General features: G+C 37.6%; 10 protein-coding genes, 1 long non-coding RNA gene, 1 other non-coding gene and 1 pseudogene across 21 annotated transcripts; 5 read left to right on the plus strand and 8 right to left on the minus strand.

The window, feature by feature from the left end:
• The first annotated feature begins 17977 nt into the window (after positions 1–17977).
• LOC131017791 (uncharacterized) lies at positions 17978–21669 on the plus strand. Its single transcript, XM_057946517.1, has 3 exons — positions 17978–18349; positions 18428–18580; positions 20987–21669. Exons 1-3 carry the CDS (start codon positions 18212–18214, stop codon positions 21479–21481), a joined length of 786 nt encoding a protein of 261 aa, XP_057802500.1. The 5' UTR covers positions 17978–18211; the 3' UTR covers positions 21482–21669.
• A 575-nt stretch (positions 21670–22244) lies between these two features.
• LOC131017792 (UDP-glucose 4-epimerase GEPI48-like) lies at positions 22245–26480 on the minus strand. Its single transcript, XM_057946518.1, has 10 exons — positions 26173–26480; positions 25786–26092; positions 25164–25213; positions 24519–24654; positions 24333–24434; positions 23889–24116; positions 23374–23452; positions 22849–22931; positions 22568–22659; positions 22245–22483 (listed from the first exon to the last, which is right to left on the minus strand). The coding sequence occupies exons 2-10, from the start codon at positions 25966–25968 to the stop codon at positions 22399–22401; spliced, it is 1038 nt and encodes a 345-aa protein (XP_057802501.1). The 5' UTR covers positions 25969–26092; positions 26173–26480; the 3' UTR covers positions 22245–22398.
• Positions 26481–45936: 19456 nt separating this feature from the next.
• Positions 45937–51843, minus strand: LOC131017793 (uncharacterized). Of its 3 annotated transcripts, XR_009099860.1 has the most exons (13): positions 51277–51837; positions 50468–50637; positions 49663–49740; positions 49107–49186; positions 48788–48872; positions 48148–48567; positions 47612–47719; positions 47139–47206; positions 46922–47009; positions 46739–46810; positions 46563–46616; positions 46338–46486; positions 45937–46197 (listed from the first exon to the last, which is right to left on the minus strand). XR_009099860.1 is itself a non-coding variant. In XM_057946520.1 (12 exons), exons 1-12 carry the CDS (start codon positions 51692–51694, stop codon positions 46397–46399), a joined length of 1725 nt encoding a protein of 574 aa, XP_057802503.1. In that variant the 5' UTR covers positions 51695–51843; the 3' UTR covers positions 45937–46396. The 3 variants fall into 3 exon arrangements, 2 of the variants coding, with proteins under 2 accessions (XP_057802503.1, XP_057802502.1); XM_057946520.1 differs by having other exon boundaries at positions 45937–46486; positions 50468–50631; positions 51277–51843; XM_057946519.1 differs by having other exon boundaries at positions 45937–46486; positions 51277–51843.
• Positions 51844–64006: 12163 nt separating this feature from the next.
• LOC131017795 (uncharacterized) lies at positions 64007–66711 on the minus strand (annotated as a pseudogene).
• A 6093-nt stretch (positions 66712–72804) lies between these two features.
• On the plus strand, positions 72805–76537 carry LOC131017797 (persulfide dioxygenase ETHE1 homolog, mitochondrial-like). The gene is made up of 9 exons (XM_057946522.1): positions 72805–73372; positions 74062–74190; positions 74411–74518; positions 75097–75231; positions 75566–75607; positions 75689–75748; positions 75839–75892; positions 76147–76171; positions 76255–76537. Exons 1-9 carry the CDS (start codon positions 73139–73141, stop codon positions 76347–76349), a joined length of 882 nt encoding a protein of 293 aa, XP_057802505.1. The 5' UTR covers positions 72805–73138; the 3' UTR covers positions 76350–76537.
• A 131-nt stretch (positions 76538–76668) lies between these two features.
• On the plus strand, positions 76669–78754 carry LOC131017796 (probable phosphoribosylformylglycinamidine synthase, chloroplastic/mitochondrial). The gene is made up of 3 exons (XM_057946521.1): positions 76669–78297; positions 78392–78472; positions 78561–78754. Exon 1 carries the CDS (start codon positions 77147–77149, stop codon positions 78107–78109), a length of 963 nt encoding a protein of 320 aa, XP_057802504.1. The 5' UTR covers positions 76669–77146; the 3' UTR covers positions 78110–78297; positions 78392–78472; positions 78561–78754.
• A 1533-nt stretch (positions 78755–80287) lies between these two features.
• LOC131017798 (LOB domain-containing protein 33-like) lies at positions 80288–81256 on the minus strand. The gene is made up of 2 exons (XM_057946524.1): positions 80875–81256; positions 80288–80663 (listed from the first exon to the last, which is right to left on the minus strand). The coding sequence occupies exons 1-2, from the start codon at positions 81151–81153 to the stop codon at positions 80403–80405; spliced, it is 540 nt and encodes a 179-aa protein (XP_057802507.1). The 5' UTR covers positions 81154–81256; the 3' UTR covers positions 80288–80402.
• Positions 81257–82680: 1424 nt separating this feature from the next.
• On the plus strand, positions 82681–87773 carry LOC131017799 (bifunctional riboflavin kinase/FMN phosphatase-like). Of its 6 annotated transcripts, XM_057946530.1 has the most exons (12): positions 82681–83100; positions 84023–84256; positions 84611–84755; positions 85055–85241; positions 85850–85980; positions 86098–86167; positions 86272–86337; positions 86691–86845; positions 86924–87019; positions 87143–87294; positions 87389–87472; positions 87543–87773. In XM_057946530.1, the coding sequence occupies exons 3-12, from the start codon at positions 84629–84631 to the stop codon at positions 87666–87668; spliced, it is 1194 nt and encodes a 397-aa protein (XP_057802513.1). In that variant the 5' UTR covers positions 82681–83100; positions 84023–84256; positions 84611–84628; the 3' UTR covers positions 87669–87773. The 6 variants fall into 6 exon arrangements, with proteins under 6 accessions (XP_057802513.1, XP_057802511.1, XP_057802509.1 ...); XM_057946528.1 differs by lacking the exon at positions 82681–83100 and having other exon boundaries at positions 84222–84256; positions 84649–84755; XM_057946526.1 differs by lacking the exon at positions 82681–83100 and having other exon boundaries at positions 84245–84322.
• On the minus strand, positions 84077–84149 carry TRNAA-CGC (transfer RNA alanine (anticodon CGC)). The gene has a single exon. It is a non-coding gene; the product is annotated as a tRNA-Ala (tRNA).
• A 1640-nt stretch (positions 87774–89413) lies between the features above and the next one.
• Positions 89414–105742, minus strand: LOC131017800 (sm-like protein LSM5). The gene is made up of 4 exons (XM_057946531.1): positions 105581–105742; positions 105331–105454; positions 89694–89766; positions 89414–89590 (listed from the first exon to the last, which is right to left on the minus strand). The coding sequence occupies exons 1-4, from the start codon at positions 105615–105617 to the stop codon at positions 89558–89560; spliced, it is 267 nt and encodes an 88-aa protein (XP_057802514.1). The 5' UTR covers positions 105618–105742; the 3' UTR covers positions 89414–89557.
• A 4239-nt stretch (positions 105743–109981) lies between these two features.
• LOC131017803 (nucleoside diphosphate kinase 3-like) lies at positions 109982–112910 on the minus strand. The gene is made up of 7 exons (XM_057946535.1): positions 112529–112910; positions 111875–112009; positions 111191–111228; positions 111032–111082; positions 110613–110780; positions 110410–110522; positions 109982–110319 (listed from the first exon to the last, which is right to left on the minus strand). The coding sequence occupies exons 1-7, from the start codon at positions 112602–112604 to the stop codon at positions 110196–110198; spliced, it is 705 nt and encodes a 234-aa protein (XP_057802518.1). The 5' UTR covers positions 112605–112910; the 3' UTR covers positions 109982–110195.
• Positions 112911–113889: 979 nt separating this feature from the next.
• LOC131017804 (uncharacterized) lies at positions 113890–116720 on the plus strand. Its single transcript, XR_009099861.1, has 3 exons — positions 113890–114368; positions 114894–115078; positions 116439–116720. It is a non-coding gene; the product is annotated as an uncharacterized LOC131017804 (long non-coding RNA).
• A 1631-nt stretch (positions 116721–118351) lies between these two features.
• Positions 118352–122324, minus strand: LOC131017801 (uncharacterized). Of its 3 annotated transcripts, none has more exons than XM_057946532.1 (8): positions 122165–122324; positions 121265–121417; positions 121064–121178; positions 120898–120980; positions 120122–120185; positions 119917–120034; positions 118984–119138; positions 118352–118670 (listed from the first exon to the last, which is right to left on the minus strand). In XM_057946532.1, exons 2-8 carry the CDS (start codon positions 121378–121380, stop codon positions 118590–118592), a joined length of 732 nt encoding a protein of 243 aa, XP_057802515.1. In that variant the 5' UTR covers positions 121381–121417; positions 122165–122324; the 3' UTR covers positions 118352–118589. The 3 variants fall into 3 exon arrangements, with proteins under 3 accessions (XP_057802515.1, XP_057802516.1, XP_057802517.1); XM_057946533.1 differs by having other exon boundaries at positions 122025–122174; XM_057946534.1 differs by lacking the exon at positions 122165–122324 and having other exon boundaries at positions 121064–121183; positions 121265–121325.
• Between the last annotated feature and the right edge of the window lie 21855 nt (positions 122325–144179).

Raw genomic sequence — 144179 nt, forward strand, 5'->3', positions numbered from 1 at the left:
CCAATCGAGATCACAAGTAATCAGGTGGAAATCCAGCTGGTTCCAGCCGAAGAAATAAGGCAGGATCTCAAGAAAATGAAGCCAGAAGTCGCAAACACGATGAAATGGATTCATATTGGAGCAATTCAGTTGGTAATCAAATCTTCCCTTTTCCCAGGGACGGACCAACCAATTGATGTCGCACTTTGCGACAAAAGGATCAGAGATGCCAGAGGATCAATTCTGGGAGCTTTTTCGGGCAATCTCTATGCGAAGAAGATTATAACCGAGTTCTATCCACAAATCGCTTATAATCTGCAAGATTCATCCTTCAGCCGAGCCCTGACTCTCTATCAGGACTACAAGAAGAAGGAATACATGACGGATGGAAATAGGCCATACTCACTGACTTACCAAGTCTCGTATGCCTTATCAAATGCCCATCACACGGAATTATTTCTGGGAAGAGAATATATCGAAATTTCGGAAATATTCAAGGAAGTTGCCAAGGCAGTCAATCCAAACCGAGTGGAGATTCCTCAGATCAGAGAAATCGACATCGATATTGGAGACAAGCCGGTGCTTAGCCATACTCAGAGTCTCAGACTAGGAGCACCAAGGCTATCATTCCAAGGAAATAGGCTAACTTCAGGGCCTATAACAAGGAGTTTCTCTCAATCATATGAGAGAAGGACGATCCAGAAAACACCAGCTCCGGACATGAGAATCAAGCTCAAATGTCCCGAAGGATGGAGACAGGTTTCCACAAGATTTGATACAACAAGCAGGGAAAACAAGTTTCCTTGTAGCTCGTTGTATTATTTGGCGAATCCAGGAGACAACCGATACATCGGAACTCTGGAGGTTGGAGGTTTTGAAATCCAAACCGAAGGCCAAGCCGGACAAGAAGCAGATGTCCTGATCCTAGGACGAGATTTCCTTGACAAATATAAACCATGGTCATGGAAATCAGGAGGAATGGAGATCACCATTGGACGCCAAAGAGTGATGATCCAATGACCAGCCCATTCTCGATATACATCTCTGTAGGGATGTTATATGAGAAATACAAAGCAGAATATTTTGCTGCTTATGTGGATTCAAGAGCAGGAATCTGTACAGCAAAATGAGGAGTCTTTCCAGTAGAAGTGGAAGAAGATCTACCTCGAATTGCAGGAAGGGATTTCTCCAAAAAGATTTTACTTCTATCAAAAGGAGTAAAACAAACGGAAATATTGATCGGCGGAGCAGGACAGACACCTTGGTACAAGGTCAAGACTCCACCAATTTATTTCCATGATACAGGAGCAGATATATTATTCGGGAATAATTTTCTGCAAAGCTTCAAAAGGTACATACAGGACAATGAAGCTAGGAGGCTTGTGTTCACAACCAATTGTGATCACAAAATCATTGTGCAAAGGCTCAATGGAGCTTTTCATCGCTCAATGCCAATCAAATTCCGCAGCAAGCGTGGTGATGATGGCAGACTCCGGAGACCCCAAATGAAGGATCAACGGAGATTCGGAGAAGTTTTGCTCAAATGCAGAACAGAGGGATTCCCAGATCTCTCCGAGGAAGAAATTCAAATCCTCAAAGTATCCCTGATATCACACAAAGATATCAAGGAAGAAGAACAAGTGTCCATTGCCGACGTCAAAAGGAGAATCCAGAAGTGTTACCACGAGGATCCTTTGGCATGGTGGGACAAGAACCAGCTCAGAGCAACCTTGAAAGTTAAAACTGGAAAGGAGCATGAGTTCGTAAGGTTCAGACCTATCCTGATGAACCCTCAAGATCAACAGGATATGATGAGTATAATCAAGGAACACCTTGATTTAAAGCTGATCGAAGAAGGAAGATCACCCTACAGCAGTCCTGGATTTCTGGTGAGAAATCATGGGGAGATCAAGCGAGGAAAACCAAGACTGGTCATTAATTACAAAGGGATTAATGACATTCTTGAGTTTGACGGATATTTCATCCCAAGCAGAGAACACCTCATTAACTGCATCCGAAGTGCAAGGGTATTCTCAAAGTTCGATTGCAAGTCAGGTTTTTACCAGATTCGCATGGAGGATCTCAAGGAGAAAAAGCAGCTCCAAAGCTTTCTCGGAGTTGTCAATTTTGCAGGGATGTTCATCAAAAACCTTGCAGAACACAGAAAAGTTTTCAGTCCCCTACTGAAGAAAGATGTTCCATTCATATGGAAGGAGGAACATCGGGAGGGTATGAAGAAGTTAAAAGAGATTTGAAATCTCCCGAAGCTTTCAATACCACAAGACGAGGATGACTTAGTCCTCTACACCGACGCGAGTGATTTCTGGTGGGCAGCTGTGCTCACAAAGATCACCCCTTATGGAGAAGAACCTTGCAGATACTGTAGCGGTCTTTTCTCCGATGACGAAGCTGTGCGATGGCACATCAATGAGAAGGAATTCTTTGCAGTGCGAAAGGCGTTTAAAAAATTGCTGCTTTTCTTACTTGCTAAGAAATTCGTTTTGAAAGTAGATAACACTAACGTTAAAGCTTTCTTAACAAAAAAGATTGAATCTAAACCTGAAAAGGCTAGATTGCTTAGATGGCAAGCAGAATGCCAATATTATGATTATGATATTGTCATCTTGAAATCTGATCAGAATGTTCTTGCAGATTTCCTTACAAGGGATGGAGCTCCCTGAAGTGAAGGCCATCGAGGCAATACAGGGGCATCTCTTTGCAAGTCTAGAGCTGCTACAACAAGAATGGCAAAAGTGTGTTCTACACACTAAACAAGCGGGAAAGATACAAGCGGCTGACGAAGCCCAAGTATCCAACCAAATCGATGCTTGCTTCATGAAGATGTTCAATCTTCAGGAAGCTCTCAACAAGCCGCTCTTGCGCGTTATCCGAGATAATCGGATTAAAGCAATGCTTTCCGTACAGGGCGGATTACCTGTAGCAGGGGATTCAAGTACCCCTAGCACAAGTCCTGAGACAATGGTTTCACAGCCAGACTCTCGAGGAAAAGATGTTGTTAAGGGGTCACACCCTGAATCAACATGTCAACCCTCCACCTCTGGGGTAAAAGAGGGAGAGATCAATCTTAGGCCCATGACAGGCCAAGTTAAGGTTGATACTGACTTTATTGAAATTTCTCCTTCTTGGCAGATGTATCAAGACAGGTGGGAGAAACTTCTCACAAGGAAGGGCATTAATCCGGGAAATTGCCGGGTTGATGTTGCCGGAAAATATCCAAGGGTTTGGACGACTCCAGGAGCCAATCCAAACGATGTCAAGGAATGGTATGAGTTTGGGGCTTTGGCCTCAGTTTATACCACCGCCCCAGCCTTCACCGAAATCAAGGGTCTACCCAAATGGATCCAGAAAACGGTGTTTGACACATGGGAAAACAACGAGTCCCTCAAAAGGGGAGATGTTCTGGAATTGTACTGTTTTAGTGCAGCGCCAGAGCCAGTTGGAAAAGGAATCCGAGAAGCTTTTCACTTCATCAAGCTTCGGAGACCTGATACGGGAGCCCTTAACCGGATCAAAGTTCCCGACTTCCAGGCCGCAATCGTCTCAACATTCACGGAGGAACAAATCTCCACTAGACGAGCATGGGGTCTATGGGTCTGTCTCACAGAGATGGACAAAATGAAGTCCAGATTCAAGTTCTACCAAAGCTCGGATCTGGGAACGTTCCTAGTTAATACCATGACAGGAACAACCACTCCTTTTGCCGAACAATCCTTCGAGAAGAAACGGCAAATGTTGTGGGAAAACAAGATTGCGGGGAGCCAGGAGACTCGTCGCAAGTTTTGCAATATGGCTCATCTGGGCCATTGGATCGAGAAAGTCTGCGATCAATGCTCATCGCAGAAGGAGCCAGAATTCGGCAAAGGATTCTTTCCAAAGCCGGACAAAAGGAGGTTCCGGTCTGATGAACATGATAAGCATCAGACTCCGAAGGGAAGGACACCTCGGGCACCAAAAAAGTAAGGTGGCCGACAAAGCTAAGTGAATCATGTGATTCACAGCAAGGATCGCACCCACAACAGAAACGACAAAAGTGGGTGGAATGACGTGAGGACCACTCACCAAACGCTCCAAGACAAATGTGAGTGGAAGGAAAAGTAGCCGGCCCCTACCAGCATTATCACAAAGCGATAAAGCGAGGGTCCAGCACCATGTGATGACACTAACTAGTGTCGGCAACTATGGCCGACAAAAGAAGGTGGAGGTCACATTCAAGACAGATGGCCACGAAGAAAGAATCCGAGGCCAACAACCAAGCAATTATAGAGGGGATCAAACCTCTATATAAACCCAAGTGCTGGAGAGAAGAAGGCATCAGAAAAACACAACACATTTTCATACACCACTTCCTCTCTCTAGAAAAATTATCTTTGTAATTTTTAAATTTTAGTTTTCAAAGTTTTTCGTTTTAGTTTTAGTTTCCTTTTTATTTTTATGTACACAAGTATTAGCTACTATGAGTAGCTAAACAAGTTAGTCTCCTCCCTTGGGGAGTATTTTATAAAATAAATTAATTATTATATAATTCATCTATAAACGCTTAGTTTTTGTCCAACTATTCCGGTTGAGTAGAAAATTATCTTTTATTTTTCCAACAAAGTATTGAGTCGACACTTAGTGAAGGAGAAGGGTTGCAACCATCTCTTGCGAGTGTGTGGTTGGTGCGTGCCGGGTGGGCAGACGAGCCGTAAAACGCAACAAGACCGACTCCTGAAGAAGACCAGTCGACAAAGGTATAATGTTGGTTTTAATTTAAAGATTTATTTCGAAGTGTTACGGAAGCATGTTGGGCCTGATTATGTGTTAAACTGTTTAAAAACAATATAAAGGTATTTTGTCTTGGTTTTGTAATTTGTTGGGGTTATCCTGCAATTTTTATTATGTTGGGGATAGTTTAGAATTTTCAGAAATCTTCATGGGAAAAATCAGAAAAATAGTAAAGTTGATGTATTATGAAGCAAAAACTAAAGATGGTGTTAAATTCTAGAAAATTGGGAAAGTTGATGTATTTATTGGCAAATACCTCTTAATTAGACGTTAGGGCAGAGGGATTAATAGGAGGAAATTAAGTACTTGGGGGTTTAGTTGACCCGACTTCGACCATAGGGTGCTAGATGTGAAATTCAGGGGTCTCAATGCAGCCCGAAACCCGTGGGCCGACCCGAATAACCCGACAAAATTAGAGGGTTAGGGTTGAAAAATCGCAACCCGTAAAAACCTCCAGCCCGATTAGCCCGCACCCGACTAACCCGGAACCCGATAGGGCTAGCCCGAAAACCCGATGGGCTGGCCCGGTGGGCTGACGAAATTGTGACTGATGCATCCAGTTTCAACTTCTGCTATGGTTAAATCTATGATATTTGCTTAAATATATATATGTAGCCTCATTAAAAAAGTGAAATTAATTAGTTATAATATATATGTGTGTGTGTGTGTGCAATCTCATTAAAAAAAGCGAAATTAATTACGAATTTTTTGTAGAAATTATTATTAGTATCCCATTAGTTAGAAATTAATTATTAGTATCTCATTTTAAAGTGATACCAATTTTTTTTTTCTGTCAATGAGATGTGCATGGTAAATCCACTAATTATTCAGTAATAATCCAGATTGATTCTAGTGCATTGATACATGTTAAATTTTACTATCTCATTTTAATATAATTTTGTTTATGTAATCTTGAATATCTTATATTTTTGCATTTCATGCTTTGCTATATAATTTATATCTTTAATATCTATGTATATTTTATACATTATACATTAGATCATTAGGAATAATAAAATACAAATGATAATTTTATTTTTATGCCTTTAACCTGATTAGCCCGATGGGCTAGCCCGAAACCCGAAAGTTTAGGGTTAGGGTTGAAGATTTACAACCCGAAAAAATCTCAAACCCGATTAGCCCGCACCCGATTAGCCCGAAACCCGATAGGGCTAGCCCGAAAACCCGATGGACTAGCCCGATTGACATTCTATATGTTAGGGTGAATTTGATACTTAACCCATTCATCAAAATAATTATTCCAAAATCAATTTTGCACGAAACGAATTTATGTGCATTCATTTTATCCTAAACTATGCGCAAAATAGAAAATAATTAACTTCTTGCGCTACATTCATAGTGAAAGGGATAAATTGAGATTTTCGTTGAAGAGAACGATGAGTATTCGCCCAAGAAAAAGAGATATTCGCCGAAGAGACTCTCCCACACTTGGAATTTTACTTGATTTTACGCAAGGAAGGAAGTAGATTTCATTTGAGAGACTCTTACTCTTTAAAGAAATGTGCAAGGAAGAAATAGAGAATAAAGTGAGTCAAAAAAGGAATATGTCACTTTGTACTTTGGCTTCAAAAGCACATGCGTGCTTGCTACAAAAGAACATGCATGCTACACAATATTAGTAAATTATTGGGTACACCCGGTTGTATACTATGTGATCGATTTAAAAGTTTACATTTCTTCACAATAATATTTATTTTTATTCATAAAAACTTTTACTTTTAGTTAATTTTCACTCATTAATACTTATATTCTTAACTATTTGATCAAGTAATCATTGTCGTTACAAAAAATAATTATTGTTACCATGAAATGTAATATTTATAAAGTATTACATTTATTCACGATAAGTGTTACTTTTATTCATGAGAACTTGTACTTTTTTTTTGATCAGTAAAATTAAATTTTTATTGAGATGAAAAGCAAGGCACAAGAGATGCCAATCAAAACAAGAATGAAAGATTGAAACCCTTTGAGCACCACATGGTGAAAGGGATTCTCAACTCCAAAACTTTATAAACCTCATTCCAACTCCAAAGTCTACCCTTGATCTGTAAAACAAGTCTCTCAATATCCCAAATCTTTCCTTGAAAATGACTCTCGTTTCTTTTTTCCCAAAGCGTCCAAACCGTTCCCACCCATAACGCATTTAGCAATCTTCTTCCTTTCTTCTTTTTGGCAGCAGAGATGAAGGAAGAGTAGTGATGAAGAGTACCTCTAGGATTTGCCGTTTTGATGTGTAACCATTGGAAGATTTGGTCCCACACGGCCGCAGTTTTCGGGCAATGAAGAAACAGATGTTCCGTCGACTCCTCTCCAGCGACGCAGGCGTTGCATCCTCTCTCTTCCCAGCAAATTTGAATTTGTCGTCTTCTCAAGTTGTCACAGGTAGCCAAACGATTTCTAAGACATCTCCACGCCGTCACCTTGGCTTTGTGTGATGTTGGAGCCTCCCAAACCATAGCCATCTCAGCCGGTTGAGTTTGTTGCGCCTCTCTGGAAGCCGCCACCAAATCATAAGCCGACTTTGTTGAGAATTTACCGTCCGTAGTTGCCCTCCAAATCCATCCATCAGTTAAACCTGTAGAAGGGACAAAAGCAGCAACAAGTCTCAAAAGTTCCTCCACCTGTCCAGTCTCCCTTTCCCTCAAATCCCTCCTCCAATTCACCGACCACACCCACTCTTCTCCTTCCCAAAACCCACTCTCTCCGACGAGGCCTTTCTTATTCGAACACAAGTTATACAATCTCGGGAAAGAGAACTTAAGAGGTTTGTTAATAGCCCACACGTCCTCCCAGAACATTGTATTCATACCATCCCCGAGACGGTGTTGAAGGTGATCAATGAACCATCTATCATCTCTTCCTCCCCCTTTCTCCACAATTTTCGCCCACCACCCCAACTGCCCACTTCTTCCCACCACCGAGCAATCCCCCTCTTCGCCCCAGACAAGTTCCCCATAAATAGATTTGATCACTCTCGCCCACAAAGCTCCCCCATCCACCAAAAATCTCCAAAGCCATTTAATTAACAGAACATGATTAAACCATTCCACATCCCGAAATCCAAGACCTCCTGTTTTCTTATTGGAACACAAGGAGCTCCATTTAAACCAGGTGATTCTTCCCGACTGAGAGCCTCCACCCCACAGAAATCTGGAGAACAAGGAATTGAGATTCTTGAGCACAGTCTTGGGAATGAAAGCGTAGGCCAGTTGATATACCGGAATCGATTGAAGCACCGCTTTAACAAGAGTGATCCTCCCCGCCAAAGAGATAGGTCTTTTTCTCCAGCTTGCAATTTTGTTTGAGACTTTATCCACCAAGAACTTCCACTCGCTAACACCATTGCTTCGGCCTCCAATTTTGGTTCCCAAGTAAAGACACGGGAAGGAACCAATCTTGCAATGGAGAAACGAAGCCCATGTCCTCTCGACTGACACATTCACTCCCACCGTCATCAGGCTGCTCTTGGCGAAGTTGACAGCAAGACCAGAGATAAAATGAAAGAGAAGCAACAGACTTTTCATGATTCCACATTTCGGTCATCAGCCTCTAAAATAAAGATGGTGTCATCCGCGTACTGGAGGTGTGTAATCGGCACTTCATCCTTACCAATCTTAACATGAAACAATAACTGTCGTTCCACTGCCCTCTCAACGAGCACATTCAACCCTTCCGCGACAATGAGGAACAAGAAGGGAGACATCGGGTCGCCCTGTCTCAAGCCTCTCTCCATTTTGAAATCTCCCGTTGATGACCCGTTAACTAGGACACTTGCCGTGGCTGACTGTAGACACCCTTGAATCCATTTCCTCCAAATCCCATCGAAGTTCATTCTGTCAAGCAAAGTATCCAAAAAGTCCCATTGAACTGAATCGAAAGCTTTGGCAAAGTCAATCTTAAAGAAAATCCGGCTTCGTCGCTTCTTTTTTGACTCAACAACAGTTTCATTCAAAATGACCGCCCCATCGAGAATGAACCGCCCTTTAATGAAAGCACTTTGATTATCAGAGATGATCGACCCCATCACCTTCGTCAGTCTCCCCGCCAAGATCTTGGCAATGATTTTATACAAGCTGGTAATGAGCGAGATTGGGCGAAATTCATTCAACGAATCAGCCCCTTCTTTCTTCGGTATTAAAACGATAAAAGAAGCATTACCTCCTTTAGGAATTTTACCGTTCGCGTGGAAGTTCTTCAAGACCTGGAGGATATCCTCCTTAACTACATGCCAAGCCGATCTCCAGAATGAAAAGTTAAAGCCATCAGGTCCTGGACTCTTATCGCCAGAGCAGTTCCAGACCGCTTCTTTAACTTCTTCAGGTTCAAAACCTCTAATCAGCCAATTTCTCTCCTCATCAGAGATTTTCCTTCTCACAAAGTCAATGGGAATAACAGGCATCTGTCTATCTTTCCGCTTGAAAAAGGTTTCAAAATGATTTTTCACCCTAGCTTTTACCTCTTTCAGTTTGGAAATCCATGAGTTATCAAAGATCAGTCCGCCTATGTCATTCTTCAACCGCCTCCCTTTAATCGCTTTATGGAAGAAGCCAGAATTCACATCTCCCTCCTTAAGCCATTTCAGTTTAGCCTTCTGTTGTAAAGTCTTCTGCTTATGCTTCAGCTGAAGGGAAAGGAGAGCTTGGAGCTCATTTCTTCTGATAACATCCACTTCGCCTAAACAACTCTGCTCGTCAAGCTCATCTTTCTGTTGTAACTCCTTCTTTAATTCGTGAATTTTAGAATCAATATCACCAAAGGATGTGCGATTCCAAACTTTTAAAGCCTCGCGAAGTTTCTTCAATTTCTCCTTAACCACGAAAAAGCTCCATCCCTGACAGTCAGTCCCCGTCCACACTTTCTTTACAACATCTTCAAACTCCGGGTGATTTGTCCAAGCATTTAGGAACCTAAAAGGTTTTGGTCCCCAATCCTCCGTTCTAGTAGTGAGAACAATCGGACAGTGATCCGAGATCGAACGCTTAAGACCGCGTGCAGAACTTCCTTCCCAAGTAAGCATCCAAGTTTCGTTAACAAGGAAACGATCGATCTTGCTCTTGCATTTGCCATTGGGCTTGTACCAAGTGTACTTTCGACCTTGTGTATGAATTTCCTTCAGATCGTTCCCCCCAATAAATTCCTCGAAAAACCTCGCCTCCGACGCTCGAAACGTCTCCCCGCTACCCACCCTCTCTTCTCTTCTCCTGACTGCGTTAAAATCTCCCAAAATACACACACTTCGATCCACATTCTGTTCAACAATAGAACCAATTGCATCCCAGAGAATCCTCTTATCCTTTGATTCAGTTGGCGCATAAACATTGATAATGCAACACAAGAGACCGCCCTCCTTGTACCTACCGTTAACAACCACGGCCCCCGGTAAATCCCAAGAACTAGATGCTTCGAATACCTCCCTATTCCATAAACACGCAATTCCCCCAGCTCTCCCCTCAGAGTTCCTGATTGCCTTATCTGTGTTATTAAACCCCCACCAAGAATTACAAAAAACATCACTAAAAGTCTCCATTTTTGTCTCTTGTAAACAACAAATGTCAATCTTATGCCCTCTTACAAGTTCAAAAACATCTCGCTGTTTCGCAATGCTCCCCAAGCCCCTAATGTTGTATGACAGTAAATTCATGGATAATTCATCTGACACCCAGCATTATCGAAGGAAAGGAAGTTACCTTGCATCTCGATTTGGCGGAGAATGACCTCTTCTTCAGTCTGACTTGAAAGCCCTAACTTCTTCCCAAAGTCCCAGATTTTCTGACCTGAAATTCCCCCCTCCTCTGTCGAAAGCAACCCTTTTTGAATCTCCCCAGCGTCTTCCTCCCCTGCGGCCTCCTCCCCTCTCCCATTTAGTGGTTCTATTTCAGAGATGAAACGCCCCCAATTCTCCTTCTCCCTCGCTCTATTCTTCTTTTTCCTTTTACCTTTTTTTCCATTTGTGCATCGGGGATCAACCCTTTTGTTGTTGGAAGGCAACCTCGCTTCCCCTGCTTGGAAGCCCAAAGAATCATCGTTTTCGGTCCTAGCCACTTCCTCAGCATGGTTGTTTTCTTCTACAATAACATTCACGTCGAGACTCTCACTGTTATCTTTCAGATCATCAATTCCCCCTTGTACAAGAATGGGTTCCTTTTCTCTCACAGTAGGAACCGTGAGCAAGGAAAGAGGTACCTCAGAAAAGTTTTCGACAGGACGACAAGGGGACTCCAATAAGTTTCCACTTGGGCTTTTGTCTTGGTCCTTTGAGTTTTCGGCCCAAAGGAGGCTATCCTCCTGCTCGGCCCTGCAAGAAGACTGGCCTAAACCTTCGGCAACAACCACATTCAAAAGCATTTTCGAGCCTCCCAACGTTGTATCCTCATGATTGGTAACCTCGACTGAGGTGTCTGCAGCGATTTGTTGCGAAAGAATCGAAGAGTTCAATTCTTGGAAAACCGAAACGTCTTGCGAAGGAATCGAAGAGTTCAATTCTTGGAGAACCGAAACGTCTCCATTTCCCACACCGATGTCGTCCATCATTCCGATGGTAGCAATAGCCGGATCCATGGACTCCGCTCCGTCCGACCATCCTGAATCCGAAATCTTTTCAGATACCGACTCATCTAAATCCGGTTCTCCGATCAAGGACGAGAGTGGGTTATCCTGAATTTCTTCAATGCGAACTGTGAAACTAGATCCATCAATGCAGCACTCAAATACTTGCACAATGGATTTGAGTCCTGTAGAGATTTGGATCAAAGCTTCGTCCAATTTCTCTCTTTCCTTCGTCAGTTCGTGAATTTTCAATACCCGGCCAAAGTTTGCCGTCACCGAATCAAAGAAACGAGAGTTCCATGCATGAAGCGGGATTCCAATCCATCTCGTCCAAATAGCTCGCTGCTGGTGCACATCAACAAAGTTCCATTTCCTCTTCCAAAGAAACCAGAAGTCACTCCATTCATCCAACTCCTTGAGAACTTCTTGTGTTGACAGTTCGCAAATACTTCTGATGAGCACCAAACTTCCCCCCATCGTCGAAACTTTCAATTTCCCGGCACATTCGCTGTTGATTTCTTCTTTTATTTCATCCCAGGAGAAATCATCTTTGATGAAACCTGTGAATGTTCCTTCAAGCCACTTTGAATCATCCTCTGAAGTTTTGAATTGTAGCTTTTCTCTTGTGCAGGGTTCTCCTTCAGAGACTCCAGTGAGAACTTCTTTAAAAGAAACTCCCGGCTTCTTCTTTGCAGAATCCAAAAAATGGAAGCAATCTGGTTTCTTTCCAATATCTCTTTTGGTGTCGAACCTCTTTTTTTCTTCATCCTTCACCACCCTCTCAAACCTTGGTTTAAAAACCCTAATTTTGTAGCTTCCAATCCAAAGTTGATTCAATTGTTCAAGCAGACCTTCCGTGTCCTCGACACCTTCGAATCGGACAAAGCCGAAAGGCTTTCCTTTTTTATCTCTCTTATTGGGACAGAAAATGTCAGTCGGAACGCGAATGGCACCAAACTTCCTTCTCAAGAAATCAAAGCTGCAATCTTCTGGGATGTTGTTAAAGAAGAAGGTGACTATCTGGGATCTCGAAAGAGGTTTAACCCCAGTTCCACTCCTCCAAGTGTTCGGCTGCCTATGAAAGTTATTGCTCTGTTGATACACCACATTGCCTTCTGCTCCGGTCCTCTCGTGCCCCCTTCTCCTCACCACCCTCCAAACCTCCTCACGACTCATGCTCTCCGGTCAATGAACAAGGAAAAAAACTCTTAACCAAGCAACTTCAAGTTACTCCACAATTATTTCAACTCCAACAGCCACTGGTCAGATCGAAAACATTCAAGGTATTCAACTATCTCAAATATCCATTCCAGTAAGCATTCATATCCAATCATGATCAGTTTCATAACAGAAAACCATTGCAACCACCAATTACAGTATGTATGAGAACTCTATTCGTTTGTTGCTAAGACAAATCAGTGCAAACCCAAACTCCAAACTCCAAACCATACGCCATTTTCAAAGTAGAGAAGAGACTACAACTTAGCTTAAAGAGAAGTGATGACTGCCCTGCTCTGAATCGGACCTGCTCTGAATCTGAATACGGCACGGCGAGAGACCGGGAGGATTTGACCGTTGAGATCTGTGGCTAGCTGGGAGACGTTGAGCGACAGGCTCAGAGCTGGGTCTCACTTGAACGGTCTGCTGGAGGTTGGATCGCTGCGTCGGCTGGACAACTGGCAACGGCTAGATTTGGTGGCAGTGGTTGCGACGGGACGACAAGTTTGAGTGAGACCGAGGCGTAAGTCAGATCTGGGCGTTGGTGCTGGCTGCTGGCTGCCGGCCTGCTGGCTGCTGCCTGCTGGTGCTGGCTTGAGGGCGTGTGCGCGGCGGTCCGGTTGGCAGCCGATTGTAAACCAGCGTCGGAGGAGAAGGTTGTGGGCGAACAAGATGGGTGGGCAGAGGGCGACTGTTGTGGCTCCACCACATCCACCCTAGCGCCGTAGAGTTTCTTCTTGCTGGTGGCGTCGATTTGTGTTTGTTTGAGAGAGAGGCGTCGATCTGAGTTTCGCCGTCAGCCCAAGATCTGAGTTTAGGCGTCGATCTGAGTTTCTACAATTTCTTTGGTAGCGCCGATCTTGAGATTCAAAAATTTTACATCTGCCACCTCCCTCATTCTAGAAACCTTCTCTAACAAGATCGCTGTTTCCCCGGGCAGGAAATGGAGATTCCGGCGACTCTCACTGGAACGTTACACCACAATAAATTACTGCAACCTTTCATGAGAACTTGTACTATTACATAAGTATACATTTGTGCGAACAAATGTATATCTTATGCTTAATAAAAGTAACCAGTCGCATACTATGCGATCGAGTGCATGCAAGACCAACCCCACAATATTAATTAAATACTCGCTCTGTCCCTAAAAAATGTGACTCAATGGGGTGGACACAAATTTTAAGAAAAAATGTGGTAATTGTGTTTCAGTGGAGATTAGGTCCCACAATCTATTGTAAATAATAAGAGAGAAAATTTGTGGGGTCATTTCCAAATAAAGAAATGTCACAATTTTCAAGGATATCCCGATATGGTAATAAGATCACAATTTTCAGGGACGGAGGGGATAATATAAATAGGTGTAGGGTGTACATAATTCAAAGAGTGGGTATTTTTTTGTACATTATATTTTGAAAATTAGGGCAGTTTTATATGATGATACGTAAATTAATGTGGTGTTTGTATGTATTCATTTCCATTTTTATAATACCAGTCTACCTCCCGCGCTATGCGCGGTGAATGTGATTTTTGACTCGCGTAAGGTAGAGTTAAGTTTTAGGCTCAACGGAAAATTTATGAAAAAAATGAAGAAAATCGAGCTAGTAACTAAAAAATTGAGTGTGTAAAAAACCTGAAAAAGAAAATAATATTTTATTTATTTGATTTCCTCTTATGGAAAAACTTGTTTACATTTAATCTTAGGAGGTCTATTTATAGTCTATTGTTGAAATACAATACCAAGGTCCATTTAGCTTGGTTTTCAAGTCCAAATAATAATATTTGAGAAGTGCAAATCGTTGGTTGCCACGTATTTCAAATCTATATCTTTGTAGTCAAAATAGAAATCTTTGAAATAAAAATATTTGATTTTCACTTCTATTTTGATTCCTCTTTAGCCTCAAATATGTGGTTTTATCTTCATGTTTCGCATTTTCATTGAAGTCATACCTGAATATATCTAAGCGCTCAAATTCATCTTCATCACGTAAATTGTGCATATATATGTTTTATAATATTAATATAAACTAATAAAATTAAAATTTGATACCAAATTTATTACTTGCAAAGTGATCCAATATTTTAATGAGTGGATTTTTAAAATGGCCACTTTCATATTGTAAAGATAAAAAATGTCCACTAAAATAAAAAACTTAAAAAATGTCCACTGTTACCAAAATACCCTTCAGATTAAAAATTAAAAAAATGTCCACTTTACATCACCCCTTTAAAAAATCCCGCAATTCACAACCAGTGTGAATTCACAACCAAAAATTTTTGGTTGTGAATTCACAATTCACAACCAATTGAATTCATAACCAGAATTTTTTGTTTGTGAATTCACAACCAGTCGAATTCACAATCAAAATTTAATTCACAACCAGATTTTTTTGGTTGTGAATTCACAACCTAAATTTAATTCACAATAAGAATTTTTTGGTTGTGAATTCAAAACCAGTCGAATTCACAACCAGATTTTTTTGGTTGTGAATTCACAACCTAAATTTAATTCACAATAAGAATTTTTTGATTGTGAATTCACAACTAGTCAAATTCACAACCAAAATTTAATTCACAATCAGAATTTTTTGGTTGTCAATTCACAATCAGTCAAATTCACAACCAGAATTTAATTCACAACAAGAATTTATTTTGGTTGTGAATTCAAATAGTTGTGAATTTGAATGTTTAAAGTTTGAATTCACGACTAAAACTAGAATTTATTTTGGTTGTGAATTCGAGTTTTAGTTGTGAATTCATAGATTTGATTGTGAATTCAACAATATTAAGTTGTGAATTTATCGAGGTGGTTGTGAATTCAAGAACATTAAGTTGTGAATTCATCGAGCTGGTTGTGAATTCATAAATCTAGTTCTGAATTTAAAAACATAAAGTTGTGAATTCATAGATGTTGTTGTGAATTCAATAATATTAAGTTGTGAATTCATAGATGTGGTCGTGAATTCAAGAATCGGGTTGTGAATTCAAGAATATTAAGTTGTGAATTTATAGATCTGGTTGTGAATTCAAGAACATTAAACTGTGAATTTATAGATCTGACTGTAAATTCAAGATCATTAATGATCAATTATCAAAAATATATTTTTCTCTTATAATCAATCAAATCTCTCAAACAAAATTATAAATCATCACTAAAAAAAATCAAAAGAAATCTCTCAAGAGGAATTCCTCGAATTCCCACTCTTCGTCAACCGCGCCATGAGTCTCTGGAAAGGGACCGAGATCCTAAAATTCCACGCCGCCTACGACTACACCTGCTGGGACTACGCCTCGAGCGACCTCGACGTGTGGCTGCGCGTCGCCATGGACAAGCAGGTGCAAGTCCTCAGCCTCAACCTCACAAAATCCGAGGAAAACATCAATCGGTATCATCGCGACGATGACAGCGACATCGACGATGGCGATTTTGGTGGCGATGATTTGTACTCGGTGCCGCCGCGTCTGTTTTCGTGCTCGTCGATTAGAGAATTGTCGCTCGCAGCGTGCAACGTGAGATTTGGGGGAAATGTGCGGTGGGATAAGCTGGAGTTCTTGAAGATCGAAGGGGTGCGGCTGAGCGACGGCCTGGTGGGGCGGGTGGTCTCCGGCAGCCCCCGGCTGAGTGAGAGAAAAAGAGGGAGAAAGAGAGTGGAGAGAGAGAGAAGAGAATGAGAGAGAAAGAGAGAGTACATATATTTAAAGGAGGGTATTTCTGTCTTTTCAATCAAAAAGTGGACAATTTTTATTATTTTTATCTTAGTGGACAATTTTTATCTTTACAATATGAAAGTGGATAGTTTTATATATTAACTCTATTTTAATACTCCCTCTGTCCGCCAAGATTATGTAAAAATTACTATATCGGGCGTCCGCCAAAATTATGTCACTTTCCTTTTAAGGCAATGGTCCCACCATCCTCTTTAATATTTTATCCTTACTAACATTCTTTATTTACAAAAAAAACCCACCTCAAATTTAATCTCAACCACACATCTCATAAAGTGGTGGGACCCTTTCTCCACTACATCAAAATCATCACCAATTTTATTAAATCTTGTGCCCAAGCAATTTTACATAATCTTGGCGGACGGAGGGAGTACTCCATAACCTAGGCAATTCATACAAAAATATAACATGTGTCTACATATAGACATGCTTATTTTAAATATAATTTTTACATATTATACATCAAATTGAAGGTCATTGTATGAGCTTTCATTGAAGATATACATTGCATATTTAACACATAATTATTTAAAAATGAAAAAATGCATTCTATCTATAAAGATAATTACCACACAAATTTATTTGGCGGTTTGCATGTATAACATATGTAATAGGCGGTTTTGTTAAGTGGGGTAAATATATTTAGTTTGATTTTTATTTTTCATTACTTATTTTTTTTCAATTCCAAAATTACCCTTTAAATACTTCTTCTTTTATATATATATAGATAGATTTGGATTTGGGATATCTTTTTTTTTTGGGGGGAGGGGGGCAAGTATCAAATTCGCCCACTAACATAGAGACCCTTATCACTTCTGGCACTCTTTGAGTAGGGGTGTGTCAACTAAGCATCTGAAGTACCTAATTTATGTCAATTAACTCATCTGACTTAACGGACGGTTAACACCGTTAAATATTTTAATTTTTTTATTTTGTCGGTGGTGGGACCCACACCATCTTCTTCGCTGGAAGCCTAATCCACCACTTCCCGGAAATTCCGACGTCGTAGCGGCTACAAGCCGCCGCCACCTCTCTCTAACTCCTGAGAAGGAGATCCACAGGGAATGTTGTTAAAGGTCTCTCCGACTTCGGCCGCCACGACTCTTCTCTGATGAAAAGCCATCGACTGCCCTCGGCCTCTCTCATCTCAGACCGGCGGTACCAGTGCACGTCTCCACTTTCCAAACCGCGAGCAGCAACGAAAGCTGCCGCTGATGACAACACCGAACCAGACGGCGTCGCCGTGGCCCCCGTCGCCTCCCTCACTTCTCTCTCTCTTGGCGACGACAAGGGTGCCGCCGCTTCTCTCATAAATCCCTAGATCCCGACCCATGTCCTACTCCGGCGAAAAAGTCACCATCGCCGCCTCTGCAAAAACCTAACCCCCACCCTCGGATCTAGGCACTAACGCCGCTCCACACGGCGTAGCCTCCCTCCTCGATGACGGCGAAGGCTCCCCTCCCCTGCCTCTTTCTGTTTTCGGCTAGCTTGGTGAAGAAGATGGTGTGGGTCCCGCCACCAACAAAATAAAAAAATTAAAAAAATTAAAATAGTTAACGGCGTTAACCGTCCGTTAAGTCAAAGGGGTTAATTGGCGGAAATTATGTACTTCATGAGCTTAGTTGACACACTCCTACTCATAGGGTGACAGAAATGATAAAGGTTTCTCTATGTTAGGGGCGGATTTAATACTTTAACCTTTTTTTTTTTGAGAGAGAGATTTGGGATATCTTTTGGTAAGCAGTGAATCGTGATGCAGAGCAAAGTCTGTGACCGACTTACCATAAACAGTAAGCAGATGTGAAGGAAAAGTGGAGAAACGCTCCGCTCCATCAAATGAAAGGGCTCTGCGCGGAACTCAAACCTTGTCTCTCTCTCTCAACATTCTTACTCCCTTAGAGAGAGAGATAGAGAATTTAAGTAGGCTTGCGAAATGGAAGGTGTAGAGAAACGCTACGAGTGGCGCGTCATCTGCTCCAACGCCAAGTGCAGCGCCGGAATTTGCCAACTGAAACGCTCCACCACTCCGCAAAGCCGCGGCTGCTACTTCTTCACTTGCCCCGCCCGCACAGTTACTCCTCTCCTTTTCCAATTTCTTCTTCTAAAGTGTTGATTACTAACCCTTGCTTCTCTTTTCGTATGACTTTAGCACAAATCTTTCAAGTGGGCAAACAAGGTTGAACCCCATGAATGGATGCCAGTGCCTTATTGCGGGGGTTGTAACGCCGGAGTTTGCCGGGTCAAGAGGGAAACCTCCGGACCCAATGCGGGTCGGCTCATGTTCTTGTGCACCATAAAGGAGGTACCTTTTTCCCCCCATTTACTATTCATCAATAATGTATAATTGAAATTGAATGATGATTTTCCCTCCTTGTTTGATAAATCTTGAATTTTCATCATATGTCGAAAAATGATTCTACTGTATCATTGATTGCTTACTGAAGATTTTATTTTAAAAAGTTGGGATTTTTCCCCCCCTTAAATTACAGGCTAAATATGCTTCATTTGTTGTGTCTAACCAATTTGCTTAATACTTGAGTAGTCTTTGATGTATAATAGAGAGTAGTGTTGAGCAGATTCAAACTAGTAACATTTACAAGTGATATCATCACCTTTAGTTTCTCTGATAGTTATTTTACGTCTCCTTCGACACATAAACAAATGTTTTGTTGCTAAGGATGTATTCTCTTTGGTTATAAATTTATCAATGAGTAAATGAGAGATAAAAAAAATAAAAATCACCCTTTAAATTTCTCCTTTCTATTCCCTCATTTCCTAAAAAATAAAAATCATTTCTTACTCATTCCTCATTTTCACTACAAAGGAGGGACAATATTATCTGTCCATTTTTGGTGTGATAATATTATCACTAATTGAAGTGAAAATGAGGAATGCGTAAGTGTCAAATTTTATTTTGTAAGAAATGAGGGAGATGAAAATGAGGAATTTAAAAAAAAATTCTCCCTCATATTCTTATGATAAATTTACAATAAAAAAAAAAAGCATCTTATTATCTTAAATCGTTGTGTTTATATTTAAAGGGTTAATCATATTTCGTCTTTCCAATTTTTAACATTTTTCCGAAAACGTCTCCATCTAACGTTTTTTATTAAAACATCTATAGATTAGTTTGATTTATATGTCGCTTTACTGGTCATAGAATGATAAGTTACCTCGTCGAAGTTTTAGGTGAAATTTTTATTTCCTCCCCACCTACTAAACAATGTTTAAAGAAAAAAAAACACCTAATCACATGGCTGAGTTCTCCTCTTTCTCTTTTGAGTTTTGCTTTCTCTCTATCAAGTTATTCTCAAAGGGGCGTTTACTTTGGAGGATTAGACTTGATGGATAAAAATAGTAAGACTAATTTCTTGTTTATTTTGATGGTTTACAATTTTGGAATATTCCAAGGCCCTTGATTATTTTCATCATTTAAGCTAGTTTTTCTTGATTCTTATCATATTGAAAGGGTGTGATTGTAGAAATCCTACTTTTAAGAATAAAAATACTCAATCATGCATCTTATCAATCATACAAAGTAAACACCCCAAAAATGTAGGGCATGACTGATATGTAAGAATTAAATGAGAATAAAGCGGTGATTCTTGCATTCGTTTTTCAATCTTATTATGGCCGATACGGCTTTTGTAATGAGAATCATTATTCCCAATGGAACACCTATTCCCACGAACATTGTAGTAGCCAAGTAGTCATTCCTCCCCTCTCCCGTGATATTGTGTATTTCCACGAATATGTGATTAGTTAAAATAAAATTTTATTTATTTTTTAATAAAACTATGCTTGTTTAGTTTCTATTTTGACAAATTTAAACTCCTAATAAAATAAATAACAATATAATACTCTCTTCGTCCCGAAAGAGAGTATCACTTGGGGGATGACTCGAGTTTTAAAAAATGTTTGATAGATAATATGTTGAGTAGAGAAAGAGACCCACTACTTTTTAGAAAAAATGATAATGTGGTGGGGTCATATCCCAAAATAGAAGTGATATTTTCTTATAGGATGAACGAAAATAGAAAATGTGATACTCTACTATGAGAGGAGTATTAATAAAATAATAATAATAATAATAGCAAAAAAAATTATAATAAATAATAATAGTCATTATTATTATTATGATTGTGTTCATTCCATTTCATTCCTTGTAGATACCCGTCATAGAATCATATACTCCCTCCGTCCCATGAAGCATGACACACTTCTTTTCGGCACGGGAATTAAGAAATTGGTATTTTGTGTGTTAAATGTGGTAGGTGAAAAAGTGAAAATGTGAATAAAGGGTAAATTTTTTGCCATTTTTAGAAACGTGTCATGCTTCGTGGGACAGACCGAAAAGGAAACTGTGTCATGCTTCGTGGGACGGAGGGAGTATTTCATTTCATTCCATTTTTATCAAATTTCATTTCTACATACCAGCCATTACCTTAGAGTGTGGTCAGGTAGATTTTTTTTTTTTTAAATCTTTTTTTAATCTTTTTGGTGAAACGAAGTTGTTCAGTGGGTGATGGAAAAAAAGTCCACCTTAGAATCCAATGAGATGACTCATCATCCTATTGCCGGATTCTGTAAATCGGGACATAAATGAAGCTTTTCCAAATTTTTGGAGTTTTTGAGATATTTTATGAAAACGTTGAAAGTTGGGGACAAAACATAAAACATGGTTGACCCGTATATAACTCATATGCAGGGACAAGGTTCCTGTGGCTATAGAGTTTGGCAAGACGAGCTAGAAAAGATGGAAGCTCGTAATCGGGAAGAGGAGGAAAAGATGAATCCGTTACAATCAGCAATGGTGAATTGCAATAAGGCCAGCAGTGAAGCTACTAATACAGATCACACGTCGTCACCTTTGATTGAGAGTCTCAATCGTGTGCGTGCTGAGGCGACCAACAATGGGAAGCCTCTAAAAGTTTTGCAGGAAGAGATCTCTTCTACCATGGACCGACTTTTCCAGATTGGAAGCCAGGTTTCTTGTTGCGACGTTGAGATGAAAGAGTTGGAGCTTCAGCTCGAGAGTGTGTCTAAAAACAAGGAGGCGTTGGAGGCCGAATATTTGGTTGTATCTAAAGAACTCGAAGAGTCTCGGAGACTCCTCGAGCTCAAAGAGGTCGAGCAAAATGCTGCATTCGACAGGGCAAGTATGTCTAGTTTGCTTTCTTGTAGCATATCCAACATTTCGTAATCTTTAGGGCATCTAGGATAACATTAATGTATATTCTCATCTCTTGTAATATGATCTCTTGTTAAAACTTCATTAGGTTTGCTCATCTTCTGCATTTTGCATTAATTGTTGTTTGGTGTCTGAGAATGTAATTTTATTGAAGCTAAACAATTAGCTGTAGCAATGATTTATTGCCTTATGATTCCTCATTTCTTGTATTGCATATTTGCATATAGGGTTCTTAAGAAATTGTAAACTTTGACCTCATGGTGAATTTTTAGTTCGGATTTACAATTATTATAAAAAATATAACATGTATTTATTTTCCTTGTTCAATTTATAATCCTGAGTCAAAAAAAATTGGATTAGAAGAATAGATTTAGATCTCCAAATGGCTAGAACTTAATCAGATGTGTAGATGTACAGAACTCAGTCAATATTTTTAACTTTGTTATAAACTGAACAATAGAGATGACTACAAGTTATATTTGTAATAATTGCAAATTTGGACTAAAATATCATTATGAAATCAAAAATTGAGACTATTGACTACTATTAACTCTATTTTTTGGAGATGATACTATTAACCTAATTTACAAATCTCATTTGGAAGTTGGAAATGTGTTGTATCTCATTTTATTGTAACTCAAAATTCGAAACAATATACACAAGAATTTACTATTTTTTATGCTGCTAAAGAAAATATCACAAGAGTAGCATATAATTGCAGGGTTAGCAATATGCAAAGACAAGAACGTCAAGATTAAAATGCAGATTACACCGATGAGAAAAAAGCGAAAATGTCCAGCATTTTATTAAGTTTAGATTGTATTTGAGTTTGAAAACATACACCATTCCCACTCTCATAAATTGATAATAACACTCACTGTGCCGGAGATTAATGGTACAACAAAAGCCACCTATTACAATACACAACTTCACTGGGCAGGTTCATAGCCATATGGGTTCTTGCTAGCCCAATTCCACTGGTCCCTGCACATCTCGTCGATCTTGTATTTCGCCCTACATTTCGAAGAAAGAACTCAGTTAATAAATTACAACTCTAATTTCTTCTTTGTGCAAACAAATAGTGAGCTGTAGACTTACTTCCACTTCAACTCCCTCTCAGCTTTGTCTGTCTCGGCATACACAACCTCAGCATCACCAGGTCGTCGTTCAGCCTTCTCGCAATCAAGTTTCTACAACATCGCAACAATCATATAATTCCATTTTCAAGTGAGTTTCAACGATAATGAAAAGGAATAGGCAACCTTCCGATCCAACTACGATATGATGTATATTTGCAGCAGCAGCACCATTGACTTATATTTTCCACATATGGCATCTAATTATAGAATTAAAGTTGAATATGTGTTCCAAGAGCTTACCTTCCCAGATGCTTTCTCAAACGATGCTACCATTTCCAATACGGATGTACCCTTCCCTGTCCCAAGATTGTACACCTCACACCCTGCAGTTCACATGCATCATCAAAAATAAGCCACAAAACATAAAATCTAGTAATTCAAGGCCAAAGCTTAAATCTAGTGTAAAAGTCTTGAGTTGATAAGTTGGATATATAGCACTATCAATATCAAAGCTAGAGGTGATAGGTTGTAGCTCCTCCAGTGTTCAAGAAACTTGTTCTGTTTGTCTTAAGAAGAATACAAGAGTCTAACGTTTGCTACTGTGTAAAATCATTTTTACCATAAGGAACTTCTCGATAAGCTTGCGAAGCCTTTCTACCACAGCTGACAAACTATTAGAGTCCCTATAGCTTGGTATCATAAGTGTCAGAATCATCAACAGAGTTCTAAGGTAAATTTTAACAGCAGGGGTTTCTAGATCATCCAACAAAGTCTCATGCAAAATGCCTAAAAAAATAATGGTTTTACACTACTCAGAGCACATACCTACAGAAGGATCAGAGAGCTTGTTCAAAGCTGCAATATGGCCATCTGCTAGATCCACGACATGGATATAATCGCGCACCTGAATATTACATATAAAGCTACAATTAATAAACATCTACCAGTTAATTTATATAAATCTACAATGGTTATGCGAATAAACAAGCTTATGCTCCAAATTCCAATGCATCTGAATATAATGTATATCAACCCACACTGTAATAATCCAATTGGAGCATATTTATCACCCTAAAGTTGGGTGGATTATTTAATCATCCTCCAACCCTATCAATCTTATCTATCTCATCCACTAAACGAAACGCCCCCTATGTTGCTTGTGGAAATGGAAGTATATTCAAACATGTCAACATCAGTAACTATGAACAAGAAGTTGTAGCATGTCGTGTATGATAATGAGTCGATAAACAAGAAATATTTGGTTTAGGGGATTTTCAAAATGGTTCACTAAATTTTTATCTGTGTACAAAAACAATATGAGATAAGACGAAGGTACTTACTCCTGTTCCATCCTTTGTCGCGTAGTCAGTTCCATAAATTGTAAGCTTCTTTCGCCTTCCAACAGCTACTTGTTGCACAAAGGGCATAAGGTTGTTTGGGGTTCCTCTAGGATCTTCGCCAATATAGCCACTAGGATGTGCACCAACCGGGTTAAAGTACCTTAGTAAAATGATCTTCCACGTGGGGTCTGACTGGTAAAGATCACGGCATATCTCTTCGATGAAAAGCTGAAAAAATGTAAATTTCAGGTGACATAGCTAATTGCACAAGATAGCGTGTCACAAATACTCAGTAATTGTAGCATATAAATACAGCACATATGTACACGATCAAGGCAAGTGTCAACTTATTTTTTCATCTTCCCAACGGAAACAGCAAGCATCATCAATATCTTAGATGAGCTTCATTTCTCAAACATTTCCACGAAATTGAATTTAAATTACCTTTGTCCTTCCATAAGGATTCAGAGCACTAATGGGAAACTCCTCTGTGCATGGGACAGTTTTTGGTGAACCGTACACAGTAGCAGAGGACGAAAAGACTAGCTGAAACGTGGGAATGAGTAATATCAGCACAAAGAGAATGAAATAAGCATGAGAATGGAGTGGTAGCAAAATTGGGGTAGTTACCCTTTTACATCCATGGGCAGCCATGACCTCCAGCAGAACAATTGTACCAATAAGGTTGTTGTCATAATACAGCAAGGGTTTTTGCACACTTTCTCCAACTGCTTTTAATCCAGCAAAGTGAATAACAGCATCAAACCTTCATTGAGTACAATATCAGGTGTGAATTAGGTGTGAAGCTGTTACATAGAAAACTCATGGATGCAGACATATACACATAGAGTAACTCCACTATATGCTTAATCAAGTATCATATAAAATCCACCGTTTGTATACTCAAAAAGCAGATAATTAGTGTGTGTGTGTGTTGGCCAAGCGGTAAGGGGTTAATGCCTAAGGCCAAAGGTCTTGGGTTCGAGTCCCCTGTGGCGCGGCCTTTAAATTTCTTTATTTAATACTGTTAAATTATCAAAAAAAAAAGAAAAAAAGCAGATAATTAAAATCTATGCCAATATAAATAGTATATTACCAAGTATCATGTGGATCCTCATATATACAAAGAGATTATACAAGAATGAAGTATCTTGGAAAAGTTGACGAAGTTTGAAAGTATCATTAAAAATCAATAAGATCATTGTAGTTTGTGGACAATAATCTCAAAGAAGAGGGTCAAGAACAACTAAACCCACATAACTTAAAAAGACTTACTTTTGAGAAGCAAAAAGCTTCTCAAGCGCAGGCTTGTCCCGAAGATCTATCTGCAACCAACCAAAAATGAAGATGAAAGTAAACAAACTATTCTCAGCTGCATTATAAACTAACAACCATATCAAGCAAAATATTTCTAACAGATCATCTATTATATCATCAGCCCTATCTAGTATCTAGTCCACCAAAGTCATTATCAGTCCAAAAAATGCTAAAGAAAAAGCTTCGTGCCTAACATGATACCACTGAACTCCCTAATTCAGATTGATCGCCCCAGTGAAAACCAACTAATATGGTGACGAAATCAAAATTTTACTTCAGGCAGAGATTTGCAGATCAACCATTAAATTCATCAACAAACATTAATATTAACCAATTATTCACTCTAAACCCTATCTGAATCACAGATCACAGAAAATATCAACCTCAACACAGATCAAGCACAAAACAAAAGCCCTACTAGAATCCTAGTCCACCACATTTCACCGCCGCATCACCACCAACTAAAGCACAAGATCAAACCCCCCGCAATCACACCACAACTCAAAACCCCAAAAAATCACAAAAACCCCCAAATTAAAGATGAAGACAAGAAGCAAGCTTCCCAACTAAAAAAAAGAACCTTATGAAAAGTGAGATTGGAGCCCTGCTCCCCGGCGAGTTCCTCAACCCTCTTGAGCGCAATTTCCGACGAATTGTCCAAGTTATCCACCACAACCACCTTGTAGCCGCCGAGCAGCAGCTGCAGCACTGTGTGGCTGCCAATGTAGCCGGCGCCGCCGGTGACTAAAATACTGGAAGACATGTTCCCGAGGAACCTCGCGGCAAACCTAGCCCCCAAAAATATGAATTTCTCGAGGAGAATTAGGAGCAAGTTGAGAAGAGAGCGAGCTGAGATCACAGTGTGCGCAAACAGTATATATATACCACTGAGAACGAATAAGGGCAGCACAATTAGGCTCATAATAATTAGATTTTTAATACCATAAAATATCAATCAAAACTGTACCTTTCTCTGATTTGGATGATCTGTGAAAATTATATTTATGGAGAAAAACTGAGATGGGTCACGTGAAATGTAGAGATTCTTGTCTTGTTGTCGACAAAGTTCTTGGATCTCTCCTTCAATTCACCTCTGCAATTTTATAGTATCCCTCAAAATTAATTTTGAAAATTTGAGGGATTTCTTTTTGGTGAGAAAAATGTTTGAGTTTGATTGAGACGTTTTGTAAAGTTGGGGAAAGTGGTGAAGAGAATACACCGCTTTCATGGCCGGTTTATCTCATTTCATATCCTCTAAGATTCTATTCATTTTTTCACCTATTTAATTTGCATCAAAAATTATTTTTCATTTTAAATATAATGTGAATATAGATAGAAAATATAAAAATTTTCCCAAGTAAAAAAGAAGAATATTTATATAAATTTGAGTAAAGTCTTTTGAAAAGCAAGTCCATTTTCAGTCATAAGAATCAAATAAAAATTATTATTATTATTTTCAACCTCCATGTATCCCAACAACAACAAAAAAACTTTACTCCCTCCATCTCATTTCATGTCTCATTAATTTTGAGCACGGAGATTAAAAAATATATAGTTAATAGATAAAGTGAGCTGGTGAAAATTATTTAAATATTAAGTATATAGAGATAATATATTGAGACATTTGTAATGAGATGTCTCATTATGAAAAGTGAAAATATATAATGGGACGAATGAAGTATTATGTAATTAATTAAAAATTATACATAAACTTTGAATTTTTTGGAGTTCATTTCAAATTAAAATTTTGGACACATTTAACCATACATAGAGTTGAAATTTTATTGTGTGACATAATTTATACCTAACTATGATAAATAACAAAAGAAGGAAATAAGCGTTGGATTCCTTTCCGGAGCTGTGCTTTCCGATTGGACGTCCGTGCATGATGAGGAAAGGGTATTCGGGACTAATTGCGGTAATATGAGACTTTTGTGCATCTTAAGGAGAGAATTGTTTTAGAGGTTTGTCGTGTTGGTAGTCGGTAGATAGGTTAATTAAGTTGTTCATTGTTTAGCGAATTTCGCTGCTTGACCGGATAATGTAATGATCTGAAAGTCGGATTTTTCAATTTAACTTACAGATATTGTCCATCGATTTAATATAATTTCTCTGTTTTCCCTTTCAAAAAATCAGGAGTATTATTATTATTATTATTATTATTATTATTATTATTATTATTATTATTATTATTATTATTATTTTTTTTTTTTTTTTTATTTTTTTTTTGTTAATTCTTACAACCAAAGAAAAGAAAAACACACTCACACTCTAGGCTCCTAGGTGACTCGAACTCCCGACCTATTAATTTTCGACTTATTAATTGGAAGAGAAGCTTGCGCTTCATCATCAACAAAAAAATTGTGATGAATACTAAAAGAAGGAAATATTTCGGCGTCCACGCAATAAAATTCTAGGGTCGATGTAGGATAATATGTTACCGGAATTTTATTTTTTGCTGAATTTCAAAAAAGTTAAAGTTTATGTATTAATTGATTAAAAAGTATTATTGATTAAAAATCAAATTTTAAATATACTTTGTGTATTTAAAAGTAATTAATCTTATTAATGTATTAATAGTAGAAGATTAAAAGTTAATATTATCGTAATCTATACTCACTCCGTCCACGAAAGAATTTCATATTTTTCCTTTTTGGGACATTTACAGATGAACTTCATACATATTTTTGGACTACACCCACCACTCTCAATACTAATTAAAATAACTTTTCACTTGTCTCAAAAAAAAAAAAACTTTCATCATTGCTAATATACTCAACAACTTTTTCTTCATTTTCAATACACTCGATAAACTTTTTTCTTATACTCGTGTGAGTCCCTCTGCTAGGAAGTTCTTTTCTTGAATGGAGGGAATATAATAGAAGAAGCGTGATCCAAATATAAATCTGACCGAACTGTATGCTTTTTAAGAATGAAGACAAAATCGGAGAAGAAAAATTAAGATGAAAAACATATAAACCGACAAGAAAAATTTGCCGAATCTACCTACCATTTTTTATCCCATTTCTGCAATTCTATGTTTTCACTTTTTTTTGTTTTCATTTTGTTCGGTATTTTTTCTTGTCATTGGAAATGGAAATTAATTTGTTAATTAAAGTATTCTTCTCATTTTGGTGGTCAAGTTCTTAATTTAGTGTAGCATTTTTTATTTTATTTTTAAATGAGTACAATTGATTTGTCAAGTTTCTTGAGAGACTATGTGAAGATCTAGATTGCGAGGGGGCGGGTGCGGGAGCGATACGATTCGGGTGCAGGGATACGGATTTTTAAAAATTATAGGGTGCGATTCGTGACAGATACGTCTATTATATTATATATTTTTATTATATATAACCAATCAAATATATATATATATATATATATATATATATATATATAAAAATTTGTAATAAGAAGCTGCTTAAATCCTCATTTTCATTTAATCTCATTTATACGATTCTATTTTAAATTTTTAAAAAAAAGAAACAAAAATTTAAATAAAAATACTTTAAAAATCAAAACCAAAAAAAAAATTAAACCCTACCTACCCCACCCCCACTCAGCCGACAAACTCTCTCTCTCCCTCCCTCCTTCTTTCTTCCTTACCCAGCCCCACCGACTCCCCCACCCCCCTCTTTTCTTTCTTTTTCTTCCTTCTTTCTCTTCCAGGCGCTCCACCGACTCCCTCCCCCCCCCCTTTTCTTTCCCCAATCACGGTGGATGAGCTGGGGCAGGCGCTCCACCGCTCCCTCGACGACTTCCAGGCGCTCCAACTCCGGGCTGAGCTTCGACGACTTCCAGACGCTCCCTCGACGAAGTCCATCTTCAGACGCCGCCGCGCTCAACCTCCATCTTCAGACGCAGTCGCGCTCCCTCGCCACCGCCGGATTCGTGAGATTGGCGCACCGGATTCGCGCACCCATTTTTTTTTTTTTTTTTTTTGAGGGATTCGCCATGTGGCGAATCCCGTGCGTATCCCACGCGAATCGCACGCGAATCGCACCCTTGAGCGAATCGGATACTGCAATGTGGTGATTTCCGGCGAATCCGTGCATTATAGGTGAAGATTAAAAGTGAAGGCAGCTAATTTCAATCAGATATTTGCAATCATTTCATTTAGATATTGGACTTTGTAATCTCAATATCAAATTTGTTTTTGCTTCTCATTCATCAACCTCCTTTCCATAACAATCAAATACTCTGTTTCTGCCTAGAAAAGAAAAAGGGAAAATATTTCGACGTTCAAACAATGTTTGTGTGTGTGTTTTTCGTTTAACCATCTAACATTTTTGACCATTGAGTTATTGAGTTTGAAAGTATTGGACATTTTGTGCTCAAACAAAAAAAATTAAAATCGAAAGTATTGGACATCCGATTATGCTAGTGATTAGATTTTATTTATTTATTTATAGTTAGCTTCTTCTCTTTTTATTAAATAAACAAACATTTAAAAGTCGCATCATGCTGGACTCGAATCTAAGATATTTGACATTAAGATTTAACCACTTGGTCCACTCTATTGTTATGTCAACACATGCAAACAATTTTGTAATTATTTTATACTCCCTCTATCTCGTGAAGTTTGAGCAGTATTCCTTTTCGAGTTGTCCCGCGAAGTTTGAGCACTTTCTTTATTTGGCAATTTTTTTTTTCTCTTTATTCACTTTTTCACTTTTTTTACTTATCATACTTAACATACAAAATACTACTAACTTCTGAAAACTCGTGCCAAAAAAAATTCCATGCTTCGTGGGACGGAAGGTATAATTTATTTCGTAACATTTGTGAACATTGAACACTCTTAAACTAGAGCATAGATTTTTCCCTAATACAATATTCAAACTTAAATGTGTCATAAAAACTAGTGAAAGTTTTTGTGTTGTGTTTGCGTTCAATTAAATCATGCTACTAATTTATTAAAGAAGGGATATTAAAAACCGAGAGTTTAGATAGTCAAAAAGTCATCAAAACAAAAATTTTTATTATTATCAGGGATGTTAATCTAGCCCGAAACCCGTGGGCTGGCCCGATTAACCCGCCACCCGAGAGGGTTAGGGTTGAATATTTTCAACCCGATAAAAGTTACAATCCGATTAGCCCGTAACCGAATAGCCTGATATCCGATAGGGCCGGCTCGACTAACCCGATGGGCTAGCCCGAAATTCAAATACTTAATATTAAATATTTAGATATAAAAATAAAAAAATGACAAAATATTATAAAGTCTCATCATTTCACTTTTCTGTATTTTTTAGATACTTTGCTTCTATGAATTCAAACTATTGTTGGATATTTTATTGTTTTTTCGTTAATAAAGTTGGACATTTTATTGTTACCAACTTATTTTATATGTTATGCAATCTTGATGTTTTTTTCAATATCTTATATATTTGAATTTCATGCTTGCTATATATCTTTGATTTCTATGTATATTTTATACATTATACATTAGATCATTAAAAATAATAAAATACAAATGACTATTTTATTTTACGCATTTAAGCCGATTAGCCCGATGGGCTAGCCCGAAACCCGAACGTTTAGGGTTAGGGTTGAAAATTTATAACCCGACAAAATCTCCAGCCCGATTAGCCCGCACCCGATTAACCCGAAACCCAATGGGCTGGCCAGATTGACATCTCTAATTATTATACAGTGAAAAGCACCCTTAAAAAAGATAGAGACAAAGACAATTCTGTAAGAAGTAATTCATGTAATTACCACAAAGTCTATGATGATAAACTGATATTAATTAAACCAGAATCACTAACCTGAAGCCATGATGAATTCTGTATGAAGATTTGATCTTCCAGGAATACAGTATCTTCTTTTGCGTATTTCTTTTGACGGGAAAAAGAATACAGAACGATACGATTTCCCGGGGACCAGACCCCATATTTATAACTTCTCAAGTTATCCATATTTATTATTTGGTCCCTCAACAAATAATAAATATAACATTTAATATATACATAATATGATAGTATTTATTTACATTAATTATATATATATATATATATATATATATTTGTCCACTAATTGGATTAATTAAGAATTTAATCCAACAAATTCTTGCAAAGAGCAATCCTAAAATCTGCACAACCATATAAACTATTAGTGAAAATTAAATTTAAAAATTTAATCTTCAAAAATACTCATTTCACCGGTAGAACATCCCAATATGACCTATTCATTTTTGTTTACACTCGACGGCAATTCAATATTTCGATCTCAATCTACTTTGCAATAAAATGGAATAAAAAATTTAGTTGCCCCTTCTTTTCGTTTTTCTTTATTCTAAAGGTCAGAATCCATCCATCAATAATCGAATCCTTTATTTCACTAAGCTACATATTATTTGCGTGGGTAGGCTGTGATTTCAAATAGAATCAGTGGCTGAGCGAGGCATCTTCGTTAAGGGAGCTCAACGAGTTAAAAAAATTGGTCAGTTCATACGATTATTTATGTTTTTTTAAAACAAGCATGACAGTAATAAAAAAGATCAATATTTTCATATACATTAAATAGATTCAATACGCTACAAATAATTTAAGAATAGATACTTGCCGAATTAACTGATATTGAAAACATCAATTATTCTCATTAATTTATGTATACTCATCAATTGAAAACGTTGCAAGATCAGCTCTAAAAAAAAATGTTGTAAGATCTTCTCGTTATCAATTATTGAGAAAATATTTTTCTCAATGTATACGGCTATAAACTATTATTCATTCATTTAACACAAAATCTTCTGTACACTCGGATTGACCCGTTACCCAGCTCCTGACCCGCGTGCTAATCCAAATCCGCATCTTGACCCAAATCGTGTAAATGGCACTATTCAGTTATACAAATTACACTGCTTCTAATTGATACTATTCAATTATATAAATGACACTGTAACATTTTAAAATGTTATATATGTCATTTTTAATCTTATAGTGTTATTTAAAATATTATAGTGTCATTTACAATTTTATAGTACTGTCGATTATAGAAAGTGTCATTTATATTTCCGAATAGTGTCAATTATACACGGTATCATTTATAATGTTATTGAGTCATTTATACGTAGTGTCATTTGTATAACAGAATAGTGTCAATTACATGCAGTGTCATTTGTATAACCGAATAATGTCATTTATACGATTTGAGTCAGGATGCGAATTTGAATCAAGATGCGAGTCAAGATCTAAATATAAATCAATCTGAATGTACAGTACATCCCAAATATACCCAAGACCACATCTTCATTTAATCGTTGAGATAATATAATCAGCGGATTTTGTCACGTTCCACCGCTCTCTTAATTCCGAATCACTTTTTACAGTCACCATTATTAATCCAAATGAATGATTAATTACTTGTCTTGTAGTATTTCCTTTTAGAATTCCAGCATATGCTTCAAGAGATTACTTTAGAGAAAATTCTCGGAAATTCAGAATATGCCTTCAATCACTTTATTCTTTAATGGATTGGACCAAGCATAAAGCAAGGCCTCTTCCAACTTTATCATATTCTAATTCAACCATCATTTCTAAATTGCATAAAACATCTCAACTTTTACATCGTTAAATATACTGTATATACTTATACCACAATCTAGGTATTTACGTAAAACTAAGCATTGAACATTAATAGTATATATAGGGCTGGTAAACCGGTCGGTTCGGTTAAAACCGAACCGATTTACCGGTTAACCGGAACCGGTTAAGGGCCATTTCCCTAACCGATAACCGAACCGATTATTGGACCGGTTAACCGACTAACCGGTCCGGTTTAACCGGCCGGTTAATCGGTTAAACCGGTCAAACCGATTAATCAACACAATTTCTCAATTTGATCAAATTAACCGGTTTTTTTTGAAAAAAATTCAAATTTGTAGAATGTGTGCAATAGGATTTGAACTCTTGACATTTGAAACAAGGAATGAGGCCTTATCCATTGCACCAAATCATAACTTGTGATAAATTAGAACCAAAAAAAATATTATGGATACTTGAAATTTTATATTAAAAAAAAAGAACAATGATAATAAATTAATTCTCAATCTAGGAAAACAAGAAGTTAGTAAGTGAGAGACTCTAGCACATAACTAAAAAATGAAACAGGTTAAAATATGAGTGACTATATCATTAAACAAATATTATGCAGTATACTAAAAACAGATTTACCGAATTCTTCTCATTTCATTTCACATACCAACATTAATCTCATTTCACATATCAAATTCTTTACCACAACACAAATTCTTCTCATTTCACATCCGATCCATACCAACATTAATCTCAAATCCTAAACCAATTCTTTTATTTGAAACTAAATATATTTGCTATAGCAGTAACATTATGAAAATACAAGCAAAGACTATTTAATTCATTAAAATATTCATCAAAGAAACATATGCTAAGTCCTAAGTGAAACATATGCTAAGTGGCAAATAGTCATTAAAATAGTCATCTTTTCTACTAAGCTGACCATGTCTCAGAGTCCATCAAAGCTTTGATTAGCTTGATAATTAGTCATAGAAACATATGCTAAGTGAAACTTAATTGTGGTCACTCCGAACTTGAAACTTAGAACAAATAAACTCTTAACTATTGAATCAATAAACTGAAGCAAACACAAACACGTACACGGCCGAATCCATTTCAGAATCCATTTTTTTTTTAATCCATCAAATGTGAGAGTGAGAAGGAAATACTAGCCTACTGTCTTAGGGGGCAGCGGCGGCACCGGTTAGTTCCAGACGGCGGCGCTGGCTCGTAGCAGACGGCGGCGATAGCCGGTGGGAAGAGGATTTCAGAGTTGGAAACTCTGAAAACTTGAAATCTCTTGTGCAGCGGCGGCGCTGGAGAGAATACACCGGTGCCGGTGGCCGGTGGAAAGAGACGCCGGTGACCGGAGGGAGGCAAGGCAGACGGGAAGGAGACTGCACCTGGAGTGGTCGAGTGGAGGCAGACGAGAAGGAGGCAGCGAGAGGAGTACTTTGTAATACAAAATATAAATAAATTAATTAATTTAATAAATAAACCGGTTAATCGGTTTAACCGGTTAACCGACCGGTTAAACCGATTAACCGATTAACTGGAAATATACTAACCGATAACCGAACCGAACCGGTAAAAACCGGTTATCGGTTAACCGATAACCGGTTTTTTCGGTTCGGTTACGGTTTTAACCGAAAAACCGACACCGATTTACCAGCCCTAAGTATATACATTTGATTGATATGGAATCTGAGACTGGGTTCTTTTTCCTAATTAATTCTTTTTATCATATTTTAGTGGTTCCTACTTTTTTTATCTCATGCTCTCCATGATGGAAAAATAAGATAATATATTATCATGCTAATACCTCATGATAATATTATTATTATGAATTAGAGCGAAAATAAAGACTTGCCCGAAAAAATTTCTATCATGCCCGGAAAATTATTTACTCTAATGATCATGGGAAAGGAGTATAAAAATGTGAAATACATGTCTTCCAATCATCAAGGGGAATGCACTAATTTTCATTATCAAAGTACTTTTTTTTAATCTCATGTTCTCTAAAGTGGAAAACATGAGAAGATTTTAGCACGAATTGAAGTGAAAATGAGGAGGGGGAAAAATAATCAAAATTTTATTTCCAGCTCAGAGGAAAATTTCCACTCTACAGAACATATGAAAAGAGTGAAAAACATGAAAAAATAGATATATACTTTTTCTATATATATGTATATATATATATTACCATTTTCCATCAATGATAACGCATAATAAAAGGGAAAATAAAAGGAACAATGTTGATTACTCAAGCAATATAACAAGGAAATGTGAATCAATCTTTTCAAACATGACAATCATCACCAATCAAGATTGCTTGAATCGACGGCAATTCTGGTAAGATTTTGAGCACAAGACCTAATTGTGATGGGTTATGAGACCAAAATTATAAATAAACATGAACTCTTTCACAATGATTATTAATTAGCCGAGCCTTCTCTCACATATATATATGGCTCCACATAAATTTGGTACTACCAGCTATAATAAAAGATGGGTCAAAATCAAAAATACTTAATCGAAGTTATATGTGGAAAACACCCACTCTCATGAAAATATATACTCACTTCATCCCCTACTACTATAAATGAAAGTGATAATTTTTATGGACGAAATGAAAAAAAGAATTATGGCAAATTTTTCCTCAATAGGAGTACAAAATACTCAATTTTAGGTGAACAAAAAATTCAACCATTAAATCAAAATTTAAAGGTGACGCTATGCTGGATTCGATTCATTCGAATTTGAGATATTTGACATCAAGATTTAACCATTTTATTGTTATGTCAACCCATGCAAATATTTTTGTAATTATTTTATACTTTATTTCGTAACATTTGTGAACATTAAATATTCTTAACTAAAGTATTCCGTAATACAATATTCAAACTTAAATGTCATAAAAACTAGTAAAAATTTGTGTTGTGTTTGCGTTCAGTTAAATCATGCTACTAATAATTTATTAAAAAAGGGATATTGAAGTCCCCAAGGGGACACCAAGCGGTGCGACCTCCTGTGTGTGAACAGTGAGGTCCCGGGTTCAAACCCCACTGCTCCCCCTCCCCAACTCCCCCAAGTCAAAAAAAAAAAAGGATATTGAAAACCGAGAGTTTAGATAGTAAAAGTCACCAGAACAAAAGATTTTATTATTATACAGTGAAAAACACCCTAAAAAGATAGAGATAAAGACAATCTATCTACATATGAAAGACCAATTTTTCAGCTTTAAAATTGGCGCCATATTTAATGCAACGGTCATATTAACATATTCCATACGTATATACATTATTATATGTTTAAAACTATTTAAACTGACTATTTAAAAAAAAAAAAAAATTGCACCCCACTAACCCAAAAAACCGTCAGCTTATATGTTTGTCTAACCTCACTAACCCAATAACCGTCTGATTGACCCACTTTAAATATAAATTAAATTTATGATAATTAAAATAATTAAAACAAATGTCATATTAACATAAACCAATAATTCAGATAAATTATGTGGCATTCATAAAATCTACATGGCAGCTGGAACGTGACCCATGAGAGCCATGATATAATCTCAACCACTACTCCACTTCTGCATGCAGTTACTTCCTCTTTACAGCATAACAATCACTTTGCCAATTTCACTATATATACATACGTATTTCATTTCATGCAGATACAACTTTACATTTCAACATCATTCGAATTCTATTCATTCTATTCATCATCACTCTCACTTCAAACATGCCTCCTTTATTTGGTGCGGTGAAGGATTTGTAGCTGGGAAAGAGTAGAATTGCTCTACAACTTCGCTTGATTCGGAATTACGACGTACCACAACATCAAAACAACAACGAAGTACTAACGCATGAATGTGTTTTTCACGACAAAGAGGTGAATTCAATGTTTTTGTTATTATTCCAGTTTTGATATGAATTTTTACTGACATATATATTTTCGTATGTAGGGAATCCGAGTCCATGCAAGCATTCAAAACACTGCAATATCCACAATGAAGCCATTGCTTGAACAAGGAAATGTCTATGCAATGATGAATTTCATTGTCGTAGAAAACAACCTCAAATTCAAGACGACAGATGGAAACATCAAGATTTTAATCTTCAGGAATACACGTTTCACAAATTTGGAGGATGATTCATTTCCATGTCAACTATCCAATTTGAAAAGTTTCAAAGATGTGGCTTCAATCCAAGGTTTTCAGAATGTTAATTTGTTTGGTAAGAAATCCAAAAATCTTTTTGTGCTCAACTTCTATACATAGATTTCGTTTCTGATATATATTTATATATATATATATACATTTGAGCTTCTCATTTGAGCTTCTCAATTGAATCTATGTATATATATATATACATAGATCTCATTTGTGCACAAAAATCTTTTTGTGCTCAACTTCTGTACATAGATTTCGTTTCTGATATATATGTATATAGTGGTAATATATAAAAGTACCCATATTTCTCAACTTATATTTACACTATACCCACTTTTTGTAGAAGATTCACTCCATATCCATCTTAATATTTTATTATTTTTTTGTACACAAAGTTGATTCACCAATTTCTATGCATGTCATAGTTTTATGTGCATGCACTGACACAAAGTGATTTTCCTTAACCGAATTTATGGAGTGAAGAGGTGGGTAGTTCATTTTGGCATTATTATGTCTTAATTTGAATATTTATGAATATCTTGAGTCCATAATTCAAAATTGGAAAATTTTCTGGGTTTGTTTCTACACACAAATTCTTAGAGTGTTAATTAATTTATTTCCCCCCCACAATTTGTGTTGAAATTGCGCAATTTGTCGCAAAGGAATTTTAAGGAGTTTTTGCGCAATTAATTTCAAACACTTGTAATGGGATTTAAGAACAAATTGCGCAAATATTATTATCAATTAAATGGTGTTCAGTTTTTAAATTGCGCATAGTCTATGAATTTGCGCATAGTGCAGAAATTCGTTTATAATTTGAAAATTGTGTAATTTGAGAATTGTGTAATTTGTTTATTCGTTTATATATATATTTTTATCTTTCTGAAAATTGTGTAATTTGAGTAATGATAAAATATTCAATATGCGTAGCAAATTAAATATCACGAAATTAGCTTTAATAATAGGTATAAAATAGATATTGAAATTTAAAGTTGCAAACTAAATTATTTGTTTCTCTCTCATCTCTCCATTTTACTTATTTTTCTTAAATTTCATTTGATAATAATAATAATAATAATAATAATAATAATAATAATAATAATAATAATAATAATATGTAACGCTGAATTTATCAAATAATTTTTAATTATTTAATAATTATAATTATCATTACACTTTATATAAAATTGTAAATTTATTTTTTTTAATTTAAATTTTTATTGTGTAATTGATGTTAATTATTATATTTTAAATTATTTAATCATTTGATGTTGATTATTATATTTTATTTTTAAAATATACTATTTAGCATTTGCTTATAATTTGCGCATCTCGTACTGTATGAATTTGCGCATACTATAGTGTATGAATTTGCGCATAGTGTATCAATTGTGCATAGTTTATGAAGTGCACATAGGTGTTTCTAATTTGCGCATAGGTGTTTCTAATTTGCACATAGTAATTGCATAAAGCATAAATTAAGCATAGTAATTGCATTGTTTCGCATAGTAATTGTATTGTTTAAATTTGCGCATTGTTTGAATTATTTCTTGCGCATAGTATTTCAATTTGCGCATAATGTATCTATATTCGTATTTTATTTATTTTTTATTTAAAATTGTTATTGAATTACTTTTGTCTTGTAACAGGGGGCTCATACTCTTTTGAGACCGAGCACTAAATAATGTTTCTTATTTATTTATACATTTCTAATCAATTTTTACATTTAAAAATTATTAAATAATCATATAAATTTATAGATAAATTATATACGATTAAATAATGTATAAAACTATTAGATGAATCCAACATATCTATTTAATTATAAATCCTACATATCCATTTGATTATCAGAGCCATTATATAACTACATTAGTACGTGGCATCGTATAATCACTCAATTCTAATTTTCCTCAATTTTCATTCATTCTTATTTATTTATACATTTAAAAACTATGAAATAATCATATAAATTTATAGATAAATTCTATACTATTAAATAATCGTATAAAACTATTAGATAAAGTCTGTACTATTAAATAATCGTATAAAACTATTAGATAAATCCAACATATTCATCTAATTATAAATCCTACATATCAATTTGATTATCGGAACCATTATATAACTCATGACCTTCTATTTTTCCAGCCAAATTAAAACACATTAGCACTTCGAGGGTCCATTCGTCTGTTTTCAAACGCATGAAATCCCTCTTAACCTCATACCAACTTTTCTTATATATATAAACTCAATGACCAACAAGAACTCATCATGTCTCACAATTCATCTTTTTTTCACCCAAAAAATTTAACTTAATAAAATGATGGCATTCAGAATAGGAATCCTTATACCCACTTAATTGAGATTTTTCCAAGTGTGACTAAAACTTAAATAAAGTATACCAATAAATTAATCCACAAAAAGCAATCAATTCAAATGTCAATTCATTTTTTAGAAAATATATTCTTCAACTAAATGTTATAAATAAATAAAATACATGGCTATGCCCAATCTATATATATATATATATAATAGCAAAATAAACCATATTCTACGTGGTGCCGTATAATCACTCTATTTTAATTTTCCTCAATTTTCATTCATTCTTATTTTTTTTAATAAATTTTTAATCAATTTCCATATCTAAAAAAATATTTATATTTGTATTTTATTTTATTATATAATATTAGTTTAAGTTTATCACATCATACTCACAAATTAATATGTATATAATACGTTTATATATAGATGTATTCACTTAAATAATTAATTATATATATATATATATATATATATATATATATATATATATATATGATTGAATATGATTTCAAATTTGACGATGTTGTATAAAGTTTGAGACGAGATGATACTCGTAACTCAAATTTTTGTCTTTCAAGTTTTAGAGATGATGCTCATAAGTAAGAGGTGAGATTACCAAGACTCAATTATTTCTATTATCATAATCTACATTTAATTGGCGAAAGTGATTAAGATTAATATTATTTCAAATATTGTATTACTAATTTAATTTGATCATATCAAATTAATTAAAGAAATAATTTATATATAAACTATTTCATATGCTATAGTAATAAAAATAACATAAAATAATTATAAATGATGACATAAAATAATTCCCGTCAAATTTCGACGGGTTAAACGCTATTACATGTTAGATACATTTTGCGCATAGAAATAAAATGCACGCATAGATTGTTTTAGTTCACTAATTGAGACTGAATTGCGCATTGTCTAATTTTTATGCCTTTAATATCTTTAATTAAAATTCGTTTCTTTATTTAGTTTAATTTAAATTACAATTACCTCTTCACCAAATCGCTTCACTTCGTGGAAGGAAGAAACTTCAATTTTTTTGGTTTTCGTAAGAACCGGACAAAAGTTTCGATCATTTACTATGTTTCAATAGAATTACATTGTCTCGTATAGCAAACACCAAACCAATTTATGATAGTATCAAATAGCTAACATGTGAAATAAGTATATACTTTTTTTATGTGGACAATTCATTCACAAGATATTTAATGTAGGTGTTACAGCTACACTACATTTTCACGGAAAAGTTTTCAAGAAATAATTAAGAAAATTCTTTTTTTTTATTCACAACTCATAACAGTGCACAACTTAGGAAATTAAGAAATTTCTTTAAAAAAAAATGGCGGATCAAAAAATAGGGAAACAAAATTAGGTAATTGTATTTACACTATGCGCAACTAAAAGGTTTAAAAAAAAAATAATGCACCACTTAGGAATTGGGGGAAACAATTAAGAGAAATTTTTTAACAATGTAATGCTTATATTAGGATATTGTTTTTCAATTATGCGGAAATTGCTCATAGGACAACAATGAGCAAAAGATTACAACAATGCGCACCTATTATGCGCATAACATTACAACAATGCGCAAATTAAATTTGCAACAACTATACGCCATTTCGAACAGTGCGGAACTTTGTAAAATTATTTCAAAGATTCTGCGCAATTTGTGCAGGAAAAAAAAAACAATAACAAGTATAGCGCATACTAACTTAATATTTAGGATTAAATGCGCAAGTCAATTGCGCATAACATAGATACATTGCGCAAATGAAGTTTCTGAAAGAAAGTACAATCCTATCTAACACGGAAAACAAAATACTTTCAAACACACCCAATCATTAGCGTACGAAAATGATTGATCGACAGCTTTTAGTAACCGAAGAAGTATTAAAATAATAACATGGTTATGGGGTAAATGTATTAGAAAAAGTGGGTATTTTCAAAATTGAGTTTGAGACATATGGGTAGAATAGAATTCCTCCCTATGTATATATATATATATATATATATATATATATATATATATACATTTGAGCTTCTCAATATATATTTCGTTTCATAAGAATTTACAGTAAAGCTCATCAAAATGTACTAACTTGTAAATTCCTTCTCACTTCTCAACACATTTGAGCTTCTCAATTGAATTTTCCCCTATATATATATATATATATATATATATATATATATATATATATATATATATATAGGGAGAGGTTCAAATAAGAACCACTAATAAAATAAGAACGGAGAACCATTTTAAGCCATTCGATCATCAAGATCTACGGTGGATGCATCATCTTGGTGGATGGATGCAGGTGTTGGGTTCGAATCCTGAAGGGAGCAAAAAAATTATTTTTTTCGGATGCATTAAATTTAATAGCGGATGCATTAATTTGTATAGCAGATGCAGTAATTTTATTGGTTCTTATGTTCTCACGATAATTGTGGTTCTCACTGTAACCGCACCCTATATATATATATATATATATATATATATATATATATATATATATATATTTGTTACAGATATCATGGGAATCATTGTATCAAGTTACAAGCCACAAATTAAAGAGATTAATAGAAGGCAAACAAAGCTAATGGAAATTGTCATAGAAGATCTTGAGTACGTAAATTGAAGAACAATATTTTATTTATTTGTAATTTCAGATCTTAATATGTATTTTTTTATACATGCAGGCAAAAGACTTTATCGTGCACTTTATGCGGAAAATATGCTGATGAATTAAATGATTTCCTTAGTCTTGAGCCAAAAGAACCAGTTTGCATTATGATTAAATTCTATCGTGCAAATCAGTACAACGGTGAAAATAAATATCATTTGTGTTTTGTTATGGTTTATTAACAATAATAAGTTTTATTTTGCAGGAGATTTGAAAATTTCAAGTACATATAATGCTACAGAAATTGTTCTAGATGAGAGCATAGAAGAAATCAAGCAAATGATTGAAAGGTAAAACAAATAAATATCATTAGTTTAAATCAATAAATATTAAAATAATTATAAGTTAATAAGAGACATTGTAAGGTTTTGTTTGGGATAGCCCCCTCCGTCGCCCTAGCTTGCCCTAGCCGAGCCGTCATTCTCCGGCCATGACTTCCGGCCACTCCTCACGTGGTGGCCATGACCGATCGGCCCTGAATCTCCCCACTGTCTCCAACAATTTCATCTCGCCTCAGCGTCGCTCTCCCGCTGAGGGTTTGACGCCCTCCATGCCAAACAGCCCCAAGCTTCTTGGCCCCCAACACCCAGTCTCGCTATGGTTAGTGCAGTGGCAAACCACGGTGCAGCAGGCCACCACTCTTCAGTGGCGATCGCGTCGGCCTCAAGCCAAAACCCTGGCAATCCTGCAAACCCTAACCATGCTAGGGCTACTAGTCCTAATAACAAGGCCGCGTCAGAAGCCACCTCTCCAGCGGCGAATTCGACTGCCTCTACTCATCCTGAAAACCCTAATCATACTAGGGTTACCTCCCCAGACACCAAAGCTCCGGCTGAAGCAACATGGTGAAGCGCCCTGATATTCCAGCGCAAAAATTTCAAGCCTTACGTCCTAAGAAAGATAGGGATGTGGATTCTCTCATGATCCCGCAAGATGATTTCAAGTTTGCCCTCATCGGGAGGCTGATCCTGCATAAAGGCGACAATAGAGGTGGCCACGGTTCGGTTCCCGATTCGAACCGAAACCGGAACCGCCGATTCCCGGTTCCAAAAACTGGAACCAGAACCGAACTGAAAAATAACCCTCACGGTTTTGGTTCCGAACCGTGAACCGGAGGTTCCGGTTCCGGTTCCGAACCGCCGGTTCCGGTTCGAACCGTTAGAACCGTCCGTTTTTTTTGTTTTTTTTATAAATGTAATTTGTATTATTTTATGTATTGTTGTGTAAAATTTCATGAAATTTGCTTTAATAAAATAAATGACACAAGAAAATATAAAATCTATATACATTATTTTCTAAATTGAACTTATAATTCAAAGTTACACCTTACAACTCTTATAAATAAAATTTACAAATTACAACATTTGAATGCAAAAATAAAATTAAGGTAATTTAGTTTACTTTTTACAACTAAAATTACAAGTTTTAATGAGTAAAAATAACAATTATCGTGAAAAAAATACTAATAATTTTGAAATATTACATTTCTTCATATGAATAATTAATTTTTATTAAGTCAATAATTACTCTTTTTCTATTTTTTTTCATTTTTAAAAAATATTACATTTATTCATATTAATGATTATTTTTTCTTATGACTATAATTACTTGACCAAATCATTAAAATTACAAGTTTTCGTGACTAAAAATAACAATTTTCGTGAAAAAAGTAATAATTTTGAAATATTACATTTCTTCGTATGAATAATTACTTAATATAAGACAATAATTACTTTTAATAAGCATAAAGACCACGGTTCCACGGTTCCACGGTTCTAACCGTGGAACCTTCGGTTCACGGTTCCAAGGCGGTTCTGGCACGGTTCCATCCCGGTTCTCGGTTCCACGGTTCGGTTCCGGTTCGGAACCGAGAACCGGCGGTTTGAGAAATCCGAACCGTAACTAAACCGGCCGAGCACGGTTTTGGTTCCGGTTCGGAACCGTGTATCTCGGTTCCGGTTCCAGAACCGTCCCAGACAGTCTGGTTTTCCGGTTCGGTTCCCGGTTCCGGTTTTTTTGGCCACCTCTAGGCGACAAGCCTCGTCCGGTGCACGACCTCAGATCACGAGGACGTGACAACTTGTTTCGATGGGCAAGAGTTATTTTACGTTTAAGTTCGCTTTTTTTGGCAAATAAGAAAACGATGAAGAGGAAGCATGTTTTGGACCTCAGCACCGGACACCTACAGCTTAGGGAATGAACTCCACAGTTTGATCCTTATAAAGAAGCCTCTTCTCTTGCCCAAATTTGGGTCCATATTTACTATATTCCCCTGGAATTTTGGCACCTCGAGATCATCACCGGCATTGGAAGTCACTTGGGGCAACCTATATGTATTGATGGCGCTAGCGCTCATGGTGAAGTTGGCCACTTTGCCCACATCCTGATCGAAATCAATTTATCTATGCTGCTCTCGGATATACTCTTGATTGATGAAGGTAACACTTCCTTTTATGTTGAATTCGGCTTTGAATCAATGCCGTTATTTTGCTCGCGTTGTAGAATAACACGTCACTCCACGGAGAAGTGTCGAAAGTAGGCTAGTAACAGTAACACCCCTGAGGAGAAATCTGAAGTGGTCTCCAACGACCTTAAGGAGAATTCTGATGTGGTTTCCAAAGAGAAGTCTGTGTTTGCTGTTCCGAATAAGAGCTCGGTGAATGTTGATCAGAGGCTTGCTATCAAGGAGAGCACGACTGTGGAGAGGATTATTTCGGCTCGGCCAACATGGCAACCGAAGGGGAAAAATGGCGTTGCTACAACGAATAAGTTCACGGCGATTGCTGAACTGGATCCAACGCCGTCTTTGACAAGACCTGACTTGCTTGAAGCAATTTTGGTTCCGAATAATGCTGTAATTGAGTCCTCCACTGAACAGATCATGGAGAAGCAGCGGGCTGTTTCTCAACACGTGGTGGAACTGGGTGAGATCGTGGTTGATAGTGGGGTGAGAGATGCTTCGGAGATGCCAATTCTGGAAGACGATTCTGGCCAGCGCGATAGTGATTTGCCTCTGGAGGAGCAACCATGTCACGAAGCGACGCAACGAAGTGACACAGGAGGAAGAGACACAGGTTGTTGATAGTGCCAAAGATTTAAAGGCCCTCGTGGTGGAGAACGCCATGAAAATCTAACACCTGGATAACTATATTCATGGATTAGCCCCGACTGTTGACTAAAGGCGAGTTGCCTTGTTCCAGAGAAGCGGCGACTCGGCGGCGTCGAACTAGAGAGAAGGAGGTGGTCGGAAACGGTCGTCTGCTAGTCAGGTTTTGGAAGAGGATCGTCTGAGCTATTTGCGGCTGAAACCGCAGAACAAGGAAAGAGGGTTCTCTAATTTGCAATCGGAGTTTCTGATTTGGTGAGAGAAGAGTAGAGAGAGCAGAGCCGACGGGTCAGACATGCCTCTGTCTGACCCCGACGAAGATTCAAAGGCTAGGGCTAAGGCTCGATTTGGTTGTTTCGCTAAAATTGAGAAAGGTGAATCGAGAGAGTGGCATAGATTGAGAGAGGATGAACCAGAGAAAATGAGGTGGTCGGAAACATTCGTCTACCCGCCGGAGAAGGAGCCACCGCGGTGGCGGCGTCAGAATCAGACGGAAGAGAGAGTTGTTGTGTCATGTTCGATTTTGGGAGAGAGATGACCGAGTTTTTCTTCCACTGGGGCCCACCTTAATTAAAAAAACAAAATAGGATTTCAAATGGTGTTAACCCCCGTTAAAACGCGAGGGGTATTTGGTCCGATTTTGCCACGTTGAGGTAGTAAACAGCTCTGACCTTGACTATAGGGTCCTATAAGCGATAGGGACGCCGACGACGGAGGGAAATTTGGTATTTAACCCTTTGTTGGTTGACAAATCCATTTTCATTAGCCAGTTGACTTATATTGGCCCACAAAATACATTTTCAAACAGTGTCATTGATTTTCACAAAAAAAAATTCACATCGTAAGGCATTTTTGTCTCTTCACTTCATGCTTTTATAAAAGTGGGTACAAGTAATATCTAGATATACATTATCAAAGATCATACTCCAAAATGGTTTCTACAATACAGTGAGCACAGAATGGTATGATTTGAAGGATAAATACATTTTCATTTACATTTATCCAGTTTTACAATGTAGAGATAGAGATTAATTCCCAAGAAAAATAAGTCGAAAATATTCTATCCCTCAATCAGAAGAGTTGAACACATTATGTGTGTCGCTCTCCATTTCCTTCAACCTACACATGCTGTAACAGCACGTATCCTCTGTAGATTAATGGAGCATATTTTCTCACATTAATATGAGGCGAAAATCATAATTGACACACTTTAGCAATTAGAACAAGCCAACCTCCTCTCTTGCACAAGATGCAATAACTTGGATTGCTTAGAGTGAGTGATCTAACCTCGTTGGCGAATCTGTACGAAATGGATGTGATGCTCACACCCCCATGTTCTTCAGCGACTACCTGTCTGAAATCTGGTCGGCAGGAACTGGCTCAGAACTAAGAAGTCTCTCAGCTTCATCATTTGCCTCAGCTTGCAGTCTCCATTTCTGCAATGACAAAAACACGACTGTCACATACAATGTTCAGTTTTTCTTGTTTCGCCTATTGAATATAACAACATGCCTCTTCAAGATTCTCAATTTCCATGATTTGCTCTATCTGCTGAGCAATATTTTCCTGCCAAAAGGATAACCCAAAATTTATAAAGATGGTTTTTGTATGATGGAATTGATATGAAGACCTGGGAGCTGTCTAGTAGGCGGTTTCTATGTCTTAACCACAGAAAGAAGACGACATACCACATTGCTGATTGCTTCTGCAGCAACAACGTCCACGTCCAGTTCTACCTCAATTTCAATCATTGAAGAGATCTGAAAATATTAAGGCTAATCATGTGCTATTCATGACTTAATATCTCCAAATAATTTTATACAAGCATCTTTTTTTTTTCAGAATTCGTTTTTTTCGCAAAGATCACATACTCTGGCATAGCTTTCAATCAGTTCAATCCGAGTCTCGAGGGAACTCTCCAAGCCTTCACGCACCCTTTTGACTCTATTTCTTCTAGCACTAAAATAAAATGTAAAATCTAGTTAACAAATGAACCCAAAAGAAATTTCCCCATCAGAACAGATCCATAGATCGATGGCAGATATTGAAAGTTAAGAAAGTGGGCATGGGGGAGGTAGAAAACAATACCGATAAGAAGGTTCTCCAACAGCATAAATTTTGTTCTCCAACTGGCACATGCGAGCAAGCATCCAGACCTGAAGGCCAATATATTGATTAAACATCATCAAGAGATTGTCCTGGCCCAGCCCTATATTAAAGCATTACTATATATCATGATTCGTGATCCATGGGCATAGGGGGACAAATTTTGAGAAAGCTTAATCTCACTAGAAATTCAACTATATACTTAATTTAAGATAAACAAGATACTAGTAATTCGTTGGAAGCAGAAAGGAAATTTTGGCATATATAAATCAACCAAGAGTAGTTTCATAATATCACTTAATAGCATCAAATAGTTCCAGGAATTACTGCAAATTCCACCAGGCAGTGGCACAAAGATGAATTGCTAGTGTTTCTTTCATCAATATATCATTAAAAAATAAATAAACGAGATCTGCAAATAATAACCAGTAATCATTAGTATTCCAGGATAGAACCTCATTTTCAGCAGCCTTCTTCAATTCCTTGATGCGAGACTGGAGTACGTCATACTGAGATAATAGCTGCTGCCTTATGGATGTTACATCCACTAGTCTTTGTGGAAGCTGGCAACAGAAAAGAGATAAACAAGTAAGCATGACTGTCGTCTCAAAAATTATTCGAGATTTGAGAAAAGAACGTAAATTAAGTAGCTAAACTGTTGAGGAAGCCGCATATCTAAAACATACTTTCCTTCAGTTGTCACTTGAGATGCACACATCATGATATTAGAAGATAGACACAATAAGCTATGGGATTATTGAGAAATCCAGAAATAATAAACATAATCTTGTGCAGCATGGCTTCTAATCCTAGCTACGCAGCCCAAAAATTACATGTGTACAGAAGCTAGTAAAATTTCACAGAAAATGGGAAACTGTTGAAGACCATCATGGCATCACAGAAGCTCCAGAATATAACAAATTCTATGCTTGATAAGTTCTCAAGCAGAAAATCAAGGCTGCAGAGGCAGTAGTTTAGCAAAGAGACCTGCCTTGTTAAGCTGAGGAAGAACCAGACTGCTAAAAGTTACACCCACAGCCAGCGAAGAAAATGCAGCAGCTGCAATGAACTGAGGCAAGCTAGGATCGAGCATGCCAGAGGCTGCATCACCAGTGGCAAAGACCGCAAGAATGGGGAATAAAATAGATGGACTCAGTATGGAATTGGCAGCATCTTTTTGGGGGGCTCTTAATAATCGCGATTCTCTACCATCTTTATGATTTGTCAGGCACATGGGCTCCCCAGGGTAGAAATTTGGAGCTCGTGGACTCAGCTTTATAGGACCAACCTCTCTGTAAACACTTAATGGAGCTGCTATGGCAACAGTAACTCTTTCTCCTTCCTGAGCAGGAAGATCAACCGTTTCAGTGGCAAACCTGTGAGTTCTTGCTAAGCCAGAAGGGGTCTCCACCTACAGGAGCAAATTTGTATAAATCAGAACTGCAGACTTTCAGATAGGAACTTCAAAGTAAATGAGCGTCCAGTTCTCCAAAAGGGTAATCTTTCAGTGTTGAAATGAATTTAAAATTCGCAAAGATTGCACTCAATAATGCACCAAAATCTAGGAACATAAACATGCAAACTTGATTTATCCTAAATCCAAACATGAAAAAGATTTATGCAAATGTTACCACAATGGAGTGAACTGCAGCTGGAATATTTTGTTTCATAATTTGCAAGAACTGTAGCCCGCGTTTCCATGCAGGGACATCCATGCTGCGTTCGGCAGTAGGAGATCCTTAGAACAAGTGAATATCCCAGGATCAACACCATGTGCATTTATACTTTCTTATTATCGGCTCAAGTAAACAACAAATAACATGAGCATCTTGTCACTAGATGCCTGTGGTGTGTTGGACTTGTCTGTCACTGACTAAATACAATGACTCTACATGTTAACAGAGAAAGGAACTTAAAATATACACATGACAGAAAATGAGAATAGTTTACCCAATTTCTTCAGATTCCATGGTGAGGATGTTCCCTGAAACTAGTTCATACTGATAACGGCACTTTGAGCAGGATACAACCTGAAAATGAAGTGTCCATATTAACAACAAAATTGAGAATCAGCAACCAGAATCTCCTAAAGATTCGATAAACTTGGTAAAATCGTGTCTGATCAGTGCTTCCAAAGAAAATGAAACAACCTTCACATAGATCAACTTCTTTTAATGAACCTTGGGTATATAGGTATAGCCATAAGAACTTATTTCATTTCATCGAGATAATCTACGACCTTTATTGGTCTATCCCTATTTTGGGCAACAGATCATGGCCATTCACTCATACATATGTAGTAAGGAAATGAGGCAGGATCAAGAATTTCCTTTTACTAATAAGCCAAAAAATACATTGCTACACACTCAAATAAAGAAAAATTTACAATGATAAAATATTGACCCACTAAGCAGGGGTAGAAGAAAATGATAGTGCTGGATCCAAAGCCATAATATGGACTAGTAATTGAAGGGTTAACTATATGATCGAGATTGTATGCACATGCCTGAATGCCTTGCTGTGGTTGAGCGACAGCAACGGCTATCATACAAGTGGGGCATCTCACCACCTTACCGAAAGGAACCTGCAAAAGAATTCTTACAATTACGTGGTTAGGAAATACGTATTCTGCCCATGTTAGTTTCACTCCGGAAAGCATGGATAAACTTTCAGAAGTAGTCTTCCAATAAATAGGAAAACCTAGAAGATGGCCATTGATAAAGCAATCTCATACGAGTTGCAATCCTTGAACAGTTGTACCCACCGGACACCATGACACAGTTTTCCAAGTTTAAAAGATCTAAAATGTGATATATCTGTCTTACTATAAAAAAGTACATTAAAGTTTTAAGATAGCAATAAGAAAGTAAAAAAAGAGAATCCAGTTCGAATGAAAAATCAATCTGCACATTAATGTAATCGAGTGATAACAGAAGGGGCAACAACTGTTTATCATTTCAGAAGCCGGATCTAGCTATAATCTTCAGGCTAGTACAAACAACCAGATTATAAGGTCTACTATATGCTTAGATATGGAACTTAACCCTTGAGATATTTACATTGGACAAAATAGTTACATTTTCTCCCAATATCAGCTATCATGACATACAAATAGCATAAGTGATCTACCACCATATACAAAAAGGAAAAAGAACCCAGGAAAGGTATTGAGCAGGTTTGTTGCAACGAAGATCGACAATGTTCCAAGTTTCATTAAAAACCAGTGATCAAACAACTACAAGAAAGTACAAATGTCACAATTAAGTGATAATCACACACATTGTCAGTGACCAAGTCAGATAGATACATACCTCTTCGCCAGGAGACACTCCCACTCGGCAAACACAGTCAACCATTCTAAGGGCATCTGAAACCCTTAGTGATGCTGCAAGGCCCTTCACTAACAACATATAAGTATTCACATCTGGCCTTGACCACTTCCATCTCTCTACTGAAGTAGCATTCTCCACCCAACCTGTGCCTTCAATGAAAGTGTTGAAACCAAATGGAAAAAGTTGAATCACAATAACATTATTTAAAACAGGTAAAAGGAAGCCAAAAGAAAGACAAAACAGTTGGTTGCAATAAGAAAATATCAATTTACTTATCAAGTAAAACCTAAAGGCAAAAGTTCGCCACTGAAGTAGCCATTCAAAAGCACAATTCATATTCTCTATGGTGCAATGCAAGTTTTGGGTATGATCAAGGAAGGCATACACACTCTCATCTATACGTTATAAACTAAACCCATCCTTGTTGCAGAAAACAAATCAAAGAATTAAATAAAGCACTACATAGATTAATCTAGGCAACTCAATCCGTATGCATATTATGGCTGAAAATCCTACGTCAATATTATGATCACTCAGAATTCTTAAAATCCTTACATTATTACAGCACGGAGATGAAGAAAACATAATTAACCGATACAACCCCCAAGAACGCTCCATTGACAAACCAATTCACCAAAATATGTGCTCAATATTATTATTACCCGATTTTTTTTAATTACCTCATACATCGCTCAGATCAGATCAAGCAAATCAATCAGTACATACGCAATCATTCTAAGTAAATACAAGGCTGACACGAAGGCATAAACATCTGAGCGTTTCCGTACCCGAACCGAAGCTAGAGCGCATGGCGGAGAACACGGAGAGAGTCAAGTCAGCATTGCCACGATCAAGCGCGGCAGAAATAATCAACCGGCAGTCCGAAGCAGAGACAACGCCGCCGCTGCGTCGGTCCTCCGAAATTAAACGCAGGACCTCGGCGGCGTCCGCGGCGGCAGAAACACGGGCCAGCAGCTCATCGTGGAGAAGCTCCGACGCCAGCTTGCTCCCTTCCTCCGGCGAGGAGGACACCCGACTGTTGGCGTTGGAGGCGGCAGCGGTCTGTCTGGAAATGGGGGAAGCAAAATTGAAGTGGTGCTTGGTCTTGGCGGGAAAGAGGAAGCAAAAGTGGGGGGCGGCGGCGTGTTGCCTGGGTGGGTGGAGGGGGAGCAAAGGGGAGGAGCAGCAGCAGGACTGAAGATTCATGTGTTTGTGTGCTATTTCAGAAAATAAATTTCAAGCGGGATTTTAGAGAGAGAAATGCAGAATTCGGATTTAGGAGTAAGAGTAGAGACAGAGGTTAGGGATGAAGTATGAGAATGAGAGGCCCTCGTAAAACCACACTTGATAAAAATGACCAAAAAAATATATATATATTCAACAAAAAAATAAACATAACAATTCAAGTATTATCACTCGCTTCATTCATCAAAAAATACTCATCTGTATAAAACTCCCCCGGTCCCAGTTTAATAGGCTCAGTTCCTTTCGGCACGGAAACTAAGAAATACATTATTTGAAAGAAAAAAAGTGGGTTCCACACCAATTAAATATTTAATCACACCTTTACTTTACAATTAAATTAAGCAATTTAAGGTAATGGAGATCAACCACTTTTAAAAAAAAAAATAGTAATGCAGATCAAACAAAGGCCAGCCTTCGACAAACCTCAACACAAATCACATTAAGAAAAATTGATGTTCAAAATCCAAAGTCACAAAGAACTTTGTTTAATGCTTCCAGAAAATCGGAAAATTGATGTTCAAAATTGATGCCGGAAATTGAGGAGAGAAGGAAGGGAGGTGGCTGGAGTTCTGGACAGTCGTCGGAAATTGAAGAGAGAATGGTGACTTGGGAGGAGGAATGAAGTTGCCAGGATCTGGAGGGGGAGAAGAGAGATCTTTGACTTGAAAATCTGGACTAAGCTTTGAACTTCGTTTTGGGGTTATTGAGTCGAGTCGGGTGGGAGTTGATACTGTTGAGCCGAGAGATAGAGGGAGACGGTGGTTGGCGGTGAGCTAACCGCTGCTGTCGGTCGGAGCTAGGGAGAAGCAAGATCTGAGGGAGGAGAGAACTCGAGGGAGGTCAGCGCTACTTCGTCAGAAGTGGAGCCGCGGCGGCAAATCTAATTGAGAGAGGGCGTTCGCGCAGCGACGTTAGGCTCCGTCTGCTGCTGCTGTTTGCCGGATTCTAAAGGGAGATGCGGTGGCAGCCGGCATTGGCTACTGTCGTCGGAGTTTCAGAGGGGGATGGCGGCGGCGGGGTTGTGAGTATGAACGTGGTGGCGGTCGGCGGCGGCTGGCAAGGAACGACGACACCCCCCTCACGCGCAACGTAGACTATCACAAACGTCATCTGTTGACAACGATATTGGGGAGGCCCATCATTGGATTGGGTTGGCTCTGATATCATGTTAGAAATGGATAATAGGCCCGTTCCTCCCTTAAAAGGCCTTATAAGGGAGAGGGTTTCTTCATCATATAAAGTGGCTCATGCCACCATCTCCAATCCAATGTGGGACACTTCAATAGAGGTGCAGTATGGGGTCTGTGTCGCCGGAGCTCTGGCCGTTGAAGAGCGGAGGGAAAGTCGAAGAGAGAGAGTGTGTGTGGCGAGGAATGAAATTAAAGTGAGAAATTAATACTATTAGAGTTTTCAAATTAAAGGGTATATCTTCCCTTAATTAAGAATTAAGAAGTCCCTAATTATTTCTAATTTAAGACTGAGCCTATTGGACTGGGACGTCTCAAAAAGGAAAATGACTGGGACGAGATGGAGTATATAAAAGAGGAGTTTTCTCCCTCCATTTTTTTCTCTCTTCTTCCATCAATTTTTTCATTATTTTTTTCTCTTTTTTTATAATTATAATTCTTTTCTAAATATCGTCAAATTTGATTTATAAAAAAATATTTAATATGCATCTTAAGTTTAAGTTCGTAACAAAATCTGGTATAAAAATCATCAAAAATGAATTTAAAACGAATAGGTTATTAAAATTTTAAAATATTTTATTTTCTTTCTCTTTGTTAAAATTTTACAACTTTTTTATTTATATCTGTGTATAAAATATTTATTTATTTATTATATGTGGAATACTCTATAATAATAATGTGTATATTAATTTTCATTAATTTAATTTTTTTTAATAACTACAATTATCATTACACTTTATACATAGTTGAAAATTACATTTTTAAATTGGGTAAATATCATATTAAACCTTGAATTATGTCCGCTTTATCAAAAATACCTTGGAACTTTCGAAATGCTCTCTAAACCCTCAAAGTATCATGGCTTTATCAAATATATCTCGCATATCTTTTTCGGCCACCAGAAACGTGATGTGGCTCGCCGAATGCCACAGTGTAATTTAAATTCTATTTTTTTTAATCCATGCCAATTTATATTCTCTCTTTTTTAATCCATGTCATTCTATAAATCAAAATCCTTCCTAAAAATTAAAATCCAAATTGAACTTCTTTCAGGTCTCCATGGCGGCCGAGACAAATGTAGTTCTCTCTAATATGTTCCAATATGGATAGCAAAATGCATATTAGCAAAATTCAGATTGCGAGTAGTGAGACAAATAGCAGACTCATTTGTATGTTCTAATCTGTTCCAAATTGCGTCTCATTTATAGAATTGCGAGTAGTGAGACAAATAGCAAATTCATTTGTATGTTCTAATCTGTTCTCTCTAATATGTTTCAAATTGTATTTTATTTATAGATCGAAGGTATGTAATCGTAGAATTTTGTTTAATTTCCAGGATGGATTTTGATTTATAGAATGACATGGATTAAAAAAGAGAATATGAAATTACATGGATTATAAAAAAAATAGAATGTAAATTACACTGTGGCATCTGGCGAGCCACGTCACGTTTCTAGTGGCTGGAAAAGAGATGCGGGATATGTACGATAAAACTCTGATACTTTGAGGGTTTAGAGAGCATTTCAAAAGTTTCAGGGTATTTTTGATAAAACGGGCATAGTTCAAGGTTTAATACGATATTTACCCTTTTAAATTCTAGATTTTATTGAATAATTGATATTTTATTTTTAAACTATATTTTGCATTTGTTTAAATTTTCATTTTGTTTAATATTTTTGTTTATTTATTTAAAATATCATTTAATTTTGATTTTTACCGTGCATCGCACGAATGAGGTACTAGTTTTTATTGATCTGTGAAAAAAATATCAATTTGACAATTTTATATTACTTCTGCCATCCAATTAGAGCATGCCGGACCGAGTCGCACATTGTGGCAGCATGCGCGTTGGCATGCCCCCATGGCTCATGTTCAGGTGCTTCCATGGTGTTGGGCACAGAGACGTTAAATGGCGAGCGCGTGCTATTCACGCGAGTAATTTTTTTTTTTAAATAGTTAAGTGTCAAATGCACCCCTAACATAGATATTTTTATCACGTCCAGTCCCTATACTAGACACTAGATCAATCAAGTCTCCGATGTCCGAATTTCGGTGCAATTAAGCCTTCCCCTAACGGCCGTTTAACTCTGTTAAGTATTTTAATTTTATTTTATTTTATTTTTTGATAAATTTACAATATTAAATAAAGAAATTAAAAGGCCGCGCCACATGGACTTGAACCCAAGACCTTTGGCATTAAGCATTAACCCAAGATAGTGGTGGACCTCCTTCGTCATCTCCATTGCTCTCGACCGGCTTGGTCTCTTCGGCGACCTCAAATTCAACACACTCATCTCGCCGAAGTCTCTACAGAACCTAACCCTCACCGGCCGCCTCGTGCCTGCTCTCAGTGTAATGTCGTCTCTCCAAGTGGTTGATCAGTTGGAGAATCAGTTCTACGGCCTGATTCCGGCTAGATTGACTGATCTATGGGCACTGCATTTCGTCAAATTCTCGAACAATAACTTCTCCGAGTGGTTCGCTGTTGGAATTTGCAACTTGCAACAATTGAAGGTGTTGGATTTACATTCGAATTAGTTGGAGAGAGATGTGGGGGAGCTGAGTTGAGGAATGTGGAACACTTGGATTTAAGCAGGAATCAGTATTTGATCAATTAGTTTCCTTTTGGGTAAAATTGATTGTAGCTGTGTTTTTTACATCGGGGCTTGAAGACGCTGCCCTCGGGACACGACGTAGATGTAGAAATTGGTCCCGACGAAGAAGAGGGTGAAGGACAAGTAATACCAGTTGAAGAAGTTGTTGATTCCTCCCTTTCTTCCTCTGTGGAGGCGTCAAACTGGTCGACTGCGCAATGTTAATCTTCCGGCGAGCTTGGCAAAGAAGAAAGGGTGGAAGGACTTAATTGCGTCCAAATTGGTGGTAGGTTCCACCACATACGAAATAAATAAAAAATTAAAATACTTAATGGATTTAAGCGACCATTAGTGGGGAGGGCTTAATTGCACCGAAATTCGAACATCGAGGGCGTGATTGTTCTAATATATAGTATAGGGGATTGAACGTGATACATGTATCTACGTTAGGGGTGCTTAACCCTTTCAGCTGGTCTTAGGTGCGACCGTCGCACAGTGTGCGACGGGTCCGCCCCGTCCCGGCCCGCATTCCAGACCCGAAATCCTAAATCCTAAATTATTACATTTGTTTATAATAATTATTACTTAATAAGCATGAAATATACATTTGTTCGCACAAATGTATACTTATATAAATATAGGTATTTTCCTTCATTTAATATACAATATTATATTTTCTAAACCCTAAATTCTATAAACTAAACCCTAAACCCTGTAAACTAAACCATAAGCCTGAACACTAAACCCTAATAGGTGTAAACTAAACCCTAAGCCTGAACACTAAACCCTAATAGGAGTATTTACTTTTAATAAGCATAAGATATACATTTGGTTGCACAAATGTATACTTATATTAATATAAATAGTTACCTTCATTCAATATAAAACATTATACATATCAATATACATTTATATGAACAAATGTATATATTATGTTTATTAAAAGTAACAATTATTATAAACAAATGTAATAATTAGGAGTATGGGTCAAACCCACGCGGGTCAGGGTTCGGGAGTCAGAAGGGCGGGTAGGGTTTGGAGCCGGGTCGACCCGTCGCACACCTGTGCAACGGTCGCACCCAATAATTTGCGTAACCCTTTAGTTAATTACGACTCAATTCTTTTTCTAGTATTATTAGTAGATTAATTATGAGTCCACTCTTCATTTTTAGTATAGGCCCATGAATTAGCACGAACCCTTCTCTTTCTTTTTCTTCACTCACCCACAGCACAAATTGAAACGGCTCAATGCTCTCTCTCTCTCTCTCTCTCTCGCACAAATCGCTCAGTGGCACTGCTCTCCCTATCTGTCTCTCTCGACTCTTGTTCATTGATTTCGCCACCTCGCATGAAGTGAAAATATGATGGAGTTTCCCTTATTTAATTTCTTGAATTTCTTTTTAGTTAATTTTAATTGATATTTTATTATTTATACGATTGATTCGTCATCTCATTTCAAACACATACACATTCTCATTTCTCCACAAAATTTTCCATTTATTTTTAAATTGGGTAAATATCATTTTCCATTTATACATAGTTGAAAATTACATTTTTAAATTGGGTAAATATCGTATTAAACCTTGAATTATGTCCGCTTTATCAAAAATACCTTGGAACTTTCGAAATGCTCTCTAAACCCTCAAAGTATCATGGCTTTATCAAATATATCTCGCATATCTTTTTCGGCCACCAGAAACGTGATGTGGCTCGCCGTATGCCACAGTGTAATTTAAATTCTATTTTTTTTAATCCATGCCAATTTATATTCTCTCTTTTTTAATCCATGTCATTCTATAAATCAAAATCCTTCCTAAAAATTAAAATCCAAATTGAACTTCTTTCAGGTCTCCATGGCGGCCGAGACAAATGTAGTTCTCTCTAATCTGTTCCAATATGGATAGCAAAATGCATATTAGCAAAATTCAGATTGCGACTAGTGAGACAAATAGCAGACTCATTTGTATGTTCTAATCTGTTCCAAATTGCGTCTCATTTATAGAATTGCGAGTAGTGAGACAAATAGCAAATTCATTTGTATGTTCTAATCTGTTCTCTCTAATATGTTTCAAATTGTATTTTATTTATAGATCGAAGGTATGTAATCGCAGAATTTTGTTTAATTTCCAGGATGGATTTTGATTTATAGAATGACATGGATTAAAAAAGAGAATATGAAATTACATGGATTATAAAAAAAAATAGAATGTAAATTACACTGTGGCATCTGGCGAGCCACATCACGTTTCTAGTGGCTGGAAAAGAGATGCGGGATATGTACGATAAAACTCTGATACTTTGAGGGTTTAGAGAGCATTTCAAAAGTTTCAGGGTATTTTTGATAAAACGGGCATAGTTCAAGGTTTAATACGATATTTACCCTTTTAAATTCTAGATTTTATTGAATAATTGATATTTTATTTTTAAACTATATTTTGCATTTGTTTAATTTTTTTTTTTGTTTAATATTTTTGTTTATTTATTTAAAATATCATTTAATTTTGATTTTTACCGTGCATCGCACGAATGAGGTACTAGTTTTTATTGATCTATGAAAAAAATATCAATTTGACAATTTTATATTACTTCTGCCATCCAATTAGAGCATGCCGGACCGAGTCGCACATTGTGGCAGCATGCGCGTTGGCATGCCCCCATGGCTCGTGTTCAGGTGCTTCCATGGTGTTGGGCACAAAGACGTTAAATGGCGAGCACGTGCTATTCACGCGAGTAATTTTTTTTTTTTAATAGTTAAGTATCAAATGCACCCCTAACATAGATATTTTTATCACGTCCAGTCCCTATACTAGACACTAGATCAATCAAGTCTCCGATGTCCGAATTTCGGTGCAATTAAGCCTTCCCCTAACGGCCGTTTAACTCTGTTAAGTATTTTAATTTTATTTTATTTTATTTTTTGATAAATTTACAATATTAAATAAAGAAATTAAAAGGCCGCGCCACATGGACTCAAACCCAAGACCTTTGGCATTAAGCATTAACCCAAGACAGTGGTGGACCTCCTTCGTCGTCTCCATTGCTCTCGACCGGCTCGGTCTCTTCGGCGACCTCAAATTCAACACACTCATCTCGCTGAAGTCTCTGCAGAACCTAACCCTCACCGGAAATGCCTTCACTGGCCGCCTCGTGCCTGCTCTCAGTGTAATGTCGTCTCTCCAAGTGGTTGATCAGTTGGAGAATCAGTTCTACGGCCTGATTCCGGCTAGATTGACTGATCTATGGGCACTGCATTTCGTCAAATTCTCGAACAATAACTTCTCCGAGTGGTTCGCTGTTGGAATTTGCAACTTGCAACAATTGAAGGTGTTGGATTTACATTCGAATTAGTTGGAGAGAGATGTGGGGGAGCTGAGTTGAGGAATGTGGAACACTTGGATTTAAGCAGGAATCAGTATTTGATCAATTAGTTTCCTTTTGGGTAAAATTGATTGTAGCTGTGTTTTTTACATCGGGGCTTGAAGACGCTGCCCTCGGGACACGACGTAGATGTAGAAATTGGTCCCGACGAAGAAGAGGGTGAAGGACAAGTAATACCAGTTGAAGAAGTTGTTGATTCCTCCCTTTCTTCCTCTGTGGAGGCGTCAAACTGGTCGACTGCGCAATGTTAATCTTCCGGCGAGCTTGGCAAAGAAGAAAGGGTGGAAGGACTTAATTGCGTCCAAATTGGTGGTAGGTTCCACCACATACGAAATAAATAAAAAATTAAAATACTTAATGGATTTAAGCGACCATTAGTGGGGAGGGCTTAATTGCACCGAAATTCGAACATCGAGGGCGTGATTGTTCTAATATATAGTATAGGGGATTGAACGTGATACATGTATCTAGGGCTGTCGATCGGTTCGGGTTCGGTTACCCGTACCCGAATTTTCGGTTACCCGAACCCGAAATTGCCAAATTTCAATAACCGTTCCCGAACCGTTTTAGAAGTTCGGTTACCCAATACCCGCTTCGGTTAACCAATTGGGTTATTTGGGTATCCGAAATACCCATTTAAAAAATAAAATTCAAATAATTTTTGCTCTATCTACTCTAAAAGAAATTACAAATATATAATATATATTTACAAATATATAATATATATATTAAATAATTTAAAAATATATAATATATATGTAAATTTACAAATATATAATATATATTTACAAATATATAATATATTTGTAAATATATTATAATATATATGTAAATTATTTGTAAATTTACAAATATAATATATTTGTAAATTTGCCAATATATATTATAAATTTACAAATTTATAATATATTTGTAAATATATAATATATTTGTAAATTTGTAAATTTACCAATATATATTATAAATTTACAAATTTATAATATATTTGTAAATATATAATATATTTGTAAATTTACAAATATAATTTACAAATATATTATATACTATAATATATATATAATAAATATATATATTATATTGATAATATATATATATTAAATAATTAATAAAATAATTTTCGGTTATTCGGTTAACCCGATCGGTTTTTCGGGTTAACCGATAACCGAAATTTTCAAAAAAACAATAACCGAAACCGATCCATTACCCGAAATTTTCGGTTATTGGATACCCAAACCCGGAAATTTCGGTTCGGTTAATTGGATACCCAAAACCCGATAACCATTTAGACAGCCCTACATGTATCTACGTTAGGGGTGCTTAACCCTTTCAGCTGGTCTTAGGTGCGACCGTCGCACAGTGTGCGACGGGTCCGCCCCGTCCCGGCCCGCATTCCAGACCCGAAATCCTAAATCCTAAATTATTACATTTGTTTATAATAATTATTACTTAATAAGCATGAAATATACATTTGTTCGCACAAATGTATACTTATATAAATATAGGTATTTTCCTTCATTTAATATACAATATTATATTTTCTAAACCCTAAATTCTATAAACTAAACCCTAAACCCTGTAAACTAAACCATAAGCCTGAACACTAAACCCTAATAGGTGTAAACTAAACCCTAATAGGAGTATTTACTTTTAATAAGCACAAGATATACATTTGGTTTCACAAATGTATACTTATATTAATATAAATATTTACCTTCATTCAATATAAAACATTATACATATCAATATACATTTATATGAACAAATGTATATATTATGTTTATTAAAAGTAACAATTATTATAAACAAATGTAATAATTAGGAGTATGGGTCAAACCCACGCGGGTCAGGGTTCGGGAGTCAGAAGGGCGGGTGGGGTTTGGAGCCGGGTCGACCCGTCGCACACCTGTGCGACGGTCGCACCCAATAATTTGCGTAACCCTTTAGTTAATTACGACTCAATTCTTTTTCTAGTATTATTAGTAGATTAATTATGAGTCCACTCTTCATTTTTAGTATAGGCCCATGAATTAACACGAACCCTTCTCTTTATTTTTCTTCACTCACCCACAGCACAAATTGAAACGGCTCAATGCTCTCTCTCTCTCTCGCACAAATCGCTCAGTGGCACTGCTCTCTCTATCTGTCTCTCTCGACTCTTGTTCATTGATTTCGCCACCTCGCATGAAGTGAAAATATGATGGAGTTTCCCTTATTTAATTTCTTGAATTTCTTTTTAGTTAATTTTAATTGATATTTTATTATTTATACGATTGATTCGTCATCTCATTTTCTTGAAGAAAACTAGCAAACACATACACATTCTCATTTCTCCCCAAAATTTTCCATTTTATATTTTTTAAAGAAATTTAAATTACTACACTCCACTTATAACAACAAAGTGAACAATCAGGTATAAAACTTTTTACCTTTCACAGTTGATATAACAATTTATGCTTCGCAACAAAAAGAAATACGAGTAGACAAAATATCTTCACAAACACACAAGTAACACTCCAAAATATCCCACAAAGGTATATCAGCTCATTTTCACAAACCAAACATGCAGATATTTTGGCTTTTCACACATTTGATCGCATCCTTCAAGCAAGAATGAGCAAAATTACGACTAAACGTGAAAGCTAAAGGTTTTCAAGCATTTCTTCGAGGTGACATGGTTTTTTCACAAGAATCCAAAATATGAATCTTGGAGGGAGAAAAAAGCACACTCAAATATAATATTCAATGCCTTTGGTTGCTTTTTATTAGTTGAAGGTATGTTAACTGACATCCCCAACATTTTCTGAACTCGAGCGTCCATCACTGAAAAAAGCAACATTAGGGCATCCACTATGGTGCTACTCATAGTGGATGCCACATGTGTGCCACCTCATTTATTACCTCATTTTTCAACTACCCCATATTTTCTCCACTATAGCACTACCTCACTTTTAACTATTCATGGACCCCACTATCATTATTATTTTACCACTATATATATATATATATTTGTGTATTTAATTTTGTATTATATTTTATTTTAATAAAATTATATAATTATATGAATAAATTAATTTATTTAAATAGTATAATTTAATTTTAAAATAGGAAAAAGAAAATAAAGGAAACAAATAGGAAAAGAAAAAGAAAATGAAAAAAAAAAAGAACAAACGGATGAAATAGAAAATGGAAACAAATGTATTTTAAAGAAAATGGAAAATGGAAAATGGAAAATAGAAGGAAGAAAAAGAAGAAAACAAAAATAAAGAAAAAAGTAAAAATAAACACCAAAAACCGAGAAGAAAAAAAAAGGGGCAAAAGATGATGCAGTTGGGGCCCACAAATTAGAATGCTACCGGTAGCAAAATTGCTACCCATCAAAATATTGCTACCCCAAACTAACTCCTCCACTATGGCACTACCCATGCCACCTAGGATACTACCCCAATTTTTTTTCCCATAGTGGATGGTAGATCAAAATTATTGTAACAACTTCAACTGTAAAATAAGAACAAACAAAAATAAATGCAACATACAAACTAAGAATAAATGTAACAACGTTATAAACAGACAAAAATAAATGTAACATTATAAACTGACAAATTCCAAGAGCTAGGTTGGATGTAAGTATATAGCCTGCACAGAGATGCACAATCTAGCTATTCATTTCAATATCATAGAATTAAACCATTACGACATAGATTATGATAACAGGATTAATATATACTTGCCCATATGAGAATGATTTGGATGCACGGAGACATGATTTGAAATAAATTTAAAATTAATCCATGCTTCTAAATTTTCCAATATGAAGTAATTTATCATGTTTAAAAACCAAAATAGCATGTGATGCACAACAAACCGTGGGAAATCCTCAAGTGGAATGCTACTGCCGTGCCATACTTGTTCAATTGTTTGTATATTGTATATCGGATTGTTAACTGAGCTCAAGGGTGATCTCAAAGGAACAAAGAAGATGATTCAAAGCATGATATGAAGTTGTAATCTTCATAAACGCGCTTTTGCTTATGTGTTTAAGTGAAAGGCCATTTTATACTCTGCAAATTAATGCAGATTGTTTCACTTAAGCCGAGTCATACATGAAGGAGTAGTTGCTTTTTTTCTTATTCATTCATTGTATGAGAGAAAATGAGAGAGAGAGAGAGAGAGAGAAAAAAGGAGTTGACACCTTTTCTTGTTTGAGAGAGTGTTCTTGCCTAAATCTGTATTGCTTGATTCTTCACTTTCATTCAATAAAGATTTCTAGTTGACCCCGTGGACGTAAGTTCATTCGTGAATTGAACCACATAAAGATCTCGCGTCTTTTACTTGTTGTTATTGTTCGATCTTGCTTACTTTGAATTGTTCAATCTTGAGCTGGAATTTACATTTAGCGCCGTCTGTGGGAATCGGGGAAAGGCGAATCTTGGCAGATTGGATCGATGGCGAAGTACGAAATTGAGAAGTTGAATGGGAAAAATGATTTTGGTTTGTAGCAAATCAAAATGAAGGCGATTCTGACATCGCAGGGTTTAGCGGCCGCATTGCAGATGGAGAAACCTGAGACCAGTGACGATGATGCGAAGAAGGCTAATTTAATTGATATATTCGAGAAGGCACATTCAGCCATCATCTTGTGTCTTGGGGATAAGGTGTTGCGAGAAGTTGCAAGAGAAGGAAGTACTGCAGGTGTATGGAAGAAACTCGAAGATTTGTATCTTTTAAAGAGTCTTGCGAGTAGATTGTATCTGAAACAAAGGTTGTTCTCATTCAAAATTTTTGATGAGAAAGAGATGTCCAATCAATTAGATGAGTTCAACAAGATCTTGGATGATCTAGAAAGTGTTGATGTAAAGATTGATGGTGAGGATAGAGCCATAATCCTCCTAAACGCACTGCCTAAGTCTCTTGAACACTTCAAGGATACAATGCTATATGAGAGAACTGATAGTATTGATGCAGATGAAGTCATCAAGGCCCTAAAATCGAAGTAACAACATAAATCTTCAGATCTTAAGCAAGATTCTGTTGCCCAAGGCTTGAACATCAAGTCCAAACCAAAGAAAAAAATCAAAGAAGCCATATACTGAAATAAGAATGATGGCCAAACCAAAGAAAAAATCAAAGAAGCCGAATTTCAGACAAGTGATGCTGATGAGAGACCAGCATGACAAGTAGAATACAACAGGGATCTCCATACAAGATTCTAGAAATTATGGACAAAAATTTCGGATTTTGCAGGAGTGACTCAATTTTGGATCTAATTTCAGTCAAATGCAATTTATGCATACAACCCTTGCGATTAGAGTTCCATCTGGAAATAGATACTGGGTTAGATAATGGAAAGCTGTAAAAAAAGATTCAAAGGCAGTGGCTCTTCCAAAACAGTGATCTTATTCGCGCTCGACTAAGTGTCCTCAAATTTTATCACCCAATCAAAACATTTGTTTCTTCCTTATCTTCCAGCAATATGGATGTGCAAGATAGTAGCGATGACAGCTCGTCTTCTGTTGCAAATCCAGTACCCGACCACCGTATTCTACCAGATTTGTCAAGTAAGAACATGTATCTGCAGATTATCAGAGTTGAAGTGTAAGTAAAAGGCGACGAATATTTGATCTGGGCTAATCATGACGGGAGGGATAATAGATATACCCTGTACAAATATTTACTATTTTGAGCTCCTTTCTGAAGTAGTAATAATCACCAAAAGAATAGACAATCTTCCTCTGCGGACCATCTTGCTTCTCTGCAGGCTCGGGTTTCCTCATGTAGAAGTAGTTTCCTTATAAGCTTACGAGACAATAGCCAGTGATCAATTAGGGACACCTACACAAGAGACGTGATCATTAGAGAATGTTAGTATAATTGAATATGTAATAATGCTTCCCGATAAGTTTATGGATATTCCATATTCAAGATTGATTATTATATTTACATTCAAAATGCTTAATAGGTAAGTCACAGTTTCAAGTTTGCTCCTCAACTATTTAAAAGGTGACCGCCTTCTACGGACTAAGCTAAGTGGATAATCACATTCACTGCTGCATATCAACTATCGAGTTTCAGACAGTGCGCAATAAGAAAGGGAAATGTAGCGCGTCCCTTGTGGAGTTACAGAGAACGAAAATACATAATTAAGTATATCATAAATCACAAATTCAGGGTTATCTATTGAAAACAAAGATTGGGCGGCGCGGCAGTTCTTAGGAAAAACAGTTGTATATTATGTTGATCTTTGGAGATTTGAGATTCTATTACCAAGCCTATTTAAGGTAGAGAAAGAAAAAATATGTAATAATCAGTTCAACAAACTGAAAGGCTGAAAGCAGTCAAGAAAATTGGAAGAATATACTTTTAGCAAACAAAGAGTTTAAGAGATAATGTAAGGGCAAGACAAGGGCAAAAGACAAGTTTGAACTGTAACCCTCCTAACATATGATTTTCGGTGTAGGTAAAGATGCAATACCTCGTACAAACGAACATCACTGGAATGTGCAAATGCTTTCAGGAAGGGTGAGGTCCACGAGTCAACCATTGACTGTCAGGATCGCAAAATAAGCTAAAGGTAAGTAGCATATAGTCAAGACATTTCTTAACTAAGTAGCAAGATAACTGAAAGTGCGTCAAAAGCACAACTTCTCGCATCAATCAAGAACGTAGCCATGCAGGTAACTGAGACATCTGCTTGCCCCATCTCTGCTCCCAAATGCTGGTAACCTAATATAAGAAGATGGTTGGATAATTGAGAACTCATAAAAATCTCACCATCGAGTATACCCGAAATGATAGACATATTAAAGACGCCTTAGCAGTATCTGATGCCAACACATTTTCTTTGTCTTCTTTGGAGGTCACGGGTAGTTCAAGCTTAGAACCCTCGGGAAAGTACACTTCAAGCATAGGAAACTTGAGTGCTGACTTTGCAGGAACTATACTCTTATTAGCTTTTGATATCTGCACCCAAATCTCAAAATCTACGATCAAAACTCAACCTTATAAACTCAAAATCATAAAATCAAATCAATAACTTGCTTTAAAATTTCATAACTTACCTTCCCACCATGTTTCTTCAACCCTTTCATGTCTCTGGCTAAATAATGACCACTTCTGATCTCATCTACACTGTCCTAATTCACACAAACTTTTGCATTAGCGTCAGACGATTCAGACTAGCCAAGTTCCTATACCTCAAAATAGATATTCAAAGTAACTGCAATGAAAGAATTACTCACATTCGAGCTCGTGATTGCTCAACAACACTCTTAGCCGCCATCTACGATCAAATTAACCAAGACTGTCAACATCAAACAACACATATCTGTATTCTATAAGATAATCTCACTCAGAAACAAATTAAAATCAGCTATGTGACCGTACAGTGATAAAATTCAACATACGATGATAAGAAAATTCCGGGTCGATTTGATTTCTACGATCAATCCAAATTAGTGCCAGCTAAATTAAGCAGCGAAATTTGCAATAAATCTTCAACCGACCTCATGGACGTCTTTGAATCGAGCAGAAGTCCGTTGATAGGGGTTGCGCAGAGGGATAACGGGGAAAAACTTCTCTTCTCTATTTAGCGAGCCTCCGCCATTCACATTTCTTAATGCTGCTGAAAGAATTCTCTTCGATCTCAACATCTTTCTTCTTCGTTTTCACCAATTTTTTTTTTTTTTTTCGCTGCAGTTTTCACCAAATTCGCTACGCTGAAAATGTTGAGTGTGGAAAAGAAAAACAAAAAAAACCCTACTGCAAACTCTGCAACTACGGCTGCAGAAATCTCACTATGAAATTAATGAAGCGATTTAATACCAACTAGTGTGTAAGGTGTCGAAATTGGACGGATGCTTATTCTAGTTATATTTATAATCTATACTATTATACTATAGGAAAGTTTTCTGCATGAAAACTTCCCGCCAAAAACACATCTTTCATGCAAAAATTATTATTTTATTATAAATAATATTTTACTATTATATTAATTAACTCCATTTTCCCACCCACTTTTTCTGACATGCAGACACTAAAAAGGGCGCAGCACATGCATGCTGCTTTAAACTGACTTTTCACCTTCATACTCAACTCGATGCTCTTCCAATCTATACTATTATACTATAGGAAAGTTTTCTGCATGAAAACTTCCCGCCAAAAACACATCTTCCATGCAAAAATTATTATTTTATTATAAATAATATTTTACTATTATATTAATTAACTCCATTTTCCCACCCACTTTTTCTGACATGCAGACACTAAAAAGGGCGCAGCGCATGCATGCTGCTTTAAACTGACTTTTCACCTTCCTACTCAACTCGATGCTCTTCCAATCAGATATAATAACATAATGTAATATATAACCTTCATAATCTAAAAAAGATAAATGTGTCAGATTTTGGCATGCTGCCGATTGAAATGCCCCAAAATACCTGCCTGAATTTTTTAAATTCCAATACTAACAAATCATATATATAGAACATAAGGCATATACAATTTTTTTTCAGCAGCCTCTTGCATTCTACATTCAAATCTAGAGTTGAAATCCTCCAGTTGGTAAGCAAATCTAATAGTTAAAAGTTGTTGCAGATCCATAATGTCATTGTTAGTGTAGTATTTTAAGAGATATAATGTTTATATATTACATTATAGCTGCTACAGTTTCAATATCTAATAACTAAAAATGGTTGTAGATTCATTGTGTTCAAAAACACCGATGGTCGGAATGTGGTCACTCGCTTTGCCCTTTGGATATGTCACCTGCAGTTAAAGCGAGATTGATAAGATGTTATGGCATGCCTTCAACCAAAAATGATGAGCTAAATAGTTTTGAATGCATATTCCATGATATAGAGGTATGATTTATATATCAAAGTTTTATAAGATGTTATAGCATACCTTCAACCAAAAATGATGAGCTAAATAGTTTTTAATGCTTATTTTAAATGAGGATCCTGAACCAAAATCTGTTGCACAATGCAAACAGAGACTTGATTGGCCAAAGTGGAAAGAAGCTATAGAAAGGGAATTAAATTCCTGTGATAACCGGAAAGTATTTGGGCCTATAGCCTTAACTCCGGTATCTAAAATCCCTGTTGGATATAGATGGATTTTTGTTAGAAAGAGAAACAAGAAAAATGAAGTTACGAGATATAGAGCAAGACTCGTAGCACAAGGTTTCTCACAAAAATCAGGAATTGATTATGAGGAAACATACTCTCCAGTAATGGACGCTATTACTTTTAGGTTTTTGATTAGTCTGGCTGTGTCACAAAGGCTTGATATGCGCCTTATGGATGTAGTAACTGCTTATCTATATGGGTCATTAGATAATGACATATATATGAAAATTCCCGAAGGATTTAAAATGCCTGAAGGATTGCAGTCAAAACCCAAAAGCATGTATTCAATTAAACTGCAAAAATCATTGTATGGGTTGAAACAGTCTGGTCGTATGTGGTACAATAGACTGAGCGAGTATCTTTTGAAAGAAGGATACAAGAATAATGATATCTGCCCTTGTGTTTTCATTAAGAAAACCGAAAGTGGATTTGCAATCATAGCAGTTTATGTTGATGATTTAAATTTAATTGGGACTCCTGAAGAGCTCAATAAAACTACTGAATATTTGAAGAAAGAATTTGAGATGAAAGATTTGGGAAAAGACAAAGTTTTGTCTTGGTTTGCAAATGGTCGTTAGATCTCTTGATACTAAGAAAGATCCATTTCGACCAATTGAAGAGGGTGAAAAGATATTTGGTCCTGAAGTACCATATCTAAGTGCAATTGGAGCGTTGACTTATCTGGCTAATAATACTAGACCGGATATAGCTTTTTCTGTTAATCTTCTAGCAAGATTTAGCTCTGCACCCACTTTGAGACATTGGAATGGTGTTAAATACATTCTACGTTATCTAAAGGGTACCATTGACCTTGGATTATATTATCAAGAAAATTCTGATAATACTCTAGTGGGGTATTCAGATGCAGGATTTTTATCCGATCCACATGAAGCTAAGTCACAAACTGGATATGTTTTTACATGTGGTGGAACTGCAATATCATGGAAGTCTGTGAAGCAAACCTTGACTGCAACATCCTCAAATCATTCTGAAATCATTGCAATCCACGAAACAAGTCGAGAATGTGTATGGTTGAGAAATGTGACAAGTCATATCCAAGAGTCGTGCGGGTTAGCTTCATCAAAGGCCAAACCAACTGTTTTATATGAAGACAATGCTGCTTGCATCGCGCAACTCAAGGAAGGATACATCAAAGGCGATAGGACAGAGCATATTTCTCCCAAGCTCTTCTACACACACGACCTTCAAAAGGATGGCGATATCGACGTGCAACAAATTCGCTCAAGTGATAATCTGGCGGACTTATTCACCAAGGCATTACCAACACCGACATTCAGAAAGTTGGTACATGAGGTCGGCATGCGTCGACTCAAAGATATTCAATGATCTCTAGTACAGGGGAAGCAGTTGTACTCTTTTTCCTTCGACTAGGTTTTGTCCCATTGGGTTTTCCTAGCAAGGTTTTAATGAGGCAACATTTTTTTGTTTTAGGGATTGGTCAATCAAGAGGAAGTGTTGTAAATATATCTATAAGATATATCTTATGTGTGTTGACCAAGAAATCTCCTTAAAACCTAGCTTCCTACTTGTATAAATAGAGGCCTTTGGCCATCATATTGGATACACTACATTCGTATTCTCTTCTCTATTCTCTCGCTTCTCTCTAGTTTATAACATTTACAAATATAATTTATCACAATAATTGATTATCTGTCTCATTAGAGACTCGAATATTGAAGAATAAACATCCATATACAAAATTAAGAGATAATTTGAAAAAAAAATCATGTAAACATGTTGATTATGTTTTATCAATAACCTACTTCAACCTAAAATATATTTTATTATAGTATTATTTATTGTTATATATATATATATATATATATATATTTATTTTAATTAACATGTCATGATAATAAGCGAGAGAATTGATTGTTTAAGGTTGGTATGTGCACTATGAACATGTCAGGTTATTCATTATTTTTTTATTTTGTCTTTTAATTTTTATAATTTTTTTTTGTTTTTTAGTTACAACTTTTGACAACCGATTGTGAATAATTGTAGTCTAACAATTTTTCATCACTTTCAATACACTCTACAATTTTTCCTTAAAACACGTGCATCTCCCTCTTAGGAAGTTATTTGTGGGACAAATGAAGTATTAATAATCTCAACATTTACTACCACAATATTGTAAATGTAGTACAATATTATACGAAGTATTAAAACAATATCAACTAAACAATATAATTATATATTAAGACATCACATATAATATGTATTAATAACATGAAATTATCTAAAATATTTTTATATGCATGTTCAATCTCAAGAGTAATGTACTATGCTGGAGGTATAATAGATTATGCTTAAATCCATACTTATAAGTTATACGAATTATCAGAAATCATACAATACAATGCTCATATTCATTAATCAATACTCATTCATGCAATACAATACTCATTCGTCTTGCACTAATTAAGGACAAGTCAAATGTGTATGTGATCTCGCTCCGCACCAGTATAATACATTATACCGTCGACATAATCAATTATACCTCTAAAAAAACCATTTATACTAACGACATAATAATTATATTTAAATGAAGATTTAAAATTGGTAATACAACATAAATGAAAACTCCTTAGGCTCATAAATCAGTGGCAGAAATTTAGAGCTTTATATACATACACATAATTACAATAGAATAAATTTAGGGTTAATATTAAAACATACCCAATTTCATATACCAAAAATAAATACCCACTATTATAAAAATATATAAAAACTACTCACTTTTTGTATGAAAATACATCTTTATCCTTAATGAATAAAAGAAACAAAAATAAAACTACCCATCATCTTCCCTACTCTTTCATCTTCCCACTCACGCAGAAAAAAAAAATGCCATCTTCCATACAAACTCAGAAAATGATTGAATTACGAATCTTCCCCTTAACTGTTTTCTCCTTAATCAGATCCAAACTCAGCTTTCACCCCTTCCCCGAAATCTGCCTGCTTAGAACTCCGGTCTTCCTTAGAAAATCTCTGCAAAGCAATCGAATCTCGCGTCCTCCGCTGCATTTTCTCTTTCATTCGAACTGTCGCGACACTTTCTCTTTTCCGACGCGTAGTCGCTACGCCCTCCGATCACGGAAAAAATTCGCCCGAACAAAAAGGAAAATCATTTTTATCTTTAGACAATTTCACGCTTACATGCTTGGTTGGCGAGAATTGTAGCGCGCCTTAGCTTACACAAAACGATCAATACACGTTACATGCTAGATCGTGAGAGTGTGTAGACGTACATTAATTAAAATTGATCTAATGCACGCTTACACGTTAGGTCCGGCATCGTGCGAATGTGTAAGTTCGAACTATTTAAAATTGACATAATGTACGTCTACACGCTAGAGGGTAAAATAATAAGAGTGGATAATTTTTATATATTTTATTAGTATGAGTATTATTTGTTTTTGTTATATCAGAATGCGTATTTTTCAATTGGATTAATTGCCCATAAAATACTGAACTTTCGTCCAATTCTGGTTTTGCACACAAACTTTAAACTGTAGCGTGATAATTACTAAACTTTAGATTTTTTCTGATTTTGCTACTAATCCAAATTTCGGTCAAATATCAGGCTAATATGACATGCCAATATTTGACGTGACGTATCTATTATTAATTTCTTATTAATAAAAAAATGAACACAAAGCAAATAACCCAAATTGTCAATAACTTAATATATCAAATCAAATAATAGTATTTTTTAATTCTCAAGTTTAAATCAATTTTTTTCTAGTTCACTATTACACAACTGATTTCTCCAATATACAAAATCGAAGCCATTCAAATAGTATAAATATATATAGTTTATAAAAAAATCTTTAGATAATGAAATTTAATAAACTTTATTACTTAGCTAAATAATTTTTTTTATATATTAAGTTATTGATAATTAAAATGTTCTTTGGCTGACACACCTAAATTCGAAGAATTCTCTTACTATTATTGAATTTATTCAATTAATTAATTCAACTAAAAAAATACTATTATTTGATTTGTTATATTGAATTATTGACAATTTGAGTTATTTGCTTTGTGTTCTTTTTTTTATTGATAAGAAATTAAATAAAAAAAATATTATTTTACCAACTAATTGTCACGCAAGAATAAATACGCTACGTCAAAATTGGCACGCCATATTATATATTAGCTTGGCTGAAATTTGGATTAGTAGCAAAACCAGATAAAATCAAAAGTTTAGTAATCATGGCGCCACAGTTTAAAGTTTGTGTGCAAAATCAGAATTTGATGAAAGTTCAGTATTTTATAGGCAATTAACCATTTTCAATTTGGCTCATGGAATTTAAGTACAATCCTAGTACAATCTATTATGTAATAATTTGATTCTTGATAGCACGTCAAATTCGTTCGTGAATTGTGTAAGGAAGAACCATTAAAAAAGAAATGGATATAGAATGTAGATGATATGAAATTTGGGTATTTTTAATAGACACTTTTGAGAAGTTGGGTATTTTTGCAAAATTTCTTTTATTTTTAGAGGTGATTTTGTGTACAACTGGATGTACCGAATAACCTATTTGCATTCTCATTTAGATCCTGACTCGTACTCTGACTCAAACTCAAACTCGTAGCTTGATCCAAACATTATAAATAATATTATACTATTATTTTAAATATGGGTCAATCTGATTGTCCGATACAATCGATTGTATCCAAGTTTTTGTATTATTTTCCTCTTCTCACATGAGGAAAGGAAAAAGGAATTTGTTACGACTTACGAGTTTTGTGATTATTTGAGAAAGTGCAATGGGGATTTATTGGAGAAGCGATATGCTAATATCTCTGTATTCGTCGCTCACTCTTGTAAATGCCGAAACTACCAATGGCGTAATCCCAAGCAACCACTCCAATTCCCTAATTCCCCCGATCATTGCAATCCCTAAATATAATTTATTCATTCTTTGTCAGACTTTCAATTTAGTATTGATTTATCCAATGACGCATCCTCACCACGCACTTCGAGTGCAGATAGGATTACTGCATAGTATATTGGAACGTGACAAACATTGATCGATGTAATCGCCCCCCAATTCGGTATTAAATTGAAACCTCATCTACCCCCAGCAAGAAATGCTGTCCAAATTCCAATTATTGAAAATTTCAGCCACATTTTCTGCTCCCACACTTCCAAAGAAGTCTTCTTTCCAGCAGATTGTTACGTTCACGGCCAAGTTTGGATCGCGAATGGGGTCGGCTTCCTATACGACGTCGTCCAAGTTGCTTTTTCGGCAGCTCTTTGAGAAGGAGTCCTCCACCTACACTTACCTTCTCGCTGATGCTTCTCACCCGGATAAACCAGCTCTGGTTCACTTCTATGACTTGATTGATTTTCTCATGATTAAGTTTTTATCTCTCATTTTGCTTTTGAGTTTTGTGGGTTAATTGGATTGTTGCAATGTGAGTCGAGTCAATGCGTTTTGGGTTTCTGAAGTTTAATGAGGTATATTTGTATTAGTTGGTGTTTCTATTTATTTTGGTCAAGTTTGAAGCATTTCTGAAATTTCAATAATTGTCTTATAATCTGCTGGACCACTTGAGGAAATAGATGGCACAAAAAGGGACTAGGGCGTAGTTTTTCTTTTCTGCTTTACTTCCGCAGCTTCTCATTTTACTAGAAAATTGATTGTAGTTTTGGTGTGATAATATTATCCCTCCTTGAAGTAAAAAGAATGAATGAAATATGTTGCACTTCTCTTTTGTAGAAAATGAGGGAAAAGAAAGGATACATTTAAAGGCATTTTTTGTTATCCCTCATTATCCCATGATAAATTTATCCATCAAAGAGAACACACCTATGTTGGGGATTCTGGATAAGAAGAGTAAGGTCCATTCGTTTATCGATCTATGTTACACAAGACTTATCTAGCCCCTTAAGTCTTTGACATTGGGTCTGATCGAAGGCTTTTTTTTGGTTATAAATAAAACTTTTGACTTCTTACATTTTCTAGTTGGACTCTTGATTCATGTACTGGTATTGCATAATATTCGTGCAGTTGGTAGACCCAGTAGACAAGACCGTGGATAGGGATGTTTCTCTTGTGAAAGAGTTGGGTTTGAAGCTTATATATGCAATCAACACTCATGTACATGCAGATCATGTCACTGGCACTGGCTTGCTTAAGGTTAGTCCTTGTATCCTCTAAATGCAGAAAATTCACACCTCTTTTGTGTTTCTCTTACCTTTTCTTCTTTAAAATCTTGAATTGGATTTGGATGGAGTTTTAAGTATTTTGTTGTTTCATCATTTTTGTACTTACTAACCTAGGGCAAACTGTCCAAGGACAACACATGCTGTTTGATAAATGGAGACCAATTCTTTTTTGACATGGTTATGTCCTGCAGAGTAAGGTTCCTGGAGTAAAATCTATCATTTCAAAGGCAAGCAATGCAAAAGCTGACCTTTTTGTTGAACCTGGCGACAAAATCTATTTTGGTGATCTCTTTCTAGAGGTATATGATACTTCCATATATTTGCCTTGACAACAAGCTAAGTTTGTGATGTAAACCAGGATATGTGTACAATTGAGGAAATAGCATGAAATGAAATTTGTTCAATTGGGAGGGAGTTGGATGTCGAATAGTACTACTGCAACAAATTATGAGAATTTAAGTGTTAGCTTACCCATTTGGTATCTTGTGCCAGTTACTATTGTAATCACATGATATACTGTGTTTGTTTCACTAGAATTATGCTCTAGATATTCATATATAATTGTCAAGAAGCATATATTGGTTGAGAAAGTTGCTTCTATCTTGGCCTTATTATTTTAATTCTGTGATCTTTTTCACCTCAATTACCTAATCCTATTCTTTTAGTAAATTGTAATTGAAGTGTTGGATTCAGTGTGAGAGAGAGCTGGCCCTCGAGGTTCTTATGATTTTTGTCTCTTTTGTAGTTGTATGATGTCTTGTTTTATCTTTTTTATCACCCGACTCCTAGATTTTATCGTTTGCTTTGTCCGACTTGTTTATCTTATCTTTTGCATCACCCTCTTATATGCCAAGCTTTGAAATATTGTCATTTGCAGGTTCGTGCAACCCCAGGTCATACGCAAGGATGCGTTACTTATGTCACAGGTGATGGACCTGATCAGCCTCAGCCAAGAATGGCTTTTACTGGTGATGCTTTATTAATTCGTGGATGTGGTAGGACAGATTTTCAGGTATATTTGCTCCACCATAAAACCTGTACACCATGTTTATCCTCATGGTGGAGCTTTTTCAACCTTATGTCAAAGTTGTGTGCCCTTGTCACCCCAACCTCAGACCAATTTCTTTGATTAAAAGTTTTAAGCACAGGCGATGATCCACAGAGAGGACGTCATCTATGCCTTTATGTACTTTTACTCGAGCAACTTATGCACAAAATTAGCAGTTATTATTCGTGTTGGTCCATTTATCATGACAGTCATGTGCAAGCCAAATTTGGCTCTGTTATAAGTGTTACTGTTTAGTTGCTTTTGCATGCTGAAACCAATATCCGCATTCTGTCCCTAGGGTGGAAGTTCTGATCAGCTTTATGATTCAGTTCATTCTCAGGTATGAATACTGAACAAATATCATTACTCGGAACATAATTGATGTGGTTTCTAATACTCTTCGACTATTTGGTCATTATAGATCTTTACATTGCCAAAAGATACATTTGTGTATCCTGCTCATGACTACAAGGGATTCTCTGTAAGTATATATTTAACATTTGTTGCCTCTTCTGGTCTTGATGCATAAAAGATCGAAGTTGCTTATGCACATGCTTTGGTGTTCTACTAGGCGACTACTGTGGCAGAGGAGATGCAGTATAATCCCCGCCTCACAAAAGATAAGGTGATTCCATTGCTTGAAACAATTGGTTTACTGAATTTATTTTTTAAAATTATCCACCGCAAGAGTTAAATTTTAAAAGAAGAGCTTATACTATTTTATCAAAGTAACCAATCTTAAGTTGCTCCATTTATTTTTTTTCACATCTCTAGACTGCAAGTATTCATTACATTGGAAAGAGCTATAATTGGAGCTCACTTCTATAAGATAAATGTTTGCTGCATTGACTAATGTATTTGATTTCTGGTCTTGTTCAGGAAACATTTAAAAACATAATGGCAAGTAAGTATTGTTATTGATACTGAGTTTTTCATGGCATTGTGTTTGAGTTTCAACAGTTGCTGATAACTCATTTTGCATTACAGATTTGAATTTGTCATATCCCAAAATGATAGACATAGCAGTCCCTGCCAACATGGTTTGTGGGTTGCAAGATGTTGAAGCCGAAGTCGCCTCGTGATCTTGGAAAGATGTTGAAAAGCCAAAGTCGCCTATGCGCAAGTTGTGAGACTTGAACATAAAAATGCTGCTTATTGTGGTGGAATAGATATGTATTCTTAACAATGGAATGTCTATTGCACAAGATTTTTACCTTTTCAAAACACTATTGAAGAAAATAATAACAACTTATACATGGATATTTATGAAGACTATGAACTCACTATTACATTAAAATAACTCACTATAACATTCATCATGACCAAATGACCAAATATTTATCAAGACTATGAACTCGAAGACAGAGATCAAGAAGCTCCCAAAGGTTATCAAGTAGAAGAAGAATATCGTTCATGTGTTTAGATTCAAGTGTGATATACTATGAGAGCAAACTATTGTTAAACACTATTTTGATTTTTCATGTAAACTAGAATATTGCATACATGGATTGCCAAGAGTTAAAAAGATTTTAACTGAATTAATAAATTTTCATTGTAATCTTTGAATAGATTTGAGTTAAAAATTCTCGCTGTTATTCATGCTATTGACATTGCTCAACATCGGGGTTGGCGGCTCGAAGCTGATTCGACTTATATCGTCCGCCTTCTTCAGACTCGATCGATTGATGTGCCTTGGCGCCTTCTTGGTGGATCTGCTCTTGCACAAGTATTTGGTGAAGTTGGGGATGAGTGCCCTGATCTCGATGATGTCTCTTACCTTAAAAGTGCTTTCAATGCGGTGCAAAGCCTGATCGAAGAAGGCTTGATTTCAGCTGGCCATGATATCAGTGATGGAGGATTGCTAGTAAGTGCTCTTGAGATGGCATTTGCTGGAAACTGCGGCATTAGCTTGAATCTGACTATTCCAGAGGCTTTTAGTGTTTCTCAAGCACTCTTTGCCGAGGAGCTTGGCCTTATCATTGAAGTCAATAAAATGAATGCAGCTGTTGTAAGAGATAAACTTTTGAGTGCTGGAGTGTCTGCTGAAGTTATTGGTGAAGTTACTGTTTCGCCCATAGTTGAAGTGGATATTGGTGGTACAAATCACTTGACTGAAAAAACGTGCCAGCTCAGGGACTTGTGGGAAGAAACCAGCTTTGAGTTGGAAAAATTCCAAAGGCTAGCATCTTGTGTGGAACTCGAGAAAGAAGGCTTCAAAAGTCGCCGTGAGCCTTCATGGTTTCTGTCCTTCACTCCATCATATACTGATGAGAAATACATGAATGCTACTTCAAAACCAAAGGTTGCCATCATTCGTGAACAAGGCAGCAACGGTGATAGAGAAATGGCCGCTGGTTTCGAACCTTGGGATATTGCTATGTCTGACCTTCTTAATGGAGGTATCTCATTGCATGACTTCCGAGGTATTGCATTTGTTGGAGGATTCAGCTACGCCGATGTCCTAGATTCGGCGAAAGGTTGGGCAGCTTCTATAAGATTCAATAAGCCTCTACTAGCTCAATTTCAAGAATTCTACGATCAGCCGGACACTTTTAGTTTGGGAGTTTGCAATGGGTGTCAACTCATGGCTCTATTGGGGTGGGTTCCAGGCCCCAAAGTTGGAGGCGTTCTTGGGAATAATGGAGATCCATCACAGCCGAGTTTTATACACAATGAATCTGGACGGTTTGAATGTGTGAAAATTGAAGATTCACCAGCTTTGATGTTCAAAGGAATGGAGGGTAGTACATTGGGTGTATGGGCTGCTCATGGGGAGGGAAGAGCTTATTTCCCAGATGATGATGTTTTTAGACATGTATTGAATTCATCCTTTCAATGCTAACGGCTCTCGTTTAGGCGTTGCAGCGATTTGCTCCCCGGATGGTAGGCATCTTGCTATGATGCCTCATCTAGAGCGTTGTTTCTTGATGTGGCAGTATCCTTGGTATCCCAAGAACTGGAACGCTGACAAGAAAGGCCCCAGTCCGTGGCTGCGCATGTTCCAGAATGCCCGGGAGTGGTGTTCATGAGGTTACCTTCTTATTCCTTGAACATCTCCTTTTCTTTTGACCTTCTATATGTTCTATCTGACAAGTGACACCTAATCAAGAATGTTCTGGTACAGCTTTTCATTGATTTGGTGATGTGGTAATGCTGGCGACCTGTAAAAAAGATATTTTGAAGCCAAATTCCGACTTAACAGAAGGTATGCAATTGTCTAAATGGCTCACATTTGGTTGCATTTAATTTCTTGAGGTTTCTGACCCCTGTTTTGTTATTCTCTAAAATTTCAGCGTTAGATACCTTAGCCGATAGCAGAACCAGACAGAAGTTTTGTTGCTAAAGCCATTAGTTGAGTAATATTCGACCATTTCTGGAGACTGTATTTTGTGTTCTCTTCCAACTTGTTCTTCATTCTCTGCACATTTGTAATATGTTGGATCTATTGCTGCAGTATTTTTGGTGATAGTTTTATAATTTTCAACAACTTTGAGGCTCAAGTCTGTTTAGATGTTTATCCCTAATGTTGAAGGTGGTTGGTCGAATCAAAATTTATTGTGTATTTCTCAAATGTGTTGGTTCTTGCTATAATCAGTAGTTTCGTGCTATAGATGCCAATATAATCTTTTATCTTGACTTACATGTAGATGCAATTTAGATAATCATCATGTTCACTACAAGAACAATGGTTCTTAAATATTATAGTATATAGATTAATTTACCACAAATCTTTTAGTTTGATGCTGTTCACCTTCTTGATATCCTGAATAACTGGTGTTGGATACTCAATTCTCTCGTTCCAAATCCAAAAAAGAATACTATATATAATTGGTTTTTTTGCCATACTGCCTCACAACTTCATCCGATGTCAACTTTATGTTTTTTCTTCATTTCAATTATTTATATTGTAGCAACACAAATCCTATGTTTAGTATTTAATATTTAATATTTTTGTTTAAAGCATGTTTACCGATCACAATTCTACGCACATCTATTGGTTGTTTACATTTGGAATCGTACTGGATATACAAATTATCCAGTATGATTCTAAGATTTTGCAATCACCAGCAGCAGCTGCTGCCGCTGCTTCTGTTACTGCCGCACATGCCCTGGCAAAACGAATTTCAGTGAAAAAAAAGATTTGAATTCTAAGATAATCCCAGTGGATACCTCCCAGAAGGATACTCAATCGAAGAAGAAAAGAAGGCTTTGGAACTGTCACTTGCTGAGATTACAGCCCACAACTCTGCTATCAAGACAAAGAGTGAAGAGATAGAAGGAAATTATGCTGAGCTGTCCAAGCCCCAAGTTTAGGTGACAGAATATTGTTTAAACCTTTAGCATTGTCGTTATAAAAAATATTTATCATTGCGAACTGGATTTACAGGAATTACATTCAGTGCAAGGACAGCTTGTTCAGGAGAGCTCAAGATGTGCCAACCTGGAGGTCATGCATTTTTTCTTCTTTCTTTTTTTTGGGTCATTTCGACTTTCTTGAAGTTCCCCTCATCCTGGGGGATTGCTTTAAGTAGTTGGGACGACCAGCTAAATTATGCTCTTCTAGAGTGAGTGACATGTTAATTGCTCTGGCTTATTTTTGATATATGCCATATTTTATGCCTTCTTTAGGCAGCTACAGAAGGTGCTTGAATCACTCCGCACTTAGGGGAGAAAAATCTGCACTCGAAAGTGATATGGAGCACGCAGAAGCAGCGATCTGGTGGTATCTGGATAAGCTAGTTGCTTGGAACAGATGAAGTTGCCAAGGGCAGTTGAGTAAGTTCTCTTTGACGTGGAGGCTCTCGTGACCTTTACTGAGATCACTGTCTTGCTAAAGCAAAATTTGAAGTATTTTTTCTCTTGTAGAATGTCTTGGCCTTGTGACTTCTTTTGTAGTTTAGGTGACTTTAAACATTTAGATTCATTCTTTTTTCTTTATCTGTAATGTAATACTTCCAATTATGCTAGTTTTGGTGCCAGCTTGAGAACACAGTTTTTGGACACTTCTTAGGCAATGCAGTAGAAACAGAAATTGCATCATTATTAATGGTGTAAAAACTGGGATAGAAAAATCAGATAGCATTCACTGGCCATTAATATCAAGAAATCTTGCGTTTGTCTGCTGCATTTCTTATTCACGATGGCTGCAAATAGCAATATTCTTGTAGCTCTTGCAGCGTCTTCTGCAAGCAGAGCCCGTGTTCGATTTCAATGTGGCTGCTGCAGCAAGCTCGGTTTACAGATGCATCTGCTGAAAGCGGCATGCACGAACTATGCTGATCGCTGCACCCAACTGAAGATGGAGCAAAGGAATGAAGGCTACTAGTCGACGTATCAACTACAAGATCAGCCATTTGCGTTTCAATCGCCTCTATCTCCTCCTTGAGCATGGCCACCTGCAGAAATATAGCAGGGAGCTAGAGTCAAAAAAAAATCAGAGAAAGTTGAAAAATGAAGAAAATAAAGATAGTTAGGGGTGCTTGAGCCCACCCCAGCTCCCCCGCCCCCGCCCCAACTGCCTGCAGGTGAGTTTAACATCCCTGAAGAGGTGAATCACTTCATTTTTTTAGGCAAGAATTTATGAGATGGGGGCTGCTGTAACGGAACCTGGTGTTGGAGGGCGAAGACATGAGCAACACAGCCATAGACGGGGTCCTGCACACGTGCAAGGGCCTCGTAGCAGATCATGGCAGCAGCGTCGCCTCTGCTGTGCAGGGGCAGGCGCAGCAGCATCTTTGAGACGTTTCTCGCGCCAAAGACCCTGTGAACGGCTGCAAAGTGGGCTGCAGCTTGCTCGTAGCTGAAATGAGGCGCAAACGTGCAGTCGAGGATGCACCTTCTTCTCAAGAACTTACACGCTCCGCATGAAGAACCAGCTCCAGTCATTGTCCTAATATTTTCTATTTTTCTTTTACATGGATTATAATCCTAGATTTTTGTCATGTCTTGTGTAGTGTGTGTGTGTGTGTGGTGTGAGCATAACTAACTTGAGATCTTTAATTGCTTTATAAAGTATTGTTTGTGAAAGGGTTGGAGTTGCCTTTCTTTGGAGATGAAGGGGTATTATTCTTTAGGTCTCCTTTATGGCCAACAATTTCATTCCTAAATTTGGACTTTCCTTGTTTGTGCATTTGAAAGAGCTTTAATCATGAAGGATAAAGCTTAATTAATGGTGAGTTGGGTCCAAAATATTAGAGAAAATTGGTGATTAACTCATTTTGCTTTATTTGGACATTGTGTGAGGAGAAAACAGAAGACCAAATGTTTATAATATTTTTTCTTTCAAAGAAGCAAAGTGCCTTTTCTTTAATCTTAAGCAATTCGACTCATATAGGGATCTCATTCCGGCTAACCCACCAAATTTCCGATTAGTCCTATTGGATATTCAGGTGCGGGCTAATCGGATTAAAAATTTCGAACTCTAACCCTAAATATTTAGGTTTAGAGTTAGCCCATCGGACTAGGCGGGCTCGAAAATTTATAATTATTATTTTTAAAATTTTTACATTTAAATATTTTATATTAAATATTGAATTAAAAATACAGAGAAGTGAAATGATAAGTATAACTTTTTAATATTAAATCAAAATATATTTTACAAACTTTTGACAAAAAAACTATCTTATCATACTAATTAATCAATTTACAACTAAATAAAAGAGACATTTATCCCACTAACAATACACTCAATCAATTTATAAAAACTTATTTCATTACGAAATAAATATTTTTTTAATGGACGAAGGGAGCATTTTACAAAAATTTAAAAAATATCTCATTTAACGCACTCAACCAATTCATTAAAATTAGTGTGATTAAGAAACTGACATTTTTTTTATGATGAAAGGATTATTTTACAAAAGTAAAAAATGTAGGTAGTCACACTCAATCAAATTATTAAAACTCATGTTAAAAAACAATATTTTTTTTAATTAAAACTCATGTCATTATAAAATGATACTCCCTCCGTCCCGCTATTCAAGTCCTATTACTTTTCGGCACGGAGATTAAGGAGAAACAAATTAGATGAATAAGGAGTGTGATCCACATGATTTAGTTTGTGATTAAGGAATAACTAATTATTTCTATTTTATTAATATAAAAAAGACTTAATTTTTTTTATTAATTTAATTTTTAATAACCTGTAATTAAATTAATTAATCCCTAAAATTCGAAATATACCTAAATATGCCTAATACACTTTCAAATAACACATGTATTGAAATCTGAACATGGCCGAAATTAATCACAAACACATATGCAAAAAAAAAAAAAAAATGGCGCCAAAAGAGAGATGAATTCAAATCTGCCAAAAATTGCCTTATGAAATTTTCAAACTTCCCACATTTTTTTCACTTGTTCAAAAGCTACTGCCCTTTATAAATAGGGCACAAACAACAACATTAAAAACCTACACAGCTCCTAAACCCCCCTCCCCCCCAAAAAAAAAAGCTCCTAGATGCCTAGAAGGAAAGATCTTTCTTCTTTTGAGAGGGCTGCCATCATCCAATTCCTTCTTGAAGGAAGTCCGAAATGGAAAACGTGCTAGAGACAAGATAGCTGTTGCGAGGCAAAAGTGGAGCTGTTGCCAACAAACGATTAGTCGTATTTGGGCAGCTGCAAATAAACAAAGAGCAAGTGGTGAAATAATTTTTGGACAATTTTTTTGGAGTAATTTTTACAAAATATTTAAAACATAAAATTTTTTGGAGTCAAGATAGCTACGTCGGAGTAATTTTTTTTTGGACAAAAAGAATATTTTACAAAATATTTAAAACATAAAACATAGGTGGATGAAGAGAGTATGTATTTTATAAATTTTTTGAAAAATAAGTAGTACTCCCTCCGTCCCGTTATTAATGGCTCGTTTATTTTCGGCACGGGTATTTAGGAGACTAAAGTTAAGAGTGACCCATATGCTTAATGTGTTAATGTTATGTTTAATTAATCTTCCAATCTCAAGAACTGTCGCCCAGTGGCCGACGCCTCCACCGCCCAAAATTCTGCCGCCGGATGCCGGTGGCCGGCGCATCGACCACCAAGAACAGCAACCTCATGGCAGCCCTCTTCAAAAACTCCAACTCCCTCCCCCTGCAACTTCCATGGCCAACAATCTGCAAAAGTCACTAGATCTGCAAACAATATTCAAAAGCTCAAACTTCTATGACCAACAATCTTCATAACTCCAACTCCCTCCCCCTGCAACTTCCATGGCTAACAATCTGCAAAAATCACTAGATCTGCGAACAATATTCAAAATCTCAAACTTCCATGGCCAACAAACTTCAAAAACTCCAGATCCCACAAATTCAACATACCTCGCAAAAAGCGACCATGGGAAGAAAGGCTGCGAGAGATAGACGAGCCCTAATTTCTGGCGAGGTGGAGACGGGCGAGGGAGAGGACGGAGGTCACCGGACTTCGAGTAAAGAGAGGGGCGGAGGCTACGAGATATATGCAGTCGCCGGACTTCGAGTAAAGAGAGGGGCTAAGGTAGCGGCGACGGCGAGGCTGGGAGCGCGGAGGCCGGAGGCGAGGCTGGAGGGTGGAAGCGGCGGGAGGGTGGAGGCAGCGAGAGGGAGAGACCGAAGTGGGAGAGAGAGAGAGGGAGAGGGAAATTGCGTGTTTTATTAGGCTTTTAATTAGGGATTTCATTAACATTAAACACTCCCTTATTTTTTTCTAAAAAAGGAAACGTGCCATCAATAACGGGACAACCCAAAAAGGAAAACGTGTCATTAATAATGGGACGGAGGGAGTATTAGAAAAACAAAGAGTAAAAAAAAGAAAAAAAAAAGCAAAGAGAGAGTGGAGGTGCGGGGAATCGAACCCCGTGCCTCTCGCATGCGAAGCGAGCGCTCTACCATATGAGCTACACCCCCATTCATGTCCATTAGCTCTCTATTTTACTATATATTTGATTCACTTGAAAATAGGCATTATTCTTTTGTTGAAGCCATTCGATCACTGAGCAGACAGTCGCTACTAGGTTTGAATTCGAATGTTTTGTGTTGATAGAAATTCCAATTTCGATTATTATGTGAATTGTTAATCCGTGAGAATGCCTGAACTGAAGCATTATTGATTTATTGTGACTTTTTAGACTGTGATTTGTGATTCGTTAGGCTCTAATTATCCGTGAGAAATGAGAATGTCTGAATTGTTAGACTGTGATTATTATTATTGTGAATCTGTGATTAGTGAATTGGGGTAATTCTGTTATCATGAATCAAGTTCCTTTTTGTTTTTGTTTTTCTTAAATTCCTGTGTAGTTAACCAGTGGACTGTCTTATTATAAATCACTTGGTCCCAATACTTCTTCTTTGACTTGTTTCTGCAACAGATTTATTCTTCATGGTTGATGAATCATAACTTTTTCAGTCTTTGCTCTGCTGTGCTATTCGTTCATGCTATGTCAATGACAAGTTCGTTGAGAAAGCTCGTAACTTGCGTTATCCTTGATTTGGATGGAACCCTTCTTAATACAGGTGAGAGGGTTTATGTTTCTTTTGTAGAGAATCGTATGAATTTGACGTAAATGGAAAGGAAAGCACTTTTACATGGAAGTCTGTTTGGAGAAATAGAAGTATATGAGCAAAGAGTTACTGTTTATTTATTTATGTTTACTTCACACATGATTAACTATCATTGCTTTATGTTAACTTCTAGTTATGAAAAAACTCATTCAATGTGATGAACTTTACACAGCTTATTGCTTTTCAGCGAGATTTATGCTGGCATGCGTTATGTCCCCCGGTGTTATTTATGTAAAGTTTATTTATATCAGATGCCATTGTGCACGATGTCTTGAAGGCTTACTTGGTTAAGTATGGAAAGCAATGGGATGGAAGAGGATCTCATAGAATCGTAGGAAAGACACCCTATGAAGCTGCAACTGCTATTGTTGAAGATTATGAACTTCCCATAACTACAAATGAACTTTTATCTGAGCTTTCTCCAATATTCTCGGAGAAGTAATGTTGCCTCTCTTCTAGTTTCTCTCCTCTTTGTATTATTGATGAAGTTGGTCATTTAAGATCATGCATCTTCTTACTTGGCCAACAATTCTGCATTGTTCTTTTGAAATTTGGAACTTTGGGGATGGAATACTATGTTTAGGGCATAAATGTTTTCAATGTTTCATCTTATCAACACCTATTGTGCCATCTTTCAATGCTTTGTTTAGAAACTCATGCTGCAACTTGCTCTCATGAAGTATCTCTTAAAAGGATTTTTGTATTTTCGAGCAAATATTGAAGCTTAGTTTATATTTTCTGTTTGTCTGAAGTTAGGAACTTAGTTTCCATGTTTTCTTACCAAAACTTTGCAAAATTAAGGTTTAAGAAGAAGAGGCACAACTGCTTGATTTTGTAAATCATGCCATCTTTGCCTATTGAAATCATTACTTTAGGAGCATGTTGGCATGGCTTCCCTTTTCTCTCATTTGGTTTTCCCCGAAGTAATCAATTCTTATAGTATGTTTCAGTTATGTTATTAGCAAGATGTGCCTTCTTTCTTGGTGAGGACTACCTGAAGATCACACTCTATAATTCACTAATTGTTTCTTAAATTTTATGTTTAGATGGTGCAGCATCAAAGCGCAACCTGGTGCCAAAAGGTTAATTAACCATTTGAGGAGTCATGGTGTGTTGATGGGCTTGGCTTCAAATTCTTCAAAGGAAAATATTGAAACTAAGATTTCGTATCATCACGGTATTTAGATGTGAAAAATCTATTAAAGAAGCTCTTCTTTGTAAAGCTATTTTGCTGCACCAACATCACAGATGTGTATGTTTTCATTTGTGTTTCTCTGGCATTAAAATCTTGTAGGTTGGAAAGAATCATTCTCTGTCATTATAGGTGGTGATGATGTCACTTCTGCGAAGCCATCTCCTGAAATGTAAGATTGATTAAGACCAACTTTATCTTGCTAATTTGGTTGCTTCTTTCACAAAACAAAAGAATGTAGTCATGCCCGTACGATTTTGTCGTTCATTGTTGCAGATATCTTGAAGTTGCTAAGAGGCTAAAGGTGGATGGTCCTAGTTGTCTTGTCGTTGAAGATTCACTGTAAGTATTAATGAAGCATGTTGCAAATGCAATGGGTGGACAATAATAAATACTTCTAGCAAGTTGATATTTTGAGATTTGTGGTACTTGGATATTTTCATCTGAATACATTGAATATGTTATTTTCCCATTGAAAAACATATGCTTGCTAGCCAGATATGTAAATTTCACAAAGATTTAAAGACCACAACTAAGTTTCCAATGGTATCAAACACTTTGCGGAATGCGCTTCTTTTATTTTTATTCACATATGCTTATTTCCTATAAATAAATGAATCTGACATCGCAAATTTATGGAAAATTAATAAAAATCACAGTGCTGTTTTATATGATGAGTTCATGTTTTATTCTAGACCGGGTGTTGCTGCTGGTAAGGCAGCTGGAATGGAAGTGGTTGCTGTTCCGTCTCTTCCTAAACAGTCCCATATTTTCACCTTGGCAGATGAGGTGATCAACTCCCTCCTAGACTTGCAACCTGAAAAGTGGGGCCTACCTGCGTTCGAAGACTGTGAGCTGCTTTTTCCCGACTTGGATTGTTTTGTTACATTTTCTATCCATAATATTGACTAAGAAACTTTTGTTGTAGGGTTGGAAGGTACTTTACCACTAGAACCATGGTACATTGGTGGTCCTGTCATCAAGGGCTATGGCCGTGGTTCCAAGGTGCTCGGCATTCCCACAGGTTTCTTGATTCCGGAATCTCCATAAATGGCAGAATCAAGAATGCATTCTTGTTATTTTTATACTGTTATGAGAGAGCAGATTGGTCTAACATAACAAACTTGGTCTTCTGCTGCTCTTCCAGCTAATTTATCGACTGAAGGCTACTCGGATCTCCTCTCGGAACATCCTTCCGGTGTTTTCTTTGGGTGGGCTGGACTAGCAACTCGAGGTGTTTACAAGATGGTAATGAGCATAGGCTGGAACCCTTACTTCAACAACACGGAGAAGACAATTGTGAGTTGTGCTCGTTAAGCTCTCTACTATCCCCTCTGCAATCTGCTCTTGCCTTCTCCATTCTTATCCATTCCTATGAGATCATTCATTACAGGAGCCATGGCTGCTTCATGATTTTAAAGAAGACTTCTATGGCGAAGACCTGCGTCTTGTTATTGTCGGGTATATACGGCCTGAGGTATGTTACAGGATCACTGTTTCACGCTTCTGTTTGGTTATAAACAAACGTTAATGGCGTTGTTGTACAGGCCAACTTTTCGTCGCTCGAGAGCTTGGTCGCGAAGATCCACGAGGACGGGGAGATTGCTGAGAAAGCGCTTCAACTCCCTCAGTATTCCAACTACAGGGATGATCCATATTTGAAAGGTTCTTAGCAGAATTGCTACTTTCTGGTTGAAAGTAACTCATTTTTATAGGGGAATTGTGATTAAAGAAACATATTCGTATTATACGAACTTGAGCATAGTTTCGATGGTTAATCACTTTAGTTGTGTTTATAATTAGGGTGTGTTTGCTTTTTATCCTTCTAAATAAAAGGATAATATAATAAGGTATAAATTTATCACTTAAAACTGGGATCCCAATTTTTACATCTTGATTGTTTTAAATGATAATATATTTATTTACTCTTTATAAGTTGGTATAAACTTATGTCATCCTTCTTTAGGTATAAGTTTATACATTGCCCAAAGAAAAAGGTGTTCCCAAATATTTTATTATGTCAAAGCAAACGTGATAAAAGTGATAAATAGAGTTTATTCCTTCTTTACCTCAAAGCAAACGCGCATGTATAGTAAATGAAACAATCTTATATTGGAGCTATAGTGTAAAAAGTGATTTTACTACTTGTTTTCATCACAAAAATATATAATAATACGTGTTAACTATCAACACATATAATTTACTCGTTTTAATAGACTCAAACATTATAAAATAAATATTAATTTATAAAAGTAGAGATTAAAAAATAAAAATAGAAAGGACATGTTCATAAATATTCGTATTCATCAAAAATGTAAATTACTCATATCTAAATAACTTAAATAATAGAACACTTAAAATTCGATAAAATTTCATATAAATATATGGTTGGACTTGTGTGCGGACTCCCGCATAGCATGCAGCCGGGTCGACCCGCGCCCTTGACCCGCGCCTATTTGGCAGCGCTGCACTCCGGCAAGGCTGGCTCTGGCATGACATGGCTCTGCACTCTAGCAGCGCTGCACTCAACCCGCGCGCCACAACTCTGGCAGCGTGCACTCTGGCAAACGAATGTCAGCTCTGGCAAACGAAAGTCAGCTCTGGCGGTCTTAGTCAGCTCTGGATTCAATTCAAATGGCAATATTTACTTTTATTTTATCTAAGATATACATTTCCATGCTTAAATGTATACTTATGTGAATATAAGTATTAACCATCATTCAATATTTTGTAAACCCTAAACACTTAATACTAAACCCTAAGCACTGAATACATTTGCTTATAGTAAATGTTACTTTTAATAAGCATAACATATACATTTATTCGTACACAAATATATACTTTTGTAAATATAAGTATTTATCTTCATTTAATATAAAGTATTATATTTTTTAAACCCTAAATCCTACACCCTCCGTCCACAAGTTAAAGCCCCACTTTGATGTGGGCACGGAGACTAAGAAAGCTTAAAAAGGTGATGTGAATGAAATATAAAGGTAGTTGACTAAAGTGATAAAGTAGTTGACTAAAGTGATAAAAGTGTTGTGAGTGGGTCCACTAGTGATAAAGTGTAGTAAACATATAATATAAAAATGATAAAGATGTTTTAAGATCCATTAGTGGCAAATGATAGTAATATAAGGAAAGGAAGGAGAGTAAAAATGTACAAAAAGCAGAATATGACTTTAATTTGTGGACAAAAATTTAAGGGTAAGTAGGGCTTTAAATTGTGGACGGAGGAAGTATAAACTAAACCCTAAACCTTATAAACTAAACCCTAAAACCTGAACACTAAACCCTAATATGAGTATTTACTTTTAATAAGCATAAGATATACATTTTGTCGCACAAATGTATACTTATGGTAAATAAAATATTTAAGATATACATTTCCATGCTCTGGTCAGAGCGGAGACCAGAGCATAGAAGCTCAGAGGGACCAGAGCAGAGCAAATCAAAGGTCAGAGCAGAGACCAGAGCAGAACAACTCAGAGGTCAGAGCAGAGCAGCTCAGAAGGCCAGAGCAGAGCAGATCAAAGGACTGCCACCGAAAACGAGCACCTCACTCCGGGTCAGGCGAGCCACCAGGAACCAACTGCATTTTACAAAAGAACAACCCCTCAAATTATTGAAAGAGAATGAATGAAATGTGAGAGACGGGCTTTTGGAGAAATGCTTAACAGCTCTGTCAGACTTACTATGGCAATGTTGTTGCCGTTGAGTAAGATCTGGTCAAGTTTTGTAATACGACATCCTTCAGAGGTGATTTCACTAAAATAAACGTACTTGGTTGAGGAAACACACAACTAACATGTATACAGGAGTATATATGATCACACAGACAAAGGCTGAAAACCTTAGTGATACTTGATAAGCAGAAGCTTCTGGAATGATGCAACAATTGAGACGTCAGCGAGAATAAGTAATAAAGTTTAGACAAACACCATTCCATAGTTGACTAGCCATCACATAAAAAAGAATGAGAATATGTAGACCTGAACTAGTTCGAAAGCAAAATAGACACTAGTATATTGAACTCAGTCTTTGAAAATGAGTACTTGTGCATTGCGCATTGATAGAGTCGAAATGGGTAAAAATAAAATTAAGTAAATTCCAATGTAAAACAACTAAAACAAGGATCCAGCTTCTAAACCATCACAAATTAGAGAAGTCAAAGCTTCCAAAAGGACATAAAAAAACTTAACCCAAAAACTGGAGATTATAAACAGAACTACAATGCGTTTTACATATATTAACTTCAGGTAAATAAGTACTAAATCATAACATAAATTGGGGCAGTGTGTTTTTCTCTATTTGCTTTAAAACAAATATTAGCAAGTACACGACTGCCAAATGACTATGCAGCTAAGACAATAAAAATGACTTACAGCAAGAGTAGATGCTCAAACATGCCTTTTGGAAACTTTTCTACTTTACAATTTGATGAGGAGTGATATGTGCAAAGTAGGGAAATGATGCAAATCAGAGGAATCGACTCCACCAGCGGAATAAGTATGGCAGAGGAAGCGCACTCGTCAGGGGAAATCGTCCTCGCCATAGGGATCTTACTCACTAAAGGCATCTTATACACCAGAGAAGTCATCCTCATCAGAGAAGTCACCCTCGACAGAGAAGTCACCCTCGCCAGAGAAGTCACCCTCGCCAGAGAAGTCAACCTCGCCAGAGAAGTCATCTTCGCCAGAGAAGCAGCCTTCGCCAGAGGAATTACCTTCATCAGCGGAATCGCCAGAGACGCGGGAGATTTCCCGCGTGAAGGCAAATTTACCGACATGCCCCTCTATCACGCCAAGCGCATGCACCATAGATGATTTTACCATTTTACCCTCCTATGTAATCTATAAATAGAGCCTGAGCTCGTGCATTGTAACTACGCTATCTCTTACTTTCAAATACAACAGCTAGTTTTCTCTTGAGCTCCGGTTTTCCAATTGTTTACTTTGCTTTCTCCGATCATCTACACTAGGTATAATCACGCTTATTACTCTTTAGATTAGGTGTTGGTTTATAGTTTCACCAACTGGCGCCGTCTGTGGGAAGGCTACTGAGTTAGGATGTGAGTTTATGGACGCCAGCGCGGGCAGATCTGAAATTCCAATCGGGTTTGCGCGCGTCGGTACCGTTTGAGCCGATAATTCGGACACCCAGATGTTTACGAGCTATTAATTACGTTTTCTCGGGTTGTTGTGCTTTTAATTCTTTACGATCTGTGTTTAATTATGCTTTTGGTGCATGGGGAAAGGTGGCGAAAGTCGTAAATCATGAAATGGGGGGATATGTGTTTATTTACCGATTGATCGGTTCAATTATGGGTGAATACAAAGTTTCTTCGTAGAATCGGGATTTTATTTATAGATCTGATGTTTATACCGGTGAATTGTGGAGTATCGCTCTGTTTCTGCTTGAATTGGGTTCTGGTTGACGATTTATGGGGTTTCGCTTCGGTAGAATGTTGTTGATTGAGCTTGTGTTGTTGATTTGCGGATGTTTTTCGTTTAAGGGTAATAATTGTCGATATTTTTCATGTTTTTGTGGCTAATCTTCATTTTCTATCGGTGGATTATGGGGTAATGATCTGTTTCTGTGATGATTGGGTTTGCACTGTTAATTTGCGGCTATGTTTCGACTGAGGGTGATAATTACTGGTGTGCTCCATATTTTCTTCGACTAATCCTTGTTATATGCCCTGTTTAGCGCGTTATATTACTAATCTGGTTGATTGCCATGATAACTCTGTTGTTTTTGGGTTTTTGCGGTTAATATAGCGCACGATCGTGGTAATTCTGGGTTATGATGTTCGTTTTCTTGCAAATTCTTTACTATATATCATGCTTAACGTTTTGCGCTAACAAGCTTCTTGGTGGTTGTTCTATTTATGTCCATCTCTGGATATCTTACTTTGGTTCTCTGGACACTCTGTTTCTTCTGCCAGATCTTGATAAGAGTCTACAGGGGATATTTCTGTTGTTCGGGCTCTGTTATTTTAATCTATACCCTGGGTTTATTTCCCAGTGTATAGAGTTACCTTGAGGGAATTTTTTAACGGCCTCTGCGCCGGTGCTTGGAATTTCTCATATCGGGTTTTCAATCAGTAGGGGAGGATCTATCCATTTGTTATCTAGATTTCTTCTCACTTTGTTTTTATATAGGTACTATGGGATCCTCTGATGCTCACCGCAACTTGGAGAAGGAGTTCGATTCTGCTGCTGTCACTGCCGAGGTGCCTACCTCACTGTTCAATGGCCTTCAGGGTAACCCCACTTTCACTGTGCCACCGGGTTTTCAGGCTATCTCAGCCACTCCGACAACAGGGTTGAACGTCAACGCCCAGAGGTTTGCTTTGGTAACACCGGGCTCGGATCTGCCAAGTCGGGCCCCCACGTCTGGAGGGGGATCGCTTAACTTCGGGCTGGCAGAGCAAATGATGGCTTTACTCAGCTATGCTAATATGCGTCAGGCACTGGGAACTCCGATGATGTCTGTCATCCCCACTGTGGCTACCCCGGTTGGAGCGGCCAACCCGCAGGGCACTGAAGCCCCACCTCCCGCTGCTCAGGAGGCAAACATGTTGGCAATCAACAAACAGGCTGTGATGCCTGGAGAAATGCAAGGGGACGCTGCTGACAGAGAACTAGCTAGACCAGAGGGGAGCCGTGTTAGGCTCAACAGTGTTGTCAGGAAGGAGAGGGTTGACGAGTCTGACAGTCAATCCGTCTCCCTTGTGTTTGAGGAAGAGAGACCGAAGGAGAAGGCACGGTTGAAGAAGCAAGTGTCGCAGCTGAAACACCAACTCGAGAATCTGGAAGAATCGTTGAGGGAGAAATCCCGGAGGGACGACAGGGAACAGAGATCAGAGCGGTCGTACAGAGTAGAGAAGTCCCACCGCCCAGAGAAATCACGATACACCGAAAGAGCAGAAGAAAGGGAGCTGGAGTTTTCCTCTGGCAGGCCAGGGCACCGGGCTCACAAGCGTCATGACCGTGACGTGCCAAGGGACAGAAGGGAGCAGGGAAGGTATAAGGAGGACAAGAGGGCCAAGACTTCAAGGTTTCATCCTATCAGCAACCGTAGTCCTTTCTCTGATGATATTTTGGCAGACACTTTACCCAGGAGCTATAAACCCATCTCGCTAGATTACGATGGCACTACCAACCCAGAGGTCCACCTCAATCGTTTTGAAGGGTTGGTCACATTGCATATGTATACCGAGGGCATCAAGTGCCGCATCTTCTCCACTACTCTCACTGGACCAGCCCAGCTATGGTTCGGAACGCTCGCCCTCAATTCTATTCACTCCTTTGAGGATTTACAGACCCGCTTCTTACGTCAGTTCGCAAGCTCGCGAAGGGTGGGGAAGTCAGCTCTGTCGCTGATGGATATTAAACAAGATCAAACTGAAACATTGAGAGAATACACTGCCAGATTTAACTTAGCTGCTCTGGAGGTGCCAGAGGTGCAATCTCAGATTAAAAATTGTGCCTACGTCAGAGGGCTCAAGCCGGGGCTCTTCTTTGACGAGCTACAGATCCGACCAGCGAGGGATTTCGACGATATTATGGCAAGGTTGCCAGGCTATCTACAGTTGGAAGACGCCAAGATGGCGAGAAAAGCGGAAAACGATAAACATAAAGTTAAAAGGGCTGAGGAAGCACCAGAGAGACAGAGACACCAGGATAGAGCACCATTTAGAGGATTACCTCCAAGGGTACTGCCACCCCAAGGAGGAATGCCGCCCCAGCAGCAACGTACCGTGAACGAAGTCACGCGGTTTACTGAATACACGCCTTTAAATAAACCACAGGAGGAAATCTTTCATTTGGTAAAGGATCAACCATTTTTTCGGGCACCGGGAACCTATCGGGATGGGCCGCCACAGGAGGGGCCTAATAATAAGCTGTGTGAGTATCACAACTCTTTTGGACACTACACAAAACATTGCGGGCATCTCAAGCATCAGTTAGAGCTACTGGTGCGCCAGGGAAACCTCGACCAGTTCATTGACAGAGGAAATGAGGGTCAGAGGAGGAATGATCAGAGGGATCATAGGGACCAGAGGGATCATAGAGATCAGAGGGATCAGAGAAATAACCGAGATCAGCGACAAGAACAGGGGAATAATAGAGATCAGAGAAATGACAATCGGGATAATCGTAGGGAAGGGCCAGAAAGACAAGCACCTCCTCCCCCGTATCGGAGGGAAGTTCATATGATTTGTGGAGAGAATGGGACGCCCACATCAAATAGGGCTAAGAAACAAGTGGTCAGAGCAGTAAAGTCAAAATACTACCACAAGCAGGTTATGGAGGTTACAACCGCGGCAGAGGAGCCGATGATCACCTTTGGGGCAGAGGATCTACGTACACTAATGTACCCGCACGATGATGCACTGGTTATTATGGCGGATATTGCCGGCTGTATCGTTCACCGTGTTTTCATAGATTCGGGCAGCGCGGTGAATATCTTATATTGGGAGTGCCTTCAAAACATGGGAATCGACGTTCATATTGAGCCAACGAATGCCCCTTTGTTTGGGTTCGGAGGAGAAATGGTCATGCCTCTGGGTTATGTGGAGTTACCGTTAAATCTCGGCACTACAGCTGCTAATAGCAAAACTAGGATGGTGCGGTTCTTGGTGGTTGGCATGCCAAAGCACTCCTATAATGTGATACTTGGCCGGCCTGCACTGATGGCGTTTAGGGCGGTGATCTCCATGTTTCACTTGAAAATGAAATTCCCCATCGAGGGGGAAAGAGTGGGAGAAGTTTGTGGTGATCAAACAGCGTCGAAAGCTTGCCATGTACAAATGCTTACACATTCAGCGGGACAGAAAAGGGAAAGAGTGACAGAGGGATTGGATACACGGAAGAAGGAGAAGGTGGGCGAAGTGAATGCTTCGGCAGAGGAGCGCCAGGAATTGGCAGACGTATTGAAAGACAGGGACAGTACAGAAAAAACCGCGCTGGTGTCTACTAGTGACGTTTGCAACATGATTGAATTGTTCCCGGGGAAAGAGGGTTTTCAGACCAAAATTGGGTCTTCCATGAGTGATCAAGTCAGAGATGAGCTCATTATTTGCTTGCGCAGAAATACGGATGTGTTCGCATTCAGCACCGCTGATCTAAAGGGAATTGACAGAGGGTTGGCAGAGCACTGCCTCAATGTGGATCCTAAAATAAAGCCAGTAAAGCAACGAACAAGAAATTTTGGGGCCGAGAAGGACGCTGCAATAAGGGAACATGTCTATGGGTTGTTGGAAGCAGGGCACATTGTGGAAGTGCAATATCCAGAGTGGATTTCAAACGCGGTGATGGTACCAAAGAAAACAAATACGTGGAGAATGTGCGTCGATTTCAGAGATCTGAACGCCGCTTGCCCAAAAGACCACTATCCTCTGCCGAGGATTGACCAGCTGGTGGATGCCACTTCGGGATGCGCTTTACTATCTATAATGGACGCGTATCAGGGATACCATCAGGTTAAAATGAACAGAGGAGACATTGCCAAAACGGCTTTTGCCGTCTGTTGCGGGGTTTACGGCTGGAGGAGTATGCCGTTTGGCTTAAAAAATGCGGGAGCCACGTATCAGCGGATGATGGAAAAAGTCTTCAAGGAACAGCTCTCCAAGAATATCTCTGTGTATGTGGATGACATGCTTGTGCGGAGTATAAGGGCAGAAGACCATGTCTCTGATCTCGAGGAGATCTTCAATGTGGTTAGAAAGCATCGGCTCATGCTGAATCCAGCAAAATGTACTTTTGGGGTCACAACAGGCAAATTCTTGGGCTACAAGGTTACCCCTGCAGGGATCGAGGTTAACGCAGAGAAGGTCAAGGCCATCATGGAAATGACACCACCCAGAGGGATCAAGGAAGTGCAGACTCTAAATGGGCGCATCACTGCTCTGAGCAGGTTTATATCACGGTCGGCAGAGCGCAGCATGCCATTTTTCAAAATCTTAAGGAAGGGCACTAAATTTCTATGGACAGGGAAATGCCGAGCGGCATTTGAAGATCTCAAGGTATATCTAGCAAAGCTCCCGACTCTGACCAAGCCGGTCCCGGGAGAAACGTTGTATCTGTATATAGCAGTGGGGGAAGATGCAATCAGCTCTGTGCTTATCAGAGATGAGGGAAGTCACCAGAAACCCATCTACTTCGTCAGCCGAATCATCCAGGGTCCTAAATTGAATTACACAGAGATAGAGAAGGCTGCTCTGGCGGACATGGTCACGGCGAGAAAGTTGAGGCCGTATTTTCTGTCACATCGGGTAGTGGTGCGCACTGCCTTACCTTTCAAACAAGTGCTAGGGCGCCCGGACTTGTCGGGCAGAATGGTGAAGTGGGCTGTGGAGTTGGGGGAGTATGACGTGGAGTACGAGCCAAGAACAGCGATCAAAGCACAAGCGTTGGTAGATTTCATCCAAGAAACAACTCGCCGTCCCGTACCGGAATTTTGGGTTGCCTTTGTGGACGGATCAGTGACAAAAGAGGGATGCGGAATTGGGGTATACATCACATCACCGGGGTATGGTACATATCAGTTTGCAATCAAATTCACTTGCCGACTGTCCAACAATGAAGCGGAATATGAAGCTGTGGTCAGAGGGGCGCACATTTTATCAGAACTCAAAGCCGAATGTGTCATCATCAAGACAGACTCCCAGTTAGTCGCCCAACAATATTCAGGGGGTTATAGTGTCAAAGAAGGACGCATGAGGGCGTACCACCGCAAGCTCAGCGAGATGAAGGACAAGTTTATGGAATTCAAAATCGAGCAGATTTCTCGGGAGGATAATACGAAAGCAGACCTACTGGCGCGAATGGCTAGTGCAGTGGAACAAACCTGGAGTGATGAAGTTATTTTACTCTGTGATACCAGAGAGATGGGGACTTCACAAGTCTTCTCCGTAGAGATCAGAGACGACTGGCGGGCTCCTATTTTACACTTTCTCAAGACAGGGGAACGGTTGAGCAAGGAATCTAATCAGAGGGCCCGATACGAAAATTATTGCTTGCTTAATGACCAACTCTACAAACGATCCTTTACTCAGCCTTTACTAAAGTGTTTATCTCCAGAGGAAGCTAACTTTGCGTTAAATGAAGTTCATGCAGGTTGCTGTGGTGGTCACACGGGATTTCGGGACCTTGTACGCAAAATTATTCGAGCAGGGTTCTACTGGCCTAACATCAACAAAGACGCCAGAGAGTTCGTCTGCAAGTGCGAGGCTTGCCAGAGACACGCGGGGAGAATCAACGTTCCAGGGGAGCCTATGGGCGTTATGTACGCTGCATGTCCATTCGACAAGTGGGGTATCGACATAGTCGGGAAGCTGCCCACGGCACCAGGAGGCAAATGTTTTCTGCTTGTAGCGGTGGACTACTTTTCTAAGTGGGTAGAGGCTGAAGCTGTGGGGAAAATCGATGAGGTGACTGTGGAGCGCTTCATTTGGCGGAATATATGCTGCAGATTTGGCGTGCCCAGGATCATCGTCTCTGACAACGGAACCCAGTTCACGGGGCAGAGGATCGCGGATTTCTGTGATCGGATGGACATCACTCAAAGATTCGTCTCGGTAGCTCATCCGCAAGCGAATGGCCAAGTGGAGTTGGCCAACAAGACAATATGCGAAGGGATCAAGAAGAGGCTGACTCAGAGCAAAGGCAAATGGGTTGAGGAGCTGGATACCGTACTTTGGGCCTACCGCACTAGTCCAAAGACAGCCACGGGTGAAGCACCATTCACTCTGGTGTATGGATCTAATGCGGTAATACCAGCAGAGGCAAGATTGGAATCATATCGGATAACAACCTACGATACTGAGCACAATGCTGAACTTCGCTGAGCAGAGCTAGATTTGGTGGAAGCACAGAGGGATGAAGCCCGGGTCAGAGCAGCAAAATACAAAGGCATTATCAAGGCAGGGTATGACAAGCGGGTCAGAGCGCAGAAATTGTCAAAGGGAGATCTGGTTCTCAAGCGGGCTGATGCATTGAAGGCAGTGGGCAAGTTCGAAGCTAATTGGGAAGGCCCGTTTATCATCACAAAGGTCATAGGGGGTGGAGCTTATACATTGTCGGATCCAGACGGCAGAGCTCTTCCTAGACCATGGAATATTAACAGTCTCAAAAAGTTCTATGTATAACTGCTACTTAGCAGGACTATTGCCAATGTAGACCGGATACTCTTTTTTCCACAGGGGTTTTAACGATGTCCGGGGCCATAATATCAATAAAACAGATATGTGGTTCTAGGGAATTCCCTGGTGTTGTTTTATTTACTTTAAATTATCGCTTTTTTACATTACATATGCTACTTAACATGTTCATGCAGAGCATTGCACATGTCACCAGAGGGGGGAGTAGGGTGTATACCCCTAGCCCACAATTTACAAATTCAAAATACAAACTGCTTCTTAGCAGGACAAGGGAGAAACAAATACAAAAACTGCTTCTTAGCAGGTCAAAGGAAAAGCAAACATCAGGGATTGACGACTTCTCTTCCATGCGCCAACACTTCAAGCTCTTTTTCTTCGCTGAGACATGTCCACTTCTCAGATCTACTCCAGATCTACCTCACGCCTGCAGAACACCAAGAAAGAAAAAAAAACAAACAAGTCAAAGTGCCAAAAAGAAAGAGTACAGAAGAGAAACAGACCAACCAACATCCAGATCTCAGGAAGCCGGGGATAATGCTCCCGATTGCCGGAAGCCTGCTCCCTGCAACCACAATACCGGAGATCTACCCCGGAAACACAAAGGGAAGGGCGGAGCCTTCAAAAATGTGGGTGCCCTGAACAGGACTTCCCGCAATTGGGTGCTTTATAACCAAACTAGGGATGACGAGAAAGTGTTCTTCAGGAACCCTGGAGATAAAACTCTCAGGCGGGGGAGAGTCCTGTTTTTTCAGTCTTCAACATGGTGCACTTTCTTAACAGGACTCACTCCCCCGACTGAGTGCTTTACAACCAAGATAGGAGGGGATACACGATACGAGAGACAAAGGGTCGGGAGATCTAGGGTTTGAGAGGAGATCAGTTTGGAGCGGCGGAAAGAAGATAAGAGATTCTAAGCTAGGTCATGAAGGGTGGAGGGGTATATATAGAGAGGATTTTGGGCTTAAGAAAAGGGCCAAGAGGTAACGGGCTCACGCGAGTTTATGGGCCGGAGATGAAATAAGGAGTAATTGGGCCAACATGTTCATAACAGAGTATTGCACATGTTACCAGGAGGGGAGTAGGGTCTACACCCGTAGTCCCCAATTTTTAAATTCGAAAATCCAAAAATTGCTCCTCAGCAAGTCAAAGGAAAAGCAGAGGAATCACGCTGTCATCAGAGGGAGGGAAGCGCTCGTAAGCCGCGAAAGTTGGTTGTGCCACCCGGGCCTTCCATGCTCCGCGCAGAGGGAGGGAAGCGCTCGTAAGCCGTGAAAGTTGGTTGTGCCACCCGGGCCTTCCATGCTCTGCGCAGAGGGAGGGAAGCGCTCGTAAGCCGCGAAAGTTGGTTGCGCCATCTGGGCCCTCCATGCTCCGCGCAGAGGGAAGCTATTTAATCGTAAGCCGCGAAAGTTGGTTGCACCCCCCGGGTCCTCCATGCTCCGCGCAGAGGGTTACTATTTAATCGTAAGCCGCGAAAGTTGGTTGCACCCCCCGGGTCTTCCATGCTCCGCGCAGAGGGTTACTATTTAATCATAAGCCGCGAAAGTTGGTTGCACCCCCCGGGTCCTCCATGCTCCGCGCAGAAGGTTACTATTTAATCGTAAGCCGCGAAAGTTGGTTGCACCCCCCGGGTCCTCCATGCTCCGCGCAGAGGGTTACTATTTAATCGTAAGCCGCGAAAGTTAGTTGTGCCATCCGGGCCCTCCATGCTCCGCGCAGAGGGTTACTATTTAATCGTAAGCCGCGAAAGTTGGTTGCACCCCCCAGGTCCTCCATGCTCCGCGCAGAGGGTTACTATTTAATCGTAAGCCGCGAAAGTTGGTTGCACCCCCCGGGTCCTCCATGCTCCGCGCAGAGGGTTACTATTTAATCGTAAGCCGGGTCCTCCATGCTCCGCGCAGAGGGTTACTATTTAATCGTAAGCCGCGAAAGTTGGTTACGCCCCCCCGGGTCTTCCATGCTCCGCGCAGAGTATTCAAGCTTGGATGGAAAGCAGCAAGGGAGTGCTTGGACGGGAAGCAGCAAAGGAATGCATTGGATGGGAAGCAACAAAGGAAGGCTTGAACGGAAAGCAACATCAAAATCCTCGCCAGAGGAGTCATCAAAATTCTCGCCAGAGAAGTCATCAAAATCCTCGCCAGAGGAGTCATCAAAATCCTCGCCAGAGGAGTCATCAAAATTCTCGCCAGAGGAGTCCTCAAAATCCTCGCCAGAGGAGCCAGTCAAAATCAGCAGAGAGGCCATTCAGATTTCAACAAAGTCAGAAATCAACATCAATACCAAAAATATATACCACAGTTGGAGATCCGGGAACGCAAACTCAACATCAGCGGATAACAAAAATAACACGAAGTACAAAGGAAGGCAGAAGCAGCACAGAAACTTAAAAGGCAAGACAAATAGCAAAGCAATCTCATTCAAACAAAGAATGCCAAAGAGGCAAGCTATACATTGAACGTCAGAGGTAAGTATCAAGTTTTGGAAATTGAAAAGTTACAAAAATATTTGTCAAATCAAAAAGGAGAGCAAGGTTATCAAGCAGGAGGAACAGATGAATCTTCAGCAGGGGCAGGGGAGACTGGAGTAGAGGTGGCAATTGCGGGGACCTGGCTAGCAGAGGCTCCCTCTGTAAACACCGGCAGCATGCCAGTTTCCTTCATCTTCGGGAGACGGGAATCCACGTCCAACAGCTTCGCAGCTTCTTGTACGTATGATTTCTCATCTCTGTACAGGGTAAAAAGCTGATCCACTGCGGAGGGTGAGGAAGCCGAGTCTTCAAAAGTTGAGGCCGCCAAGTCAGAGGGCAGGGGAGGCACCATGCTGTATTGAGAAAATTTCCTGGTGCTTTTGCCAGTAGGATCCCGTAGTCGGTTCACAAAGCCAACTAGGAAAGCAGAGAAGGCATGCATATACAGGGGAGCAGAGGGCAACGAGTCAGACCCGACCCCAAAAGCAAAATAGGGAAGGGCCTTCTCCAGCACTGGATACCACCACACTGGCTTCTGCGGGGAGTTTGCAGGAATTCCCATCAGTTTGTTCACGTCTTCATCCTTGATGTTCTCCATCAAGGCCAGCAGGTCTAGGGTGGCAAGCTGCTCCGGGGACGCTCCTGCCATCTCCAATGCCTTCGTGGCGGATTGCTGTATCACATAAGCAAAGAGGGGCCCAAAATCTTCCAGATACTCGGGAGTTCGTTTGAAGGCCGCCAATGTATCTTCCAGCATCACCTCCAGGAAGTGCTGGCCTTGTGGAGATAAGAAATATTCCAGACGTTGATCCCGCGCCCCTAGGACATAAGCACGGTTCTGAGCCTCCACAAGTGTCTTCCTCCAGTCACGCCTGGCTTCCCTGTAGTCTTTTTCGTACCCCGCCTTGAACCTCATAAGGCTCTCATGGCTCTCCCTTGTCACCCTTGTCAGTTCAGAGGCCAGGGACGACTTTTCCACCTCTACTTGGGCCAGCTTGGCCTTCAACTCAGCAATCTCTGCCTCAGCTCCACTCAGGCGCTCCACTACCCCAGCGACGGCGTCGTCACGCTTGGCAATGTCCGCCTGCTTTTTTTCTCTCTCCTTCTCCAGCACATCATAATCGTAGATGCGCAGGATAGCTCCCCAGAGCCGAGACTCCACCTACAAGGAAATAGAACGGATCATGTCAGAACAAAGAAATACTCTTCGCTAAAGGAATAATTTTCTTCAGAGAAACGGGGGCCACCAGAACAGTCAAAAGGTTAATAACTTAAATTTTTAGATAAGGATACAAGCTGCAAAATACCTGAAGAGCCGTCTGGGCAAGCAGACTTGCCAGAGCCCCTCGTGTCAAGTTCTCCATTTTCTCCTTATCTTTCGAATGAACACGAGAAGACAAGGCATCAATAAATCCCTGCCCCGACAAACTTAAAATCGGGCCAGGGACAATATCCTCCGACTCATCAACAGCATGGACCACAGTCTTGCCCTTGCCCTTTCCCCCAGCAGAAGGAGGGACTTTCGAACCACCAGCAGACTTCTTGGCTGGAGTCGCGGACTTGCCAGCCTTCTTCAGGCTTTCCTGTCTCTCCTTCTCACCCACGGAGATCAGAGAGCCCCACTTCCGCTTCTTCGAGAGATCGGGAGTGGCGGTGTCTTGGGCAGAGTTGGGAGAAGGAACCTCGTCAGTAATGTCCACAATTTGGACACCTTTTCCACCAGTACCAGATGTGTCACCAGTACTGGGGCGTCTGCGCCCGTGAACAAGGCCGCCTGCATCGACCTTCTCTGCATCAAATGTGCGTGGAGCCTCCACATTTCTCTCTGCGACCTCTGCCACAGGGAGAGTGATAGCCATCTCGGACCCAGTGGGTTGAACGGAAAGGTCCGTGCGGGAAGCAGAGCCCCCCGAGCCATGTTCCCCGCTGCGGGTGGGAGAAGCAACGGCAGCCAAATTGGTTCCGCAATGTTTCCTCCAAGACATGTCTGCAAATAAAAATTCTACACCGTTAGAATCAGGGTAACAAAAGTTAATATATTTTCTAACTCATATTTTTTACCTATTGATTTCTTTGGATATAGGGAAAATAAGCCATTGTACGCCAGAGCCGAATTGTTCTCAGCGAGATATTTACAGGATAGGGGCTCAGCCTTATTCATGGCATTAAGGTGGGCTATGACGCCCAGGTCAAAATTGGAGGGAGCAGCCTGAGAGGCTGGTTTATAGGTAGTCCGAGGATTATGCCACTCCAGCTCCAAGGCGCCATAATCGCGCCAGGAACCAACTAGGGTGCGCACGTAACAGTAATTGAACAAAAAATTATTGTCAAAAGAATTTAAGGAGGAAATGAAGGAGGTGGGATATTTCTGAAGACCGGCAAGGCTATACAAGGGACTGCCCTGCATGCGGAGAGATTGGGTCTGACAGAATAGTTTAGCGGTGTCCCCAACACCATGGGCTCAGCAGAGAATATGGAAGGCATATAATCTTCGGATGGCAGAAGGGGTAACCTGATAAAAGGGGATGTGAAAATGGTTGCAGACGTCAACCAGAAGAGGAAGAGGAGGAAGCCTTAGGCCAGCGTCTATCTGGGCTTGCCAGACGGCTATTGTTTTGTGGTCACGAAGTTGTTCCGGGGGTTTCGAGGCTTTAGAGAAGGCCTCGAATCTTAAATCGTCAGGGAAACGACACTTGCTTCTCATCTTTTCCATCGCCGCGAAGCTAAGGCGAGAAGCGGGGACAGGTTTAGGGGGTTGGGGAGCCTTTTCAGTTTTCTTTTTGGGACGAGGGGGACTAGGAGTAGCTTGAGAGTCACGTGAAACAGAGGGGGAAAGAGGATTTTCAAGACCCTGAGGCTGGGGGGAGGAAGATGAAGAATCTCGGGGAGAGGGCGAATGCGAGGGCTGGGGAGCGGAAGTGGAAGCCATTATCAGAAATTTTAATCCTAGGGTTTCTAGCACGCTCAATCAGAGCACCAACAAATATACCACTACACTACAACTGATCACAAATATCGGGAGAAGAGGATACGCGAGTTACCTAGGTCAGGAAAAGATTGGCGGTAAAAACTGGAGCGGTGGAGTCGCGGGAAAACACGCCGGAACAGGAAGAGAATCGCCGGAAATCGCAGATGAATGAATTAGGGAAAAAGTGGAGAAGATGAATAGTGGGAAGCAAAATTTCGAAACTGACTAAGTAACGTACGCGGGCAACTACCACCATACGGGATGAATGACGCGTGGCATACGGGAATTAATCAATGGCTAAGAATTTCTACGGAGAGACGGAGAGACGAAAAGACGCGAAGGTTAAAAAGTAACCTCGGGGTACGGAAAAAACACTGTAGAAAGGGCAGGCATTTAATGCTTATGACGTCATCCACGCGGGCGAATCCTCTGACTAGTTGCATCGTCCCAGAGTGAACTAGTCAGACCAGGGGAGGGAATAACAAAAACGCCAGAGAACAATTTACAAGGCTTACCCTTATCTTCTTACAAGTGTAGAATTCTCATATCTTCATGATTTGCAGGAACCAGGGAAAACAGCACAGCGCTGACTTTAACAATACTTCACTGGTTGAACACGAAGAATACCCGGTTCAACCAGACTAGAGGGGGGAGTGGTTGATGAGGAGTGATATGTGCAGAGTAGGAAAATGATGCAAATCAGAGGAATCGACTCCACCAGCGGAATAAGTATGGCAGAGGAAGCGCACTCGTCAGGGGAAATCGTCCTCGCCATAGGGATCTTACTCATTAAAGGCATCTTATACACCAGAGAAGTCATCCTCGTCAGAGAAGTCACCCTCGCCAGAGAAGTTAACCTCGCCAGAGAAGCAGCCTTCGCCAGAGGAATTACCTTCATCAGCGGAATCGCCAGAGACGCGGGAGATTTCCCGCGTGAAGGCAAATTTACCGACATGCCCCTCTATCACGCCAAGCGCATTCACCATAGATGATTTTACCATTTTGCCCTACTATGTAATCTATAAATAGAGCCTGAGCTCGTGCATTGTAACTACGCTATCTCTTACTTTCAAATACAACAGCTAGTTTTCTCTTGAGCTCCGGTTTTCCAATTGTTTACTTTGCTTTCTCCGATCATCTACACTAGGTATAATCACGCTTATTACTCTTTAGATTAGGTGTTGGTTTATAGTTTCACCACAATTGCAGCAATGTCTTCTTTTATAAAGAAGAAGGAACAATTGAATATAACAGAAAATCCGAATTGATATACTATATGATTATATAAATCCCCACTTCTAGCTTTCGTGCTCCCTATTTCATTTGTCGGAATACATAACTAGCACGGTATTTGAAGAAGCCCATTTGAGCTAAGTATTAAAACTCAAGACATCAAACTGCATATCCATATTTGTATTAGCACATCAAAAATTATCAAAATGCACATTCAACAAGCAAAATCCAGTAACTCTAGTCTAAGCCAACAAAATCCATCAAAATCGCCAAATCATCCACAAATTTACCAACAGCATCATAATTATCACTCCACATTCAGAGAAACAAACAAATAAAAACAATTCACTTACTATCGGAATTCAAAAAACAACCATGTTCAATTACAAACAAAACACACACAAAAACTTCAAATTCAATCGCTTCAAATCACTTCGGCCACACACACACCCAAAACTAACAAAAAGTTATTTGCATTGCACCAACAAAACTTACTATTCAGTAACATCTTCCAACACCATATTAACATAGACATCGAAGCCGCGGAGGGTACCCACCAGCTCCTTGTCGCCCTTCATTATCACCCATATTTTCGACCCGATGCATCGGTCAATCAACTCTGAAGCGCAAGGAACAAAAAGTTAAAACCCAGAAAAATGCTTCAACAACACAAGAATTCACGAATATTATTGAAAAATATGTTCATCCAAATCAAGGGATAAATTGAACCCATATGGAAACGGACCTAATGGGAGGAGCTGCGATGGATTGTTAGACGACATGAACGAATACTTGGAAAATTTTACGAGGGTTTTTTTTAAACTAAGAAGTAAGTATATAAGAAACAATGAGGGTTTTTCAATTTGAGGTTTTGGTCCAAAAAGAGAGTGGAGAATGTCAAGAAAATTGACGAAGAAATTATGGTGAACACAAAAGATTTACGTAGTTCGGGCTAGTGGCACCGTCTGTGGGAATCTTGATCCACAACCGACGCAGAAATGTCGATGCAACGAATTGAGACCGAGAAGTTTACGGGAAAGAATGATTTTGGGTTATGGCGCATCAAGATGCGCGCATTGTTGACCCAGCAAGGTTTGGCGGCGGCCCTGAAAGGGGATGATGAATCTTCATCATCGGCTGCGAGGGATACTGCAGCAGCTGCGGAGGCAGAGTTCAAGAAAGCATAAATGCGTGAGAGAGCCCATAGTCTCATCATCCTATGCCTTGGTGATAAGGTCTTGAGGGAGGTGGCCAGGGAGAAATCTGCAGCGGCGGTATGGGCAAAGTTGGAAGCGATTTACATGACGAAATCGCTTGCAAATCGATTGTTCTTGAAGCAAAGGCTGTATTCCTATAGAATCTTGGATGGAAAACCGATTGATGACCAACTGGAGGCATTCAATAAGATCATTGATGGTCTTGAGAATGTTGATGTTTGAATAGGATATGAGGATCCAGCAATTATCCTACTCAATGCTCTCCCGAGTTCATATGATCAACTCAAGGATGCTATGTTGTATGGGAGAGAAAGTGACATCACTGTGGAGGAAGTTCAGTCTGCTCTGAAATCCAAGGAATTGCAGAAGGCATCATCAATACCATCTCACAAGAAAGAGGCTGTTGGTGAGGGTTTGACTGTAAAGCAGAAAGATGATAAGTCCAAGAAATCCAAGAAGGAATTTAAGAAGGGTAAACAGGATAAGGGAAACAAGAACTCTGATGATAATGTTCAAACTTGCTATCACTGCAAGAAACCGGGCCATTGGAAGAGGGACTGCCATATTCGGAAGAAGAGCCAAAAGCAGTCCAACACTACCAAAAAGCAGGAGCCCAAGGAGTAGGAGCAATGTGATACTACAGAGGCCTTGAATGTGATGCAAGGTGACTTGGATGATCAATGGATACTGGATTCAGGGTGTTCTTTCCACATGTGTCCAGTTAGAAGTTGGTTTACTGACTTACAATTTCAATCGGAAGGGACAGTGGTTCTTGGGAACAACCAGACCTGTGAAATCAAAGGGAAAGGGAGTATAAAGTTCAGACTGCATGATGGCACCATCAGAACTTTGATGGAAGTTAGGTACACCCCTAGTTTGAAAAGGAATATGATATCCCTTGGATCTCTTGAAACGAAGGGGTATGAATGGAGATCTGTAAAGGGTGGGGTTGTTGTCACCAAAGACAACAAGATTATCTTGAAGGGGATGAGGAGAAATGGTTTGTATTACCTTGAAGCCACAGCCATCACAGGGTAGTCTGACTCCATGAAGAAGGATGAATCAATCTCATGGCATAAAAGATTGGCTCATGTTGGAGAGAAGGGGCTAAACCAGTTGCTGAAGCAGAACAAGATCAACAATCCTATTCCATTCAAGGTGGACATGTGTGAGAAACTACAGAGCTTTCCTCAATGCCAAAATCATGTACCAAGCCTTTGAGCCACACAACTTCCTTGACAGCTTCTGTTGCAGCCATGTACTCTGCTTCAGTGGTTGATAGTGCAACTACAGATTGTAGTGAGGATTTCCAACTAACTGCTGATCCAAAGAGTGTAAAGATATAACCTGACTGAGATCTCCTATTGTCTAAGTTAGCAGCATAGTCAGTATATCCCATCAGAAAAGGTTTGTTGATGGGATATACTGACTATGCTGCTAACTTAGACAATAGGAGATCTCAGTCAGGTTATATCTTTACACTCTTTGGATCAGCAGTTAGTTGGAAATCCTCACTACAATCTGTAGTTGCACTATCAACCACTGAAGCAGAGTACATGGCTACAACAGAAGCTGTCAAGGAAGCTGTGTGGCTCAAAGGCTTGGTGCATGATTTTGGCATTGAGGAAAGCTCTGTAGTTTTGAAATGCATTCTGACATCTATGTGCTTAGATCTCTCATGAAAGGTTTGATGCTTCATAAGATACAAAGCACTCTGACTTTCACATTTGAAAACCTTTGGATGCAGAGCATACATACATGTCAGACAAGAGAAGCTTGAACCAAGGGCCTTGAAATGTGTGATGTTAGGGTACCCCAAGGGTGTGAAAGGGTATAAGTTGTGGTGCACTGAACCTGGATTGGGGAGAGTGTACATCAGCAGAGATGTGGTCTTTGATGAAGATCTCATGCTTTACAAAGTAGGATCTGATTCAGAGAAGGAAAAGGAAGATGGTCTGATTATGTTGGATGAATTACTTCATAGGAACTCTGCAGATTATGAATCAGGTGGAGCAACTGAAGTCTCTCAACAAGTTGCAGATGGTTCAGAGGTTGGGAGCAGCTCTGATAATCTGAGTTCATATCAACTAGCAAGGGACCGAGCAAGGAAGCAAGTCAAGCCACCTCACAGATACAACCAAGCTGAGATGGTGTACTTTGCTCTGAGCATAGCAGAAGAGCTGGAATATCAGGAGCCTAAATTCTATGCAGAGGCCATGAAGGGACCAGAAAGAGAGCAATGGCTTTTAGCTATGAAAGAGGAGATGAATTCTCTTGAAAGGAATGGTACCTGGATACTAGTGTCAAAGCCACTGAACAAGAAATTAGTAAGCTGCAAATGGATCTTCAAGAAGAAGATTGAGGTCATTGGGAAGGAGCAGACTAGGTACAAAGCAAGATTGATGGCAAGAGGTTTCACTCAAAAAGAGGGAATTGATTACAATGAAGTTTTCTCACCTGTGGTTAAGCATACTTCCATCAGAGTTATGTTGTCGGTTGTTGCACAATTTGACATGGAGCTTGAGCAGATGGATGTTAAAACTGCCTTTCTACATGGAGAATTGGAAGAGCAGTGCATCTTAAGCAAAAGCAAGAGACTCCCATTTGAAACAGGTAAACATACATCTAAAACTCATCTGGATTATGTTTACTCTGATTTGTGGGGACCAACACAAACTGAAAGTCTTCGAAAAGGGAGATATTACATGCCTATAATGGATGATTACTCGAGGAAGTTGTGGATTTTCATCTTGAAGGATAAAACTGAAGTACTAGAGAAATTCAAGGTGTGGTGTAATGAGGTGGAGACTGAAAAGGCAACCAAGGTGAAGTACTTGAGGACTGATAATGGTTTGGAATTTGTGTCCAAGGAGTTCAATGATTTCTGCTCTGAAAATGGAATCCAAAGACACAAGATAGTCTCAGGAACTCGTTTCTCTGACTGAGTCCATTCCTCTGATGTAGATGGTTCCTCTGACCCGAACGATTCCTCTATTCAGGTTGATTCCTCTGCTCTGCATATATTAAGAAGTAACCCTCTGCGCGGAGCATGGATGATCCGGTGGATGCATCCAACTTTCGCGGCTTACGATTAAGAAGTAACCCTCTGCGCGGAGCATGGATGATCCGGGGGATGCATTCCTCTGGCTGAGTCCATTCCTCTGATGTAGATGGTTCCTCTGACCCGAACGATTCCTCTATTCAGGTTGATTCCTCTGCTCTGCATATATTAAGAAGTAACCCTCTGCGCGGAGCATGGATGATCCGGTGGATGCATCCAACTTTCGCGGCTTACGATTAAGAAGTAACCCTCTGCGCGGAGCATGGATGATCCGGGGGATGCATTCCTCTGGCTGAGTCCATTCCTCTGATGTAGATGGTTCCTCTGACCCGAACGATTCCTCTATTCAGGTTGATTCCTCTGCTCTGCATATATTACTCCTCATCACCCCCCACACCAGTTCAGTACCCCATCGGGACCCAATAATGGTTATGCATGTATCGATCTCCTTGACAATATATTGCTTAAATAATCTAAAGTTTCAATAAGAGTCATCATTTCGAACACTTATCCGTCCTACTCCAACAATATCCACGACAATCTTTATTTAAAAGAACAAGCAATAATTGCTTTACGCATATATTATTCAACATATAGAATTTGATATCCATATAACATTAAATTAATAAATGATTGAATTTTAAATATAAAAAAAAATTAAATAATATTTATTTAAACAAAATAATGTCTCCCTACACGGGAGCAAAACTAATTTAGGTTCAATATATTCAAATTTCAATTCCGTTAAAAATTCAAAAATAAATTTCAATCACTCTGTTACTTTTCCAACCAAACAAAACTAATTAGACTCAATACATAATTTACACTTTTGCACAAATTTAAATATAAAATGCACAAAATCCACCGATACTGGAAATGGATTTAATCGATAAGATCCAAAAATGTATAGACCCAAGTGGTAAAACAGAGGTTCAATAACACATTATTGGAACAGTTGATTTCTTATCCTGTTGTCATCACTTTGCCTATAGGAAGCTTATTGTTCCCATCATTTTGCTTCCACCAAAATCATCACAGCCCTAATTTTGGGTTTTAATTATCAAATAACAAAAATAAGGCCACTAATTGTCGCCATAGAGCCACTTCTCAGCATTGCTAGTGTAATTCACCAACTCCTCAGGTTTAAACCATAGGTTGATTTCATCCTTGGCTGTCTCAGGGCCATCACTACCATGAATTATATTCCTTGAAGAAAACAAAAAAAGTAGTTCAAAATCAGGACAAGACAAAATGAGCAAGTTCTTGGAGATTATGTCGTCTTGCCAGTATGCATACCTCCCAACCACAACGGCAAGATCTCCTCTGATGGTTCCGGGTTCTGATTTCTGAGGGTCTGTGGCGCCAATGAGTTTACGTCCATACTTGATCACCCCCTCGCCTTCCCAGACCTAAAGGAGCACGGAGATATATACTACAAGTTAGGTAAACTCTTAAAACTTTCTTGCGAATAAATCATATGGGAGCTGAGCTCTTCTAACCATGGCAATGACTGGTCCAGAGCTGAGGAAATCGCACAACCCATTGAAGAAAGGTCTTTCGCTGAGGTCATGATAATGCTTCTTGGCGAAATCCTTTGACGGAACCACTATCTTGATGGCCACAAGCTTAAAACCTTTTCGTTCAAACCGGGAAACAATTTCTGAGATCTGAATTCAACAGAGAGTTTGTCAAAATGTCTGGAGAGTGTAGCAGGCCCAGACAATCACCCTATATAAAGTAATGGTGGGGATAGGGAATGGGGTTGGGGTCTATAGATAGATGTGTTCTTTTGTTTCTTCAATTCAAATGTCAAGTGAACTCAGGAAAAAATATATTTAACTTCACTTACCACGCCTCTGAACCAGATTTAGACGAAAGAATCTTAAACAGAGAAAGTGCGAGAGTGGACACCACTTACCAGTCCTCTTTGCACTCCATCTGGCTTGATGGCAATAAAAGTTCGCTCCATCTTAGGGAGAAGCAAGCAGAAGAAACAGAATGCCAGTCAGACAGAGTTGAACATAAAATATTTCCATGAAACAAGTGCGATAAGACAAGGAAATATGAGAATACATACCGCAGCAGCATGCGCCTCCTGGTCTTGTAGCATGACAGCTGTAGCATTAAAAAAAAATGAAAACAAAGATAAATGAATATGGCCCTTAAAAATGTTTTGATTTACATCTTGAAAAAAATTAGCAGGAACTCAAATGTGGGTGATGCAAAAACTGACACGGTCTATGGATAAATACTGCATTATGCACAAGTCATGACTTTGATAAGGACCAAGCATCTCCGATTTTACAGGGGGTGAAACGATGTCACTATGGGGAGCAGATGAACAAAAACCAGAAATTTCTTGTAGTTTGTAAAAGAAATATCTTGTCAGTTGAGTATACAAAAAACACCCACAATTCTAACCATCGTAGTAGAGCAACTTTGCCCTCTACTACTAGCTAGAAGTGATAGCTGCTCGATTTGAACATTGCATTACATTATTTAAGCATTGATTCCCTAGTCAGTAATTGAACATGCATAAGTGGGTAGATGACAGACTGTTAATTCACTAATTGAAAAGGTATGGCTTGAACTCTGCACCACGATTAAATGGCATACGCACTTAGAGGGAGTAAGAAACCCACCACAGCAACCATAACAAGCTAATATCATCTACATTTCGATCAAAATATACCATATACACACCAACACACGATAAGAATTATTTGAAAACATTTTTGCGAAAAAGGGGCATTCCCCAGACCTGCCGCTGGAAGGGCAAGGGCACCCGTAATCCAACCCCTATACGCATTTCCTGACTCGGATGCACCGAATGAAGCGAGAGATGATGCTCTTCCTCGGCTTGATACTACTGCCGCTGCAGCTGCAGCTCTCCCTCCTGAAATACAAAATTTCCTTAGTTTCTCAGAAGCAAACAAGCATTTATATATATATATGTGTGTGTGTGTGTGTGTGTGTGTGTGTGTTCAGCGGGAAGCGCGATAAACAAACTGCACGAGACTGTACTAGAAATTGGAAAAAGGAATGGATTAAAATGCATTTAAGCAGAGGTAGTGGTGCAGATCAATCAGTGCACATCATATTATCACGAACAAGAACATCCACAAATGGCAAACTTTTCCACATTCACCATATGATTTTCCACTAGAAAAAACAGAGTTACTTTCTTCACGAATTTCATTCAAACAATCAATCTACTTTTGACATAGCACCAGCCGACACCTCAACAATCAGTCAAACACATGATTAACAAACGCACACGATTCGTTTAAATCTCAGACCTCTAGTTATGTCAAATCAACATCAACGATTATCTGATCACAACCGATTTAAAGCTGAACGTCACAATTTCATAAATTTCACTGATAAAATAGCAGGAAAAAAAACTGCAATTTACCCGAAAATGAACGAGAGGACTGCTTCGAAGCAGCGGAGACGAAAGATCTCGCAGATCTGAGAATCTGAGACCTCATTTCCAGAAAATGTCGATCTAAATTTGGAGCAGAGAGAAACTCGAAGTGGTGGTTGCGGCAAGCGAGAGAGTGCGGAAAGGAAGTTCAAAGAAGAGTGATAGCTTCCGTTTTTATGTGGCTTTCTGTGACTAACACCGTGTTTGGTAACACCGTTGAAACCAAGATAAACTTCCCACATTTATTTGGCTTAGTATATTTTTCATTTTTGTACATTAATTAATTTCTCTTTATGGTTAGGGTTTTAGGTTTTGCGTTTATCACGTTTAGGGATAAATTTTGTTGCGTTTATAGCTCTCAAATCAACTCAAAAGAAAAATAAAATAAAAAAATGTTGCTTTTATAGTTTTTTTTTTTTTGTTCATGATACTTTTCAATCAAAATGATGAGAAAAATTCGAACACATACAATACAAGCATTTTTATTTAAATACTCAATAGCTCAGCAACAAAATTTAACTAGTAGAAAGTAGAAAGTTTTTCGGCAAAACCACCATATCAAATGGCTATTTAGTAAAGACAAAAATTAATAGCTATCAAAGTGACGATGCTTATAAATACTAAAAATTGTAATTATTTTGAATCAAAGTGATAATTATGATGAAATTGCGATTTTATATATATATAACTGAGAACCCTTGAAAGCACATAAACACATACCTCAAAGTGATAATTATGAATAAAAATGACGGTGTTATTAATGTTCATGTTAAGTGAGAGCACACTTGAGAAAAGTCATTATAGAAAATTAGTATATAAGTCAAAATAGTCGAATATTTCTATTAGAAATTCATTCCTCCTGCAAAACACACATTTAACCAATAAATGATGACAAAATAAAGGTAAATCGAGACATATCGTTCTTTTTTCTTTTTCTTGTGAGAGCAAAATGGAGTTATTGTTGAGAAATGAGAACGCATAGAAGAGTTGTACTTGATGCAAACATAATTGGACCCGGTATTAGCTGCTGCAGTTTCACGCCTTTCAAGGAATTGTTTAAAGTTAGTGAAGATTTCGTCGGTTGGGTAAAAGGCTTAAAAATCAGAAGAAGATGAAAAGGAGGCCTATCCAAATTGTTGGGCCGACCCAAATCTTATTCCCTCCGAAAAAGTGCAGTATCAATATTCAATATATAATACGATTAAGGATTCCTGCGCTCTCCTTAATCCGGGGTCCTACATGACATGCTTAAGAATTCAAGGTTTAAAATTCATGCAATTCTAGAGCTTCTGACTTAATATCATTAATCTTACGTGGCAAATTAATTCCACGTAATTTCTTTTAAGTTTATTCATATTTTACATTTAATATCGTTAATCTCAAATACCATGATCAGTCGCCATCTCCATTCCATCCCAAACCTCAAAAACCATGACCAGTTGCCTCCACCACAATCCCCTGAAACTCTCACCGCCACCACCGCCTTCGCCGCGCCGGCCACTATCGAAATATGGCACCTCTTTCCCTCCACCGTGATTTCCCCGCCAGCCATCTGATCTGCCACCTTCCCAAAATTTGGGGAAAACCAGAACTCTGCAACTCTCACCGCCACTGCCGCCTTCGCCGCGCCGGCCACCGCCTTCGCCGTCGCCGCCATCTTCCACCTCCATTTTCCCATTCCCCGCGATTCCGCGATCTGCCACCTCCTTTCGAATCGACTCGCCAATAATCTGAAAATCATCAAAACCCGTTCGTTCTGCCTCCCGCCGCGATTCGCTTCGCCACGCCGGCCACCGCCGAGGTCGACACAGTCCGCCGCCTCGCCATGGTAAGTATTCAATTAGGAAAGATTATATTTGACTATGATTAGTGCTCAATTATGGAATAATGAAATTTTGGAAAGATTTACCAATCGATCAATAATCTGTCAATTTTTAGGGTTTAGATTTAACAATGGAAAATTATTATGTTAGGAAAGATTACATTTCACTATGATAAGTACTAAATTTTAGAAATATGAAAATTTGGAAAGATTTACCTATCGAGCAAATTCTTAGGGTTTAGGTTTAACAATGGAAACTTTATAACTTACATTTTAGCTATAAATTCATTAGTTTGAATGAGAAGTTTATTGCCGCATTGAGTTTTACAGCAGCACATTCTACTGTCTTCTTGCTTATTGCTCCTTTTGCTTATTTCTCAAGGTATACATTATATCAATTTTATTTTATTACTATTTTTTTAACTCAATTATCAGAATATATGTATGATGAACAATTTGGCAAATTAAACTGCATTAGATATTTAAATTTCGATTTGTAATTTTGAGCTATAAATTCTGGCGCGACTATAGGCCGTCCTTGAGCCCGGAAACCGTCCTTGAGCTCCAAAACTCGGTGAGGGCCGTCGCTCAAACTTGCCTCCCCTTCCTGAAGACTCGCCACTGTCCATGTGCCGTCGTCAGAGACTCCTCTGCCTCGACGAACAAGGCAGCCACCCCGGGCTCTCACAAGTGAAAGGAGAGTCTCACACAAACAGGTAAACTAATAATTGTTTACTGCCTATGTGCAGTATGTTGGGAACATGCTTAGAAATTGATTGAGTTCCACATGTATTACTTCCGTCTATTGATCATTGCTTCTGGTAGGGGTAGTTTTGAAACCCATGGTATTCTGATCTGGTGTTTTTCGAGATGATGAGGAACTATATGATTGGTTTTGGTTATTGATTCGTTTATTTTGTAATTGAAACTGGTGCTTTCAATTTTGTATCTAATTTTCATATATTGGTGGTGTTTTCAATTTTGTAACTTTAGTGTTATTGTGTCTTTCTATTTGTTAGGCATCTACAAGAAGTTTATTATGCCATATGTTTACATGTGAGTCTATGATTGAACTGGCCAATAGAGTAAACAATAATATCCTGTCTGAAATTGGCGTCGCCCGCCTCCCCTGTCTGAAATCGACTACTAATCTCGCACGTATTGTTTGCTGCTTTCTTTGTGCCACAACTTTCTATTGAATATCTCTACCAGAGCTTCTGCATCTGAAATCTGTTTCATTCTATTGAATTCTTGATTGAGAAAAAAATATTAAATTGGTGGCAGCAGCACAATGACTCGATCTTATTACTGTTTGCTAAATTTAAAATGCTCATTCATCTGGAATTTTAATTTCTATCTCAAAGCTGTTCTTTCCTTGGACTATTAGGATCACATTTTGATATTGGTTGATGTTTTGGTGGGATTGTTGTAAATTTATATAGACGTAAAACAACATTTACTATTGGTGGGATTGTTGTATTGGTTGACATTTATTTTATAGAGTCTATGCATGATTATACATTTTTGGTGGGATTGTTGTATTGGTTGAGGAGTATCAATGCATTTACTATCCTGCTTCGGGTTGTTGCTCTTATGAATTTTTTGTTTCTGTCCCTGTGATCATGTTGGAAAAAATTGTTGCTTTACCTGTAACGTGTGTTTTTTGTTTTGTGATTGTCAAAATATGCCCTTTTTTGCTGCTTTAATTGTTGCCGTATATTGTAGCCGTGCTCCACGGTTGATGAATCAATTCTCCGGATGAAGTTCTATTTAATGCTTCAAGGTTGCGTTGACTCTTAAGAGTTATGATTATCAAACCGTTGGGATGTCCATGTGTTTATGCTCATGAGTTTTATTTTTCTACCATTATAATTAGGGGTAAATTTAGAATTCTATTGGTCCTATAGTGTAAAAGTTCACTTTAGCATATTCAATGTATTATTTATATATGAGTATTGTATAATAAATCATGCATTATTATAACACATAAAATGCTGGAATCTACACTATTCGTGGGATTTTGCATACATACAGATTCGCATCTACTTACACACACACACTTTCCATATATTGCAGATTGCAGTTCTGCAATGGTTAACATAGCATGAGCTGGCCTGGGTCGTTTGGGATGGTCCTGCAGCTTGGAAAAACGATGCTAATAGTTGTTTATATGTCACCAAACAAACTACCTGCATATTTCATATTAGCTTTTGCAGTTCAAAGTTGGCATAAATAGTTTTAATGAGGGAATGTATTGAATAATGGATTCATGATTCATCTAAAAGAAATGAAGCACCTGGGAATGTAAATTCAAATTTAATGAAATAAGTATTTCTGATTTAGTTAACTTTTAATTCATTTTAATGTGTGTTGTGGAGTTAACTGATCACATTCTTTCTCCCCTCTTTTTGTATTTTGTGGTGGAATCTGGCACCGAATATGTACTATCTTTTGTGAGTTTTGAATTTGAGGAATTTTTCTTTATTGTATTCTATAGTTAGTTTTGAATTTGTGGAATTTTTCTTCATTCTATTCTATAGTTTCTAAATAATATTCCACACTATTCGGTGGAGGAATTTATCAATTCAGGTAATTTATTAATCTGGATTTATGCGGTTCTTGGATAAACGGTTATTTGTAGAGTGCACAGGTGTTTCTGATGTCTTCTTCTCTGCAAAGTTGCTAACTCTTGTGTGATTTTTAAATTCGTGTGGAAAGGGCCGGGTTAAGTGGAGCCATACTGTATTTACTCCTCTTATAGTTTGAAATATAATGTAAACTTATTTTTCAATAATAATTTTATTTTTATTTTATTCAAATTAACATCTTCATTTTTTAAATCAAACATTTCATTAAAATTAAAATTTAAATATTACATTTTAGTTACAATAAAATAAGTAGTATTTATAGATAAATTTTGTAATAAAAAAATAAAAAAGAAAAGATACAATTTTAATATGATGAGTGCATAGAACACGTCCTATATTTTCTTTCTTTTAAGTCGGACTCAAAACAAAAGACCAGATGCAATGGGGGAAGGGGTGGAGGGGGTTCGTGTCGGGCGTCAGAGCGTTGCTGTGGAGACTCTTATTCTAATTAAATATGTTAGTTAATATTATCATCTCATAATATATTAATTATTTAAAAACTTATTAATATATCAAAACTTTAAAATTATTACGTTAAAGGATACCCGTCGAATTTCGACGGGTTACCCACTAGTATTGTAAAATTTGATCCCTAAAAGTAGGAAAAAAAAAAGCTGAGATTTCTGGACCATCAATTTCCCTTTATTCGGAATATCTTGAAAAGAGAGAGAAAAAAAAATATAAAGATACTTAATGTTCACCACTTGAGATTCTAGGTTCGAGTCCTTCATTGCTTGAATTTTGAATTTTCTTTATTTACTTATATAATTTATCTAAAAGAAAAGATATTATTAAATTATTGAGAAGGTCCAATTCAAATGATAAATTTGAGGCTTTAATGATTTTATTTTACCCTCCTTTGGTTAAGTGTATGTAATAAATGTATAGTTTTTTATGATATTAAATGTATCTTGTACCTAAAAGAGATTGTGGCATATTATATGTACATGCTAGGAAAGTTAACGTCATTCTACTAACTTTGGGCTACCTACCGTTGGAATTTTCCTTTGATGCAGACTGTTTTATATTTTGATTATAAGGCATAATTTTAACAAAGAACAACTATTGTTCCAGTTTTAACGTAATTGTGGTCGTAATTCAATAATTTCTCAGACTATTAACACTTCTTTTTAAGAGTTGTAAAGCTGGTGCTACCTGCTAAAGCAATTGATGTTCAAATTATAGATATTCGATTCATTTATAAAAAGGAAAAAATTGAAAAGCTAAATTTAAACAAATATGCAGTTTGTATCGAAGAATTTTATGTTTATTCATCATTCCATTCCTGTTTATCCACCACCTTAGTTAATTTCAGTTAAGCATTGCCCTGGATGAATAAAATTACGTAAAATAATAACTAAAACTTCACAAATATTATGAGTCAAAATCTGTTAAATACAGTGCTAAAAAATTCAAGCCTGAAACAGGATATGTACATGATGAAAACGTTTATTGTCTCTGATCCATGATAGAATAGGCTACATACAAAGTGGTAACAAGAATCATTTTGTGATGCTTTATAGAATTTTAAGAATCTGGACATATATATGCACAGGCGATCCATATAAGATAAACCAAATCACACCTTTGGTTCGTTCAGATCGTCAGGATCGAGTGCCAACTTGCAATCAATCTGCAGTGCTTCCAACCATGAATCAACCTGAAGATCGAGCGCATAGGGACATGTAGATAAGGGCATGCACCAGAAAAGTGATATTAGTAGAGAGCAAATGAATTATACTTCTGCTAATTCTTGTTCAAACCACAGCCAATGTATGGGATATTCAATTGACCTCTCTTACGTTACATCTTTCTGTGATCATAGAATACTAGTCATTTTATAGTAGTAACCTTTAATTTTATACCTGATTTATTTTCTTTCATATTGTTGATGAGCTTTCATGATGCTTTCAAAATACTTTAACCAAAAAAAACCGTTTGGATAGGTAATCATGTAGGAAAACTTGACATACTTGTATCTTGGATTTGCTTGAGCATTCATATCGCAGCCCATGGCGTGTTAAGATATAAAAGCAATATCGAGATGCTTCATCTTCTAGTGTTAAGCAAGGAAGACGACCGACTTCAACAACATCAGATAGGATAGTGGAGTCCTGCGGACTTAAATCTGCAGAATAAATACAACAAAAATAAAATATAAAAACTTGAACTGTTGAAAGCCAAGGGTATTAAAAACATAGGACGGATGTTGTGTACAACAGTACAAGAGATGCATTGTGCCAATGTCAAAAAGAAATTTTATTTAAATAAAACGCAAATCAGAGAAGAACAAAGTGAATAGCTCAAGGAAATCTAAAACAGCGAATTTAATGCAGGAAAAAGAAAGTTATAGCATCATTATTAACTAGGAAAAGATAGTTGGATCAAGGCAGAAATATAATTTGTTTATCTACATCATGAGGATGAAGGTTGTTTTGAGGCTATCACAGTAATGGAAGTATGTCAAGGACTCACGAGTCGCCATGAAAGTGAAGCACCACATACACCATAAGATGAGATAGTATGCTCATGCAATTAAAATCCATTGTAAATATATATCACTAGTTATTTAGTTTGATAAAAGAAATTTTAATTAGCAAAGCTTCTCTGGCCAAACCTTGTTCAGTAACTGGATTATAAGATTCCCAGTTATAAGTAAACAAGCTAATAGCATAAACTAAAGATAAACTCCCTCCGTCCCATTGATTACGTCTCAATTTCCTTTTTGGGTTGTCCCATTTATAATGTCTAACTCCACAAAAGGAAATAATGTATCACCATTTTATTGCCTAAACAACCATTCCTTAATTTGTGTGCCCCAATTTTTTGAGACGTTATTAATGGGACGGAAGGAGTACTAAATATCAATTAATCCAATAAGAGAACCTATGTTTTAGATCAACTACCTGTGGCTTTCATATACAAATAGATGCATGATCCATGAAGGACAATGAAGCGTGGAAGCCAATCATCAACTTCAGTATCATCTATGGGAGGTTGTTCTCCAGGTAATGCTGCCCATCTCTACAAATAAGAACAGAACACATAAGCAGACAAAATAGAAATGGTCGGGAAAACAAGAAAATGTTGACATGAGATAGATCAACTTACCATCCGCAAGTACAGATAGCCTGACAGACGCGCAGATCTCAGAATTTCATCTATATGCTCTAGCCTGTATACATAAGAAACAATCTAAAACTTGAATGGTGGACTTTTCAGATTGTAAAGAGAGGTCGACTAAAATGATCCTAAAGAAAACCAAGCAGTGAGTGCTGAGAAAGAATCATTCAATCTGAAAAAGCACACGCATCTGAAGCTTTCAAAGAATCACGGAAAATGTAGATTCAATTATTACATTGAGGGGGAGTTTACTTTTAGTTATTGATAATATACACGATTGAGTATTTTTATCCTCATTAACCCTTTGAATGGGATATGAATCAAGCAAAATTAGCTCAAATGATAGAAAATTAACAAGGACCTTGGGATATCTCAAAGTGTCAATCCATCTTAGTAAACAATGGATTAGCTTATATTATTTTTTAATCTATGTAGGCTAATACTCAAGAGTAAATGCCTCTGGACTGACAACCATCTTCAGATGCCAACCCTGGAGGTAAATGCATACAGATACTCCCACACGCATATGTGCATATTACATAAGTGTGTCCATGTAACTCCTAACCTACGAGGGGTCTATTGGGGAGTAATAACTAATAAGTTTAGGTGATGTTTGATCAATAGTGAAACTCAGTCTGGAAAAATGAGCTTACATCACAAGAAGGCAAGACAGAAGATATAATAAAACAATGAAGAAAGTAGAAGACGGGGAGCAGATTAGTGGGTAAGTAGGCAAGTTAAAATGCAGAATGAAGCTTGCTTACTGAGCTTTAAAGTGAGATTCTCTTTCTTCTAAAGAAGCTATTTCTGAACGAAGAGATTCCACCTCCACAGCACTTAATACAACCTGCTAACCGCAATGTTTGAGTTGTCGGAAAACAGAAACTGAAAACTGAATTTCCAACCAAGTAGTATTTGGGTTACTTTTACCTTTTCCTCACCATTTGCGCCTAATTTCCAAGACAAGCGTCCCCTTAAATTAAACAAGTTCAGCATCGATCTGGCACTTTTTAATCTTCTACGAGCTGATGTGAGACTCTGAGATCTAAGCTAAAGCAAACAAATACTAGCAATCAATTTTAAGTCACATAAGTCCAATTTCTTTATTATTGTTCTGCAAAGAAAAAGCACCTCAACTCTGTGGCAGATGGTGATGCTTGGCTTGGAGTTGGAGGAGAGCCTGAACAAGAAGTTGATGCTGCAAAATAATCAGGGAAGACTTGAATTCCTCGAGGACCATCACCCATGAAGATCACTTTCCCTAGTAAGCCTTATATCATTCAGCTGGCAGAAAATAAATTTATGAGAAATCCTACAACATCAATGGCTTACTGCCCCCATCACATTCCCCAGTTCCCCATAGATAATTACTCTTCAATGCTTGAATAAATCACAAACATCCGTATTGTACAGATTAACAACCGCTGAAATCTAAATGTTGCACAGAACGCTTGTCTTCATATTCGACAAAACGTGCTTAGTTATAAGCACTTGTGTCAATACTCATAAAAGTGTCAGCTAAACTTGTCACGCTCCGTTAATAATTCAAATTAACTTTAACGAAAAGAATATCTTACAGGAGCACCTTAATATAGTCATAATCCAAGAGGAAACTACATATCCAAAATACTTCCCTATTTTTGCAGAAATTACTAACATAATTTCAAAAATAGTCAATTAACCTATCCCTCCAGTTATTCCCAGAAAAATCCCCTCTCACAAGCCCAGGGTTGACTAGGAAAATACATAAACCCTGGAAAAAGAAAGGAATGAACCTACAATTGATTAACCAACAGAAACAGACGAAATTAAGCATGATCTCGACAAAAACATCACGAATACTAGATAAGAGCTATCTAAAAATCATAATCATAATCATAAACGTCAATACCGACAGTAAATTAAGAAAAGCGCATATAAACTAATTCTGCTCTGCATCAAAATTGACTTAAAATCAAGCTAAAAGAGCTCCCAAAAAAGAGACAATTGCAACTACAAACGAAATATTACAAGGAAAAAAAAGAAGAAAACCTTTGTTGGCAAGATTAGTAGACTGCATAGACCAAAATGAAGAAGAAAATGTGAAGGTAAAGTTGCTTCTCTTGTTTGTGGAAAGCTGTTGACAATGATTATCGATGATGTGGCTGGTGGGTTTGTGGGGATGACATTTTTACCCCTTATTTTATTCAGCCGTCGCCTCTTGCCTAGCTGGCATATTCGGTAAGATTATAAAATGACTGTGTTGTCTATCTGGACCAATGGCAGACTACCAAATTTCTTGCTATGCCGCGTTTGGTTGATCGGAATCAAGATCCGAGTAACCAGAGCATCCGTAGTGGGACTCGGAGAGCGGGTGCGCGCCCGCACCCGGCTCGCGCGAGCCCCACCTCAGTGGCGCTAGGGGTGTAATCGAACCGAATAGTGGTGTGCTCAAGTTTAATTTGTTAAGTATCGAATCGAATCCCGAACTTTACTTACCGAATACTTTGAGGCTCACGAGCCTAATCGAGTCTATACGAACTTTCTAAATTTATATTTATATTCAAAATATTGATTATTTTATTTTAAAAATAAATTATTTTATTTAAAATAATAAATATATTAATTATTTTCTTATAACAAATAAAATTAATTAGATATTTAATACAATTATTAATTTTAGTGGATAAATATAAGTTATGTCTACTAATAATTTATATTTTTCAAGCTGAATCACTTGACGAACATGTTCACGAGCTAACGAGTTGAATACTACTAAGCTCAAGTTTGGTTTGTTTATTTTACGAGCTTCTCTAAACGAACTTGAACGAGCTTTTCTCGAGCCGAGCTCCGAATAGTTCGCGAGTGGCTTGATTTGTTTACAGCCCTAAGTGACGCGCTTCAGGATTTCAATTGTGCACCGAGCTCAAGAAGAGAGATGATTGGGTGTGTGCAATGCAATGGTTCTTTTTTTTGTCGAGCATATATGGACATGATTTGGTCTCATCGAGCCATAAATCGTAGAAATTATTTTTTCTAAAATATTGTACTCTCTCAATCCCAAACGAAATGTCCTATTTCTTTTCGGCACGGAGATTAAAAAATGTGTATAAAGTAGATAAAGTGGGTTGGCGGAAATTATTTAAATATTAAGTATAGAGAGAGTGTGTATTGCCAAAAAAGAAAACATGACATTTTGTTTGGGACAGCCCAAAAAGGAAAACAAGACATTTCGTTTGGGACGGAGAGAGTAATATTTTTTTAAATAATGTAATTTTAATTTTAATTTTAATTAAATTTATGTTGTTAAATTTACTATTAGAATTAATTGAAGAATACATTAAAATAAATAAAAGATATAAAATAAAATTTAAGAGCCCGGATGGAGAGAGCTAGGGCTGGTAATCGGTCCGGTTCGGTTATAACCGAACCGGTTTACCGGTTAACCGGAACCGATTAAAAGCCAAAATGATAACCGAAAACCGAACCGGTTTTCAGACCGGTTAACCGATTAACCGGCCAACTCCAAATCCTACAAGCTATCTGCAAGCTATCTGATAAAACTACAGCCCACAATCGTGAAAGAACAAGGAAGATAATCACAAACACAGGGATGATAATAACACACAAACACCCACCTTAATCCTGCAAGCTTGTCACAGCCCGCCCTAACTAGGGATAGTTAGGCCGAGTGATCCGCGACTAGGGATGGGGTTAAAGAAGAAGGGGAAGAAAAGGGGCGTCATTTATAGCCGTAAAACTTACTCATCTTAATAAAACTCGTCATTTTTATTCATTAATACTCAATTGAAAACAGTCTATGAAAGACAGCATAAAACTTAATTAATATCATTAATCAAGTTATACATCATATGAAACCATTATCTTAAGACTCAAAGTATGACATAACATACTATAACATCAACAACATTTTGCAGCGGAAAGTAGCTAGACATATGTATGAAGACATATTCTAGACAGGTTAAATATTTATTAACAACCCTGGAGACTCCGCTCATTGCAGCACCATCATCACATCAGCTCAACCTGCACATTTAGAAAACATATGCAGGGCTGAGTACAAAAGCACTCAGTGGGCACGTATGCCTAGGTATAAAATACATGCTTAAAGACTGTAAACTGTCATGCCATCATAAATAGTACAGCAAGGGGGTTTTTCGCTAAAAAGGCCCAAGCTTACTAAATTCATTTGTGATTCTTAAGGTTCGTCTGCAGACTAAGTTCTCTTGTAATCTATCATATCTGGAGCTGTGTGCCGGAGAGGTGGCCACCTCTCACGGACACTTGACCGGCCAACCCGCTAGATGACTCACGGTCACTGGTGTACACTAGTCCTGGCAGGATAGCTATCAACTGCTCAGGACCCGAATTCGATTGCATCATTGGCAAAGCCAAAGCAGATAGATATCATACTAAAATTGAAACATTTTATGGCAAGACAATACTTGAAATAACTTTAACTCAAAGATTTTATCATGAAATAACTTGCTTGAACGTAACATTTAAACTCATTTGATATATATGAAAGTAATGCCCACCTGATAGCAAAGAATCCTTGACTAGCTCGTACTCTTGTGCTTGACCTTTAATCCGAGAATATAAAGTAAGAATTTAACTCACGGAAAATTCTCAAATAATGAGAATGCATAATTTAACTATGCATGACTCATATTCCGATAATTATTATTCTGAGATAATAATCTGGAAGATTCTATTATAAATCTTAATTGTCGGATTAAATAAAATTAACTAATTGAGGATCGTCTCATGAGGGTGGATAAATAATTAATCCGCTCATCTTAGAGTATTCTAACTCACTTACTAATTAATAGCCTCATTCTAAATTAATCAATAATTAGAATTAGCTCAATTTAATTAATAGATTAATCTAGGCTATCCTTAAATTGGGCCTGATTTTAAGCCAAAAAAAATAATGGCAGTCCAAATAAAAATTAACTCTAGCCCAAACTAATTAAATACAGCCCATTATCAATTTAGATATGCAGCCCACATAATTAAAATGAAGGCCCAAATTTTCGGCCCAAAGAGATAAAAATCAGATGGCCCAACTCTTTCTTCTTCTTTAACAATCATCCTCTCTCTCTCTATCTCTCTCTCTCTTTATCGTTCAACAGCTCATTCCCGTAAGGTCTTCTGCCGCTTCTGGCTCCGGCCGTCGCCGCGCCTGAGTCCGGCGCTCTGCTCTCTCTCTTGTCTGCCTTCGATTTCCTCATGAAACCGAGCTTGCATCTCCCTCTCCTCTTTCGATTTCGGAGGCTCAGCCCCCTCTCTAGAGGTTCCGGCGGCGTCGCTGCTGTTGAAGGCCGGCGGAGCTGTATGGCCATCCTTCCATTTCTCCTCCCAATTTCCGCCCTCAATCGACTGAAAAGGAAAGAAAAGAAAGTCCTAATTTTCCTCCTGAATCGAAATCGCCGCCGTCTGAATCCGGAAGCCGGAGAACGGCCGGCATCTTCTCCCGCGATGCCGCATCTGTTCCTAAATCCGGCGATGTTTGTCGCCTCATGGCTCTGCTTTCTCTTTTCTCCACCCAAGGCAGACGTACACATGTTCAATCTAGATTTGGAATCGGAGCCCTAACTCCTGCCTGACGAATCGACGTGGTAACCTCCGCTGCCGCTCTGTGAACTGGCGAGAGCCTCACCGTCGTCGTCGCCGGGTTCTCCCCTGATCTCGCCCGACGAGCAGTAGAGCTCTGCCTCCGCCAATGCTCCTCGGTTCGGCGAAACAGGGCAGCCTCCCCTCCTTAATGAAAGCTAAGTTCATTCTTAATACTCTATTGTGAACGAAACTCAAAGTTTGTTGTAACCCAGTTCATAATTCTATTGAGCTCTAGCATTTCTATAATTTGATTATGCAGTGGTTAAAACTAGCCATAGTAGTTTGTTTATCAAGCTTAAGTGTAGAGCATGTATGATGGGAAAGTAGTATATGGAGCTCAATGAATACCTTGAATGCTTTGCGAATGTTTGGTGCATGGTTGGCCTTCTGTTGTTGCTGTTGAATTCATTGGGGAAGAAGCTGAAAAGAATTGTGGGTTCATCTTAATAAATGCAGGTTGATTAAGAATGGAATGGGGAGTTAAAGCCAAAGCTTACCCTCCCTTGAAGTCTGGTAGCAGCAGCAAATTCTTCTGCTCTCTCTTTCTTTCTTCAAATTCTTGTGCACTAAGGAAATTTGAAGGGATTGTTGGGTGTAGTATAAAGGGGTAGATAGGCTGTCATAGGGTGGCTGATAGAGGGTGGTTGAAAGACCCCTTACTGCTCCAGCCGCAAGCGCCGCAAGCTACAGGGGAAAGGATGGGACATGAGTGTTATCAGAACTACTGTTGTTGCAGCTATTTTATTCTATGTGTACACACACACCTTTCTCTTTCCCTTCCCCTTTTTCTTTTCTTTATTGCTGCGTGTACTAACTATATGGTAGGAGTAAAGTGAAGAAAATCCTTCAGTCTTCGGTAAATCTATATCTTGTGTATCTGTAATACTAATCTCGAGTTTTGCTAATAAAATTGCATGTTTGCAATCAAACATTGATTATTCCCATTAATCACGTATCTTGAATATCGATCTCTGGTCTTGCTAATATCATGCGTTTCATTTAAAATAAATCTGAAAAAAAATGTAGATGTAATTTGCTTCCGAAGATAAAAAAAAATCCGCGACTCAAGTAATAATAATAATAATAGAAAAATAATTCTATTGTGATTAATAAATAACATGACTTAGCTAAGTCAGTTATGAATCTGAATTGAATAATTATTGGTTTACTCAATAATTCTCATCGCGGTTTTACTCACGCGAAGCTAACTGGCTTAGTAATAAAATAATAACCTGCTTCAATTAGAATATAATCCAGTGTCATAAGCTGAATTTAAATCATAAATAATTACTGGACTTGATTTACTGAAAGATGAAATAATAATTATCGTATTACTGGATTTAAATATAATAAAAGAGCGAGCTACTACATACTACCCCTCTTAACAAAAATTTCGTCCCGAAATTTGCATATCTCTGCTAAATGTTTCGGGTACTTCTCTCACATCTTATCCTCAAGCTCTCTTTCCACTTCTTTCTAACTATCATATCTCCATTGGACCTTATCCAATGCAATCGACTTATTACTCAATTGCCGAATTTTATGATCTAGCATCATCTGAGGTCTCTCTTCATAACTCAAGTCTGGTTCTAAGATCATTTCTTCTTAGTAAACCACATGGTTTGGGTCGAAAATATATATATATCCTCTCAATTGTGACACGTGAAATACGTTATGCACATTTCCAAAGCTAGGTGGCAAAGCCAACCTATACGCTATTGGACCTATCTTTTGCAATATCTCGTAAGGACTTATAACTCTGGGTCTAAGTTGTCCTTTAACTCCAAATCTATGCATCCCCTTTGAGGGTGAAACCTTAAAAAAAAACTTTGTCTCCTATCTCGAAACTTTGTCTCACATCTTATAGGCAAACTCAATTAGTGGCAACACATTCTCCCGATTTACTCCTCTATCAAGGATAGTAGTTCTTATCATATCTTCTATCGTCTGCTATGCTAAAATTCATCCTTGTACCCAACTCTTTATGTAACTCATCCAAAAACGTGATGTAATATTTTTTTTTTGAGGTGATCTACACCGGTACTCAATGCAATCTTATAATGTCACGAACATACAATTGTGCTAACTTATCTGGTCCATACGCGATTAGGATCGGTATGAAATGTGCAGATTTTGTTAGTCGATCTACAATCACCCAAATTGTTGTATTTCCTCTTTGACTTTTTGGTAAAGCTATCACAAAATCCATCGCTATGTGATCCCATTTCCACTCGGGAATCTCCAACGGTTTTAACTTCCCATAGGGTCGTTGGTGTAATGCTTTCACTTGCTGACAAGCTAAGCATCGCTCTACAAACGAAGCTATGTCTCATTTCATTCCGTCCCACAAAAATCTATTTTTCACAACCTGATACATCTTTGTGCCTCCTGGGTGGGCGGTGTAAGGCGTGTCATGAGTCTCACTCATGATCGTATTCTTAAGTTCATCATCGCGGGGAATGCATATTCTCCCCTCAAATAAGATAGCATTGTCTGATGCTTTTTGATAACTCTTGAGATCTCATGCTCTTATCCTTTCTCGTAACTTGTTCATTGTCTCATCTTTCCTTGTGCTTCAATCACCATTTTCCTCAAACTAGGCATCATCGCAACAATACTTGCTATCGTCCCTGGTGGTTTTATCATCTCTATCCTCATCTTGTCAAAGTCCTTTATAAGCTCATTCTCTCTCGTGAGAAGACATCCTAACTTTGACGAGATCTTTCGGCTCAATGCATCGGCTACTACATTGGCCTTACCAGGGTGATAGTTAATGTCGCATTTAACATCCTTTACTAATTCGAGCCATCTCCTTTACCTCATGTTAATATCCTTATGTTTGAAAAAGTATTTCAAAGTTTTGTGGTCCGTGAAAATCTCACATCTAACTCCGTAGAGTGATGTCTCCAAATTTTCAGGGCATGCACAACGGCTGCAAGCTCTAAATCATGCGTTGGATAATTTATCTCGTGGGGTCTAAGTTGTCGTGATGCATAGACTATAACTCTTCCTTCTTGCATCAAAACACATCCTAGCCCATTCTTTGACGCATCTTTGTAGATGGTATACTCTTTATCCATTTCCGGGACTAGCAGCACTGGTGCTGTAGTCAATTTCCTTTAAGCTCTTAAAAACTCTCTTTACACTCCTCTTTCCAATTGTACTTAGCTTCTTTTCTCGGTCTTGCTATCATGGAAAATCCTTCAATAAACCTCTGATGGTATCCTGCTAAGCCTAAAAAGTTGTGAATCTCGTTAGGCGTAGTTGGTGATCTCCACTCATGTACAGCTTGTACCTTAGCGGGGTCAACTTTAATTTCTTCGGATGATACAATATGTCCTAGAAAAGTTACTTCGTTCAACCAAAACTCGCACTTGGTGAATTTGGCAAAAAAAAAAAAACTTCTCAACTCTTAGCGTTTCTAACATCGTTCTCAAATGTTTTGGCGCTCCTGCTCATTCTTCGAATAGATGAGAATATCATCTATGAAAACTAGGACAAATTTATCCAGTTATTGATGAAAACTCGATTCATGTGATCCATGAAAACTACTGGTGCCTTCGTCAAACCGAATGGCATAACTATGAACTCATAATGCTCATAGCTCATTTGAAAAGCTGTCTTAGGTATATCCTTCTGTCAAAATTTCAACTGGTGGTAATCTGATCCCAAGTCAACTTTCAAGAAAAAGCTCGCTCCTCGTAATTGATCAAACAAGTCATCTATCCTCGGCAAAGGATATTTGTTCTTGAGTGTCAATTTATTCAGCTCTCGATAATCTATGCACATTCTTAACGTGCCATCCTTCTTTTTGACAAAAAGGACTGGTGCTCCCCACGGGGATACACTAGGTCTAATAAAACCTAACTCGAGCAATTCTTGTAGCTGAATCTTCAGCTCTTGTAGCTCCTTAGGCGCCATTCTATAGGGTGCCTTTGACACTAGTGCTGATCCAGGTTCTAGGTCAATAGTGAACTCCAACTGTCTTGTTGGTGGCAATCCTGGTAAGACCTCGGGAAATACATCTCTATATTCCCTTACCACTGCTACATCCTCAAAGTTTTTACTTGATTCTCCTTCATCCTTCAAGTAAACTAGGTAAGCTTGTGCTCCTTTCTTCTTTACCAATTTCGACGCCTGAAGTGCCGAAACGATTGGAACTCTCTTCTTTCTATCAATGCCTTGAAAACATGTCTGTTCCTTCCCAGGTGGTTGGAAAGTTATCTGTCTCTTCTTACAATCAATCGGGGCAAAGTTCTCTGCTAACCAGTCCATCCTTAGAATAATGTCTACGTTCCACATAGGCATTAAGTGCAAGGTTCTTGTTTTCATCTTTAGTGATCCTAACTCAAACTCTATTTTAGAAATCATGTGAGAAACTGTAGTAGCTCTTCCTACAGGAGTGATTACTCTCAACTCGGGACTAGCTCGTTTTGGTTCGAGTTTGAAGGTAACATGCTTCAAACACTTAAAAATGCGAGGCTCCTGTATTAAACAGGATTCCAACTGGTGCATCTAATAACTTGCCCATACTACCTTAAAGTCCTGCCTTAAACCGGCACATAAAACTCAGACATCTCTTCATCAGTATCCATCTTCTGATGAGCAAATCGTGATAGCTCACAGAATTCTCGGTTATACTCTACAACCGATTTCTTTCCTTGCATCAAACTTCGATAATCAGCCTCTCGCTGCTTACTGTACTCCTTGGTACCTATTTCTCAAGAGTAGCCTTGAATTGTTCTCAGGTGTAGTTTACCAGTTGCTCGGGTGTTAAAGTCCTCTGACGTGCCTCTCACTAGTCTTATACATCAAAAGAATCTACTAGGATAACTCAAAAGTTGTAAGGGTTCAATCCTAGAACAACATCAAAACAAATTGTTCAAGAGACTCAAATGAATGACCAGATGGTAGAATGAAGTAACTACCAGGTCGAACAAAAATGACCTAGAGTAAGAACCCATCTGGCTTTTCAACCGAAAGTTGAAACACATGGGTTTATAAACCCAAAACACGTCTACTGAGATTTGGATCATGCGGACTGGCCAGGTCCAACATAATCACTCCCCAGTCACACGGGATATACTATCCCGAACTTGGAAATTCTGTGTCTTCTAAACCCTCAACATACTATATTTAACAAAACTTAAGTTCATACCAGCAAGCTAAAAGCTTAAACTTAGGGTCCTATGTTCTAGACTCTTGTTTCGAAAGTTCAATATTTTTTTGACTCTCCTCTCATGTTGCGGTGGTGGTGGCGGAGTATTATCCCGCCTATCCTTCACATCACACTCTTGATGACATCTTTGAGGCATTTTTGAAATCACAAAAGGAAAACTCAATTCGACCAACGCTCTAAGCATCCTCGAAACTCAAGTTCAATTTACTAACTCAACTTTAAGGAAACCCTCACGGTCACCTTAACATTCATCTGTAAGGCAATAAGCACTCACGAAATGCTAACAAAAAGACCACTCTGGTCAACCTAATATATCCATCAGTAGAATGCCTCTTTTTAGAGGACTTACATAAAGGGGTTATATAAACCCTACAAAAACCATAGTATCTATCGTAATGTCCCTTCTAAACCGACACTATTAATAGTACTATGTCTCGGTCTGGACATCTTACGGTAATTTCTACCAGTTAACTCATCTAGTTGCTACTTTAGCACACTAGGAACATCCATCTATTTAACATCAGTAGGGTACTATATTTGCATGCTTATCTATCAGCATGTTAAAAGCTCAAGTACCAGTATCTCCTAAGTAAGTTATATACATCGCAATGTAATTGAAACTAATCAACAACGAGGGTGTACCGCTCATACTCTCAAGATCATCCTTAACTCTAGTCTACATCGACTTTTCTTCTCATCCTCATCAACTCTAGCCCTCCTCGGCTACTTCTCATCCTCATTATCGTTTATCATTTATCATCTTTGGTAACTGATACTCAAAGATCGACTCGATATCTACTACACTCTTCTAGAGTCCCTGGTAGAAACAGGCATCCGGTCAGTAGATCCGCATAGAAAATCTGGGCATCTGTAATAAATCTCATCTCCTGCGGGTCCAGCACTCAAGACTACACGTCCCATCATATTGAGAGGTTTTCTTCCTTGCTCAATCCTACCACTCGATTGGTAGCAAGGGGACTAGGTGCACGATGCCATCCAGTCTAGTAACAACCATAAGGCTTTCATCCTTTCATAGTCTATGAACATGTGTTTGAAAATATGCTAGGGTATCTCTGTACCACATACTGTACGCCTCATCCTCGTATCCGATCTTTCCTGAGTTCGATCTCACAACAGTCCACTTTCGTGCAGTGCCAACAGTCCTGGCCAACCTATAATGAGAACTTAAAGGTGACTCTAGGAACTAACTCTACTTGGCTCCAGCAACAGAAATAAACAAAACATAACTTAGCAAAACTCCTACTAAGTAGTACTGTTATCTTAAAACTCAAGCTCAAAACATCTAAATTCTCATCTCGTCCCATCTTTACTCAGTAGGGAATCTCTCTAAACAATGATATTAGATCCCTTAATCTAAATCATCGTGATTCAGTAAGACAACTCAACAATTCTCTCTCAAAGCCATCTCCAAAGACTATGGCTCATGATACCTCCTTAAGTACCATTAAGGTTGCGTGAGCAAAACTCGCGTCATAAAACATCTCAAACATAGCGTACAATATCTCATTGCAGCATGTTAATAACTCATCATTAATCATGCTATTATACTCAAGCTCATAACTCAAACTCATAACTCATACAAACAAGTACTTAAAGCAATTGCTAATTCTCTCAAGCTTTAGCTCTAAGTTCTCATTTCATCCTTCTACTGAGTAGAAAATCTCTCTTAACAATGACATTAGATTCCTTCATCTAAATCATTGTGACTTATCACAACTGCTCAAACAATTCTCATCACAAAACATCTCAAATACATCACAGCATAACTCATAATTATGCATCCTCAATCATATAACATCATATGATATAAACGCTCTCATGATTCATCATGTAACGTCAACATATGCTTTTACAACATAATAACTCATTATTAATCATGTTGTAATCCTCAAACTCAAACTATGCATCTTCAAAGTATAACATCATAACTCATCATATAACCTCAACATCATGCTCTTCAAAATTTAACGTCAAATAAACTTTGAAATTTTACATACCTCGTTGAGCCTGGTGTGATGGTGCGCTGAGCTCACGGTTGTTAATAACTATTAGTCTAGTGACTCATTTTAGACTAAACTCAAGACTTCTAATTCAGAGCTTTCCTTCGCTCTGATACCACTCTGTCACAGCCCGCCCTAACTAGGGATAGTTAGGCCGAGTGATCCGCGACTAGGGATGGGGTTAAAGAAGAAGGGGAAGAAAAGGGGCGTCATTTATAGCCGTAAAACTTACTCATCTTAATAAAACTCGTCATTTTTATTCATTAATACTCAATTGAAAACAGTCTATGAAAGACAGCATAAAACTTAATTAATATCATTAATCAAGTTATACATCATATGAAACCATTATCTTAAGACTCAAAGTATGACATAACATACTATAACATCAACAACATTTTGCAGCGGAAAGTAGCTAGACATATGTATGAAGACATATTCTAGACAGGTTAACTATTTATTAACAACCCTGGAGACTCCGCTCATTGCAGCACCATCATCACATCAGCTCAACCTGCACATTTAGAAAACATATGCAGGGCTGAGTACAAAAGCACTCAGTGGGCACGTATGCCTAGGTATAAAATACATGCTTAAAGACTGTAAACTGTCATGCCATCATAAATAGTACAACAAGGGGGTTTTTCGCTAAAAAGGCCCAAGCTTACTAAATTCATTTGTGATTCTTAAGGTTCGTCTGCAGACTAAGTTCTCTTGTAATCTATCATATCTGGAGCTGTGTGCCGGAGAGGTGGCCACCTCTCACGGACACTTGACCGGCCAACCCGCTAGATGACTCACGGTCACTGGTGTACACTAGTCCTGGCAGGATAGCTATCAACTGCTCAGGACCCGAATTCGATTGCATCATTGGCAAAGCCAAAGCAGATAGATATCATACTAAAATTGAAACATTTTATGGCAAGACAATACTTGAAATAACTTTAACTCAAAGATTTTATCATGAAATAACTTGCTTGAACGTAACATTTAAACTCATTTGATATATATGAAAGTAATGCCCACCTGATAGCAAAGAATCCTTGACTAGCTCGTACTCTTGTGCTTGACCTTTAATCCGAGAATATAAAGTAAGAATTTAACTCACGGAAAATTCTCAAATAATGAGAATGCATAATTTAACTATGCATGACTCATATTCCGATAATTATTATTCTGAGATAATAATCTGGAAGATTCTATTATAAATCTTAATTGTCGGATTAAATAAAATTAACTAATTGAGGATCGTCTCATGAGGGTGGATAAATAATTAATCCGCTCATCTTAGAGTATTCTAACTCACTTACTAATTAATAGCCTCATTCTAAATTAATCAATAATTAGAATTAGCTCAATTTAATTAATAGATTAATCTAGGCTATCCTTAAATTGGGCCTGATTTTAAGCCAAAAAAAATAATGGCAGTCCAAATAAAAATTAACTCTAGCCCAAACTAATTAAATACAGCCCATTATCAATTTAGATATGCAGCCCACATAATTAAAATGAAGGCCCAAATTTTCGGCCCAAAGAGATAAAAATCAGATGGCCCAACTCTTTCTTCTTCTTTAACAATCATCCTCTCTCTCTCTATCTCTCTCTCTCTTTATCGTTCAACAGCTCATTCCCGTAAGGTCTTCTGCCGCTTCTGGCTCCGGCCGTCGCCGCGCCTGAGTCCGGCGCTCTGCTCTCTCTCTTGTCTGCCTTCGATTTCCTCATGAAACCGAGCTTGCATCTCCCTCTCCTCTTTCGATTTCGGAGGCTCAGCCCCCTCTCTAGAGGTTCCGGCGGCGTCGCTGCTGTTGAAGGCCGGCGGAGCTGTATGACCATCCTTCCATTTCTCCTCCCAATTTCCGCCCTCAATCGACTGAAAAGGAAAGAAAAGAAAGTCCTAATTTTCCTCCTGAATCGAAATCGCCGCCGTCTGAATCCGGAAGCCGGAGAACGGCCGGCATCTTCTCCCGCGATGCCGCATCTGTTCCTAAATCCGGCGATGTTTGTCGCCTCATGGCTCTGCTTTCTCTTTTCTCCACCTAAGGCAGACGTACACATGTTCAATCTAGATTTGGAATCGGAGCCCTAACTCCTGCCTGACGAATCGACGTGGTAACCTCCGCTGCCGCTCTGTGAACTGGCGAGAGCCTCACCGTCGTCGTCGCCGGGTTCTCCCCTGATCTCGCCCGACGAGCAGTAGAGCTCTGCCTCCGCCAATGCTCCTCGGTTCGGCGAAACAGGGCAGCCTCCCCTCCTTAATGAAAGCTAAGTTCATTCTTAATACTCTATTGTGAACGAAACTCAAAGTTTGTTGTAACCCAGTTCATAATTCTATTGAGCTCTAGCATTTCTATAATTTGATTATGCAGTGGTTAAAACTAGCCATAGTAGTTTGTTTATCAAGCTTAAGTGTAGAGCATGTATGATGGGAAAGTAGTATATGGAGCTCAATGAATACCTTGAATGCTTTGCGAATGTTTGGTGCATGGTTGGCCTTCTGTTGTTGCTGTTGAATTCATTGGGGAAGAAGCTGAAAAGAATTGTGGGTTCATCTTAATAAATGCAGGTTGATTAAGAATGGAATGGGGAGTTAAAGCCAAAGCTTACCCTCCCTTGAAGTCTGGTAGCAGCAGCAAATTCTTCTGCTCTCTCTTTCTTTCTTCAAATTCTTGTGCACTAAGGAAATTTGAAGGGATTGTTGGGTGTAGTATAAAGGGGTAGATAGGCTGTCATAGGGTGGCTGATAGAGGGTGGTTGAAAGACCCCTTACTGCTCCAGCCGCAAGCGCCGCAAGCTACAGGGGAAAGGATGGGACATGAGTGTTATCAGAACTACTGTTGTTGCAGCTATTTTATTCTATGTGTACACACGCACCTTTCTCTTTCCCTTCCCCTTTTTCTTTTCTTTATTGCTGCGTGTACTAACTATATGGTAGGAGTAAAGTGAAGAAAATCCTTCAGTCTTCGGTAAATCTATATCTTGTGTATCTGTAATACTAATCTCGAGTTTTGCTAATAAAATTGCATGTTTGCAATCAAACATTGATTATTCCCATTAATCACGTATCTTGAATATCGATCTCTGGTCTTGCTAATATCATGCGTTTCATTTAAAATAAATCTGAAAAAAATGTAGATGTAATTTGCTTCCAAAGATAAAAAAAAAAATCCGCGACTCAAGTAATAATAATAATAATAGAAAAATAATTCTATTGTGATTAATAAATAACATGACTTAGCTAAGTCAGTTATGAATCTGAATTGAATAATTATTGGTTTACTCAATAATTCTCATCGCGGTTTTACTCAAGCGAAGCTAACTGGCTTAGTAATAAAATAATAACCTGCTTCAATTAGAATATAATCCAGTGTCATAAGCTGAATTTAAATCATAAATAATTACTGGACTTGATTTACTGAAAGATGAAATAATAATTATCGTATTACTGGATTTAAATATAATAAAAGAGCGAGCTACTACAAAGCTATTTGTTGGCTGTATCTATACAAAAAGCAAAATCAGCAGCCACCCAATTTCACAAATCTCAAATCCCTAAGTTCTAATAATTATCAAAATTAGTGTTGAAGAGGTGCTGCCACCCAAGGATCCGGAGAAGGAGCAGACGTGGTCCGGTGGGAAGAGAAGAGGTGTCGGCGCTCAGGCGAAGAGGTGAGAGGAGGTGCAGTCGCCGGAGAAAGAGCAGGCGACGTGGTCCGATTTAGGAAAGAGGTACAGCTCTAGCAGATAGTGCTCAGGTGCGGAAAAAACTGGGAAGACGTCGGCGACGTGGCCCGATGGCGAGGGGTACCGGCGACGTGGTCCAGTGGAAAGAGGCGGCCTTCAATTTCAGAGTCGCAGCGGCGGGGCGCACAGCCAGAACAGAAGCTGCTGCTGTATTTCGTTCTTGGGGGAATGGAATTAAGCCCTATTCTATTTAAATTATAAAATCTAAATTATTTAATTATATGACTAAACCGGTTAATCGGTTTAACCGGTTAACCGACCGGTTAAACCGATTAACCGGTAAATGGAAACATAATAACCGAAAACCGAACCGGTAAAAACCGGTTATCAGTTAACCGATAACCGGTTTTTTCAGTTCGGTTACGGTTTTAACCGGATAACCGGAACCGGTTTACAAGCCCTAGAGAGAGCCCACTATGGGAAAGAGGCTCTTAGATAATGGAGACCACTTTTAAGAGCCCGCTCTACACTTAGAATGCTCTTAGAGCATCTCCAATGGTAACTCTACAATAGAGTGCCCATCACTCTATTATAAAGTTAAAATGTAGAGTTTTTGGATTTTCATCTCCAACAATTAATTATACATCTCCCTCTACAATGGAATATTCCATTTTTATGCTTTTTATTATTAAATTATTTTATCAATACAATTATTATATCATATCATATATATTTATAAATAATTATATTTATATTCAATCATATTTAATTATGACTATAATTGAATATACTTTAATTTAATTTAATTTAAATATTTTTGATAAAAAAATTAAACAATAAGGTGTTATATTTAAATATTGCAGAACAATTAATTTATTTCAACAACATAAAAACTAACATTATATAGTACTCTTAGAATTAAACATTATATAATACTTGATAAAGCATAAATTACATGATAATAACAACTAATGCATCAGGAAGCGCAAAGTGAGTCACTTTATCTTTGATCTTTTTTATAGCGTCCAATAAATTTTTGAAAATGACTTGTTTCATTTGGCATTGTTTTAACATATGAAATTTACACTTCTCTTGCAATTTCAATTGGTGCAGACAGGTCACGTTCATAATAATGCACGCTTTCATTATATTATGCAAATGTTTCATTTTCTAGTAGCGGGCTGGATTTATAACAATTGCAAATCGGCTTTGAAAAACTCCGAATGCACGCTCCACATCTTTCCTACGCGATTCTTGTTTCATTGCAAAAAAAAACTCTTTTTTCGTAGAACGCGATTCATGAAAAGTTTGTACAAGTGTGGACCATTTCGGATAATATTCCATCGGCTAAATAATAGCCCATGTTATACTATTTTTCTTGTATGACATAATGTGCAGATGAAGTGATACCTCTAGCAAAGTATATCATTATTGGATCCTGGCAAAAAGATGAGATCTTTCCAACACATTAATATCATTATTGGATCCTGGCATATCAAAGAATGCATGCCATATCCAAAAGGCCATAATCAACAACGATTTTAAGAATAATCGTTGGAGATTCACTACGACCTGCATACGAGTCTGCCCAACCAGTTGGATAATTTTTTCACTTCCAATGAATACAATCTAGACTACATAACATTCTTGCAAAGCCACATTGTTTGTCAATATAAAGTAATTTAGCAACATCACTAGCATTAGGAGATCTTAGATATTGATATCGAAATATTTCCACAATTGTATGATAAAATTTCTTGACACAATTAATTGCAGTGGACTCACCAATATTTATGTACTCGTCAGTAGCATCTGCTGGTACCCCTTACGCCAATATTTGAAATGCAGCTGTTATTTTTTTTTGCAGTGTGGACAAGCCCCATCTTCGAGTGTAATCCCTGCGTTACTCGAAAAAATCACTATGATTTTTGGTAGTATCCACAATACGGAGGAATAGACTCCAAAACATCCAGAAGCGTCTAGAAAACATTCATTCGTTGAATGTTGAATTTTCAGAAAAAATATTTGTTGAAGAGACGATGAGCTTCTGCTTCTCGGTCCCGATGGATTACCTTGTGACCAAGAACTAAACCTCCATGAATTCTTGTAGCATTTTGATATTCAGCTAGTTGTGCTACAATAAGATTATTATTCAAAATATGTTGACTCATCAATTGATGTTCAACATCACATTCATTTGATTAATTGTTTAAGCTCATCATCAGATGGGCTTGAACTTGAATGAGAAAATCTTTATATATATAAAGAGCAAAGTAAATGTAATTTCATTCAATTTGAAGGACATAATTGAAATTGGAAAAAAAGCACTATCTACACTAATACCTAATACCTAACTGCCGAATATTTCAATTGGAAAAAAAAAAAAAAAACTGCCCATTATTTAATGATACAATTATTGTTCTTCCTTTTATATTTTCATTAAATTATATTTTAGATAAAATATGAATTATACATCTTGATGGAAGGTCATGAAATTACCTTTAATTTGATATATAATATGTAAAAAAAAAATTAATATCAACAAGTTATAATAATTTAAAACTTTAATATATTAAATAATTTATATTTAGAATAGTAATATTTTCTCTAAAATTTGGAATTGCGTTTTAGCTTGCTCTATCATAAGAAAAATTTCATTCAGGCATGAAATGAAGTAGGATAATTTTATGCTTTTTTTTTTCTTAATGATTATATTTTAATTTTTTAAATTTTGCATCTATATTTATTTTTGAAAAAAAAATGTGGAGAGTGTAACTTTTTATATTTTTATTTTCTTTATTCTTTACACAAAACACAATTTTACTATTTTGTGTGATTTCATATGGATAATATATACATATATATATATATATATATATATATATATATATATATATATATATGCATCTTAAATTAAAGATCAAGGAAAGTTATAACATAGTATATATTTAATCTGATATAAATAAATATATAAAATATAATGATATAAATTGAACAATTAAAAATCTTTTTATTTTTTATTTATGTATATTTTTTTCTAAAGATGAACGTGTTTAAACTTTTCTATAACTTTTTTTCTTATTTTGTCATTTTCTGATATTTTGATTATTATATTATGCATTAATATTTATTTAGTGTATATAATATATTAATAGAAAAATAAAATTATTATCAAAAGATATCAAATTATATATTTATAGTTTAATTATGTTATGAAGAAAATTAGAAAACAACCGTAATATAAAAGGATGTTGTAAACGTTTATGTTGTCTATTAGTATTACTTTAAACTCATGAATATTAAAAGGTAAATTTTAATATTATTATATTTTAAATCCATAATCCATGTGCATCGCATAGATGGTTTACTATATATATATATATATATATAGAAGAATGAGTAAATATATTTATTTTTTAAAGAAAATAAATTCAAGTAGAAGGATATAATTGTCAGTTTACAATTAAATGTATAATTAGACGTTTACAATTAAATTATCTAATCCAAAAATAACCAACAATTTCATATAATCACATATATAATATAAATACTTTAATAATCTAAAGCTCAAACTAAATTTACATTTATTTCAAAAAAAAGGAAAAATAATTCTCCCATCCAACTAAAATTTAAGGCACGTTAACTAATCATTTTCTTCATCTTTTTATTTACATATATCATTTTCTTTTTTCTGTGTAAATGAATTATATATAACATATGCAATATGTCTATTAAATGAAAATTTATAAAAAGAGGTTTAATATATGATATGTATAAACTGAATTTAAAATGAATATGTTATAATAGTTTAAATTTTCAGCATATTATTTGAATGAAATAATTTTGTATTTTTATTTTTTATAATTTTATTTTTAATATTTTTCTTATATAGCATTGTATATATTACTAGATTTGATTATTAATTACAACTTTGAATTTAAAAGTAGTTATAAATGTTACATATTTTTAAAATGCTCCCATATTAAAATTTTAAAAAAAAATGTTAGTTTACTCTTTACAAAAATAAAACAATGAATAATTTGTTTTAAAATAATTAATATGATAAACTAACTATTAATTAATGCATTACTTACAAACTTCAAGTTCACAAGAAAAAAAATCATTTTTTCAAGATAAAATATGCAATATGTAATTATACATCTTAAATTTGATACAAGTATAAATCAATTTAAAATGAATAAGTTATTTTTTTTTTAAGTAAAAATGAGCAAGTTGACTGTTAATAATCTCTCTCTCTCTCTCTCTCTCTATATATATATATATATATATATTTTGAAGAAATATAGCATTTTGATATAGTTGTATATCATATGCCATATCATCATTTTCAAATTTCTTATTAGGATCAAAATTTGTAAGACTGATTTCTTCTTCTTTAGTAGGCTTTTTAGCCAGAAGATTAGCAGGCTTTTTAGCCATCTGATTGGGATTTGGATTTTTTCCCAAATTCATCATAGGTCGTTTACCCATTGCTCGTTGTTTTACCAAGATCTTCCAGGCTTCGTCCCTGCAAGAATTCTCGAGTTAAAAAATCTGGTAATGAATTTGATTTTCCAGATATATGTTCAATATCAAAATCAAAACATGCTAATATGGATTGCCATCTAGCAAAAATTTGTTTTGATGCAATATTTTTGACATCTTTTAAAAGAATATCCTTGGCTGATTTACAATCAACTCTTATTAAGAATTTTTGGTTTAGTATGTCACTCTCAAATTTAGCAACACATTTAACAATTGCAAGTAATTCTTTTTTAATGGTAGAATAATTCTTTTGAGAATCATTCCAAATTCCAGATGTAAATCTAATAAGTTCTTCTTTAGAACTATCAGAATTTCTTTGTTTAAGAATTCCACCATATCCGATTTCGGATGCATCAGATTCAATTATCTTAAATGCTTCTGGATTAGCAAGGGATAAACATGGGAGTTCTTTAACTCTGAGCTTAATTCTTTTAACAGCTTCTGTATGTTTATCAGACCAAGGTAAAGGATTTTTCTTTAACATTTGGAATAACAATTTACAATCTTTTGCAAGATCTTGATAAAAATCACCTATATAATTTAGGCAACCAAGAAATCGTTGGAGTTGATTAAGATCTGTAATTTTATCGGGAAATTTATCCGCAAATAAAATTACCCTTTCAATTGGAACAATTATTTTATTCTCAATATAATGTCCAAGAAATTTTATTTTTGTTTGAAAAAGTCTAACTTTCTTAATATTAATAGCTAAACCAGCCTTTTTGGTGGTTTGTATAAAAATATTAAGATGTTTAAAATGTTGATCAATGTTTTCAGAAAAAATTAAAACATCATCAATATAGACAATTATGAAATCTATATAAGGATTAAAAATTTGATTCATAATATTTTGAAATTCCATTAGAGCATTTTTTAAACCAAATGGCATAACATTCCATTCGAAATGTCCAAAAGGAACAGTAAAAGCTATTTTATATTTATCTTCTTCTTTAAGAAGAATTTGATAAAACCCTGATTTAAGGTCAAAAGAGGAAAATATATTTCCGGTATATAATCTATTTAATACTAAATCTCTTTTATTTGGTAATGGATGCTTTATCCATTTGAGAGCTTTATTAAGCGGTTTATAATTTATAACAAGTCTTGGAGCTCCTCTTTCAATTTCTGCAGCATTTTCAACATAAAATGCCGGGCAACTCCATTGACTTTTACTGGGCCTTATTAAACCCTTTTTAAGAAGACTATCTATTTCTTCTTTACAATATTTTAATAATCTTTCATTCATAGCAATAAGTCTTGCTTTGGTAGAAATATTATCTTCATCAAAGAAGAAATCAGTCTTACAAATTTTGATCCTAATAAGGAATTTGAAAATGATGATATGGCATATGATATACAACTATATCAAAATGCTATATTTCTTCAAAAGGGTTCTAAAGAAGAGATTAGATACCCATATCTGAATTCCGGATATATTAATTGTTGTCCAATTCAGAAAGATCTAAAAGGTCTATCTCCATTTCAATTGGCTCAAACTCATCTTAATAAAGATATTTTACCAATTTTCGGTAAAAAGAATAGAGAATATTTTGAGGCAATTCTCCTTGAAACCGGATCTGTTGAAATTCAACATGCGGATCGAGGTAACGAATACGCCTATTCTAAATGTGTTATTAAGAAAATTCTTTCTTCCTCAAATTGGGGATTACCTACTTATCAAAGTAGACAGCTTGAAACATATCAAGCTCTCCCAAACTTTTATAGTTTTCATGATTATATTAAAGCTTGGGATAATTTATTCATTTATGAAAACAAAAATAGAAAACATTCTTGGTGGATCAAATTTGATCTCGAGGATGTTACTCAACACATTCCTCAATGATTTTTAATATTTTTCTTTTCATGGGGGGATCACCCATAATATTCCACAAAAGAATTAAACTTATTTGGAAAAAATTTCAAGAGGTTAATAGTAACCTTGAAAGTCTTGAATTAATTTTGCAATTTGCAAATCATTATTCTATCCCATGGATATTAAGATGGGACTATGTTCTTCAAACTCAAAAAAGAGAAAAAGGTGAGTTACAACTCTCTCCGTCATTTTTGGTCAGAAGAATCCTTATTAAATGGTGGCCAAAAGAAGATTTTTTCAGAGAAGGAAGAACATATGACAGAAGAAGAATTCTCTCTATCAAAACATCATCCCAAATAATTGAAAGATTAAATCATCAGACTCCTTCAAAGAATTCTTTGCTTAAAGATCTTTTCCAATCAATGGATAAAGATTCAATTAATTCTTTATGGAAAGAAGTTTTTGGGAAAGAGAACCCTGAAATGATCAAAGGAGAAAAATCAACAGCAATTCCATCTTCATCATCGGCAGAAAATCTTATCACCGATACAGAAATGCTCGACAATGAAGAATTCCAAGAGGCTCAAGATCCTTATGGAGACATCAATAAATTTTTATTGGAGGACATCAATGATGAATAGAACACTGTTAATTTCTTGAAAGTTGATAATAGTACAACACTGAAACATCTTCTTAACATTTTGTTATTCTTCTCATCGCTATTTTTATATATTTATGATATTTTGCTTTTTGTATCTAATTATTTTACATTGAAAATTTGTTAATATGAAACAATGTCATTATTATAAGAAGATAGTATAATACTTCCACCATCTACGAAAATACTTTTATCATTTTGGGTGTCCAGAAAACTATAATACTACTTTTCATTTTAAGACATGATCCCACATCTTTTCTTTATCTTTTATTTTTACAAATACCACTTATTTATAAAAACATATCATCCTTAATTTAATCTCAAGTGCTCATTTTTTATAATGGTAAAAATCACCACTCATTTTATGAAAAATTATGTCCACCAATAGTGTCATATTTTTTTTGAATTGAGGAAGTATATACTCCCTCCGTCCACGAAAGAACTTCCTATTTTTCTATTTCGGGACGTCCACGAAAGAACTTCCTACTTTTTCCTATTTTGGGACAATACCCCACCACTTAAAAAATACT

This window comes from Salvia miltiorrhiza, chromosome 3, assembly GCF_028751815.1.
Source record: "Salvia miltiorrhiza cultivar Shanhuang (shh) chromosome 3, IMPLAD_Smil_shh, whole genome shotgun sequence".
In the NCBI taxonomy this organism is placed as follows: domain Eukaryota; kingdom Viridiplantae; phylum Streptophyta; class Magnoliopsida; order Lamiales; family Lamiaceae; genus Salvia; species Salvia miltiorrhiza.

Coding starts and splice junctions, on each gene's coding strand:
- LOC131017791 (XM_057946517.1), top strand. CDS start 18,212: ATGGAAGGTGTAGAGAAACGCTACGAGTGGCGCGTCATCTGCTCCAAC. Junction 18,350..18,427: donor TCACTTGCCCCGCCCGCACA/GTTACTCCTCTC, acceptor GTATGACTTTAG/CACAAATCTTTCAAGTGGGC. Junction 18,581..20,986: donor TCTTGTGCACCATAAAGGAG/GTACCTTTTTCC, acceptor ACTCATATGCAG/GGACAAGGTTCCTGTGGCTA.
- LOC131017792 (XM_057946518.1), bottom strand. CDS start 25,968: ATGTCTTCCAGTATTTTAGTCACCGGCGGCGCCGGCTACATTGGCAGC. Junction 25,214..25,785: donor CCAATCTCACTTTTCATAAG/GTTCTTTTTTTT, acceptor GGTTGGTTGCAG/ATAGATCTTCGGGACAAGCC. Junction 22,932..23,373: donor GCTCTCTGATCCTTCTGTAG/GTATGTGCTCTG, acceptor TGTGAACTGCAG/GGTGTGAGGTGTACAATCTT.
- LOC131017793 (XM_057946519.1), bottom strand. CDS start 51,694: ATGAATCTTCAGTCCTGCTGCTGCTCCTCCCCTTTGCTCCCCCTCCAC. Junction 50,638..51,276: donor GCGCTCTAGCTTCGGTTCGG/GTACGGAAACGC, acceptor CTTTCATTGAAG/GCACAGGTTGGGTGGAGAAT. Junction 48,568..48,787: donor CTGCAGTTCACTCCATTGTG/GTAACATTTGCA, acceptor TTGCTCCTGTAG/GTGGAGACCCCTTCTGGCTT.
- LOC131017797 (XM_057946522.1), top strand. CDS start 73,139: ATGCTGTCCAAATTCCAATTATTGAAAATTTCAGCCACATTTTCTGCT. Junction 75,608..75,688: donor ATGATTCAGTTCATTCTCAG/GTATGAATACTG, acceptor TGGTCATTATAG/ATCTTTACATTGCCAAAAGA. Junction 75,893..76,146: donor CCCGCCTCACAAAAGATAAG/GTGATTCCATTG, acceptor GGTCTTGTTCAG/GAAACATTTAAAAACATAAT.
- LOC131017796 (XM_057946521.1), top strand. CDS start 77,147: ATGGCATTTGCTGGAAACTGCGGCATTAGCTTGAATCTGACTATTCCA.
- LOC131017798 (XM_057946524.1), bottom strand. CDS start 81,153: ATGACTGGAGCTGGTTCTTCATGCGGAGCGTGTAAGTTCTTGAGAAGA. Junction 80,664..80,874: donor TCTTCGCCCTCCAACACCAG/GTTCCGTTACAG, acceptor ATATTTCTGCAG/GTGGCCATGCTCAAGGAGGA.
- LOC131017799 (XM_057946525.1), top strand. CDS start 84,413: ATGAGAATGTCTGAATTGTTAGACTGTGATTATTATTATTGTGAATCT. Junction 84,756..85,054: donor TGGAACCCTTCTTAATACAG/GTGAGAGGGTTT, acceptor TATTTATATCAG/ATGCCATTGTGCACGATGTC. Junction 85,981..86,097: donor TAAGATTTCGTATCATCACG/GTATTTAGATGT, acceptor AAAATCTTGTAG/GTTGGAAAGAATCATTCTCT.
- LOC131017800 (XM_057946531.1), bottom strand. CDS start 105,617: ATGTCGTCTAACAATCCATCGCAGCTCCTCCCATTAG. Junction 105,455..105,580: donor ATCGCAGCTCCTCCCATTAG/GTCCGTTTCCAT, acceptor CTTGCGCTTCAG/AGTTGATTGACCGATGCATC. Junction 89,591..89,693: donor ACGGCAACAACATTGCCATA/GTAAGTCTGACA, acceptor TGTAAAATGCAG/TTGGTTCCTGGTGGCTCGCC.
- LOC131017803 (XM_057946535.1), bottom strand. CDS start 112,604: ATGAGGTCTCAGATTCTCAGATCTGCGAGATCTTTCGTCTCCGCTGCT. Junction 111,083..111,190: donor AGGAGGCGCATGCTGCTGCG/GTATGTATTCTC, acceptor CTTCTCCCTAAG/ATGGAGCGAACTTTTATTGC. Junction 110,320..110,409: donor CTTGCCGTTGTGGTTGGGAG/GTATGCATACTG, acceptor GTTTTCTTCAAG/GAATATAATTCATGGTAGTG.
- LOC131017801 (XM_057946532.1), bottom strand. CDS start 121,380: ATGGGTGATGGTCCTCGAGGAATTCAAGTCTTCCCTGATTATTTTGCA. Junction 121,179..121,264: donor CCATCTGCCACAGAGTTGAG/GTGCTTTTTCTT, acceptor GCTTTAGCTTAG/ATCTCAGAGTCTCACATCAG. Junction 118,671..118,983: donor CAAGCAAATCCAAGATACAA/GTATGTCAAGTT, acceptor CTCGATCTTCAG/GTTGATTCATGGTTGGAAGC.